This window comes from Cupressus sempervirens, chromosome 8 (assembly GCF_028749045.1).
Source record: "Cupressus sempervirens isolate cs-2001-9-10 chromosome 8, ASM2874904v1, whole genome shotgun sequence".
In the NCBI taxonomy this organism is placed as follows: domain Eukaryota; kingdom Viridiplantae; phylum Streptophyta; class Pinopsida; order Cupressales; family Cupressaceae; genus Cupressus; species Cupressus sempervirens.
The window spans coordinates 393,037,165-393,181,343 of record NC_143125.1 but is presented as its reverse complement, the minus strand read 5'-3'; the positions used below and the strand labels follow the sequence as shown (position 1 = coordinate 393,181,343).

Sequence of the window (144,179 nt, the reverse complement as noted above, 5' to 3'; positions counted from 1 at the left end):
AGGTATCTAAATAGATTTGAGAGTATGTGCATAAGAAGGGCAAGGTTCTATGTAATTGAGAAGTTTATTTTGGCTAGGAGTCACTACTATTTGAGGGAGCCAGCTACACAACTAATTATTTCCCCAACCCTTTTACCATGTGTTGATGGCTACCATGCATCCCCCATTGCATACGTCTCCTCTCCCATGGTGATTGTCATTTCAGTGATGTCAGTGACTTTGTTAGAAAGTGGATCCCCAAAACTTTGACTTAACATGCCAAAGCCACCCAATGTATGGTATTGTCAATAAGTCCAATGTATTATTTTATTTTAACAGATATGAACATTATGTTTTTCTTTAAAATTTATTTTAAATTATAATATTTTTATAAATGAGATTAATAATATGAACATTATAAAATAGATTTTTTTTCAACATTTTCTTTTTCTTTTTCCTGTGGTAAATATGTTAGATAACTGGTGGGGGGGGGTGTGTGAATGAGTTATATTTAGTTATCCTACAGGCCTCAAAATCACTTTAGTGCCAATTCAAACTTCATAAACTTTTAGATCAATAACTCAGTAACCACATCCAACATCATAAATCACACTTATAAAGACTTTCCTTAAAATTGTTTTCTCGTTGTTTCTTGCTATACCAAGTATTAGAGTAATCACTTAGCTTATACTAAGTTGTAGCTTTAAATAAATAACATGAAAATAAATTTGCAACATAATAAACATTTACACATTTGACACAAATATTTAATGTAAAAACCCTGTAAATGGAATAGCCACCCTAGAACCATCAACCCAAATAATTTTACTCTTTTGAGGTGAGCTATGTTAGGAACCAACCTTGTTAAAAGGTTACATGAACAATTTTAGTGTGACCAGGTTGGAGGATTTTAATCAAAGATCATCTAGATCTTATCACTCCTTGGTATTTCTAAGGAGTGGCCTACTCTAAAGGACTTACAAATATCACTAATGGATGCTACCAGATAGGATTTTAAAGACTTGTTAGGTCTAGTTGCTTAAGATATTTTCTTTGCTAAAATGGTCAGAAAGTAAGAGTGAATTGATTTGTTAGGTTTAGCACTACCTTTCTTGTTCAAATAGTTGCTTCACTCCATCTCTTCCCTTTGATCTATTTCTGGTTGATTTACACACTCACATCTGATTCAACACTTCCTCTACTTGATCTTTTCACTTTTTTCCTACTTGGTTCACCTTCTATCTTCTTTCTTCTTCATCTTGATCAACAACACCAATATCAACTAATATCAACAACCAAAAATAATCTTATTCATCTTCTTAAATAGCTAACTTCTACCTTTCCATAATCTTCTAGATTTTGCCACTTAATTGTGATCCTAGATCTCATGTAAAATGAATCTAGACACCCATCATATACATCTTCTCCTTTAATTTTGTGCTCATCTTCATTATGTTAAATCTCCTTCATCAGATCTTCATCACATTTTTTCAGTTGTAGATCTTTAACTAACTTTGACTTTATCCTATGAACTTCTTGATCATTCTTAATCTTTATCAAATGTTAGCCTTAGATTAAAACTTTTCTTAACTTGTTCTTCTAGTTCATACTTGATGAAAACTATAACTTTACTCAAGTAACACATCACTTGATTAACACTGAAATTACTCAATTAACACTAGACTTTAACATTTCCTTTTCATATGCTCGATGAAAATTATAATATCTTGGTTAATATGATGTTCCTTCATTCATTGATCAACTATCTTACATATACATGATCTTCATCACTTAATCACAATATTACATGATTGTAAAATAATCAAATCAATATTATACTTTCACATTCCAACTCATTCAAGTGTGCATGTATAGAAAACCATACACTTACTTTCTTCAAATCCTCTTCATTAATTGAATCCTCTTCATCAATCAAATCATATGGCACTCTATTGAATTAGCATAATATCTTACCAAGGCTTGACATAAATGATAACATAACTACTGATATAAGCCTTTCACATACAATAATAGCCTTATTAGTTTGAGCTAACAAAATAGAGATAATAAATATGACCATAAATAAGATAATAAGATCATAAATAGAGATTCCCTTTTAACATTATGTTTCTTGTTTACTAATTATATTAAAAAGGATGATTTCTTAAAGATATATTTAATATAAATAAATAAGATAAATTTATATAAAAGATTGATCCAAATAGGTCTATGTTCATATGTCAACTTAGAGCATTATTTTATTAATGTAATTTAGTTGAAAAAAATTCCTGAATATTCTAAGGTAGTTGATACTCTTTCAATTTTATTTATCTAGTTAAAATTTGTTATCATATATTTATAATTATGGTGTAATTACCTATAGATAGAATTTTTTGTTGAGTTAAATATTTTAATCTCAATTAATGTCTATATTAGGAATACTAATGAATGAAGGATAACATATATTGACATACATTGTACATAAATCTAAGGTTCAACAATACTTTATTATCATACAATCATTAGATCTTCACACAACACACGGAAAGATTCAATCATCTTCTAGAAATTATGTGACCTAAAGGAAATTAATTAATTGTTTCATAAAAATATTAAAATCTCATAAGAAAGTTATTCTATTCTCAAAGATTCAATACTTTTACAACTCAAAAGTATATAATATATATAGTCATTTACATTAACATGTCTCCAATAGCCAAATTCTAAATAGAGTTAAAGTACTCATTAGGTAACTCATATTACATTAATTTAATATAATGACTATCCAAAAATCTATTGACCACATGACCTTCCATTATAGTAACACCCACACCTACAAATACATGAGCTAGTTATAAAATTGATTTACAAAAGAAAGACTCAAAATCGATTGAATTTCATACGAAAATGTTCTTACTATCTCTAGTTTGCATTACATTTACTTCTGTCGACATTTCTTGATTAAGATCCAAATATAGTCAATGATTATTTTGGTTATCAATTTAGGCTCCAAAAACATGTTTATTTATCATATCAACTTAGATAGAACTAAGATACAGATTGAATACTCAAAATTGAATAAAGTTCACTTCATAATTTTCTTACCATCTTTAGTTTGCATTCCATCACCCATTGGTGTATGGTTGATATCAAGAGAATAGGAAAACATATGTTCTTCTACTTTATCATTTAAATCTATAATAAGACACAAATTTAAACTATCAACTTAGATGACATATATACAAATCAAATATTCACAATAAAATCTATTCTATAATTTTCTTACCATATCCAGTTTTCATTCCATCCATTGTTGATGATGTTTGGTTAAGATCCATTCAAAATGGTAACATTAGTCCATTTCCTTTTTCAACATTTAAAATTGCAATAACATGCACATTTAATTAAGATCAACTTACATAACATGTTCAGGTGTAATTACATGTAATATAACCAATATATAAATATTTAAAATGTCAAGTACCTGAAATGGTTTGTTGAAATGTTTTCTCAAGGGTAACATTCACCATTGATATTTGATCGCCACAAATTGTATCTATTTTAATTGAATTAGCATAGAAAATTTGTTAGAAACATGATTAAGAAATTTTCTATAAAAATGATAAAGAAATTGTATAGTTAAAAAATATCATCTATGAGGTGTATTTCATTTGTAATTGTTTGGTTTAGATCAATAGAACAAGGTAACTGACATTATGGAGTATTTTCTTGATCTTTCAAACTTGTACCAACATAATATATGATATGGTAACAAGCCACACTTCTATAAATTAATAGAATATTTTTGAATAAATATACTAACATTTTTTTTGTATGATAACAAGACTTTCTTTTTCTTTCTACATCCTCTGGAGGGGAATTGAAAGGTTTCATGCTCAACTCTTTCACTTAATTTTTGGGAAATGATTTTACTCATTTGATGAGTAGAATTGCATTTGTACATTTTGCTTGGACTAAACCATGGTGCTATTTGTCTCATAGAAATGCTCTCTAACTAGGGATTGCTTGGAATTTGGAAGAGGAAGCAAGAGATGTCTTGACATCTTTTTTAAATCTCTTAACAAATTCACTAAGATACATTTTTTCATCCACTATACTTGGTAAATTTTAGAACAATGAAGTCGCATAATCAATGGAATCTCAAAAGTCTTCATTTGAAGCATCCAATATGCTACCTTGATTAGAAAAAAATATAAGCAAGTAAATATGTATTTAAAATAAGAAACATTTCATTTTCAAATAGTGATATAGAAATTTACCTATTTTTTGATCTTCATTGATGATAATTCCAAGAGCATCTTGATCTTAAAATTGAACACAACTATTTATATTTTAAATAAGAAATAATGAGTTTTGAAAAACATAAAATGATTTAATGCATAATTGTAAAGATAATGTAGACATTACTAGTGGTGATGTTTTCATGATAAGACTCCCTACATGTCATTGTGGTCACCATCAGGCAATAGACCAACATCTTTTGTAACTTAATAAAATTGAACTAGTTACTTTTGACACTGAAGATAAAAATAATTAAAATTTTGAAAACTAAACTTATGTATCAAATAAAATATACCTACCACTTGATCTTCCTCATTTGTTTTGTTTCTCTTTACAATTTATAAAATCTTCAATGTATGTTTGCATGTGTTTCCTTTATTTTCCCACTTACAATCATGCATATGAAAATTAGGTCCAAATTTTATGGAAACATACCATTTTTTTGGAATCATTTCACTTCTTCTCTTATAAACATTGTGCAGGTGATCATATGGATAGCAAATTTGTATCTAGTATTGTTTTTATCTTTCTAGTTTAGTTTTATAGTATCGTTTAGCTTTAAAGTTTGTTAGAATTACATTTGTACAATTTTCTTGGACTAAACGATGGTGCTATTTGTCTCATAGAAATGCTCTCTAACTAGGGATTGATTGGAATTTGGAAGAGGAAGCAAGAGACGTCTTGACATCTTTTTTGAATCTCTTAACACATTCACTAAGATACATTTTTTCATCCACTATACTTGGTAAATTTTGGAGCAATGAAGTCGCATAATCAATGGAATTTCAAAAGTCTTCATTTGAAGCATCCAATATGCTACCTTGATTAGAAAAAAATATAAGCAAGTAAAAATGTATTTAAAATAAGAAACATTTCATTTTCAAATAGTGATACAGAAATTTACCTATTTTTTGATCTTCACTGATGATAATTCCAAGAGCATCTTGATCTTAAAATTGAACACAACTATTTATATTTGAAATAAGAAATAATGAGTTTTGAAAAACATAAAATGATTTAATGCATAATTGTAAAGATAATGTAGACATTACTAGTGGTGATATTTTCATGATAAGACTCCCTATGTCATTGTGGTCACCATCAGGCAATAGACCAACACCTTTTGTAACTTAATAATATTGAACTAGTTACTTTTGACATTGAAGATAAAAATAATTAAAATTTTGAAAACTAAACTTATGTATCAAATAAAATATACCTACCACTTGATCTTCCTCATTTGTTTTGTTTCTCTTTACAAGTTATAAAATCTTCAATGTATGTTTGCATGTGTTTCCTTTATTTTCTCACTTACAATCATGCATATGAAAATTAGGTCCAAATTTTATGGAAACATACCATTTTGTTGGAATTGTTTGGCTTCTTCTCTTATAAACATTGTGTAGGTGATCATATGGATAGCAAATTTGTATCTAGTATTCTTTTTATCTTTATAGTTTGGTTTTATAGTATCGTTTAGCTTTAAAGTTTGTTAGAAACCTAAATAATTGCAAAAATCTTTTATTTTTATACAATTATCAATTTTTGTAGTATAAAAAAAATGTTTTAATTATATAGTAGTCATTTAACTAATGTATTAAACTAAGACATTAGTTAATGCATTAGTTAAGACATAGATGAATCTTGAGTAGGTCTTTGTATTGCATTTAGTAGGTTTTTTGAGATGGGATCTTTATGCTTCTTATGTATAAAGTGTGTCTCTATAATATCCAACAAACCTTCTCCTTCGATAAAGTGAGGGAGCCTTTCCAAAGGAATTGCAACACATTTATCCATTTTACCACCATTTTCAATAGGTGTTCAGTCAATATTATCACTTGAGAAATGATTTTTGGAATATCTTGTACACCTAGTTTGATGAGTGATTCTCATTTATACTTTTTACCCTTTTTGAGCAATACTAAAACAATTAGTGATTCTCTATCCAATTCGAAATGTAGGAATAAATATATTAATTTTTCTAATCACTCCATAGTAAAATTCTCTTGACCTTATTGTTTACACTTTCTTTTCACTTCAAAAATAATATTAGAAACTAATTCCATGTCATGTTAAAGTAAATAAAAACCAATTCAACAATATAAAAATTATAGAGATATCGGTAAATATCTCGACAATGGAAAAGGAGAGATGCAAAGGTTCAAAGCTTTTTTGATACATTATTACAAGCGGCTATATGATATATTGTTTCATATGTTTTTATTACTTATGATTTGATAAAAGATAATTCAAGATGGACTATATAGAGCTGACTATAGTAATGATTTAGGAAGGAGATTGCTTCTACGATATTCTTATTATGGGAGGAAAAAAAGTTTGATATTAATTTTTTCCTGTATTTTAGATATGTCTTCTAATAACCATAAAATACTTAGCTATATCAACATTAAAGTCTGAAAAATGAATCTTTAAGGGGAAAGCTTGAAATTTTTTAGACTATGACTTTTAGGTGAAGCCTTAATTTTAGCATTGTCTAATTTTTACTAATCTAATTTGAAGGAGATCACTTTCTTTCTAAATTTTGTATATTATAATCTCTTAAGTGTAACTATTGATATTCTTCAACATATGAGGAAAAATCCAACTTATTTAAAATATTATTAAGTAAAATACATATATTATGTCACTTGAGCTTAATAAAAATATTTAATATTTTGATGTGGATAATAGATATGATATTATTTTGGTGTTGATAATAGATATGGTGTGAATTTTTATGTCGATAATAGATATGGTGCTATGATTTCAATTCTATGGTGTTTTTTGTTATTTTTAAGATACCATGTTACATTATGATCTTAAAAATTAATAATTGAATCATTCAAATAAAAAACCAATACTTTTAACTACTTAAGATCTGAATTAGATAAGAATCTCTTAAAATTTTGTATAATTTATTTAACAATAAAACATGTAGCTTCAGATAGGCCATCTTGCATGTTATTCAATATCATTGGCCCTACTTCTAAAAGAGTTTCATTTATTAATATTTCATGTTAGGAGTGGTTATGTTGGTACTAATAAAAGTTGTGTACTAATAGTTCATAATTGTATAGTCTTAGTTGGAACTATTTTAGCTATTTTCTATTGAATTGTGGTCCTAATTTTTTTTAGCTGTTATAACTTCTTATTCATTGTAGTTTATTTCAATGATGCATAGAAACTAACACTATTCATGTGACATTTTTTTCAAATGGCATAGAAATTTTTTCTTAATATTTAATTTACAAAGTATCTCCTACTTTCCATTCTAATTTTATTAATCGTAAAGTTGATATTAAAAAAATTATAACATAATTTAGAATAATTTGTTTTGATTAAGTAAAAATAGGTTTTAAAGTACTAGAAACCTTTTACAAAGTAGTAGAAAGATAAAAACTTAGAAATCTAGAAGAATTGTGCCTTAGCACCGAGAGTAGTACAAGCTAAAACAAGTAGCTAAAAATAGCAAGAAAAAGATAGCATAAAACCAGCTACAGTCTTCAATAGATTCGCAGCCTGGACCGCAAAGATAATCATGTTTTCTACAGAGGCTTTCAGATCATCCATTTCTTTGGCTTCAACACCCTCTGTCTTCTTTGAGTTGGCCCTAGTGTGCTTGCTAGGTCCTTGATCATCTTTCCCATCCTTGGAGGCTTGACCTTTCCCTTGTTCAAATTTGTTTAGAAGAGTGTTAATGTTGTCATTCACTATCTTCATAATAGAGCAATTCTGATTCGTCGATTTCTTAACTGTTTTCTCCATATTGATTTCTATATTATCCAGACCCTCCAATTTTTTTTGGAAATCTTTTATCATCTTATCCAGAGCTCTAATTTTTTCTTCAAGGAGTGGAACCCATTTCATTAAATTTTTAACCTTTTCAACATTGTCAATCACCTCAAAAAGTTTATCAATATGTTGTCCCAGAGTTCTCTCCCCTCTCCTAATTTTGATGAACTGGTCAAATAATCTAACAATGTTCTACATCTGGTGCTACAAACTACTAATCTCCTTCTTGATCAGCCCCAAATTGCCAAAAATCCCTTTCAAAAACCCCTAGTCATCATTTCCCTTGTTATGAATTAGGTCCACCTCATTCCCACCAACATTGTCTCTTTCATAATCAGTCTCCTCATGTCTTTTAGCATCCATCTTCCCATGGTGAAGTTCATATTTTCATTTTTGCTCCATCCTCTTTATTAGAGGTTCATCATCAAAAGGAATGCTTGAGGCCCTATCCATATTCTTCCCCTTGATTTTAGAGACCTTACTAGCAAAACTACTTTTCCTATTCCCCTCTTCCAGTTCCTCTTTAGAATCCATTTTAATATCAAAATCAGTCTCCCTAATCTTCCTTTTCTTCCTAGATGAGCTACCTGGCTCTAGATTTTTCCTTTTCTTAACCTTAATCTCCTCAATCTCATCCTCTATGTCTTCATTGAAGCCCTCTTCTTGTTCACTCCCCTCTGTCTCACATTCCATAGTTTTCTTACTGATCAATTGAGGTCTATCCACCTTTTTTTATTTAAGGAGGTTCATAACTAGCACCATTAAACCCTCATGATAGGCATGGTCACCTCAAGATCATCCTGAAATGCTAAAATTTTAGTACCCAATGATTGCCTAAGGTAGAAAGGAAGATTGAGCCTAACCCTATGCCTAAGATAGTTCACTAGCATAAAGTGGTACCCAAAAATCTTAGTAAAGTGACCATCCAAAGTTAAGTATTCAATAAAAACAAACATGAAAAACCTCCAAGGGTGAGATATAGAACCAAGTCTAAAATAAGAATTACCAATTTTAACCAATCTGTTCCTTAGCCATTTTAACAAATTCCTCCATAGCCCAATCTGAAAGCTTCCTATCTTTGTAAAAGTTGATCCCCTCAGTGTCAAGGCTCATAGCTTCTGCTATGATGTCCTCAATAACCTTCATTCTCTGATTACCCACTAGAATGTTGTCATCCTTCCATGTTTTAATGAACTAATGAGTCATAGAAGGGTTACTACCTCTAAGCTTCTCCATAAAACTTGTAAACTTCCCCTATTCCAAAATATCCCAAATCTTCTTCTTATTTTTCCAGTCCTTACAACTAGCTAGTTCGACCCTCTTTCTCCTTCCTCCCATTTTCTTTAATATGTTGCAGGTTTTCACAATCTCAAGGTACACTTTTAGAAAGAAAATCCCAATGTTGATATTAAAGTTGAGAGAATTGATAATTAAATATGCCCCCAATCTATGTGGCAATGAATAAAAGGTCTCTACCAATCTAATCAGAATCTGCACCTCCCCAAATTATTAAAACTTTTTCACCTACTTCTCACCTTATCATACTCAATCAAGGAAACATCTTTGAAAGGGATATTATCAACTTGATTCCAAATCTACTTTTCATCACTTTTGCAAGCCACATTCACTGCCAATTAGCAACCTGATTAGTTTCTCTATAGTTATGGGTAATGATACACATCTTAAATGAATTAATTAAACAAATGGCCTTACATATAATATTATAAATTGGCCAAGAAGGGTTTCTATCTTTATTGAGTCAATTAATAATATTAAGGGAGTCTCCCTTTAGCCAAATCTTGTTCAAATTCATACTCTTGGCATAACTAAGACCGTAAAGAGAAACACTGGCTTTCACTACATGATTCATTTCTTCCCCAATAGTTATGGCCATAACACCAAAACTATCCCCATTCATGTTTCTGATGATGACACCACAACCCACCGTTCTTAGGTAATCCTCGGAGGCCCCATCAAAATTAATCTTACACCAACCCTGAGACGGGCAATCCTACCTAGCTAGATTCCTAAGGTTATTCCCATTTTGAGCAACACTTAACATTTCCAAATTCTAATTTTGAATCAACTTTTTCTTCCCAATCTAGCTGGGGTTAATGCCCTTTCCCAACACTCCTAATATTTTCAATCACTAGATGCTTGATCTTATAGAGCAACTAGATAGAATTAGTCTCCTTACCCCTCAACACCCTTTCATTTCTTTCCTTCTGTAACGCCTCGCTCGGGAACCCAAGAGAAATAAACCTAACATGTTACAATATTTACTAAACTATTTTTTTTTTCTTAAAGTTTAAACAACATCAAGATAACATTAATGTGGAAGCAATAAGAACATACACATCAAATACACATTTCCAATTACAGATACAGTTTCAATTCCTCAAGGGTTCCTTTACGTTGAGTCACATTTAATAATTTAAAATTAATTAGTTTAAGTTCCAAGTACAATGTCTCAAGATTGTAAAGAAATACTAGATACATAATCGCATAAGAAAAGCATAAGTATATCTAATATAATGATAGTACATCCACCAAATAACATCCACTGCACATGTCGCAGGGTATGTGAGAATAGATACTATAAATCAGAATACATGATAACATATATACATCATTTGAACAGAAGTCTCTGAGATAAGAAATAAGAATGATAAAGGTACATCTTCTACAACGAACATCCAATAGCTAGCAATGTGAAGGGGAACCCAAATGGTAAGAAGACACTACATCCCGATCGCATGGTTACCTAGTCAGGCTTCCACTCCCACCATGCAAGGAAGATAATGAACGATCCACAAATGGCTATCAAACATAAAACATTCCTAGGCAAGGTACCCCTAAAAGCCAAAACTACCTCAAAGGTAAAACATGCTACTCAAGAAGATAAAATAATCCAAAAATAAGAACACTCAATCCAATACCAACTCCACATAACCAAACATCATACACAAACCAAGTATAAAGATTATAAGATAAAGTCAACAAAAGATATCCTCCTCAAGTCAATAACCACATGTCAAAAGTACATCATCCATGAATCACCAATCATCCTCAATGAAAGTAATAACCACAATAAATACATCCAACAATAAATACACCACCAGAGGTACACATAATCTACAGAGGAGACTCAGGCTACATACTAGGGAGTGTCATCACATGGCTGCTTGAGTTACCCTGGACTGATCTCTTAATAGACCCCGGACCCTCAAGCGTTGAGTTACCCTAGACTGGTTACTCTGAACCCTAAACCCTCAACCTCACACATGTGGAAACCAGAAAGCCCTCTCAAGAAGATGAGGCACTCATCCCATTCCCATCCTTAGTCTATACAAGCACTCAAGGCATGGGTGGATCAAATATCTCTAACTTATATTTTTAGTGTGTTTCCCCCCAAAACATTTTTAAATTACTAGATTATCACTTATTACATAACTTGCATTAGGTTACCCTGGCATTAACCACTTTGGGTCCCGGACCCCTATTGCAAGCCACTCCCAAGTCACGTACCTAGACAACCTCTCCTAAGCACATAAAAACACAGTTGTGTCTCATACCACAACACTCATAAAGATCAAACTCAGTTCCTTAATAGGTAACCTAAAAATAAGATGGTTCTCCCATCCAAGTACACATAAATGCTCCATAAAGTAAACCTCATAAATATAATTTCCAATTACAAGACATAACATGACATCCAACCATAAAATAGTATCAAAGAATTTCCATAAAACCTCTGGTGTATGTCCTAGACTGGTCGATATCTAATCAACACCAAAATCCCAAAGCATAGACAGTGCATAGAAAACATAATAGTCTAATAGTTGGTTTGATTTGGAAATACAGAGTCAAGTAGAATAATAAAGTTTGAGTTTTAATTTGTGTTTCAAAGTATAAATTTTAAGTAAATAAGTCTCAAAGATCACCCATACAAATTATCTCATTCTTAGTTTGAATTTTACCCTTATTGATTTTTAGTCACTTTCTTACAATTAATTCAAGGGTAATCATCTAAATGATAAAATAATACTTGTTGTCTTCCAAAGAAAATAATCTATGAAAAAAATCAATATTACTATAATTAGATGAAACTATAACCTAATTAAACTACTTTCATTATTAATTAATTCTAATTAAATTATATTTAATTAAATTAATTAAAATATTAAACATTCAGATCAATTCTAATTTCATCACTGATTAAATTAAGACTTAAATTAAATATTATCATAATTTAAATCCGTTGATTAATTAATAATTTATTAAAACATAATAATGATAATAATTTCATTTAAAACATAATTTAAATTAATAATAATAATTCATTATTATTTTATAAATTAAAACATAATATTTAATACATAACATATAATATTTCTTAAATAATAAATATTAATAATACTTCATAACACCTAAACTTATATATATATATATATATATATGCATGCAAATTAAATTGTTTGAGCGATTTAAAAATCGCTGGAGGGCTTTTGAAAAGCCGCCGGCCATAATGTCAGAGCCATGCCGCCCATGCGACTGCAGGCTTGTCTGTTGTCGCCAGCAGTAGTATTAACTACTGCCGCATGCAGCAGTTAGCCTGCGCACGCATGACAGATAGGAAAGGTGGTGGGGTGGTCAAGAAACCTCCCCCACATATATATATATATATATATATATATATATATATATATATATATATATATATATATATATATATATATATATATATATATATATATATATATTATATGAAGTTTTAAATAAAAACAAACATTTTTTTTTTATATATAAAACAAATAAACTCAAGACCCCCCCTTCAATGAATTTTAAATATATTTAATTTTATATCATTTTTACACAATACCTCCCTTCTATGATCACATTATAAACATATATATATATATATATATATATATATATATATATATATATATATATATATATTAAAAATAAATGATTGGAATTTTTTTTAGTCTAATAGGAAAAATAAGTTGAACCTATTGGATTTTCAATTTAGGATTTTCATTTCTAAAATCAACCCCTTTCCAATTTTAAATTTTTCAATCTCATTTTTAATTCCAAAACCCAAATTTTGATTTAATGCTAATTCTTTCAAAAGTAAAACAAATAGCTGTTTCAATCTAGAATTCATAGATGATATTGAATAGCAAAAGATTCAGAATGAAGGGTGGCAAGATTCATACAACAAAATTTGAGAAAACAATTTTCAACAAGCACGAAGAAGACAGAGATCCAAAAGTATTTCTACAATGGTTCACAAACCCTACCTTGATCTGATGCTAACAATTTGGTAAAACCCTTACTAATCCAAAACCTTTCAAAGCTTCCAAAGATTTCTTGATCCCCTTCCAAAATTGTGTTTCCTGAAACCTGTATGTCCAATAATGACCCGAAAACCCTCTAATATAGAATCTAATTACCTTTTAGGGTTTCTGTCTCCACAACCCTAAACTTACAATTATTTTATTTAATTAATTCTTTAACACAATTAATTCGCTTTTAATTAAGATAATATTTTATTATTCCTTTCATGCATGCTAAGTGAATTATTAAATTACTTTATTTAATTTTCCATTGACTTCACTTTAAAAAATTTATAACTTTAATCTCATGTGCACTTTATTAAAATATCTTAATCAAGTTCACATATCTTTATTAAATTCACATATTTTATCTTTTTAATTAATTTTCTATATTTTAAACTCATACATGCATCATGCGAACTTAAAACATTTTCATAATTTAATTTCTTTTCACTTTTTAATTTATTTTTGAACGTTTAATTTGATAAATATTTATTAACTTAAATAACAATAATATTTAGCATTTATTTAAAAATGAACTCTAAATATATTATTATTAAATTAAATTAATCTTATCACGTTCTAAATTTATTCTTAAAACTTTTATCTTCAAATTTAATTCTTTATATTTAATTAATTTCTCAATTAATTAAATATAATTAAATATATTAAAATGTCATAATAATTTCCATTAAATTAAATCATTAATTTAATCCTTTAATTAGACTTAATTAATAGAAAATTCATCAAAGACTCACAAAACAACATACGCACAAAATATTCACGGGTTCAAAAAGGGTAGACAGTCTGTTACGAGTCCTCCTTGCAGGACAAGTATTTTAGGCTATGGCTAGGATTGGACCTGATCATTATTTTCCCATTCTCACCATTTGAGTATATGTAATAGAGCATGCTCATCATGGAAATTCAGGGAAGTCGATGCCTGGTACTTGCATCCTGCATAAAAGATGAGCATGTACATGTATATAATATATCTAAACTAAACAGGCAATGGCAGGGAGTGGTGCATCGTGTAGATCTTGACTAGCAGGTGACTACAACTCCCTCCCTTAACCACATCAAACACGTCAGACAGAAAGATAAAATAAACACGCGCACCATACACATGCAAGTATGGGGTAAGTATCATAAAAATCACAAGTCTAATATCAAATGCGTACATATAGTAATGCATCTCTATCAATACAACATAATAATCATTAAAGACATCATGTTAACATTTTTATGAAAGAAACCACAATTACTAACTAGGATTATCAAAATATCATTAACAACACATGAATGAAATCAACTAAGAAATAATAACTAATACATTTGTAATCAAATTCATGAAATAATATCATAGTATTATAAATCCAATATCTCTAAAACTAATCAATGCATAAAATCAGCCTAAGAGAATTTGACAATGACAACAGAAATGCGATCTAGGGGCAGGCACTACATCCACCCCCCCTAGAATTAGGCTTACTCCTGGAAGCCCATTACTAAGGGACATGAATCAACACAAAACTAAGGTCCACGATCGAGGCAATTGGTTGCTCTATGACCATATTGTCCACAAAAGTAGCAATCTCCACTAAAGCCTCCCTAAGCTCCAGGTGCACATGACTGATCAAAACTACCAACACTAGCATCCTGACTATAAACCTGAGGAACTCGATCCAACCTATTGCGCATACTACACTTCCAGTTGTGATAGTTCCCTGACTATGAACCACCACTGTTGCCATGGAAGAACTTCCTTCCCGGCTTCTCCTAATTACCTTTGGAGAAGTTAGGAGAATTTTTAGAACTTCCAGCTCCTTGACACTGGTTGTCCCTAAATGCTCCTGAATAAAGTGCCCCTCTAGCCTGAACACCTGGTAGGCCACCTTGACCCGAAGTCACACTCATCTCAACCAAAGTAGCTCACAATATTGCATCCTTAAGGATTTTAGGTTGGAAAACCTTAACACCCCCAATGATGTTAGCATTAAGTCCTCTAATGAAATGTTGGACCATCAATGGTGAGCTATCACTAATTCCTGCATAAGACATAAGCTCAAAGAACTTACGCTCATACTCCACCACAGTCTTAGTACCCTGTCTCAAGTCATGAAACTCATCTGCCCTCTATAGTTGCCACTACTCTAATAGAAATAGCTTACGAAAGTGTTCGTGGAACAACTCCCATGTGACAGTCTGCATATTTATCCCAAGTTTCTTCTCCTCTATATCCCACAATTCACTGCAAAGTGCTCTAAATGGGTGATGGCATATCTTGCTTTGACATTGGAGTCAAAGTCTTGCATCGAAAAACATCTATCTAGTGCAATCAACCAATTCTCAGCATCATATCCAGTACCTTTTCTATTGAAAGGTTTGATCTTGACCCGTAATAGGTCCTTCATCTGGATGGACTAGCTAGACCGCCTTATGCTCTCTAGGCTCCTCCCTCTAGGACTCATGGACCTATCTCTATCTCCATGCTCTAAATTATGAGCTCTATCCTGTAAAGGTAGGTGTGCTAGGATCTCCTTGACCAAGTCTCTAGTAATCGGTCCTTCTATCTTAGCATCCTGCTTAACACTATAATCCTCTCTAGCCTCTTCTTGAATAGGGTCTCCTGAATGGACCAAGGAAGGAATACGGTGACTAACTCTCCCATGACTTCTACCATGTCCTAAGCTACAACCCCTAGCAATGGATCTAGAACCAGAAGTCATCTCCCTACAACACCCAAACACAACAACAACATCTAAGAATCCATCATAACCATAGGGTCATAACATACTGACATAAAGCAATAATCTAAAAAGTTTATAAGTTTTCTAGTTCCATGTTTAGAATTTTGTATCATTTCAGAGTTTGTTGTTCAATAGTTTGGTTTCAAGTTTGATGTCAATATAAGTTTGTCGTTTAAATAAGTTGCAAGTTTACTAATTGCTCAAGTGATGGCGTACATAATGCCTAGAGTTCCCAATGTTGAAAATCAGGCTCTGATACTAGATGTAACGCCCCGCTCGGGAACCCAAGAGAAATAAATCTAACATGTTACAATGTTTACTGAACTTTTTTTTTTTCTTAAAGTTTAAACAACATCAAGATAACATTAATGCGAAAACAATAAGAACATGCACATCAAATACACATTTGCAATTACAGATACAATTTCAATTCCTCAAGGGTTCTTTTACGTTGAGTCACATTTAATAATTTAAAATTAATTAGTTTAAGTTCCAAGTACAATGTCTCAAGATCGTAAAGAAATACCAGATACATAATCGCATAAGCAAAGCATAAGTATATCTAATACAATGATAGTACATCCACCAAATAACATCCACTGCACATGTCACAGGGTATGTGAGAATAGATACTATACATCATCTAAAAAGAAGTCTCCGAGATAAGAAATAAGAATGATAAAGGTACATCTTCTGCAACGAACATCCAACGGCTAGCAATGTGAAGGGGAACCCAAATGGTAAGAAGACACTACCTCTCGACCGCGTGGTTACCTAGTCAGGCTTCCACTCCCACCGTGTAGGGAAGATAATGAACGATCCACAAATGGCTATCAAACATAAAAAATTCCTAGGCAAGGTACCCCTAAAAGCCAAAAACTACCTCAAAGGTAACACATGCTACTCAAGAAGATAAAATAATCCAAAAGTAAGAACACTCAATCCAATACCAACTCCACATAACCAAACATCATACATGAACCAAGTATAAAGATTATAAGATAAAGTCAATGAAAGATATCCTCCTCAAGTCAATAACCACATGTCAAAAGTACATCATCCATGAATCACCAATCATCCTCAATGAAAGTAATAACCACAATAAACACATCCAACAATAAATACACCACCAGAGGTACACATAATCTATAGAGGAGACTCAAGCTACATACTAGGGAGTGTCATCACATGGTTGCTTGAGTTACCCTGGACTAATCTCTTAATAGACCCCGGACCCTCAAGCGTTGAGTTACCCTAGACTGGTTACTCTGAACCCCAGACCCTCAACCTCACACATGTGGAAACCAGAAAGCCCTCTCAAGAAGATGAGGCACTCATCCCATTCCCATCCTTAGTCTATACAAGCACTCAAGGCATGGGTGGATAAAATATCTCTAACTTATCTTTTTAGTGTGTTTCCACCCCAAACATTTTTAAATTACTAGATTATCACTTATTACATAACTTGCATTAGGTTACCATGGCACTGACCACTTTGGGTCCCGGACCCCTATTGCAAGCCACTCCCAAGTCACATACTTAGACAACCTCTCTTAAGCACATAAAAACATAGTCGTGTCTCATACCACAACACTCATAAAGATCAAACTCGGTTCCTTAACAGGTAACCTAAAAATAAGATGGTTCTCCCATCCAAGTACACATAAATGCTCCATAAAGTAAACCTCATAAATATAATTTCCAATTATAAGACATAACATGACATCCAACCACAAAATATTATCAAAGAATTTCCATAAAACCTCTGGTGTATGTCCTAGACTGGTCGATATCTAATCAACACCAAAATCCCAAAGAATAGACAATGCATAGAAAACATAATAGTCTAATAGTTGGTTTGATTTGGAAATACAGAGTCAAGTAGAACAATAAATTTTGAGTTTTAATTTGTGTTTCAAAGTATAAATTTTAAGTAAATAAGTCTCAAAGATCACCCGTACAAATTATCTGAAATAACCCCAATGGATTATTGACTCTTTAAGCACCAAAATCTTAAAACTTCAAGGGTTTGACATTTCGTCAAATAGTTGGCAAGCAAGGTTGTTTAACGAACTAGTTACAAACTGATGTCAAGTTCTATTCTTGTAATCAGAGTTGTACTAATACACTATGAGATTTGTCATGCAAAGAGTAATATCTCTAATAATTCACCAATTGTAACAAAGCAGTAGATAATAATGCCAACGTTGTTCAGGAAAGAATCTTATAAGAAAATCCTTTCAATATTCAACTGAACACAGAGTCCGAACTGGATATCTATATATATATATATCTAAACAACAGCATCAAAGGAGAAAAACCTGAAATTGCCGTCACCCTTAGTTGTCATGGAACTTGTTAGATTCATCCAAAGTCTGCTTTACAAAATTTGGAAGGAATATTGATGTCGCCGACTAATTACAATGACTGTTCGGGCCCGTGCACACCCACTCCAACTATGGTGATGAAACTGGCTGGATCTGGAATGATTTCTAAGTTGTACCAGCTTAATCAAATGATTTTCCCAAGCTTAAATCGAATGGTTACTATTGTCGGATTCACCTCCAAATTTTTATAAAACGTGTGATGAATATATCAAAAACTGGAATGCGAGATCAGTCCCACGAAGATGCCCAGCATGTAATCTGTGAACAAACTGACTGGGAGTGGTTGTGAAGGAAAATGACGCCCAGTTTATAGAGCCACTACAAAAGTTAATACATCTGCAACAAACCCTTGGATATTCGCTGGAATGGCCATGGAATAGCGGCTGTCTCGTCCAAACAACAGCATAACCTTCTAATGTTTCCCTGTGGTGAAGATGAATCTCTTCAATTTGGAGTGTCGATCCAGCCTGGTCTTGAACTGATATGGGTGCGGTCATTGAATGCAATCATCAGCAGGATTACCCACGTTGATGGCAGATTAAGCGTTGTGTTAACTTAAAGATGAATTCGTCTTAATCACATGACAGTTTACGGTATTAATCAAATGGAGATCACCGACCATCCAAAATGAATGAACTCTGGCCTAGACTTTGACTTGATTAATATACGGAAGTGCTGGATTGAGACCCGCAATTTTTTATCAAATTTCCCACGCTTTTCGAAATGATCTCAATGGTACCCGGTAACACTGCTAGACGAAAGATAATTTTGGAATTTGTTTTTCCACCCTTGATTGATTCTCATTGCTAGCTTCTATATCGAATGCGGAAGTTGTCCCTTACTCTTCTCGATCAGCAATTGAACTCCGTCTAAAACTCATTCCCAAAACTGAACTCCACAATTCCGCCCTTAACTTGATTGTCTGAATCGAATCCTTCAAAGGATCGTGCTGCAAGATCCACAAATTGGCCTTAAGCCACAAATAATCACCCTGATGAAATGACTGAATGTCACCTCCAATCTGCAATAATTCGGATGATATTTCACACCCTCAAAATTGCATATCGATTGAGAGTTATCATTCTCAATGGCCAACTAATTGCAGAAACCCTAGGTTCCACAATGCACCCGTGATTGAATCACAATTTGATAACAAGAGAGAGATGAACAACTGCTTAGTTTGAATGGAGCCCTGGGGTGCCTATTTATTCTTTTCTCTCCATCCTCTCCAGAGACTTCTAGAACATTTTTGATCGTATCTCTCAAGTGACTTTATTAAATATTTTTAAAATCCAAGTCACTTTATTAAATATAAAGTTATCTTTTAATATTTATTTATTTGATAAATTTATAAGTAATTAACTTAATATCATTCATTTATTTAATTAAAATAATTAATTAGTCATCCTTAAAATATTCATTATTTTGGACAACCAGATTAATTAAATTAATTAAATCGAATTGTCACCAAAAATTGGGCACATGACAGTCCGCCCTTCCTGAAATTGCTTGTCCCCAAGCAATGGCTGAACCATGAACCAATCAGTCTGCCTGGATCCCAAATTTAAATCTGTGTATCATCCCAAACCACACCATACTCTCGTGGAGAAATCATCAATACCTGTAGCTGAGAAACTGTACTCAATATCCAAACAACTGACAACTCTGATGGAATCATCTGAAAACCAACTCTAGATGTCGATAGAAGAAACCGTTCTGTGGAACTTAAGCCAACTGAAACATCAAATCTATCAAAACTCAAGTCCCTGTCTAATTGACACCTGCACCCAACTGCACTGTAGAACAGCCATAGGTACTTGAAACACTGCCATCAAATCCAATCTCTGAAAAACTGCTCTGGGTGTGTCGATGCTACAGGCTGAGTAACGTGCTACTACCAATTTTATTTTCAAAAGATGGTGCCAATCTATCCCCTAATGGATGGTAAGAAACTGGAGCCAATCTACATCTGCGTGAAATAAAATCTTCTATCTCTGTGTCAAAAGAAAAATGATGAGCGTACCCTACCGTATAATGCCAGTAAGAACCTCCAAACTCTGCTGCTGGCTCATCATCACTGAACTGGGAATCAACAGATGGCTCCATTTTCTGACTCCGAGTGATTGTAGGCTGGATAGGATCTCGTGCATTCTGCTCAACAAACCCTTCCTCGAGATTCGTGTGAGGTAGCATAGTAGCAAGGACCCCTATAATCTTCTCAACCAATCTGCAAATAACACTAGTATCTTGGATGAGAACACCTTCTGTCACTTTATGCGAGTCCAAATGAACACATGCACTATCCATCAAATACTCCATGAACGGTTCAGTGCAGTAAAAATTATATGAGGAAACATTAACATACTCCCCTTTACACCACAACTGGTCCTCCTGTAAGGGTGGCATATTCAACTGTACCACACTATCAACTATCTGAGAAGAATCAATCTGGAAACTAGACTCTACCGGTATCCCGAACTCATTAGAACCAGCTACTACCAAATCCTGAATATGTGTGTCAGCCTCAACAATATGCTCCTTAGTAGCAACTGTGGAAGTGTACTTACCATCGTCCACCTCAATAGTCAAATGAACTGGGTCTAGGGCTGGTTTTGACCTCAAATGCTCCAACTCCACGGTCACCTCTTTTAACTGAAGTTGCGACTTTTGTAGATCTCACTGTGTGTCCTCTAAAACCTCAGTAGTCACTATGAGCTCCTGGGAAAGCTCACTCACCTCCTCTTCACAATCCAAGAGTGCCTCATATGTTGTACTCCCCCATTCAACCAAGTGATCACGGTCGGCTACCAGTCGTAGGTAATCCTGCTTCAAAATCCGAACAGCTTCACTCAAGGCATGAATCTCTGCCAAAGAAAAGTAACCACTGCTGGACTCATCTGTCATAGAAGAACCCCAACCAGTAACAGCCAACAACTGATGAGCAGTATCAAAATGCTCACAAGCGATAGCAATGTCTCGCTTACTAACTTTCAATTGGCTAATCACATGATGGCTCTGGCTAAACTGTCTTCCACAAACCTTCTCTGTCACATTGTCTAAAGGAGTATCTTCAAGGTTACTAGTTTCTAGAATATTGTCATCCATATCTTGCAAATCCTCTCCAAAACTCATATCCTCATCCGGAGTGTCAAAATCTATAGTACTGCTGTTAAACTCCCCTGTACCCAAAGAATTTGTCAAGGAAGCCGAGTCTACAAAACTGTTCACTTCATCCTCCTGGATGTTATCAAGGTTGAAACGATCCTGGGATTCATCTGTACACACTGTCAAATATGAAAAATCTTCAACACCTTCCAGCAAGAACGGTTGTCTGCATATATGAACCAAACCCAATATCGGCGTATAAAAACTAATACCAACATCGGTCAAGCTGCTGGCACAAAGAAAGACAACACCGGGTATTCTGCTAATCCAGTCCATGATAGTATTTAAACAATCGCTGCTACCATTAAGTGTTCTCCAGTCAATTGAATCCCAAACGCTGCGGAAACATTCTTGAGTCCATATCTGTAAACAAGGAACAACTAGTAACTCAAGCAAACTAGTTACCTGAGTAATGTGACCAATACCAACTAACTCCTCATATTGGTTTGACATTGTCCTTGTATCCTGGATGTGAATGCAAGATGAACTTGTAGCATTATCAGCAACCTCATATGATCCCTCTTCTGTCAAAAACTGAGTGCAAGATGAACTTAAGCTCAGCTCCATGTCGTGCTCATTCCCATGTCTCTCCCAGTCCTGTAAAGCCAAAGGAGTATTTACCAAGGTTGCTTGATTGTCCTCAAGCTCACGAGAAAGCTTGGAAACTTTCTCCTCCTTCCTCCTCAAGGCATCTGAATAGTCTTTGGTAAGGCTAAGAAGATGGTCACAGTCTGATAGAAGATGTAAATAGCTTGACTTCATGGTTCCCATTCCTTCACTAATTTCCTGTAAGTCAAACCAAGAAGATTTTGCCTAAACTCCCTTATGTCTTCCTTGTAACTGAATCATTCGGATGTGCTCTTCTATCATCTCTCACATCCTATCATGATGAGATAAAGAAGCCACAATACTATCTTTGCTTACCTTTAGCTGGCTGGACAAATCATGTGAAGTACTGCCATTCTCATCCTCATGTGACAAAGCATCTAACTGAGCCTGGTACTCTCTCTCAGCAAAATCATGAATACTCAGTGTTTGCTCATCTCTACTTGGTATCTTACCATCAACATCCTTATCATTATCTGAACTCACTTCACTGTAATCATTTATTGTCGGAACCAAACCACCTTGAGTATCTAAGACATCACCCTTGGGAAACCTGTATACAACTATCTTAATTGAAGTATCAAGTTGACAGTTACTATCCATCAACGTAATATCCTTCACCACTTTTTCCTGTGATCGAACTGAAGCCTCTGACTGGTTGCACACTTGTTCCTTGAATTCCTCATTAAGGTTCCTAGTAACATCTCTCATTGTATCAGTCAACGCTTTGTGAGAAGATTTGACAAAATGAAATCCAGTTGATTTATTCACCTTAGCTGGGACGGATAGCCTGTCAATCATACGGTGGTGCTTAACCAACAGTTCAGACATGTTATGTCTGATTTTTCTGAGCTCATCCTGAATGCCTGAATAGTCCTCCTTTCCACAATTTCGACTCTGAATACTATGTCTATTACTTGACCAAGATTGTGTCCTTGAAGACTTTGTGCTGTACCTGTCCATCTTGGTTGAAGTAGAGTGCTGATCACTCCTGTAATTTGGTTCTCACCCCACAGGATGGCAAGAAAATCGCTCTGATACCACTGAAATAACCCCAACGGATTATTGACTCTTTAAGCACCAAAATCTTAAAACTTCAAGGGTTTGACATTTCGTCAAATAGTTGACAAGCAAGGTTGTTTAACGAACTAGTTACAAACTGATGTCAAGTTCTATTCTTGTAATCAGAGTTGTACTAATACACTATGAGATTTTTCATGCAAAGAGTAATATCTCTAATAATTCACTAATTGTAACAAAGTAGTAGATAATAATGCCAACGTTGTTCAGGAAAGAATCTTATAAGAAAATCCTTTCAATATTCAACTGAACACAGAGTTCGAACTGGATATCTATATATATATATATATCTAAACAACAGCATCAAAGGAGAAAAACCCGAAATTGTCATCTCCCTTAGTTGTCATGGAACTTGTTAGATTCATCCAAAGTCTGCTTTACACAATTTGGAAGGAATATTGATGTCGCCGACTAATTACAATGACTGTTCGGGCCCGTGTACACCCACTCCATCTATGGTGATGAAATTGGCCGGATCTGGAATGATTTCTAAGTTGTACCAGCTTAATCAAATGATTTTCCCAAGCTTAAATCGAATGGTTACTGTTGCCAGATTCACCTCCTTCAAATTTTTATAAAACGTGTGATGACTATATCAAAAACTGGAATGCGAGATCAGTCCCACGAAGATGCCCAGCATGTAATCTGTGAACAAATCGACTGGGAGTGGTTGTGAAGGAAAATGACACCCAGTTTATAGAGCCACTGCAAAAGTTAATACATCCGCAACAAACCCTTGGATATTCGCTGGAATGGCCATGGAATAGCGGCTGTCTCGTCCAAACAACCGCATAACCTTCTAATGTTTCCCTGCGGTGAAGATGAATCTCTTCAATTTGGAGTGTCGATCCAGCCTGGTCTTGAACTGATATGGGTGCGGTCATTGAATGCAATCATCAGCAGGATTACCCACGTTGATGGCAGATTAACCGCTGTGTTAACTTGAAGATGAATTCGTCTTAATCACATGACAGTTTACGGTATTAATCAAATGGAGATCACCGACCGTCCAAAATGAATGAACTCTGGCCCAGACTTTGACTTGATTAATATACGGAAGTGCTGGATTGAGACCCGCAATTTTTATCAAATTTCCCACGCTTTCTGAAATGATCTCAATGGTACCCGGTAACGCTGCTAGACGAAAGATAATTTTGGAATTCATTTTTCCACCCTTGATCGATTCTCATTGCTGGCTTCTATATCGAATGCGGAAGTTGTCCCTTACTCTTCTCGATCAGCAATCGAACTCTGTCTAAAACTCATTCCCAAAACTGAACTCCACAATTCTGCCCTTAACTTGATTGTCTGAATCGAATCCTTCAAAGGATCGTGCTGCAAGATCCACAAATTGGCCTTAAGCCGCAAATAATCACCCTGATGAAATGACTGAATGTCACCTCCAATCTGCAATAATTCGGATGATATTTCACACCCTCAAAATTGCGTACCGATTGAGAGTTATCGTTCTCAATGGCCAACTAATTGCAGAAACCCTAGGTTCCACAATGCACCCGTGATTGAATCACAATTTGATAACAAGAGAGAGATGAACAACTGCTTAGTTCGAATGGAGCCCCGGGGTGCCTATTTATTCTTTTCTCTCCATCCTCTCCAGAGACTTCTAGAACATTTTTGATCTTATCTCTCAAGTGACTTTATTAAATATTTTTATAATCCAAGTCACTTTATTAAATATAAAGTTATCTTTTAATATTTATTTATTTGATAACTTTATAAGTAATTAACTTAATATCATTCATTTATTTAATTAAAATAATTAATTAGTCGTCCTTAAAATATTCATTATTTTGGACAACCAGATTAATTAAATTAATTAAATTGAACTGTCACCAAAAATTGGGGACATGACATTATCTCATTCTTAGTTTGAATTTTACCCTTATTGATTTTTAGTCACTTTCTTACAATAAATTCAAGGGTAATCGTCTAAATGATAAAATAATACTTGTTGTCTTCCAAAGAAAATAATCTATGAAAAAAAATCAATATTACTATAATTAGATGAAACTATAACCTAATGAAACTACTTTCATTATTAATTAATTCTAATTAAATTATATTTAATTAAATTAATTAAATATAAACATTCAGATCAATACTAATTTCGTCACTGATTAAATTAAGACTTAAATTAAATATTATCATAATTTAAATCCGTTGATTAATTAATAATTTATTAAAACATAATATTTCATTTAAAACATAATTTAAATTAATAATAATAATTCATTATTATTTTATAAATTAAAACAAAATATTTAATACATAACATATAATATTTCTTAAATAATAAATATTAATTAATGAATATTAATAATACTTCATAACACCTAAACTTTAATATATATATATTAAAATGAAAATTAAATTGTTTGAGCGATTTAAAAATCGCTAGAGGGCTTTTGAAAAGCCGTCGGCCATAATGTCAGAGTTGTGCGGCTGCCTGTGCGACTGCAGGCTTGTCTGCTGTCGCATGCAGCAATCAGCCTACGCACGCATGGCAGATAGGAAAGGTGGTGGGGTGGTCAAGAAACTCCCCCCCCCCCCCCCCCCCCACACATATTATTAGATATATATATATATACATATACTGCAGGCTTGTCTGCTGCCGCATGCAGCAATCAGCCTACGCACGCATGGTAGACAGGAAAGGTGGTGGGGTGGTCAAGAAACACCCCCCCCCACATATTATTAGATATATATATATATTTTAAAAAAAAAAATTATATGAAGTTTTAAATAAAAACAAACGTTTTTTTTTTTATATATAAAACAAATAAACTCAAGACCCCCCCCCCCCTTCAATGAATTTTAAATATATTTAATTTTATATCATTTTTACACGATACCTCCCTTCTATGATCACATTATATATATATATATATATATATATATATATATATATATGATTGGAATTTTTTTAGTCTAATAGGAAAAATAAGTTGAACCTATTGGATTTTCAATTTAGGATTTTCATTTCTAAAATCAACCCCTTTCCAATTTTAAATTTCTCAATCTCATTTTTAATTCCAAAACCCAAATTTCAATTTAATACTAATTCTTTCAAAAGTAAAACAAATAGTTGTTTCAATCCAGAATTCACAGATGAAATTGAATAGCAAAAGATTTAGAATGAAGGGTGGCAAGATTCATATAACAAAATTTGAGAAAATAATTTTCAACAAGCACAAAGAAGACAGAGATCCAAAAGTATTTCTACAATGGTTCACAAACCCTACCTTGATCTGATGCTAACAATTTGGTAAAACCCTTACTAATCCAAAACCTTTCAAAGCTTCCAAAGATTTCTTGATCCCCTTCCAAAAGTGTGTTTCCTGAAACCTGTATGTCCAATAATGACCCGAAAACCCTCTAATATAGAATCTAATTACCTTTTAGGGTTTCTGTCTCCACAACCCTAAAATTACAATTATTTTATTTAATTAATTCTTTAACACAATTAATTCGCTTTTAATTAAGATAATATTTTATTATTCTTTTCATGCATGCTAAGTGAATTATTAAATTACTTTATTTAATTTTCCACTTGACTTCACTTTAAAAAAATTATAATTTTAATCTCATGCCCATACTTGCATGTGTATGATGCGCGTGTTTATTTTATCTTTCTGTCTGACGTGTTTGATGTGGTTAAGGGAGGGAGTCGTAGTGACCTGCTAGTCGGGATCTACACGATGCACCACTCCCTGCCATTGCTTGTTTAGTTTAGATATATTATATACATGTATATGCTTGTCTTTTATGCAAGATGTAGGTATCGGGCATCGACTTCTCTAAATTGCCAGGATGAGCGTGCCCTATTACATATACTCAAATGGTCAGAATGGGAAGATAATGATCAGGTCCAATCCTAGCCATAGCCTAAAATACTTGTCCTGCAAGGAGGACTCGTAACAGACTGTCTACCCTTTTTAAACCCGTGAGTATTTTGTGTGTATGTTGTTTTGTGAGTCTTTGATGAATTTTTTGTTAATTAAGTCTAACTAAGGATTAAATTAATGATTTAATTTAATAGAAATTATTATTACATTTTAATATATTTAATTAATTGAGAAATTAATTAAATATAAAGAATTGAATTTGAAGATAAAAGTTTTAAGAATAAATTTAGAACGTGATAACATTTATTTAATTTAATAATAATATATTTAGAGTTCATTTTTAAATAAATGCTAAATATTATTGTTATTTAAGTTGATAAATATTTATCAAATTAAACCTTCAAAAATAAATTAAAAAGTGAAAAGAAATTAAATTATGAAAATGTTTTAAGTTCGCATGATGCGTGTATGAGTTTAAAATATAGGAAATTAATTAAAAAGATAAAATATGTGAATTTAATAAAGATATGTGAATTTGATTAAGATATTTTAATAAAGTGCACATGAGATTAAAGTTATAAAAAAAATTTAAAGTGAAGTCAAGTGGAAAATTAAATAAAGTAATTTAATAATTCACTTAGCATGCATGAAAGGAATAATAAAATATTATCTTAATTAAAAGAGAATTAATTGTGTTAAAAAATTAATTAAATAAAATAATTCTACTTTTAGGGTTGTGGAGACAGAAACCCTAAAAGGTAATTAGATTCTATATTAGAGGGTTTTCGGGTCATTATTGGACATACAGGTTTCAGGAAACACACTTTTGGAAGGGGATCAAGAAATCTTTGGAAGCTTTGAAAGGTTTTGGATTAGTAAGGGTTTTACCAAATTGTTAGTATCAGATCAAGGTAGGGTTTGTGAACCATTGTAGAAATACTTTTGGATCTATGTCTTCTTCGTGCTTGTTGAAAATTGTTTTCTCAAATTTTGTTATATGAATCTTGCCACCCTTCGTTCTGAATCTTTTGCTATTCAATTTCATCTGTGAATTCCGGATTGAAACAACTATTTGTTTTACTTTTGAAAGAATTAGTATTAAATCAAAATTTGGGTTTTGGAATTAAAAATGAGATTGAGAAATTTAAAATTGGAAAGGGGTTGATTTTAGAAATGAAAATCCTAAATTGAAAATCCAATAGGTTCAACTTATTTTTCCTATTAGACTAAAAAAAATTCCAATCATTTATTTAAAATGTGTGTGTGTGTGTGTGTAATGTGATCATAGAAGGGAGGTATTGTGTAAAAACGACATAAAATTAAATATATTTAAAATTCATTGAAGGAGGGGTCTTGAGTTTATTTGTTTTATATATAAAAAAAATGTTTATTTTTATTTAAAACTTCATATAAATATAAATAAAAATAAATAAATATATATATATATATATATATATCTAATAATATGTGGGGGGGGTTTCTTGACCACCCCACCACCTTTCCTGTCTGTCGTGTGTGCGCAGGCTGACTGCTGCACGCGGCAGTAGTTAATACTGCTGCTGGCGGCAACAGACAAGCCTGTAGTCGCACAAGCAGCCGCACAGCTCTGACATTATGGCCGGCAGCTTTTCAAAAGCCCTCCAGCGATTTTTAAATCGCTCAAACAATTTAATTTGCATTTTAATATATATATTAAAGTTTAGGTGTTATGAAGTATTATTAATATTTATTATTTAAGAAATATTATATGTTATGTATTAAATATTTTGTTTTAATTTATAAAATAATAATGAATTATTATTATTAATTTAAATTATGTTTTAAATGAAATTATTATCATTATTATGTTTTAATAAATTATTAATTAATCAACGGATTTAAATTATGATAATATTTAATTTAAGTCTTAATTTAATCAGTGACGAAATTAGAATTGATCTGAATGTTTTATATTTTTATTAATTTAATTAAATATAATTTAATTAGAATTAATTAATAACAAAAGTAGTTTAATTAGGTTATAGTTTCATCTAATTATAGTAATATTGATCTTTTTTCATAGATTATTTTCTTTGGAAGACAACAAGTATTATTTTATCATTTAGACGATTACCCTTGAATTAATTGTAAGAAAGTGACTAAAAATCAATAAGGGTAAAATTCAAACTAAGAATGAGATAATTTGTATGGGTGATCTTTGAGACTTATTTACTTAAAATTTATACTTTGAAACACAAATTGAAACTCAAACTTTATTGTTCTACTTGACTCTGTATTTCCAAATCAAACCAACTATTAGACTATTATGTTTTCTATGCACTATCTATGCTTTGGGATTTTGGTGTTGATTAGATATTGACCAGTCTAGGACATACACCAGAGGTTTTATGGAAATTCTTTGATACTATTTTGTGGTTGGATGTCATGTTATGTCTTGTAATTGGAAATTATATTTATGAGGTTTACTTTATGGAGCATTTATGTGTACTTGGATGGGAGAACCATCTTATTTTCAGGTTACCTGTTAAGGAACCGAGTTTGATCTTTATGAATGTTGTGGTTGTTAGAATTCTTTAGAATAACTGGGGGGGTGGGGGGGGGTTCAAACTTAAATCAGTCATATAAGCAAATTACTGTAAATCAACATGCAAAAATAAAACATTCAAGATCAACACATGACACAATGATTTACGTGGAAACCCAATTTGGGAAAAATCACCAGTAACATGCTACTTGATTCTCACTCTTCTGAAGTGATGCTCTGTTAAAAGCCTACCCTGTTAAAGGCTTACAACACATTATTAAATGTGACCTTGTTAGAGGATTTCACCAAACTATTAGGAATGGGCCTGGTTAAAGGTCTTTTAGAACATTCACTTCGAATGCCACCCTGTTAAAGGATTTATCTAATGGCTATTAAACCAACCTAAGTCCATGGGATTTATCTTACTGTTACAATTGCTAGAAAGTAACGATAATGGTCTTTTGATTTGACATAACTTACAACATACTTTGCAGATTTTAGATCACTCTTTCAGTTCAATCCTTATGCTTGGCTTCAATCACTTCAGCTCTGACTGCTTGTCTACCTCTCAAGCTTTGTCTTCTTAATTTTTCTTACTCATTCTGCCAATGCAATCATTCTTGTGGTCGTCTATTTAAACAGATTTCCTGTGCTTTCTTCTCCTTAGCACCTTCTACAGCACTTCATGCTTTTATGCTTGACCACAGCTCTCTCTCTCTCACTATCTCCCTCTTTTTCCACTCTTTAATTATTAACTTATGTCTTCTTATATAGAAGTTTGATTTGCCTTTTTCCGCTCAATTTTTCCTTTCCAATTTTAGGATTTCAAAATGGATTAGGTAGGATACAAGGTATCTACCCTATATCTTGTTCTCTTCTAGTTGATTTGTAAAAAAGGAGAGATCAAAGGTTATCTAATTTAATGACTTGAAACATCACTTCTTAGTAAGGAACATTAGAAAGACCAAGCAAATTAAGAACAGTCACAAAAGGGAACATTACACACCTGATTCACAAGGTTGGCCCTACATTGAATCCCGAAAACTATAGGACCATCATGAATGGGCTTACATTCTCGACACTTTATGCCACATTCCTACACATTATTCTTTCCCATGAGTTGGACCAAAGATATATTTGGGCTAGATAACAAGCTAGGTTTTGTCTAAATTTTTAGACCTCATGCCACATCATAACTCTCAAAGTGATTATGCAGTTGACATAAGTGATCAAGTAATGTGTTGTTTGGTAATGTAAGACTCATTATTACCTGACAATGCCTATTATGTGCTAGTAAATATATGAATACCTATTACAACCTATAACAGATGTAATGACCAAGTAGGAGTCCATAGGTCCCCTTAGCATATATATATGGATAAAAATACCTAAAAATGTATCATGAGGTCGTTATGTGTCATTTGGTAATGTAAGAATCATCATTACCTAATAAGACCTATTATATCCTAATAATACATATTAAGATTTATTAGAACCTATAAAAAATAGTATGACCTATTACGACTCCTATGTCCCCTTAAGACACACATGTATGGATAACGTATTGAAAAATGCAATTGACATAAGTGATCAAGTAATGTGCTGTTTGGTAATGTAAGACTCATTATTACCTGACAATACCTATTATGTGATAGTAAACATATGAATACCTATTACAACCTATAACAGACGTAATGACCTAGTAGGAGTCCCTAGGTCCCTTTAACATATATATGGATAAAAATATCTAAAAATGTATCATGAGTTCGTTACGTGTCATTTGGTAATGTAAGAATCATCAACTTTGCCAGTTGTATCTTTAAAAAAAATTCTACATGGTGTTCTGTGCCACCAACTCATCATTTTTATCTTCCTTTTAATTCACAAATTTCTAGATAACAACTTTGTCAGCTTAGATCTGACGAATCTTCAATTTTCAAAATAATGCAGCAACTCGGCATTATTGAGTTGCTGGTGCTCGGCACCTCTATGTTACTCAGCACTTGATTCTGCTTGGCACTTAGTTTTTCTCAAAACTTGATTCTGCTCGGCACTTGGTTTTTCTTGGCACTTGGTTTTGCTCGGCACTTGATTCTGCTCGGCACTTACTAGCTTGCTCAGCACTTACTAGCTTGCTCGACACTTGAACTTAGTTTGAGCTTTACAAAAGACTTAGCTAAAACCTTAGATCTTTGATATGTTTCATTGTGCTCATTCTTCGTATCTTTTAGTATGTCTTCCAATACACTGTTTCATCAATGGCTTAACTGATCCTTGTACTTCATTACAACATCATAACTTCAACCTTTCTCTAGGTGTTCTAGTTACATCTTATTGATTGCCTCCACCTTGACAATCAACTAATTGATAGTATTTGGATCACTAAAGCAATTGTCATCCCTGCAAGTAGAAATTTTGACATCAATTTCAAAACAATGATTGAGGACATTCTTTACCAGTTTCATAAATTATTTCAACAACTTTTCTTATGATCATTTCAATCATTTCCAACAGTGGTATGGGACACAACTGTGTTTTTATGTGCTTAGGAGAGGTTGTCTAGGTGCGTGACTTGGGAGTGGCTTACAATAGGGGTCCAGGACCTAAAGTGGTCAGTGCCAGGGTAACCTAATGCAAGTTATGTAATAAGTGATAATCTAGTAATTTAAAAATGTTTGGGGGGCAAACACACTAAAAAGATAAGTTAGAGATATTTGATCCACCCATGCCTTGAGTGCTTGTATAGACTAAGGATGGGAATGGGATGAGTGCCTCGTCTTCTTGAGAGGGCTTTCTAGTTTCCACATGTGTGAGGTTGAGGGTCTGGGGTTCAGAGTAACTAGTCTAGGGTAACTCAACGCTTGAGGGATTGAGGTCTATTAAGAGACCAGTCCAGGGTAACTCAAGTAGCCATGTGATGACACTCCCTATTATGTGGCCTGAGTCTTCTTTGTATCTTATGTGTACCTTTGGTGGTGTATTTATTGTTGGATGTGTTTATTGTGGTTATTACTTTCATTGAGGATGATTGATGATTCATGGATGATGTACTTTTGACATGTGGTTATTGACTTGAGGAGGATATCTTTCATTGACTTTATCTTATAATCTTTATACTTGGTTCGTGTATGATGTTTGGTTATGTGGAGTTGGTATTGGATTGAGTGTTCTTACTTTTGGATTATTTTATCTTCTTGAGTAGCATGTGTTACCTTTGAGGTAGTTTTGGCTTTTAGGGGTACCTTGCCTAGGAATGTTTTATGTTTGATAGCCGTTTGTGGATTGTTCATTATCTTCCCTGCATGGTGGGAGTGGAAGCCTGACTAGGTAACCACGCGGTCGGGAGGTAGTGTCTTCTTACCATTTGGGTTCCCCTTCACATTGCTAGCTGTTGGATGTTCGTTGCAGAAGATGTACCTTTATCATTCTTATTTCTTATCTCGGAGACTTCTTTTCAGATGATGTATATAAGTTATCATGTATTCTGATGTATAGTATCTATTCTCACATACCCTACGACATGTGCAGTGGATGTTATTTGGTGGATGTACTATTATTGTATTAGATATACTTATGCTTTGCTTATGCGATTATGTATCTAGTATTTCTTTACGATCTTGAGACATTGTACTTGGAACTTAAACTAATTAATTTTAAATTATTAAATGTGACTCAACATAAAGGAACCCTTGAGGAATTGAAACTGTATCTATAATTGCAAATGTGCATTTGATGTGTATGTTCTTATTGCTTCCGCATTAATGTTATCTTGATGTTGTTTAAACTTTAAGAAAAAAAAAAAGTTCAGTAAACATTGTAACATGTTAGGTTTATTTCTCTTGGGTTCCCGAGTGGGGCGTTACACCTTCCACACTTCCCAAAAAAGAAAAGAGAGGATGAAATCCCAAAGCTTCATAATCAATATATTACTAGTAGGAGACTTCCATCCTTTAAAGATTTAGAATAATTTTTTATATAATATTAAAATTTGAGAATTTTTTTTATAGAATTCTTTTGAAATATAGTAGAATAATATTTTAAAAAACTAGTTAAATGTATAAGAGAATATTTGATAATAATAAAAATTGAATTATTTAAATTTATATTATTATCTTTAATCTTTCAAGAATATTTTGTTAAATGAAAGAATATTTTATTTCATATGAACTAAAAAATATATTATTTTATTTTTAAATAACTAATTTTTCACTATTTTATATATTTTAAAATAGAATGATTTTACACATTAAATAAATTATGTTCAATTCTTATGATCTTTAATGAGTGGTCTCAAATTCAAATCTAGATTTTTATAATTTATATGTTTTTATCTTTTAATTCAAATTGTGGAAACATGAACACCAAGCACACCCAAATAAAAAAAAGTATTTGCAATTTACCAACCTCATATATTTGTTTCTTTTGTCTTTAAGATAAACTTGTTAGCTGCTCAAGTAGTCATCTAGTAGCTTTTGTCTGTGAATAACCTCTAGCTAACAATTAACCAAAAACCTAAAATTCAATAGATTCTACTTTAGTCATTTTTTAAAAATAGTCTTTCATTTTTTTCATGGAATAAAAAGTTGATTCTATATTTCTTATTCAACTAGAATGCACACTCAAAAGATCAATAGTAATGACTCAAATAGAGACATTATGAACTACACCAGTTGCTCCTATTCTGTATCAAGATAATAATACTTGATATTACACCCTTCTCTCATCTTGATGATGGATCACACAGTGTGATCCAAAAGGTTGATGATAAAAAAACATACACAATCAAATCCAGAAGCAAAATCATCATTAGTAATGGATTGTGGAAATCTGATATTATTACTTAATAATCCTCCAAAAAACCTCACAATGTCAAGAAAACTTCAAAATATCAAGTCTGTATATTGTTCTTTTCATTCTAACATTTTTATAAAATTTCTCCTAGTTGAGTGATATTTGTCAAAATTATCTTTGATTTTTTTTGAAAGAAACATCATAAATTCAACTTATACCAATATGAGATTTAAAACAATCCAAAATCATTATTTGGGATTTACAGACAAAATAATGAAAATACTTTTAACCAAGATTTTAAAATTGATAGGATAATTTGGAGCTCTTGTAAATGAATACCATTACAAATGGATAAAATTGTTTATTTTAATAATAATCATAGAAATTTTTATTTTGACATATTCATTATATTAGTATACTTTATTATCAATATTTGTTTTGGTTTTAGAAGGTGTCGTATGTGGTTTTAAATCTTGACACATGGAGGTATCTATGGAAAATATGCCAAGGGTTTATTTTAACATTCCTAAATATATTTGAGGTCAGTCTATTGAAATTGGTGAATCATCCACAACAACTATGTGTGGGATGTGGTAAAGGCCAGAGAGTACTTAACAACCTCAAACAAAATATTTTGAAAGACAATGTCGATGAACTGCAAGCTAGTGTTGAGTGGTGAGAAGAAGAGTGAAGTGTTGTGGAGCATCACAAGTGGAGGGGGTGGGCTTAAAGGTTAGAATTTTTTTTTATAGAGCTTAGGGCATTAATCATCCAAAAAAATAAGATGAATAGATTTTAGGACAGCGATGATATATGCTTAACCTAAGAAAATTAAAGTGAAAAAATAACAACTTACCAAAACAAACAACAAATCATTAAAGAGGTGGGCTGTTTCCAACCCTCAACTATCCACCACTAGAAAAATTATGCTCAGGGAATGGAAAAATAGTTTCTATCTCTATAAATTTTGTAATAGTTTATGTTTATATTTATTAAGATATGTAGGTAAAGTTTAGCGTTTAAAATTAATTTCTATTGCAACAAGTCAATAAGAAGGGATTTTGGATGAGCTATATTGACAATGGGCCATTAGCTCTACAAATTGCTACTAAAAATTTTGAGCAGTGGCTACTAGCCAAAATAAACTTATAAGCCACATAGAAACCTGCCCTTATGAACGTACACTCTCAAATCTATTTAGATGTCAGACGATTTTCACTACTTAAAGTTGTAACCACAATGAACCTTTAAAGAAAGCAATCATCCATGCAACTAACTATTTCTCTCATCTCTCCCAACATGCTTTGGTTATCATTCATCAACCATGGCATACATCCCCCTCTAAGACTATAGTTTTTGTGCTAGAGTATGATTAGCGGCTCTATTAGAAAGTGACAATCATGGACCCCTGACTCTCCCAACTTAACATGCTAATTCAACAAACTAAATGGTTAATGTTCCCTAATATGTCCCAAGTAGTTGTAATGGGTCTTAAGTGACTTTAGGATCGCTTAGGAACCATTCAACCCCCTAGGACCGATTAAGACCAATTAAGACATATTAGAACCCATTAGACCCCTTAGAACACATTAACTGTTACAAGAGACTCTTCAAGGTTCTAATGGGTCCTAACAAGTTTCAATGTGTCCTAAGGGGTTTCAATGGGTCTTGAGTGTTCTTATAACCTGCTACAACCCATTATGACCCCGTAGGATCCATTAAGACTCATTAAGACCACAGGGCATGTATTAAGGAATGTAGGACACATTAAGGTGTCATAATGTATCATAAGGGCTCATAATGGGTCCTAAGAAGTCCTAGTACCCCTTAAGACCCATTAAAAACACTTAGAATGCATTAAGACACTTTAAGCAACATTAGAACCCATTAATGCCCCTTAGAACAGATTAAAGGGTCTAGGATACACTAATGGGTTCTAATGCACCTTAATGGTTCCTAATGTATCATAAGAAGTCATAACGGGTCCTAAGAGGTGCTATGATACCTTAGTGCCCATTAATAACCCTTAAGACCCATTAGGACCTCTTAGGACCCCTTAGAACACATTAATTGTCATAGAACACACTTTAGGGTTCTAATATTTCTTAGTAGGTCTTAATGTGTCCTAAAAATTTATAATGGTTCTTAATTGGTCCTATAATCCCTAACTACCACTTAAGACACATTAGAATCCATTAATACTCCTTAGATCACATCAAGGGACATAAAACACGATCATGGATTCTAATTCATCTAAATGGAGTGTAATATGTCCTAAGAGTTTTTAATGAGTCCTAAGTGGTCTTACGACCCCTTAGTATGCCTTAGAACACATTAACCATTAGTAGACACACTAATGTGTCCTATGGGATCCTAATTTATCATAGGGGGTAATGGGTCTTAAATGGTCCTAACACCCCTTAGGACCCATTAAAACCCTTTTAATGTAATACAACCTATTAGAACACATTAGAAACAATTAATATCCTCTTTAAAAATGTATTAAGGGGCATAAGATACACTAACATAGTCTAATGCATCCTAAGGTGTCCTAATAGGTCTTATTGTGTTCTAAGGAGTCTTGATGGGTCCTAATGTGTCCTAAGGAGATTTAATAGTTCCAAAGTAGTCCCAAGATCCACTACAACCTATTATGACCCATTAGCATACATCAGGACACTTTATGATACATTAAATCCCATTAATACCCCTTAGAATACATTAAGGAGTGTAGGGTCCTAATGTGTCCTAAGGGGTTTTAACAGGTCTCAAGTAGTCTGAGACTCCCTTAGAACCCATCAATACCCCTAAGGTCCTATTCAACCCCATTAGGACACATTAAGACCCATTACAACCCCTTATAACACATTAATAGTCATAGGGAATACTCTAGAGTTATAATGTTTCCTAACATCTTGTAATGTGTTTTAAGGTTTTGGAATGGGTTGCAAAGGTTTCTGGGACCACTTGGGACCCATCAAAACTTATTAGGATACATTAGGATCCATTAGAGTACATTAGAATCCTTAAGTGTGACCTACATTGATTAATGTGTTTTAAGGGGTCTTAATGGGTTGTAATGTATTGTAGGAGGTTATAATGTCTCCTAAAAGATCCTAGGATCACTTAGGAACCATTAAATCCCCTTAAGACAACTTAGGACCTATTATGACACATTAGAACCCTATTGTGTCAAATGAGAATTAGTGGATCCTAATGGGTCTAAATGGGTCCTAATATGTAGTAATGGGTCCTATAGGTTCCTAGGAGCACTTAGGATCCATTAAAACCCTTTGGAAATATTAGGACAAATTAGGACACATTAGATCCCATTAGTGTGGCTTATGATGATTAATATGTTCTAAGCTTTCCTAAGAGGTCTAAATATTTCCTAAGGGATCATAATGGATACTAATGTGTCCTAAGTAGACTTGATGGGTCCAAAAGAATCCTATAACCAATTAGGATCCATTATGATCCCTTGTGATACATTTGAACCACTTCAGACCCTAAATTTTTTTCTACGGTGATCAATGTGCCCTTTCTCTCTCTAAAGTATCCTACACAAGTCAAGGGATTAACATTATAATTAATTTTCCACTAGGATTATGCTAAAGATAATATGTTGATTCCTACAACTTGGCTGATTCTAAATTTTCTAAAACCCTTAAAAATTCAAAATCCTTATCTTAACTCCTCTGAAGCTAAAACCACCCTCATATGTCGTGAAAGTATACATATAATAATTGACTTAAGTATAGAGTATGCAACTTATACTTAAAGGTTACATTTTATGTATGGTCTTGGTGCTGAAATTTACCTAGAGGAGCTTTTTGAATTTTTATTGCATCTCTCTCTCTCTCTCTCTCTCTCTCTCTCTCTCTCTCTCTCTCTCTCTCTCTCTCTCTCTCTCTCTCTCTCTCTCTCTCTCTCTCTCTCTTTGTGTGTCTACCTCTCTCTACCATAGGTAATAATCACTATATTATGTGTTTATAACACCCCACTAGAGAACCCAAGAGAAATGAACCTATAATGTCACTAAGTTTGCTAAACATTTTTTTAAGATTAAAACAAATAAGAGATAACATAGCGGAAGCAATAACTCATTTACATACATAAGAAATACAATAATAGTTACATCTTTCAAGGGTTCCATAACGTTGAATCACACAAATAAGTTTTATTAAGATTAAATTTGATAAGTAAACAAATTTCATGACATACAATAACCACGGGTTCAAAATCAAATGAAAGAATCTACATCATGATAAGATACAACATCCCATAGGATCTCAAATAATCAAAGTACAATATACCAGAATATGACCATAGAACATAATCACAAGAGAAGAAGAATAGAACAACTACACATGGTACATCTAACATCGACATCCAACTATCAGATCTCAATGGTATGAGAAACACTAAAACCCAACCTCATGGAACCTAAATGGCTGACTCCCACTATGCTGAGGAGATAATCCCAAGTCCTAAATGGATAACAATTCAAAAGTCATAACAAGAATCTAGGTCAAGAAATCCTTATAGCAATCCATCTCAAAGGTACCAAGTACAAAAATAATATCTAATCCTAGAGGAAACAAAGACACATAAGAAACCTAATATGCATGTTGACAAGTGTCATCACATGAGTAAACTCTATGGTTACCTTGGCAGTCTCTCTAGACTCTGGCCCCCTAGTGACTCTATGAGGCATCAGTATCCTTTTTTTACAGATAAGGCATACTAACAAGGCAAGGTCACAACCAAACATCCTCTCTACTCTCATCCTAGCTTTTACTAGCACTCAAGGCATGGGTGATGTAATACATTAACTCTTTTGAATTCATTTTAACCCCATTAATGAAGTGTTATGACTTGTTAATACAACTTACAATGGGTTACTCAGGCAGCCTCTTTAAGGCTCCAACCTCCATTGCAAGCCACTTCCCAACATACACATAGATAACCTACCCTAAGCTCATAAAAATGTATCTCATAAAGTCACAATTTTCACCTTAGTCCTATACAAGAAACTAGAAAGCACCAATAGATAACTAATCGGAACCTCATAGGTTAATCCAAGAAAATGGCAATATTCACTTCAATCTTGTACAAGCAACTAGAAAGCACCAATAGATAACTAATTGAAAACTTCATATGTTACACCAAGAAAATCACAATACATGAGCTTACAAAAAAGAACTCAATCCCATCATAGAAAAACATGAATATAACACATTGGTTGGGAATGAAATAATCATGACAAAACAACATCACATAGCAGCATCATAAAACCATCACTTCCCAAGCCTCTGGTAAACAATCCTATTTGGTCAAACTACTAGGTTTCCCTAGAAAAAATCATCACAAAATAAAACCTAACATTCGAACATACATTTAAAACAAGTATAGTTATTTAGTCTTTTTTTGAAAAATATAACTCCATAAAAAATTATTTTCATCAAATTCAAGTTTTCATTTCATAATCGTTTCATAGTCGATAAAAGTTATCAATCATGCAATATTATCATGTTATTAATTTAAATAATCATAAATCATGAATGATTTAATTAATTACACAAATGTATATTATTAATGTCTACAATAAGGTACAAACAACATGGTGCGTGAGGAGGGAGCACGACTTGGGGCGAGAATTGGTGAGATCAGAAATTTGAATTATGCATTAGGCAGTTTTGTCTAAGATGGAGAAGGGAAGGGTTCTAGGGCTTGCCAAGATGAGGAGGACTAGAGGAATAATCTTGCCTCTAGGAATGAGGCCCACGTGTTCCAAGATAGGAGCCCGAGAAGGATGCTTTAAGATCAAGTTGAACTATGCTAGGTCCACACTTTGTTTGAAAAGTCCTCGATGTGGTTCCAGCTAGTTGGTGGTCTTCTCTCTTTGGTATCAAACCCATAGGTCAGTATTCCTTCCTACAGATAAAGGATTTTTTGGATAAGGAAAAGGGACAATATGCTATATAGATTCCTGATCAACTAGTAGAACATAATATTCCTATGATGGCCTCTTCTCTAGTTGGGAAGTCCATTGGTTCAAGGTCGAATATAGATATTGTGTAGGCCTATACTAGAAACAAATGGGAACTAAAAGGTCATGTTGAGATTGTGACTATGGCTAAGGGATTCCTTTCCTTCAAGTTATCCTACCTGGAATATCTCACAAGGATCCTTTGTACAGGGTCCTAGTCATTTAGTTAATCCACCCTTGCTTTGCAAAAATGGACCTCAAAACTGGACCTTAATGAATCTTTCTTTGTTCAAGCTCCTATTTGGGTTTGCCTTCCCAAACTTCCAATGGAGTTTTGATATGAGCATATTTTTGATAGCATAGCTAAATCTTTTGGGGATTTGTCATCCATTGACCCCATTACGGTATCAAGAAGTTAGTTAACATATGCAAGGATTTGCATTTGGGTCAGTGAGGGTAGAGATATGCTAGAGATTGTGTATCTTCACTCCAAACTAGGTGTACACATTTAGAAATTGGACTTTGAGAGTGTCCCTTTTGCATGCTTTCATTGTAAGAAAGCAGGCCACGTGGCTAAGTTGTGCCTTATATTTTTGGAGGAGAAATCTAGGAAATAATCATAGAATAGGAATAAGGCCAAGGGCATTTCTAAAGATAAAATTAGGCACTCTAGTGAGGGAGAAAAGGTACAAATATAGAAGAAAATTATGAATTGGGTAGGAGGGCCCATGCAACAAAAGGAGGACTAGGAGGGTGCCCTACCCTCGGCTATTGTTGTGGTCCACAAGGAAGATTCCAAATGCAGCTCCATTAAGAAAGTTGAAACATTGAAACATTTGGCAGCCAAGCAATGGGCTACTAATGAGGTTAGCACTAAGGATGTTTTCCTAGGAATAGATTTTGAGCATCTGACTATCCCTCTGAATTGTATGGAGGTTACTTGCTTGGGGGATCTTTTATCTAGGGAGATAGGGACCTTAAGCACTGAGTTAGTAGAAAAAGTTAATATATCTCAAGTCCAAGAGTCCCAAGATCTTGTAGAGGGTGAGGATGTTGATCAACAATGTGGTCCCTCTCATAGGGAATCTAGTATTAGCCTTGACCTGGGGATAGCTTCTCTCAAGAAGGTTTCAAGAGTGTTGGAAATGGTAAGAGCTTCATCGTTAGGCCAATTAACTAGAATGGAGGCTCTATTTGCAAGCTATGCATATGAACGATAGGAGGAATGGATGATAGTTAGAAAGAAAAAGAAGAGTAGAGACCCTTTCCCAATTTCCCCAACTACTAATACTAGGAGTAGAGAAAAAGCTGATGTTGGAGCAAAATTGAGAACCCCTAGTAGGAACAATCTCAACCAAAATAGGAAAGAGGAAACTAGAAGGAGTCTAGCAGATGGGAGTCAAAAGACCATCCAAGAGGCCTACCTTGCTAAGAAGAGATGAAGGTCATATCTTGGAATGTACATGGGCTAAATGGAGCCCACAAACAAGTGGTTCTTAGAAATATGATAAGGGATCATAGACCATATTTAATGTTCATTCAAGAAACCAAAATGAAAAAGGAGATTGTGGAGAGAATCTCTTTCAGTAGTAGTATAGAGAGGTTTTCTACAAACTCAGATGGGGCTTCAAGGGGTCTTCTTACCCTCTGCAGCTCTAACATTTCCAAGTCCCAAGTCCTATATGGTGCAGGTAATATTCTTCTCATTCAAGTTCTTAATATCAAAAATAATAAATGCTGGTATCTTTTGAATGTCTACACTCCTAATTCTAAGAATGGTATGAGGAACTATTCAATTAAGATTAGAAATATTTTAACCAAATTCCATGTGGGAAATTGTATCATTATGGGGGACTTCAATACCCCCTTAAGGGATGATGAGAAACAAGGGTGTCTGGTGCCAGATCTAGACAATAGGTTGGACATTTCTGACTTCATCAATGATTTGGCATTGTTAGATGTTGAGCTTTAGGGAGGCTTCTATACCTGGTCTATTAGAAGAATAGGTAGGGATCACATCCAAGTGTGGTTGGATAGGATTCTAATATCTTTATATTGGATGAATTCCAACTATTGTAATTTATCTTTAATGGTCGCCGACTAGTTCAAATCATTCTTCTATTTCTTTAATGTTGGATCTCGTTGCTATTAAACATAACTTCCCCTTCATATTTGAAAGAATGTGGACTTTTCACCCAAATAACTCACTTCATATAGTGGAGTGGTAGAACATTCACATAAAGGGCACTTCCATATTCAGGGTGGCCAAGAAGTTGAAAAATATCAAACTCAATATTAAGAAGTGGAATAAGTCAGATTTTGGTAACATATTCCAATCCAAAGCTAAGATCTCAAAGGACCTCGGTATTATTTAGGGTGCTATTCAAAAGGAGGGTTATAATGAGGAGAGGCTAGAGGAGGAAAAGATCATTCTTACAGATCTTTACAATATTATTGGTCTAGAGGAGGCTTTGTGGAGGTAGAGATCAAAAGTTGTATAGTTAAGAGAAGGGGACTATAACACCAGATTCTTCCATATCTCTACTCTAAAGCACAAAGTTCATAATAGAATCAATATCATCAAGAAGGGAAATGTTGTTTTGGAGGAGGAAAAAGATATTACAGCAGAGTTCATCTCTTTCTTCTCCAATCTTCTAACCAAAGACCTCAATCTTGAGGATGGGGACTAGTAAGATGTTATCTCTAACATTCCTATTTTGATCTAGTCAAAACATAATTACATGATAGAGGCTATTCCTTCCCCTTTGGAAATTGAGTAGGTTGTTTTCTCCCTACCTGTAGACAAGTCTGTGAGCCCGAATGGGTTCCCTACTTTCTTCTCTCACTTTTTCTAGAATGTGGTCCATTAGGATGTTATCAAAGAAGTTCAAGATTTTTTTGGAGCTAAAAGTTTACTCAAGGAGGTGAATGCTACCTTTTTATTCCTTATCCTTAAATTGCCTAGGTAAAACTCTATGGATCATTTCAACCCATCAGTCTCTGCAATTCTTTATATAAGATCATTTTTGAAGTCCTAGCTAATATGATAATCAAGATCCTCCATTTGATTATTGCTCCTCATCAATCTAGTTTTGTTTTGGGGAGACAAATACTAGATTCTATTATGACTGTCCATGAAGTCATTCACTCTTTGGAAGAAGGCAAGATAGAAGGCTTTCTCCTAAAGCTTGACCTATCCAAGGCTTATGATATGGTCGACTAGTCTTTTCTCTTTAAGGTCCTTAGAGCCTTTGGGTTTGATTCAAAGGTATGCAAGCTTATCAACCAATTGATTTTGACTTCCTCTTTGGTGTTCTGATCAATGGTTCTCCTTCTACATTCTTTAAACCCTCTAGGGAGTTAAGGCAAGGTGACCCCCTTATTGCACATTTTCTTCATCATTCTGGTTTAATGCTTAGAAAGGATGATTTCTACCAAAACAATATCTAGGGCTTTGAAAGGTATTAGACCTTCCTCAAGCCTTCTAGTATTCTATCACCAACAATTTGTGAATGACACTATCTTGGGGGGGAATTTTTAGTTGGGGAATCCAGTATGGTCAAAAAGATTTTGAACTCTTACACTAGGGGTTTGGGAAAACTCATCAATTGGAACAAGAGCTCTATCTTCTTCATCAATACTCTGGTTGTGAGATAGAGGAAGATAGAAGATATTCTTGGATGTGGCATAGGTAGCCTTCCCTTGACCTATTTGGGCCTCCCTATGGGCCTCAAATCCCCTAATCCTTTTTGGACCAATCTTATTCATAGGTTTAAAAAGAAATTGGCTGGCTAGAAGGGTATAATCCTTAGCAAAGCTGGCAAAATCCAATTGGTAAAATCCACCCTTCAAAATCTTTCTACATATGCACTGAGTCTTTTTGGGATTCCCTGCAAATACGTTGATATATTGTAAAAGATCCAGAGGAATTTTCTTTGGTCCAACTCGGAGGAACACAAGAGATTTCCTCTCATTGTTTGGGACAATGTGTCTCCCCAAATACTGGGGGGGCTTGGGAATTAGAAAGTTGAGACCTTTCAATAAAGCCCTTCAAGCCAAACAGATTTGGAGAATATTTTCTAGCAAGGGTGATTTTGTGATATCATAGAAGATAAATACCTTGGGAGACCTTCCATTGGACACTTATCCAATGAAGACACCAACCCCAAGGGCTCATGCATCTAGTATGGTATGCTCAAAGCTAGAGATACAGCCAAAAACAAGGTGAAATGGAGAGTTGGTAATGGCACAGAGATTATGTTCTAGCAAGACAACTAGCTATTCTAGTGGCCTCTCATCAATCTTCCTACTTTTGACAGATGGGCTAATACTTAAATTCAGAGGTTTGGCACCAAAGTCAGTGACTACAAATTAGCCAAAGAATGGAAAGACCTTTCCTTAATCTCTGAGGAGCTCAAACCTTTGATGCCAATCCTTCACTCTACAATTTTGAATGAGGATCAGGACAAGTTAGTGTGGGAGAACACTTTCTTTGGCATATACTTGGTAGCTTCAAGGTACCAATCTTAGATGAAGCAAGATTCCAAACTAATATGGGCTAAGGCCTAGTACCTTGGCCTTATTCCTAAAATCAACATACTCTTTTGCGTTTTCCTCCAGAATAGGGTTCTAACTATTGATAGTCTTAGCAAAAGGGGTCTTTACATACCTAAAAGATGTGTCCTTTGCAAAAATCAGGCCAAGACTATGGACCACTTGTTTATTCATTAATCTTTCATGAGAGAGGTTTAGTCTTTTTTCAACCATGTTTTTGGATTGGACTAGTGTGCCCCTACTATGATTACTGAATTCCTTAGGCAATGGGATGACTCATGGAAGGGCTTTGATCTTCAAGCCATTAGTAAATGGGCTCTAGCTCACTTTGGTTGGGGAATATGGAAAGGATGCAATAATCAAATATTCAGGGAAGCTAGCCTCCCCACCAAAATAGTGTCAAGTAAAATTCTTAATGCCCTTTGGGAAAACTACCTTTTTTGCAAAGGGTCTAACCCACTTGTAGGAGACACTAGGTATAGTAACGACACAGAAAAGAAAAGAGGAATGTCAATGGACTTTTCCCCCAATGGGATGGCACAAAGAAAATTTTGATGGAGCGGCTAAAGGAAATCTAGGGAAAGCTAGTAGTGGTGGGGTGATTCATAATAGCTACTATTATGGCATAGTGATGGTTACCTTCCCTCGGGGGCACCAAACCAATCACTTTGTTGAGGCATGTGCTACCCTTCAAACTACTGTGTTAGCTAAAGAAATTGATGTTAAATTCCTTTGGCTTGAGGGGAACTCAAATAACATCATAAAATGCCTAAGAGGTGAACATCCTTCATCCTAGTCAATCAAGAATTTGGTAGAAGAAACAAAAAAAATCTTGCTCACTTTCGATAGGGTTTATATGTCACATGAATATAGAGAGGCTAAATTAGTTGCTAACTAGATGGCCAATGAGGTGGTCAAAAGGGACTCGTCATATAAGTGGATTAATGGTGACAGGCTTCTGATGGAAGCAAAAATCATGATAGAGATGGAGAGAATCCAAGGGAGGACAAGAAATATTAAGAGTAATTATGAAAGGTAATGTTTTCAGAATCACATTAATTTTATTGAGAGCTAATTTTTGGCACACTTTATGGGTGATTGGAAATCTCAATTCCTCAAGAAAAAAGGTAAGCTTTTTTTGGGTGAGTTTAATCAATAATTTGTTCTTTGATTTCGGAGGTTGCAAAAAAATCTACTCTAAGCAACAATATGGTAGGCAAAAGGCATCACAGAGAGCCAAAGGATGAAGCGGTGAAATGGAAAAAGTGGTCGTAGGTTTGGGAGAAATTGAGGGAAGGTGGAATTTCCAATTTCATTGAGAAATTGCATGGTTGAAACCCTAAGGTAACTAATCTTATAGTCATGTCCTAGAAAGAAGGGAAAATTAAGATAGACTGGGTTGATTTTTGGGTTAATAAAGGTGTTATTGTGAAGGTCATTGGTTCCCCTATTGAGGGAATCAAATTCTTTAGATACATGAAAGTTTCCCTCAATGTAGTGAAAGAATTTACCAAGAATGCCAAGGAGATGAAAGAATTGGTGAAGATGGGGGCGTACTATGAGCCAGATTCAATTTAAAAATTTGGAGGTTTGTTCTAAGGGTGATTATTTCTTACATTATGCTAGATACTAGGTATGATATAATCTGTACCCATCACTTTGTCATCCTCAACCACTTCAAATATGGCATGAAAACCTCCATACCCTACTACCTCTTCTTCTCTATCAATAAGAATATCATGGGTTATAAGAAGAAATCTATGCTAACCCAACTTTCCACAAGGGTCTATTGTTACCAATTTATCAACACTTCAAGGCTCAAACTCGTCGCAAATCTATTGCCCACAAAGTGGAGTCCTCGGATGATATGGAAAGCTCTTATCTCCTATAAGATACTAAGGATAATGCAGGGCTACACTTAGATGATGAAGAGGAGGTGGAAAAGATATTTAAGGACTTGGGAAAGAACAAGAAGAAAAAGACTAGAAAAGACTCGGCAGGTAAAAGTTTAAGTCTGGGGTTAATTCAAATGAGGGTTATAATGAAGAGGATGAGGGGATGGATACGGAAGAGGAGACTAATATGAAAGAGGAGGGCACAATCAAGGCCACATCTCCCAGGAAGGTGGAAAGCTCGGCAAAGAGGAGAAGGGGAAGTGAAATTTATGCTAATCAGGATTCTAGAAAGGGTCAGGAGACAACTTCCAATGCCGAGGAGCTTAGAAATGAGGATTATGGCAAGGAGAAAGCTACCATATCTTTTGGCTTCAAGGGCAAGAAAATGGTTTGAAGGAACTTTGAGCCTTAGACTACAAAAATGGGCGTTGTTAGAGAGACTATCCATCCTAAGATCTTAGAGGGAAATGGTGGTAAAATCCACTTGGAGGAACTTATTGATCTGACTATGGTGGTTCTCAATGACAATGCTAGGGAGGTGGGGATGAATCTCCTCAAGAATGCTTGCAACATCATAGTGGACAACTTCTGGTCAATCAAGTGGAATTTCTATGAAACTAGAGAGTTAAAGATCAAGGTGCAAGGCCTAGAAGGAAAGGAAGGAAATGAGAGGTTTGACAGAATGAACATTTGGGAAACCAGGGTTATAGAGATGGATAAGAGATTAGACAAGATGGAGTGCATTCTTCACAATTCTTCTAACCAGAGCCTTAATATCATCAAAATTTTCATAATATCAAACATATGCAAGTGATAATGGAGGTTAGTACAAACAGGAAAGTTGACATAGTCAATGAGGAAAATAAGGCTCCTAAAGAGGATGTCAACACCCTAGATGAAAGCCCGAGAAATAAACTGAGATTGAACAAGATGAAGAGGGACAAGGAGGATATTCCATATGACAATCAGTTGATGAGTGAAGTAGTAGAGACCATGGATAAGCTAGAGCTCAAGACAGCTGAAATGGTAAAGAAACGGTGCCCTAGTTTGTTCTCCTAGCTTTCTTATTTTTTCCCCTTGGTTTTTAGTTTGGCTAGGCTTGCCTACTCCTTTAGAGGCTATTTTTTCTTAAGATTGGTTTGTGGCCTTCATTAGGCTATTAGTTTTTACTATTTTTCTTTATGTTCTAGACTTTAATTCGGTATTATCTTGTTAACTATGGGGTTTCAGGCACCCTTTAAAACCTGTTTTAATCAATCAAAAACATAAATGTATATTATTAGATTAAACTTTAATATCAATTTCATTTCTAAAATATTAATTTGACTTCTATTTAAGTCTAATATTAATATTTACTTTTTCTTTAATTCATAATGCAACTCGAGATAACTCAAACTTGAAATCATAATTATAATAAAACTATTTACAATTTCTCTCATTATATTTAAATATTCATAACTAGATGATTATATAGTTAACTCAACTATAACTCTTCTTAAAATATAGCTATGTCACAAATATATATTTATTAACTTATAACTCCACTTGCATTAATAAATATATAATTTGTTATAACCAACTCACAATTTTTTTTAAAGAATTAATATTAAAAATCCACTTATGAGAAAATAAGTAGTATTTATTTATTTTAAATTTCTAAAATTGACAATTAATCATTAAAAAAAGTGTTTTTTTTAAATAAATCCAAAAATGAAGCTATATTTTTATAAAATAAAAATAAACATGCAATTAGTATTTTTGCATGTCTTTGATTTCTCAAATCATGCAACTATAATATACTTAACTTTCTATATTTACTATATTTGTTTTTACATGCATGTATAAGTTTATCTACAACATGCTTTTCTCTCAATTAATCTTTTGCTTTTCTAATAAATTTTGTAATTAAATTATTTTAGATATAAGAAAAATATTTATCTTTATTAGAAAATTCATGATAATCATATGAAAAATTAAAAGTTCAAACCCTAGTTGTTCAAATTTGTTTTCTTCCAATTTTCTATAATTGAATTTTCCTTATATTAGAAAGGGTTTTAAAATAATATACTCATAATAATTTACTAAATTTTCCTACAATTTTCCTTAGTCACATTTTCTTGATTAATAAGTTTTCCTTTTCAAAATCTACAACATAATTCTTTATCCAAAATTTAATACAATAAATTAATAATAGGCAAGCACCTAGGAAGACATGAAGTAGATAGATCATTTAATAAAATTTTACAATGGATTTTCAGGCCCTACCTCAAAACAATAGCTAAAATTTGAGACAACTTGTGAATGCATGCAAATCCAAACCCTCCAAAACTTTCAACAATTCTTTCGCTTCAATACCAAATTTTGTTCCCCAAAACCTGTGTATAGGAATGAGCTCAAATCTCTTAATAAATTTTTTAACTCTACCTAGGGTTTTTTTATTTTTGAACATACAAAGGTCTGTGCATCTTTTTTCCTTTAATAAGAATAAACTTTATTTGAATTACCCCCACTTTGTTTATTATAAGCAATATGTTTTTAGAAAATATATTTACTACTATAGATATCTTAAATAGATCTATCTAAAGAAATTCCAATAGATATCCACTACAAAATAATTATAATTTAATTTACTACATCTAAAAATATTTGTATTTCCTTTATTTCCATTTATTTAGTTTTTACTAAGCTTTTTATTTTAATTTCTTAAAAAATGGATGATTTATATCTCCAAATATTATAATTTAAATGGGTATTTTATGTGGTATTTATTAAATTATTTTTTAAAGTATATTCTATTTATAATAAGATTTAAACTTTTGACATGTAGATGGTTGTCAAATTTAAACTATAAGAGTAAAGTTAACTGTCATGCCCAAACTAGGAGGGCAAAAACACACAACTTTTTTTTTTAATAATAATTAAACATGCTCTAAGCTTGAAATGATTGATAATAGTTTTAGTACAGGTTCTCTACTTTACGTCTTAAGATTATAAACATGAGGACAATTACATTATTAAGATTCGAAACTTTTGTTATAAGATTGATATCGATAAACTTATGTTCTTACCTTAACTTTAAACAATAAAAAACAATTATTTAAATGACAAAGTAAATGTATTCGAGTTTAGATTCATTGATAGTATAAAATCAAAATCAACTATAAAACTCTTAGACAATTATCAATTTACAAATTGATCGATATTAAAAGGTCACTCTAAGGAAAACAATTTAACTAGAATTAAAATTGAATATATGTATATCAAATTTATTAACTTTAAACATTCCAACTATTTTTAACATATTAAATATCCATAAAAATCTTACTAAATTTAAATTTAATGAAATAATAATAATAATAAAACTAACTAATTATAAATCAAAAATACATTTAAACTAGTTAAAATCATATTAGTATAGCGCTAACGTTACACTAATTTAAATGATGGTAGATCCTATAAATTAATATTAATTTAACATGATACTTAATTCATAACCAAACTACACTTATCATTCTAATTTTAATACAATTGCAAATCAAATACCAAATTCAATTGTCACAAAATTAAAACTATAATAGCAACTAAACTATATTCAAAATATATATATATATATATATATATATATATATATATATATATATATATATATATATATATATATTCGAAGCCAAATTTAATATTAATCTTAAAATTAACTAATCTTTTAACTAATCATTATGTTATGGCTTTCTAAGTTGATTAACAACTAAATTAATTGTAAAACTAAACTAACTACATATAACGTAATCTAATCTTTAAATTAATTAAATACTATTCAAAAATGAATTAACAAAAATATAGCTAAATTTATTTAATAATTATCAAAACAAAACTTTGAGATTTAACTGAATTAAAAACTTTAACCTAACTATATATATGTATATAATTTTAAAAGAAACAAATGAACATAAAAAAAAAAGGACCATTAATATTAAACTAACCAAATTTGCATTGACAAAATAAATAAATAACACTATAGTAAATCATTTAATATGACACAATTTAAAAATACACAAAATAAAACAAATTACCTAACTAATCTAAACTAACATCTATCATTAACTTATTAAAAAAAAACATACTAACTATAATTAACTAAAAGTAACTATAAACTAACTAACATATGCTAAACTTTACTTAAACTAAACTAATCTAACTAACCTATATTAACCCCCTTAACATTCTAACTTAATGAAAACATTAATAAAACAATAAATAACAACTAAACTAACCTAACATCTAACTAACCCTTAACACCTAACTCCAACATTCCTACACTAACCTATACTCTACCCCCCTACACCCTCCTCTTCCCATACTACTCCTAGCCCCCTGCGCGCTGTCCCACGTCGCAGACCTGCGTCAGACCTGTCCCCCAAGGAATGATGCGTAGGTTTAAACATAATACATGCTCTAAGTCCCCATAAAGGCAATAAGGGAGGAGCATTAAAAGAGAAATGGGGTGATGGGATGGGGGACGAGTGACGTCACCCTCCCATCAGCAACCCTCTTGCCAAAAAAAAACTTTTTTTTTAAATCTATTAAATATTACTTTCAAATCTGACATGCAAGGGGGAATTTAAGTCCCAAAAGTTTATTTGGTAACAATTAGATATTTAGGATATTTTGAAAATGTGACTAGTCTATTAGAAATTGCACATTAATTTATAAATTGATTTATTTATGTTTATATTTTTCAAACAAGGAATAAAAATAATCTTACTAAGATTCTCTATTGCAGTGAGGGGAATTAAATTGTCTTCCCATACAAAAACCAGGGAGTATTTACTCTCTTGAACACATTTTTTTTTTTATCATATTTTTCTAAGTATAAAATTTCAAGGCAAGGTATAATTATATATGTATTTTTCTTTTGGTCTATAATTTGAATAGAATTAAAACATAGATTTAGTCATTGTGACACTATAATGCAAGTTTGATTAATATCCAATAATCATAAAAAAACTAAATCTACATGAATGATCATAAATTTTCATTTTTAACATATATGAACAACTTGATATTTTTTCAAACTGAACATCATCATTATTTCCATCCTATTCTTGATGTGCATCCATTTAGATTAAAATTACGATCAAATCACATGATAAGTAACATTACTCAATCACCATTTTTATTGGGAAACCTGATTCAAAGGCTCAGTCGGGAAAGAATCAGGAAGAAAACCCGGCATCGTTGCCCATCCAAAAAAGTTTGAAATACCAATATACATAGGATATCAATCCCAAATTTCAATAATAAAATTGAATTTTCTTCATGGCCCTCATCAAGGGATTTATAATGTTTTCTGCAACACATCTCTAGAACCATGGAGGAAACAAATATCTAATCGGGTGACAACCAAGCATAACCAAGAGACAATCAAACAAGCATAATCATACATGGTTTACACGATAGGATTCACAATGAATCAAAACTAGGGAAAGGTGGATTCTTCCAACTAGGAGAAGTCAAGCACAACACCAACAGATGCCCAATCGGGGCTATAAACCAAGAACTTCCGTTCTTCCATTTCAACATACCAAAATCATACAAGGTTTGTGCTGATAGGTAGGGGCCCATAACACCCTACCCTTTCTCCCTCTTCTCATCCTGAGAAGAGACTCTACACTGGTTGGAGTCCGACTAAATAGACCTTTCCCAAAATTGGTCACTTCTGCCCTCTCCAAGGTTGAGTAATACCAAAACACCCATGCAAAAAAAATCTCAAAATTGCAAACATAAACATGAAAGGAAATCATCCAAAAATAACATGGTTTTCAAAGCTTCCCAACATACCCACAAACATACAAACATTGAAACAACAACAAGGTAGCATAAGCATGAAACAAGAATGAAATCTGAACAATGGAGATAAGAATTCCAACCTTCACAAAGAGGTAATGGCAATAAACAAGTTTGAGTAGAGCTTCCCTTTCCTTGCTTCAATCTTCAAGAACTCCTCTCTAATTGTAGAGATTGGGTAACAACCTCCACTAGTCCAATGAAGGCCTCTAAATAAGCCTCCAACTCAACCACCCAAAAGGAGCAATAACTACTTCCACCCACTAGCAATTCTAGAAAATTCCTAACTCAACCTACACTATGATTAAACCCTAAGTGGAGATGAGGTGAGGTAACCCAAGATAACCACTTGCAATTTTCGCAAAATTGTAAAATGAGACTTTTTGAGTGATCTCCAAAGTCAACAAAAGGGGCTTAGGGGTTGGAAAAGACCCCCAACCCATACCCATACCCCTTGGGTATAATTATTTCATGCTTTAAAGCCTTAGGAATAGGTTTAGAGCCACACAAAGGCTAGGAAATAATTAGGACCAACTAACAACTCTAAAAAAAAATAGATAAGTACTAATCTAGATTAAGGGTGACTAAACTCAATTAAGAACCAATTAGCAAACTGACACTAACTTAAATTGACTTAGGTCCATGGGTTACACAACTAACCCTAAACAACATACAGAAGAACATAACCAATTTACGAGTGTCAAGCGACACCAACATAACATAATTATGAACACTAACATTTACTAAACATAGAAAGATACATACATACATCTCACAATAAAATAGGTGAATTACAAACAACAAAGTTTCCAAAATTAGCACATAGAGATCAGTTATGTTCCTCCATCGGTTTCCTCGACTAAAATATCTGCACACTCATTGCACACATCAGTAGTCCCGAAAATCACATGTACATATATACGTATCATAAATTTACATAAATTGAACCATACATCAATCAGGGTTTCTTCCATCCTACTTAATTCTTAATCATTTAAAATCTCTTAAATTAGAGTCTCAATCCTACATTTACTAATTTCATCAACATACATATACATGAAATATTAAATAACAAACATCAAATATATTTGAATGTAACATCACATAACAGGAATTAATATAATATGTTCTATGTATCAGATAATGTCTCGACATCTCGAGTCGTGAGTGTCAAAATGATAAAATAACAACTAAGGCTACGAAGGGTCGGGGCGAGGCCTCACATTAACATTAACACACTCACACCATCCCACTCCCCCATTCTGTCATTGTAGAATGCCTATTGGCATTAATTATTTTAACTAATAATAATATTTAATGTACATTATTTAAGTGCAAATTCTAAATTTATTATTTTTTAAATAAATAAATACAATTACGCCAAATTTAGTCTTTTAATTAAATCTTTAAATTTATTTCTTCCATTTAATTAATTTCTTAATCAATTAAATATAATAAACTAGAATTTTCTTTATAAAATATTATGTTTAATTAAATCATTTAATAATCTCATTGGTTGATTTAATTATACGTGAAAATCACAACATACCCACAAACTCAATAAGATAAAACTTGACTAAAAAGACAAAGTACGAATCAAACTGAAAAGTTAAAATCTTGAATTCACGTCACTTTGATGAATTTGGAAAGGTGAAGAACTCAGGTACTTTTCCTTTGTTGCAGGACAATTAGACTCGGGTTTAGGATTTGGACTTGAGAACTATCTCCCCTCTTTTACCATTGAGATACTACAATAGGGCACATTCATCCTAGCAATTCAGGGAAGTCAATGTCTGGTACCTGCAATCTGTATAAAATTCAAACGTGTACGTGATATGCACATATATCTAAACTAAACAAGAAATGGTAGGGAGTGGTACATCATTTAGATCCCAACTAGTAGGTGACTACAATTCTCTCCCTCAACCACACCAGATATGTCAAACATAAAGTAAAACATACATGTAAACTATACACATGCAAGTATGGGATAAGTAACCATATATAAATCATCCATATAATTGTCATCATGAAAGAAGCTAAAATCATTATATGAAGTATGCAAAACATCATCATCAAAAGAATAACCATGAACACGTCAAATATTTGAGTATAAACTAGCTCATCAAATATATAATCCAAACATGTAAATAGTATCAACCAAATTAGGTAACCAAGTACCACTTAATCAAATCATGTAACATTGAAAATTGGCCTAAAAGAATTCAATAATATAACAAAAAGAAAACTAAGGGTAGGCTCTACAGTATTTCCCATAGAAAATATGCACTATAGGGTGTATCCCTATTAAAAATAATGCAAAATTGAAATTGCACAAAATGCATCATTTTTAACGAGTTGACTTGCAAAGCTTGTACACCATACAATGGGTATGTGTAAACATGCGCTCTTTTAGGTGCATTTTGATCCACCAAGCCTAAAGCTTGGATTTTCCTCAAAGATTCAAATGAAAAGCTCAAAGGATTCAAACATGATCTAAGATGTTTTTTTTAGCAAATATATCAAAAATTCACATTTTTTCATGTGTGCTCCCTTTTAGGTTTGCACATGGTTCAAAAATGATAAAATTAGATAACATGATGTTATAAATCTCTTTTTTATCTAGCTAATCATAGAATTTATTTTAAATTCTGCTTATGTTAGGTTTTTCATATGTAATTTATTTTGTATGTATGTCTATTTTTCATATGTAACTTATTTTGTATGTATGTCTATTTTTCATATGTAATTTATTTTGTGGGTATGTTTATTTTTCATCAAACACCAAGATGTAGTATTTTGAGCTTAGATTTTGGCTCATTCGCAAAATTCTGAAAGAAGTCTTTTTTGAGAAAATAGACTCCATTATACTCACTTTTAAAAAAATGGTTTTGATTTTGAATTAGTTTCCAATTATTTTTATGGGGAGTATACAAAAATTTCATGTTTTCAAGATGTGTCCACTTTAAAACGCCATTTAAAATAAATATTTATTAAATAATTAGCATAAAAATATGGGAGAAACTAAATAGTGTTAACTAACATCTCACTAAAGCAATTAATTTTATTTTTAATTAAAATTTAATGGGGAGCACACGAGATACCACGTTATATTTTTTCACAAAAAAAGTGACCACTTTTTGTGCTCCCCCTTTTTGAGGGCATTTAACTCTACTATTCTCAAAAAGGTAAAAATAGTAGTTGAGAAACTAGATTCAAAGTACTAGAACTCTTGTTCTTGTTGCATCCTGATAATTTGAGTCTAGCTATCTTAAATTTCTCATCAAAGTTCAAAGTTTTTAATTTCAAGAAAAGAAAAGAAAAAAGTGGCATCTTATACCCCATCTTTTTACACTTACGCTATAACAATTTGCATTCTTTAATTGGGCACAAATTAAAACATTTATCATCATATGATATTTAGAAAATCCCAAAAAACTTCAGACCAATTTATTTGACTAGTTGCTACAATCTAACTAGAGACATTTTCTTGGTTTGATGTTATGTTCTTCTACTTAAAGGATTCACTTGGTTTGGAGCTAGTGTTCACATAGATGTTAGAAATTAGAGTTCATGTTTATTGTCATAATATTAATTTTTGAGATATAACCTAATATTATTATGTCACATGGTTTGTTCAATAGGTTATTACAATAGTGGTGTGTATTGAGTTGTTAACAATAGCTCAGTATTAATAGGAAATTTTTTTTTAAAATTCCCTATAAAATACGATATGAAAATCCTATAATTGTGTAATTTGTATTTGAATGAAAAATGGAGGAGCATGTATCATCTTGTTTTTCTATTATTGTGTTAAGCATTAAAATGGAGATGATTTAATAGGATGTAGGTCTCCACTTTAAAATATGTGTAGGGAAAAGATCCAAATATGATTCCTTTTTGGAATCCAAACTAGATTAGCAAGGCCCAAAAGGAAAGGATGTCAATACCAAATTTGAATTGTGAAAAGGGGTTACAATATAGGGAAATGTTGTCTTTGACCTATGTGTGATAATGTATATGAAAATTTGAACTAATTGACTAAGTAATGTAAATCCAAATGTCAAGTGTATACAATTAGCCCAATTAAGATGCAGATTTATGCTAAATTTATAAATTGAAATGAAAGATAGAAGACTCACCTTGAAATGCATAGAGGAATTTGTACTTTGAAAATAATGAATATAGATCTATACTAAAAATATGATCGTAGATCTCTAAACAAAAAAACAAAACAAAAAACCCAAAAACTACTTTTTCGATCGAGATGCAAAGAGTAAGTGAACTTGGTGTTAATTGTTCTAGAATAGTTCTTGCAATGCTATTGTGTTCCTAGGACACTGTAACAAGGTTGACTTAGATTCATCAAAAATATTTCAAAGAGTTATTCCCAAATTTGCAATCATAATTTTTCTAACCTACACCTACACGAATAAAACAAAGGTTTTTGTTGTTAGGTTGATGAGGCCTTGCCTTGGTCAAGCCCTAGATTAAAGAATCAACCTTAAATTGAAGAATGAAAATGTATGTGAATAAAACAAGACAAATGTAAGTATTCATCTTGCTTGTAAAAACCCTTGTCAATAAGGATCTTGCCTTGTTGTATGTTGTAGATGTTGAATTTGATATATAAACATGGGATGTGTCTACAAGCTGTAATGGATCTTTCATAAAATATCATGGAACCATGGATGTAAACATACATCAATTAGGAATGCCTCAATATAGATATTCTCCCTTGATGGCCAAAAATATGCTAGATCTTAAAGAAGAAATGCTCAGAAAGAATCCTTCAATGCTTGATGAAAACTCCTTTGCTTGAATCCCTTGATTGCAAAGTGCAAGTGTAACATGAAAAATGAAGCCTCAAAGTCTCCTTATACTAATTTTTAGGCAAGAAAACAATACAAACCAATTAGAGAGTGAGAGTTAAAAATTTGGAACCATGAGATATTTTGGGTCCCTAGCCCCACAATCAATAGGGAAGTGGTAAACATGGGTCAAACTCTTCTAGAGTAGGTCAACTTGGGGTTGATATGTTCTAGGATAGGAACATGTTGACCTAGGTAGACCTATTTCTAGTGAAGGGAAGAGAAAGGCCTTAGAAAGCTCAAGAGGAATGTGGAAAGACTTGGGAAAAGGTAGAAGAAAATAGGAGAAAGAGGGAATTGAGCACCAATTGACCTGTTCTAGAATAGGAACAGGTCGACCTAGTCAACCTTTTCTTAGAGAAGGGAAGAGATAGACCTCAAAAAGCTTGTGTGGATTGCATAAATACTTGGGAAAAGTTGGAAGAAAATAGGAGAAAGAGGGCATCAAGCATCGATCCGTCCATGGTTTAGGAAGTCACTATGAAATAGTTACTAAAAGGTGTTAAAAGATGACTGTGTCCATTTTGAGATGACACATTTAGCTTCCACTTCAATGGGAGTATGATTTGCCTCAAACTCATAGTAAGGTAGATCAAACGCAAAGAGTTCATCTTATCATGACTTAGGAGACAAAGAAATCATCAAGCCCCCTATAGACTTGAGCCTTTATCATATCCAAAATCATAATAAGATAGATAGCACTACAAAATGGGTGTAGTTACTTGCCCAATAATATTTTTATGCCTTATTATGAACCACAAAATAAAATAAAAATAAAAAAAGAGGGGGGAAAGTCTATATGGGAGATGAAATTGGATGGTCTAGAAAGTGTGTGTGACATGCTAGTCAACCCATCAAAGATGAATTAAATGTTGTAGCAAGTGTGTGGGATGCTATTCAATCCATCAAAGGATCCAACTTCAAGAGAACTCCATGTCCCAAAAAGAAGAAAAAAAATAACCCAGGCATAAGGATATGTGTGTCCTTCAAGAATAAATAAGAAAGATCAACTTTCTCAAACCATCAGTAGTATGAAGAATAATTGAAAGAAAGGATCAAGCCTCCCAAACTGTAAGGAATTTAGAGAGAGATCCAAAGAGACCAAGCCCCCAAGAAATATCAATGGTTCATAGTAAACTGATAGTGCACAAAAGGAGGGAGAGGAAGGGAGGTAGGGAAGGGGAGAGAGAGAGAGAGAGAGAGAGAGAGAGAGAGAGAGAGAGAGAGAGAGAGAGAGTCCATATTTTTTACTCCATGATTAAAAAGATAATGTAAGTGTATTCCCCCACATTAAAGTGATTGGAAACACCTTAACGGAAGCATAGATGCATCCACTAAAAATGGTTCAACTAGGAGCCCCCAAGAAGAACACATCAAGGGAAATAAGTACATAACAATGAGAGAGGACGTGAAGAGATCTACCAACTTTGGGGTCAATATGATCATATGATTATATCTATTATTATATCAAGCATAAATTTAATCAATAACCAAAAGAAGTAGAACTATAGCACAATGGAGGACAAGACATGTAAGGTTTACAAAGAAGACTGTCTTTGGGCCAATAACATGGAGACCAAAAGGAATTAGTGCTACCATATTATAAGAAACCAAGAAAATTTTTGGTTAAAAGTGTGTCCCTTTTTCTAACTTGGCTTTACCTTGACTCTAGATGCCCAGAATGTGAGGAAACAAAAGGATGTCACCAACAAATGGGTCAGTGTATGTGTTATATCATTTCCCTCTAAATTATAAGGTACAACTCCCTTATATGTAAAATATATTTTGAATGATGTTTTTATGTGATCAAAAGGGTGACTATGGGTATGTTATTAACCTGAGAGCAGAAGAGGCTAACCAGATTACTCATAGACATAAGCAACCTAGGCGAGGTTTTAGGTCTAACACTAACTCTACTCCTAAATTCATCTAAGACTATGAGATGCAAGGAGATGTACTAGAAGAAAGGCATCTATTGCCCTACGTGGCTCTCTGGCTAGTCAAGGTTACCTAGTGGAAAACTCCCAGTACACTTCAATCTTGACTTCACATCACAAATGCAAGATGTTATGTAGCTCTAGAAAAGAGCAGAAATACCTATGAAAGATAACACTCTGACTACCCATATTATTAACACTATACTAATACTCTGATTAGCCCCAATACTAACAACTTCACAAGTACTTTTCCTACAATTCTAGAAGGACTAGTCTACATGCATGTTAGCTCAACTAAAGGAGAAAATGAAAGAAACCTAGGCATGCTAGTTCTAAGTGGAATTATAACTTCACATTACCTAGCTACAGACATCAATCTAATTCTTCATTATATACACCTCTCAATTCTCACTCAATAGTCTCTACTACAAGGGGAGAAAATGCATGAAACTTGTTAATCCTTCTATTAACATAGAAAATTACATATATAGGCCTCCTCTTAGGGTTCTTGGCTAGTTAAAAATTCATCAGTTACATTAACAAAGCACATGAATCACTCAAAAATCCAACACTCATTGATTTCAATTCAATACATCAAATAAAGAAAGCAAAAATGATTAGAAACCCTCAAAATGGTTCATATTCTTTTATAATTTGTTGGCACCAAATTCATATAATTTGAATCTCAATGATCACAACAAGTTTAAATCTCCACCGTCGATCTCCTATCAATGATCACGATCAAAACCTAATAACTCTTTTTACTTGTTCTCTTTTCACTTCTTCACAATTGTCATTCATATGATGCCTTCACTCGATGAGATGATGCGATGACTAACTTGGTTTATTGTTTATAGCTTTGCAACTTAGAACTTTTCCTTATGACTTAACCATGTGATGATGCAATAACTATATGAAATTGACTATTATCATTTATCACGACTTCACAATTTGACATGTCTTCATTCTACTAACCACAGTGACTTGGTGATAATTGTACATTAACTGTGATCACACATTCACAACATTCAATTGAGAGTTTAGCTTACTACATGCAATGTTGCGATGATTGGATTTCGTTGCTTCATCATGTTAACTCAAGGTTTCATTTAACCACCTGTGACCATGCAAACACATTCTTTCTCTCCATTTTAAAATTAATCTCAGGTTAGCTTCAATTGCTTGTGACCATGTGAAAGCTCAAATCCTTAGCTATTGTGGTTAACTCTTTATCATTTTATCGAAAGAACCAAATGTTGCTTACTTCGATAACTTCACTCATTTGATTATTGACTTCAGTCTAATGTTCACATAATCACAACCTTCACCTTGAGTTAACTTTATCCACTTGTGACCATGCGACTATTCAATATTTGAATGCCTTGGGTTACTTTTTGTAGCTTCACCACTTTAAGTCAAAGTTAACTTTAGTTTCTTGCAACCATGTGACCTTAAGCCTTTTGCTGCACCACGGCCTTAATCATAGGTTACTCTTAACCCTCTATGACAATGTGATCATTATTTTTTTCTTGCTCATGACCTTAACCCAAGGTTGACTTAAACTACTTGCAACTCTGCAAACACAAGCTTTTCAGTCTATCACGACACTAACCTTAGATCATCTTTAATCCCCTAGGAACAATGGTTTTCACTACTTCCCCATAGGCCAGGGCTCCAACTAGAAATAAACAGGCTCCATCCCCTCACCTCCGGTTAGCTGGCTCTCCACCCCCACCGGGTAGGACTAGCAATTGTTAACTCTAGGTTACCTTTAATCACTAGTGAACATGTGATGGTTGTTGATCTTTATGATATGAAGGCTAAGATTAGAAGACTTTAACTCTCTCTTTTTTCTTTGCAATGTGGATTCTCCTGTTCCATGTGTCATGTGATTCTCTATCACACCTTTGCAACTTGACTTTCTTTTGACTAGAACTAAGTCGCGATCATCCGATCATTAGTTTTTATTGTTATTTCATGTTATTCACATCGTCACACCTTAGAATTCCCCAAGCTAGAAACAAGTTGTAATCGAGTGATGATCATTAAATTAACTATCTCTCACCTTTGACGCAATCTGAGAGGTAGCATTTCTTTCATCTGTGATGTTATAATCACCTTACACTTGACTATCTGGATTACCCTTCACAGCTTCATAACATTAAAATTAACTTCCTATTCAACTGCATGACGTTGCGATCATTATTTCAATTGAAAATTTCTTCATTTTGTTTCTTCACAGCTAAGGTCTTCAACTTTGACTAAAACCCTGCAAACTTGCAAAAATTGTTTAAAGATTTGATTGTTTCCTTTCATCTCAACTTTGCAGCTTAAACCCTTAACTCATTTCATAACCCTACAAAGTTGCACATACTTGATTTCGCTCTTTCACAATGCTTATCTTAGGTTATGGCTAACTACTTGCGATGTTGCAAAAACACTCAATCTTCTCTTCATCCAATGGCCAAGGATCCATTTTCTAAGAGAATTTGACTTTTCAACTCATGACATGGAGATTTAGATGCATTTTTCACCATTGATTTGATTTCAACATTGATCTTTTCCACCTTTGATTGTGTTCTTCACCAATTCTGTATCTTTCAATGTTCACTCTACATCAAATTCAACTGATCTTTCTTCTAGCTTGTTCTCATGATCTGTATATTATCTTTAACCTCAGTCCTCATATTTCTTCATTGTCATTTTCTCTAAATATGTCTATGATCTTCTTCTTAAATGCATCTTGTCTTCACCATGAACACTTGATCAAAGTATTAGGATTTAAAAACAACTTCCCTCTCATCTAGGAAATGCATAGACTTACCCTCCCTTTCCTAATCACCTAATATGAATGAATGCATTAGATTGCTTTTCAATGCCCACCTAGGTGCACAAAAAGGGATAGATGAGAGAAGTTCCTTAAGGAAAATCTATACTAAAACATGATATCGTATTAACTCAACCCTAGTCTTAGAAGCTTGAAAAATATAGGGGGACTAAAACCATGGCAAACAAAACTATACAATATCACAAGAACAAAAAATGGAAAATGCACAAGACAACAAGCAACAACATATAGAAGAAAAGAATTCCAAATAGAAGAATGTATATGATAGGTTCAATTACTCTAACCTCTTGTGCTAACAGAGTAACAAGGATTGTCTAAAGAAATATAAACAAAACATATAACAAAAAGCACAATACAAGGAAAAGAAAAACACAAAAATACAAAGACTAACATGCTAAAGGTAATTCACTTCAAGTATTTCATGTGCCACCCCACCCCACCCCCACCCCCACCCCTAAAATGGTAGGGAAATGATGGAGACTCATGAGAGGAAAGACATCCAATACAGTAGGAATCACAGCTAGATCCAAGCAAGGATTCTGGTAGGAATCACTATGTTCATCACTAGAAGTGATTATAAGCTACATAGAAAGCATGTTAGGAAAATAATAATCTATATCATCATATTCATCATCTACTAACATGTTCATCATCAAGAGTATCTTTCATATCAAGGTTAATAGAATCTAAAATACAAATAGAATCATCGTGTTTATCCATTGCATATTGTTGCCTTGATTAGCTTCTTCCAAAGTATCATGCATGGTTTGATCAAAGGAAATTAAAGTTTGAGATGAAGATGTAGGTTGAGAATCAAGATAATGGGCCTTAGTCTTATCTTTAGCTTGATGATTTTTGTGACACTAATGGGAATGTTGGTTATGAATTGTTTTGAAAGATAAACTAGAAGGAATAGGATCAACTACCATAGCTTCTAAAGAGGGAACAACTATAGGCTCAGGAATAGTAGTTGATGGAATAGATGGAGAAGGTAAAATAGGTTTAGAAGTGGTGGTTGAAGGGATAGATGGAGTAAGTAAGATAGGTACAAGAGGATCACCCTTAGGAAGGCTAAGCTCAAGAATCTTGTCTACCTTATATCATTGATAGGAGTGATAAAGATTATTAGAGTACATAGTTTTTCAGGATGATATGGCCAATAATAATCAATCTTAGCATGATCTCAAGGACATGAAGGTTTATGAAGGAAATGGTTAACCATGATAATTTCTCCATTATAGGGAAAATTAATGTGCTTATGCATGGGAGAAGCTACAACTTGCATTGAAGAAATCCATAGAATGCCAAGCTTAACTTGAAATTGGTCATATGTAGGAATGAAAACAAAGGTAGTATAAACAACCATATTGAAAAGAGTGACAAGAAGAGTGAAAGAAATTTAAGGGCGATAAAGAAAACCATTACAAGTTTGAATCCACACATGAGATGTATCATAGGTATCTTTATGCAATAGTTTCTTATAAAGATATTCTTTAGTGATCACATTCATAGTGGAAGAAGGATCAATCAAAACACTACAATAAGGAATATGAGAAACCCTTGCAGTAATGTAAAGAAGACAATTAGGTTCCTTAAACATATTAGAGTGAGGAGGTGCTCGTTTAGGTTTAGGATGAAATCAGAGGTTGAGGTTGAGAGTCAACATGATTAACCACATGATTAGCTTCTATCTTATCATCATAACTAATTTGATAAGCTTGCAAATGGTGTTGCAAGCTTTGGGTTTAACCATGGAGGAAACTTCGTAGTTAACTGCGCTCAAGCTGGAGTAGTACTAGGATGGGTGACCTCCCAGGAAGTTTTGGTGCTTCACTCCTATGAGCATCACCTAGATCTAATGAGTGCTAAGTGTTTCATTTATTCTCATGAGAGATTGATTCATGTTGAATCACTACTCATTAAACATGGGTCAATGAGTTTGACTCAAAATCACATAGTTAAATCCTAATAGCAATGCCACAATCATAATTAATGTTAGAAGAAGGTTGATTAATGGAAATTGTTGAGTGTGAAGGAAAAAGGTTGGTGTAAATTTGCAAATTTTGATTAGGATGTGCAACATATTTATTCATACTATTGACCTCAACATCATTAGAATCAATAAGGTCTTGAATATCATTCTTCCAAGCATAAAACCTTTGAGTATATGAACCTAGTTAACGATGGTATTAACAAAAAACATTTGAATCAAATAACTTAGGCATTGGCTTGCTAGTGTCAATAAGGAAAATAGGAGGATGCTTAAGAATTATAGCATAAATCAATTTAGTCATTGTAAAGGTTCAAATATTTAAGTGTACTTGTGATTAGGATGATACACAAAGGAAAAAGTAGTTATACCTTTTGATGTAGTAGCCACTTGATCAACAACTATGTTGGTTGACTTGATTTTGATGAAGTTGTTAGGTTCAAAAAAAAATTTGAATGACCAATTTTAATACCCTTATCACTAGAAATAGGAGCCATTAGAGTAGAGCTCTCAAGTTGGCTTACTTGTAACTGGTAATGATGAAGCACTACACAAAGATGAGAAAAGGAGGTATACTTAGTAAGGAGAAATTAGAAATTAAGATACATAGAATATCATGATTGGGTACATGATAATAAATTTGAGTATACAAGTGTTTAAATCTACCAATATAATCGGTAAATTTTTCTTTAACAGTTTGTTTGCAACACATTAAATCATTCAAAGAAACTTGTGGACAAATATTATTTTGAAATTGTTGAATGAAAGCATTAGCAATAGTTTGGAAAAAAATCAATAGAATACAGAGGTAGAGAGTAATACCATTACAAGACTCTATCCCTAGAAGTATGTGGGAACAACTTAGCTATAAGCCTACCATTATGAGAAAAATCTCTCCATATAGTCTCGAAGATCTTAACAGGAATCATGGAATCACCCTTACCATTACAAGTCTCAAGATGAGGTACCTCAACATGTTGTGGTATAACAACATGAAGGATATCTAAGGAAAGGGGATTAACAATGTCACATTTATGAATGTTACACCTAGATTGACTGAATTGAGCCACTTATTGTTGCAACACAGTGACAGATTGAACCAAGATACTAACAGTAGGATCAGAAGATTTGATGTGTGTGTGTGTGTGTGCGCACGCGCGCGTGTGTGTGTGTACAGTAGATGTGTTAGGAAAATTGTAAAATGTAGAAGGAAGATGCACAAATGTTGGTGGAGGATTAGAAGGAATGAGTAAAGGATTAGAATATGTAAAAGGAACCATGTTGTATGAAGATATAGAAGAAGGTATGGAAGTAGGAGGAACACTCATGGAAAGTGAAAGATTAGGAAGACCAACACTTAGAGAAGTGGACAATTATGTAGAAGTCTTCATAAGAGGTGGAGCATATGTAGGAATGCTAGAAAGAGTAGTGGAAATCATAATAGAAGATTCAACTGTTGTGGGAGGAGGAGAATATCATAAGTCTTGATCACATTCTATCAATGGCTTCACGTGAGTATTGATAAGGTGAGATATACCATGCAAGATAGAAATGTTATTATCATCATAAATAACATGCTTTTTAATAGCCTCAATAACAAATACACTTTTAGGATTTTGGATGTTCTTGTACAAGCCATGTTTCCAATTTATCAAACTCATGAGAGAGTTTATCAACCTTCAAAGGAGGACCTCTAAAGGCTTCATCTTCATCATGGGATGAGTGAGAAGAGTTATGCTCCATTAAAAGATTGAGATCTTGAGGAAAGATATTAGTGTCATCATGAGTCCTAGGGGGAGCTATAGGTTGGACTTAGTGTAATTAAGCTCATAAAATGGGAGATCACAAAAAAAATAAAAATAAAAAAATCTAATGAGATCTAACCACACAAGTGTAAGAAAGAGCATAAAAAAAGAGATCTAACCACATAGAAAAGATAGGTAAATCTAACTCTAGGATCAAAAAGTAAAGAATCTAACTCACAAGGATAAACACCTAAAACAAACAATTTAACTCCAAAATAGAAAGGGGGACAAGTTGGGTTTACCAAAAGCAGGTAAACACCTAAAACAAATAATCTAACTTCGAAAAGAAAGGGGGACAAGTCGGACCCACCAAAATATTTAGGGGTAAGATGAAGATCCTTAAATAGGATGTAGATCTCCACTTTACGTAGTAAAGCATTCAAAATATATGTGTAGGGAAAGGGAGAATCTCCAAATATGATTCCCTTTTTGAATCCAAACTAGATTAGCAAGGCCCAAAAGAAAGGGATGCCAATACTAGTTTTGAGTTGTGAAAAGGAATACACAATATATGGAAATGCTCTCTTTGGCCTATGTGTGATAATGTGTATGCAAAATTGAGCTAATTGACTAAGTAATATAAATCTAGATGCCAAGTGTATATAGTTAGTCCAATTAAGATACATATTTATGCTAAATTTATGAATTGAAATGAAGATAGAAGACACCTTGAAATGTGTAGAGGAAGTTGTGTTTTTTCTTTGAAAAGTACAGATCCAGATTTGTACTCAAAATCTGATTATAGATCTCTGAATAGAATAAAAACCTAGAAATTATTTTTTGGATCGAAGAGTAGAGACCAGGTCAACTTAGTGGTAATTGTTCAGGGATAATTCTTGTGATGCCACTATGTACACTATAACAAGGTTAACCCAGATAGGTCAAAAAGCTTTTGGAGATTTGTTGCCAGATATGCAATCACAATTTTGTTATCCTACCCCTGCACACATGAAACATAGGTTTTTGTTATTGGGTGGATGATGGTTTGTCTTGGTCAAGCCCTAATTGAGGAATCAACATTAAATTGAGAAATTTAAATGTATGAAAATGAAACAAGATAAATGTAAGTATTCACCTTAATTGTAAAAACCCTTGCCAATAAGAACGCTACCTTGTTATATGTTGTAGATGTTGAATATAGTATGTAGATGTTGGATATCTCCACAAGTTGCAATGGATCTACTCTAACCACATCATGGAGCCATGAATGTAAACATGCATCAATGATGAATGTCTCAATGTAGATATCCTCCCTTGATGGCCAACAATATGCTAGATCTTGAAGAGGAAATTCTCACAAAGAATCCTTCAATGTTTGACAAAAACTCCTTTACTTGAATGTTTGAATGCCTTGAATGCCTTGATTGCAAAGTGTAAGTGTAGCTTGCATATATGTGAGATATCATGAAAGTGTAGGATGCAAAATGAAGCCCCCAAGTCTCCTTATATACTAGTTTTCGAGCAGGAAAACAATACAAGTTGACCAGAGACTGAGAATTAATAACTTTCAACCACAATTTTTTTGGGCCCCAACTCCACAATCATTGGAGAAGAGGTCGACTTGGGTCAACCTCTTTTGGACTAGGTTGACCTAGGGTTGACCTGTTCCCAAAGAAGGGAGAAAGCTTAGGAGGAATGTGAAAGACTTAGGAAAAAGGTGGAAGAAAAAAGGAGAAAGAGGGCATCGAGCACAAATCCATCCATGGTCCAAGAAGTCAATATGAAAGGAGTGCTAAAAGGTCTCAAAAGATGAGTGTGTCTATTTTAAGATGGTACATATTGCAGCCTTTATTTTCTCTACCAATATTTTCTCACACATTTGCACTCATTTTACATTCTCTCATCCTAAAAGCATTTGAACATTGACTAATGATGTGGCACTTCAATTAAGTGCACTTAAACAAAAACACATATTCATTATAAAGAATTTCTTTTTGTCTACCAATCACTTGTCCACCCCTTGGAACAATAACATGCTTCATTGTGATTTGGAGGCCACATGCAACACGTTGATAATCTTCAACTATCAAACTGAATACCCTCATCTTATTTACATTCAATTTCCTCGATTAATATAATATAATTATGCAACTACTTGCACTATTAACTTGATTTATTAATCGAAAATTTTATGCTAGAAAAAGTTTCGTTTCCTCTTACATTTCGAAATGATTGTTGTGACTTATTGACTAGATAGTTTGTTTTTCAAATGCTGTGTCACAGGCACACATATACATAGCTAGAAAAGTGGTGGGTGCATGATTTGACTTGGAGTTGAATGGTAGGAAAACCAAACAGACAAAGCGTGATTGGCAAGACCTGTGGTTGAGCCCATGTAACTTATTCGATCATCTTCTCTTCTGCTCTCCTCAAACAGTATACAGCCATAATGGACAGTCTTTCAATGGTGATGAAAAGGCGACAAAGGAATCATCTACAACTATAATTAAACGGTGAGTCTATTCAACTTGATCCATGCAGCCTCTGTGAATTTCAATATTTATAGGTCTTCATTATTGATCACTGGTTAAATTTTGATCTGGAAAAACGTTTCTCAATCATTTCAGTGAAATGGGAAAAGTTTTCATACGCAAATGAACTGCTTGAATAATTGACACGAAATTTTTTAGACATTACACAGATCTGCAAGTTCTATTATAGAATAGATTTTTGTTTTGATTTATATTTACTAAAAGGGTCTCATATATTTTGTGTAACATTGATCTATAGAGTATTGATTAGAGTAGACAACAAACATTCTTACATAGTTCATTTGTGTTCTATGAAAACTATATTTGTATTTATTTGTTTTAAATCTAAACATTTCATTTTCATTTCCATTTTTAATGTTTGACTATTATAATATCATTGGTTTATTTTAATGGTATTTGTTATGTTGTTATGAGAGTTTCTTCTATACATTATACACTTCTAATAGTGTCATATAGTTTACTATGTCCACTAAGATCTATTGGACATGATTGCGCATAATAGCATCCAATCAAATTTTCTAATTTTTGTACTTATTTTCATACTTGATTCTCACGCACATCCAATCTTGTGCCCAAATGTTAAAGAATGATTGTTTATTATTAAAGGAAAAATTTATTAAAATTCATATAAAAATGTAAAATAAGGCAAACATAATAGGACAAGAATGCAATATTTTAGACATTTATTGCTACTAAGAGTGACTCCATAATTGTACATATTATCACATACCCACTTAGTACTCATGCTTGACACATTTCCTAATGCTTTACAATATTCATCTACCTCAATAGCATTAAGGACCCTTATTTTTATGTGCACTAGCTAATAGAGTGTGTTTATTAAAGGTGCATATGCTTTGTAAGCCATTCTTATGATAAATGAGGGAAAAATAAAGTTGCCTCGTGTGCATGGGATAGTAGTTCTTTTGGTTGACTTGATACATATTTTCATGTTTATCTAAGACTATAACATTATGGATATTATAATAAACTTTACCCTTTCTGTGGGATTTTCCCCTCCAAGTACCACTACAAAGATAATTAATACAGGCATTCAATTGTTCTAACTTTTTCCTATCAATACAAAGTTAGTCAGAAAAAGTCAAAGTGTACCTTAAAGATGAAATAGGGAGCTACAAGAACACTAGATATCCTATGTATATTGTTCTCTAAAATATTGATCTACAACTAGTGGTATATCCATTTCAATGTGGTCATTGCTTCACTATTGGCCACTTGCATTTCGATTATTCTTGGAGGGTATCGACAATGTCATCCTACTTAGTAAAAGAATGCTATTTTTTAGTACTTAACTTTTGAAATCCTATCTTCATAAGATGACTCCTCCCAAGGTTGTAATAAGTGTTTAACTTTTAGGGTGGCCTTGTTGTGTGTTAATGGCCCTATTTTGCATTCTCTCTTCCTATTTCTTCATTGACTTCCACTCAAGTCTAGTCTTTTGGATATGTGTTGTCTTTCTCTTTATCTTCTTGGTGTTCCTCCTTCATATGTTATTTTTTCCCTCATAGGGTGGCCTATTTCTTTCCCCCTAGTGGATTTTCAAATGATGATATTGGTTTGATACTAGTTCATCGATAGAGGAATGGTCATCTTGCTTCTTCCCCTCTTTCACATGTCATGAAATTGACCAATATTCAATTAATTGTTGGGACCATTTTTCCTTGTTAATTCATATCTTTGATCAAAAGTCATTTGTTTAGTTTGGTTTTCTTATTCTCATCACTTGTTAGATTCATCCTTCTATCCTTGATGATTTTTTTTTGTAATAGGTCTAGGCCTTCTTAGTTATCTAATTTAAATTAATGCCCATACCTTTCAAAGATTAGCCAATATGAGTTTCAAGGATCCCACCTCCATAGATTCAACTTCTTCTCTTATGGTATTCAAACTTATGATAAAAGTGAAACTTATTTTGTAGCGTGTAGAGATAGCTCTTTAAATTTGGAAAAATCATTCCCCTTTGCTCTAAATATTATGAGTATTCCTTAAAAATCCAACTAGTGAGTTATCTAGCCCAGTTTCTTTTATAAAAGGAAGTGAGGTTCAATCTATAAAAGCATAAGGCAATAGAGGGATGTCATATAAACCCAAATCAAGCTTAAGCTCGACTGTATACTACCACAAGTTTATTTATATCCATGGTAAAATAGTAAGATATTTGATAGTATTATTCATGTATAATTCATTTGATTGGACTTCAAACTTTGATATAGCATACATTTCCCTCAAAGATGTGTTCTTTCCAAATTTTAGCAATGTTTGATTTTCGCAATCTATATTTCAAAGAATGTGACTCAATAGATATTGTTCATAACTTAGTCTCTTTTGAAAAAATTTGATATGATAAACATGAGGAACTCATGATGTTATTCATAACTCTCTCTAATAGACAAAAAATCATATTGTGACTCATTGAGGACAAGTATGTGTGTCATTTGGATGTGAGGATTGGCCATCACCAACAAGCAATTGACCATGCTCAAGCTTACTAAATCCAAATATAAAAAAAGGGAGGACATATATTCTCCATGGTGTTCAATTATGGCAACCTTCCCTCTTAACCTAAACATTCTTGACAAGTATTGGCAAATGTACCTAGAAATATATTTTACAATAAAGGGTGTAAAGTTGATGATTAAAATGCTCAATTTTGAGTATGAGAATATTTTTAAGACGAGACAAAATTTCATCTTTGCTAACAAAATACTTAGGCACTCATATAACCATATGGCAAGTTGGAAGGGACAAAATGGTTGGTTTGTGCCCCATAATTTTTTTTAATATTGTCAAAATAGGTACTAATAAAATGCAAAGATGAACATCATAATTCAACTATAGTACAATAATATCGTAAGATTAAACTAGAAATAAAATGATTCAAAAAGAAGCTGGCCTTTTCTTTACAATTTGATTTCAACTTTTATTTACATCCAACTATAGATTTGAGCAAAATAAAAGGTAGTCTAGCTACCAAGTACTCTGAACATGATGGTGGCATTACACATGCTCTATGAATATTCTATAATAGGATTTTTAAATTATGAAAATGTAATCTCTCACACTTTCTTGAACTTCTTATTTGATGCATAGCAAATAGTCCTCTTCTTTCATAGTCAAAAATTAATTTGCTATAATTAATGCCAACTATGTTTACTTCAATTTTAACTTTAGATTTTAGAGAGTGTTTGGATGGATGCATGTGCATGTCTGTGTCTATGTGTGCACGTGTGCATGCACACACATGTGTTTATGTGTTTGTGTGTGTGTACTCATGTAGTTTGTATGCGTGCATGTGTGTGTACATGTGTATGCATTGTGTTATAGTGTATGTCTATGTGTGTCTGTGCATGCATATGTATGTACGTGTTTGTGTAGATAAAGGGCGTGTCTACGCATGCATATGTATGTACGTGTTTTTGTAGATAGAGTGTGGCGGCGATCAGGGGGGAGGGTGGGGAGGGAGAGAGAGAGAGAGAGAGAGAGAGATCCCAAAAAATTCAACCCTCAACACTATAAGTTGGAATATCTCTATTGTACTCCAATATGATGCCTTCTATAGTAGGTTTGATAATTACAACAAACTTCAATTATCAATTGACTATTTGAGTTAATGCAAAAAAAAAAAAAAACAAAAACTAATATTGTTTTGATTACGTAAAAACAAGTTTTAAAGGACCCGAAACCTTTAACAAAGTATCAAAGAAATAAGAACATAAAAGTTCAAAGAACAGAAGGCCTCAAAGCCAAAAGAACATGTAGAAAAAGCCAAAAAATAGGAGGCCAAAGAACCACTATGCACTAAAAAATAGCAAAAGGATAGCAAAAAGATAGCCCTCAGATAGCTACAAAGTCTTCAACAGGTCCGCAGCTTGGTCTGCCAGGATGTTCATATTTTCCACAGAGGCTTTGATGTCATCTAGCTTTTTTTGCTTCCACTCCTTCAGTCTTCTTGGAATTAGCCCTTGTGTGCTTGCTTGGGCCCTGGTCCTCATTCACCACAGAGGAGTCTTGGCCTCTATTCTATTCCATCTTGTTTAGCAAGGTGTTGAACTTATCGGCCACAGTCTTCAAAATAATGTAGTTTTGATCTGCCAGCTTCTTGATTGTTTTCTCCATGTTACTCACTCTAGAATCCAAACCATCCATCCTTTTTTGAAGATCTTTGCCTAACTAATCAAGGTTCCTATTATTGGTTTCAATTATTTGCACACGCTTCATCAAGTTTTTTACCTCTTCCGCATTGCCAATAACCTCAGAGAGCCTATCAATGTGTTGACCCAATGTTCTCTCCCCCCTAGCCATCTTGCTAAGCTGATCAAAGTCCCTTGATATATCCTACATTTGTTGTTTTAGTGTACCAATATCCTTCATCATTGTGCATGGGTTACCCATGATACCCTTTAGGGACCCCTGGTCATCCTCTTCCCTGTTATGCTCAAAGTAGTCCTCCTGCTCCCCTTGTTTGTTTCTATCTAGGTCCACCTCCTTGATATCATTAACATCACCCGCATCCTAAGCAAGCTCCTTCTTTCTTTTTCTTTCCACCCTCTTAATTAAAAGTTCATCGTTAGAGGGGACAGGATCCCTTTCATCATTCTTTCTCCTGTTTTCCACAACCTTTCTTAAAGTTCCTCTCTTCTCAAAACCCTTTCTCTATTCCTCCTCATAATCACTATCTTATTCCAAATCACTCTCCGTTTCCTTCCTTTTTCTTCTTGGAAGAGCTTCCTAAATCACCTTTCTTTCTCTTCTTAATATCAACCTCATCCACCTCATCCTTTGTTTCCTTATCAAAATCCTCCTCAGATTCACTACCCTCAGTCTCATAATCAAGCGATTTCTTATTCTTCTTGGGCCTATCCACCTTTTTTGACTTCAGAAGGTTCATTATTAAAACTATTAACCCCTCATGGCAGGCATGATCTCCCTCTAGATCATTTTGAAAGGCAAGAATAGAATTACCCAATGATTGTTTGAGATAAAATAGAAAATTTATCCTAACCCTATGCCTAAAGTGGTTAACCAACATGAAATGTTGACCATATATCTTAGTGAAGCGGTCATCTAAGGTAAGATATTCAATAACCACAAACATAACAAATCTCCATGGGCACGAAATGGAATCGGGGATGAAGTAGGAATTACCTATTTTCACTAGTCTATTGTGTTCCTTAGTCAAGTCCGCAAACTCATTGACCACCCAATCTGAGAGCTTCCTATCCCAGTAGAAGTTAATACCCTCCGTATCAAGCCCCATTGCTTTAGCTATGATATCTTCAAAAACCTTCATCCTCTAATTCACCACCAAAACACTCATGTCTTTCCATGTCTTTATAAAATGTAGGCTAATAGCAAGGTTGCTTCCTTTCAATTTTTTCATATAACCAGTAAAATTCCCTTGCTCTAGTATGTCCCAAATCTCCCTCTTCTCCCTCCACACTTTGCAACTTGTTGGTTCAATTATTTTTCTCCTTCTTCCCATCTTCTTGTCTCTAAAAAAAAGATTCTCTCTTCTCAAAAAAACCCTCTACTATAGAAAATCGAAGTCAATATCGCAGCCAAGGAAATTTGTGGGAAAAAATACCCACAATACGTGTGGTATTGAATGGTAATACACTATCCTTCTCATTATAACCCATCACTTCCCATTTTTGCCCATGTAATAATTACTCCTTACTAGCATATTCATCATAATGAAACATTTTTGCTTACTTCTAGCTTTGTCATGCTCGATCAATTAACACCCCTCAATAGGGATGATATCATTGTGATTCCAAATTAACTTCTCATCACTCTTGCATGCCACATTAGCCACCCAATCAGCAACTTGGTTCGTTTCTTTATAGTTGTGAGTGACAACACACATTTCAAAGGAGTTGATAAGATCTATGGCCTTACCTATAATATTATTAATAGCCCAAGAAGGATTAGTAACATTATTAAGACAATTAATTATATTAAGGGAGTCCCCCTCAAGCCATATCATATTCAAATTCAAGTTTTTTGCATGGCTAAGACCATAGAGGGTTGCACTTGCTTTTGCCACATGGTTAGTTTGAACTCCAATAGGAATGGCCATTCCACCCACTCTATCCCCATTCATATTCCTAACGATGATACCACAACCAGTAATTATTGGGTTACCCTTTGAGGCCCCATTAAAATTTATCTTATACCAGTCCATCGGAGGACAATCCCATCTAGCTAGATCCCTAAGGTTAGGACCATTTTGCACCAAACTAAAACCATTCAAATTCTAATTCTAAAACAATGACTCTTCCCAATCATTCTGAGGTTGGTGTCCTTTTCCACAAGATCTAATATTATCAGTCACCATAGTTTTAACCTTACAGAATAACTAACCTGGATTAGATTCAACACCCCTAAACACCCTATCATTATGCTCCTTCCAAATTCCCCAGCAAAGGAATAGGAGAATAAGATCCCACAATCTCATAACCAAGGTGTTAGTAGAGGGTGACTTCCAACCATTGAAAAGATCTTGAATAGTAGCAAGAAAAACCCAGCTAATATTCAACAAGCCACAAACCTTTTCCCATTATCTTCTAGTATAAGAACAATGAATAGTCAAATGATTAACCAATTCATCAACATTATTATAGAGATAACATCTATTAACTATGTTGAACCCTCTCTTCAATAAGTTATCCATTGTCAAAAGTGTATCCTGCAGAAGAATCCAAAAAAATATGTTAACTTTGGGTGTCATGCCTTCAACCAAGCTTTAGCCTAGCAAGGCTCATAATGCTCTTCAAAAGCATTAGCATACACCGGATTATATTTCCATATCAGAGCATCCTCCTCATGGCTTAAAAAGACAACATTTAGAATCTTATTGAGATCATTAAGGTTTCTATCCACTCTATTGAGGTCCAACCAATTAGTCTCTTCCCAATAGTCTTCTACAAAAATCTCGAAGAGATTCTTACACTACTCCATAAAAGCATTCCACCTTTGATCAGCACTGAGGGGTTGATCGAGAATCCAAATATCATCCCAGAAAAAAAATAGTGCTCTCGTTTCCAACCTTCCATATGACCCCTATCTTAATAATCTGTTTTTTTTTTTAATATGTTTCCAAATCATTGAACCCCCTTGAAAAGTCTCATTGTTAAGGAAGTGTTTAAGATCATGATTCTCCCTATTGTACTTATCATTCCAAATATCTTGTCATTCTCCTTCCTCTTTGTGTCATTTCCATAACAACTTGGCAAGCAAAGAATCATTCATAGAGGCAACTCTTCTAAGGCCAAGGCCACCTTTATTGAAGGGCATGCAAACTTTCTCCCATGCAATCAAGGCCAATCTTTTCTTTTTTTCCATACCCGTTCACAAGAAAAGCTTTTGAATTTTTTCAATTGCCAAAGCAAACTTTCTAGGGATCTTAAAAACACTCAAGGCATATAGTGAAACATTCTGTAATATGGATTTGAGGACAATAACCTTACCAGCCTAGCTAAGGAGGGATCCTTTGCACCCCACTAACTTTGAATGAATTTTATCAATCAGAGAACTCCAAAAAATCTCAAGTGGGTCCATACAAAGGGGTAATCCCAGAAAAAAACCTCGTAAGGTGCCAATCTCACAACCAATAATTCTTTTAATTTTATTTTGCCTATTATCATTAACATTGATGAAATATATCACACTTTTATTCCAGTTCATAATTTGACCAGAAGCTTGCCCATAATCCTCCAAAGAATTCTTTATATTTCTAGCATTTCTAACTGAAGCTTCTCCTATCACTATAGAATCATCCACAAATTGTTGATGAGAACAAATCAGCTCTTTAGACAAGGGTTTGAGACCAACAAAATCCCCAACAGCCACTAGTTTTCCCACAAATCTTCCCAAGCATTCAGCCATAAGAATGAAGAGGATAAGAGAAAGCGGATCCCCTTGCCCCAAACCATGAGAAGCCCAAAAAAAAGGAGTTGGAGATCCATTCACCAGCATCGAGAAAGTGGCAAAAGAAACCAGCATAAGGATTAGCTCCCTAAATCTCTTATTAAAACCAAAAGCTTCCAACCCTCTTTGTAAAAAAACCCAATCCACCCTGTCATAAGCTTTAGATAGATCAAGTTTAAGGAGGAACCCCTCTTTCTTGGATAAGGTAAGGGAGTGAATATTCTCATGTATCGAGATGATAGAATCCAAGATCTGCCTACCAGGAACAAAACCATTCTATTGCCTAGAAATCAAATTAGGTAGAAGAGACAAAATTCTGAGAGTCGGCACTTTAGAAATAACTTTATAAAAAGAATTACAAAGACTTATTGGTCAAAACTGGTCCATGCTATTAGCACTCGACTTTTTTGGAATCAAAGCAAGGAAGGTACCATTTAGCTCTTTGAGTATTTTCCTACAACCAAAGAACTCCTTAACCCCATTACAAATATCTTCACCGATGATATACCAATATTTATAGAAGAATAGGAAAGAAAACCCATCTAGCCCTGGTGTCTTGTCTCCATCAAAGGAGAAAACAACCTTGGTAATTTATTCATTAGATAGAATAGTAGTGAGGAATTTATTTTGATCCTCTGATATACAGTTTGGGATACAGTCTAGAAACATATTCTGCTTCTCCTTGTCCATATTGGGATTGCCTTGCAATAAATTACTGAAAAAATCCATTTCTTCTCTTTTTATAATCTCCTCATCCTTATTAGTACGCCCAATAGCATTGAGTCTGGATATTCTATTAGTCATTATATGCTTCAAAGTAGTCATGTGGAAGTACTTAGTATTTTGATCCCCTTCCTTCAAAAAAACTTTTCTAGATCTCTGCCTCCAGAACGTCTCCTCAATAGTAATAATATCATGCACCTTAGTCAATTTCACACTCTCCTCTTCCCTGGAAACAGTCCCATATCCATCAACCTAAATATTGTCCTAAATTACTTTAAGCTCCTCCAGAACCTTCTTTTTATTATCAAAATTGTTCCCATAAGTATCCTTATTCCATCTTTTGATATTCCTTTTAACATTTTTCAACTTACTTGCAATTTTGAACATGGTAGTACCCTCCACTTGAATGCTCCACCATTCCTTAACAAGGTTTTCCAGTCACGGATGGAGAGTCCACATTTTTTCAAACCTAAAGGGATAATTCTTCTTAAAGGTTAACAAATCAGCCACAAGAAAAATGGGGTAATGATCCGAGCCAACCTGAACCTTAGCAGAAAGAGAGCATTTATATTTTAAAAACCATTCACTACTAATAAGAGCTCTATCCAACCTAACTTGAATGAGATCCTTCCCCGTTCTTCTATTGGTCCAAGTATAATCAATCTCGTGCAAATCCATATCATGCAAGAGATGATTGTCAATAAAATCCATTAATCCAATCTATTATCCAAGTTAGTCTGACTTCCTCCCATCTTTTCATTTTCTTTCAATGGAGTATTAAAATCCCCCATAATGATCCAATTCTCATCCACAAAATTTTTTCTCTGAGTGGTGATATCTTCCCATAGTGCCTTTCTACACCATTCAAAATTGGGAGCATAAACTTAGTAAGCACCCATACAAAGCCATCCTTAGAATTGGTAAATCTAATGTTCATCATATTTCTACTCCGAGAGATAAGTTCCCCATTATACATTTGTCATTCTAGTATATTGCCATACCACTTGAGGACCCATCAGAATCATTCCCAATAATATTACCTCCCCGAAAAACCAAGAGACCTTCCACTTTATCCTTTAACATTTTGGTTTCCTGAATTAGTATAATATCCGATTTTTTATCCCTGATCATGTTCATCATTATATCTTGCTTGTGAGGATTATTTAATCCTCTTATATTCCATGATATGAACTTCATTTCTTACGAAAATATTTTGAGTCTAAGATAGTCCTCTGACTACCGTCTGTTATACTTCTATTAGTCTCAACAATTCTTCTCTGCACATTGGATGGTCTACCTACTGAGGAAGGAGATAGACCAACATCTCCAACCTTGATACCTTTACCCAGAGGTGTTGCAGGTAGGCAGCAATCCCTGGCCTTGTTGCTCTTAAAATCACCTTTTTTGATGTCCTTTCCCAAAGGTGTGTTGGGGATATCTCCTTTCTTATTACTCCTAGTTTTTAACAAAGCATTCTCTTTATTCATTTTAGAAGATACAACCTCATTTTTCGTTTTTGATTTAGTGATTCTTTTACCCCCAACTTGTGTCCAGCCAGCACCAGAGTCCTCCTTTGCCCCTTGCAAAGCTTTACAAATTTCCTCTACATCCCACCATTTTTTATTACTCTCTATAGATGTAACATCTGCAAGAGGTTTAATCAGACATTGAGTTTCCTTACTCATAATGGTGCAGTCAAGTTCCTCAAATGGTTCAAGATCATCTTCATTAGTATTATCAATCTGAGTCTCCCCACTTTCTTCTTCATCCCCTTTATTGGGATTGGTCACACCACCTTCCTGAGCTAGAATATTAATTTTAGCCTCACTACTATGATCCAGAGGAACCCATACTTGATTCTCCCTTCAGCAATCACCTTTGACTGAGAAAGTTCCACTTGTTCAAATTCATTAACCACCAAGGTTCCCTTCACCAAACCACTTACCTCTTGGGTATTCCCTTCCTTGCAATTGCTTTTCTCAACTTCATTCTGATCATTCAACCCTTTGCGAACCCATATTTTTTTTACCTTTTTGGGAGCTCCATTCAAAGATGGGCATTTTTTAGCCCAATGACAAGATTTTTTGCAATGAAAACAAGCAAAGGGAATTGACTCATACTCTATTTTCTGTTTCCAAATACAAAAACTAGTATTATTTTTTTGAGATAATGAAATTAATGCTTAGGAAAATAATTATATAAAATTAAGATAATTGACAAAACTATTAATACCAATACTTAGCTCCTTTCAAGCATCAACATTAGATAACAAATATCTATATTAGAAGCAAGAGAGCACTTACATTAGATAACAGATGTATATATTACAAACAAATTATTAAATACCAAGGGCCACTACTTAAAAAATCATATTAGATATTACATCCACATTAGACTGGATGAATTAGAGCCACAACTAGTAATTTTACCTTAGATGTTCTTTTGGAGCTTTGAACTCTGAAATCTTTATAATAAGAACCCACCAGTTTAACCAATTGAATACAATCCATTAGACTTCTTCCCAAATTTTATTTGAAATGATGTCATTTATATATTACAAGAGAGAGATTGAAAATTGTCTTTCGACTCCCTCAACTTCTAGGAGCAATTAAAGTCCATGCATGGATTGAGATCCTCACAAGTATAATTACACACATTAGTAAGTCCAAATATAATTACACACATTAGTAAGTCCAAATCATATATATATATATATATATATATATATATATATATATATATATATATATATATATATATATATATATATATATATATATATATATATATATATATATATATATATATATATATATATATATATATATATATATATATATACCTTTATTCATCAAGTTTTAAAACTCGTCTAATTCTTGCAATAAAATAATTCGCGTATCTACTCCTTGATCAAAACTACTATTGATTTCTTAAATAAGATATCTAAAAGATTAATAGACTAGAGAGAATGATATGGAAAAAAATATATATTTTTTATTTTATATATATATATAATAAAATGATAAATATCAAGAGTACTATACACGAAGGTGGTTTTTTCCCCTAAATTTCTACTCATTGGTGATGAAATCTAATGATGAAATCTCTATGCATCTTATGAATCTTCTATTAACATTAAAATATTAGTCTATTAATCTATCAAATAGACTATTGCATAAATAACAAACATAGGTAATATGTCATAATAACAAGTATAACAAGTATAAAACAAAGGTAATCTTCAGTATACTCATTAGTGATGAAATATATATGCATCTTATGAATCTTCTATTAAGATTAAAATATTGGTATATTGGTATATTAATCTATAAAATAGACTATTGCATAAATAACAAACATAGGTATTCTATCATAAATAACAAGTTATACAAGTATAAAACAAAGGTAATCTTCATGTACTATTTGAACCCTAATCCTTCTACTTCAATATTTTCTTTCAATTTTCTAGTTGTGGGTCTTGGCTCATTTGATGTGCTCTTGTACACCTTAATTGTATTTGACATGTGGGATCAAGATTTTATGATTGTATTTTTCAAAATAAAATCTTCTCTATTTTCTAGTTGTGGGTCTTGGCTCATTTGATTTGTGTTCTTGTACGCTTTAGCTATATTTGATAGGTGGGATCAATATTCTTTTTGTGATTTGTAAATTTCAAGTTTTAGTCACCTTTAAGAATTCCCCTTCTCTTGCAAGAAGAATATCTTGAAATTAGTGTTGATCCTAGTTCATTGACATGCATGGTTTGTAGGGATGCTTTGGCATCTTGCAAACTAATGTCCTTCAAGGGGATGTGTTGGCATTACCTACCATATTATGTGAATATTAGCATACAAATAACGTCTTTTTGTCCCACGAGCTTTAATCAAAATGACAGCATCATATCTGTATAATGCATATCGATGAAAGTAGTCTATAAATCTACCCACAAGCAACAAATTAAGGATAAAGAGTTACGAAAACAAATTAGCGAGGAAATTGTATCATTGTGCAAGAGCAAGTGGGTATGTACAACTATACATTGAAATTACATTAAAGAATTTAATCCCACTTCTAGTCATGATGAAAAGGCCTATATAAGGGCACCTATTAACTGGAAAGCAAAAATGTTGATGGCACAAATTAGAACTAGTTCACATCAGCTGCAATGTGAAATTAGTAGATGGCAAGTTCCAAAGGATGAGTGGGCAGACAGAACATGTTTATTCTACAATACGGGAACAATTGAGACAAAGCAACACTTTGTCAATGAATGCCTGGCTTACAACGACATCAAATCTGATTATACAAAAATTCTGCAGAACAAGGACTTCAACTATTTATTCGAGGAAGATCAAGTGAAGAGAACAGCGGATTTGATTATCAAAATTCAGAGAAGAAGAGACAAGTTAACCAAAACTTTGCAACTGACTAGTTTGGCTCCTGACTTGGGAGGGTGATTGCATGGGTCCCATAGACTACTTTAGTCTCGTGGACGTCATTAAAATCTATCATATCATATCATATCATGCGACACAATAAATAATAACAAACATACTGTGAAAGCACTTCCAAAAGAAAGCTACGGTAAAAAAATATTGAATGATTCTGAGAAGGCTTTGGGATGTTGAGAATGGTCAACAATTCATCCTTCGTAAGTTAAAATCGTTTTGGGTGATCAAATATCGTCTTTTCGTCGAAAGATTCTTCAACTCGTCACCCCTCATATTTGGGATAGGTCTATGTGTCTCTCTCTCTCTGAAAATAAATTTGAAGGGGGAAAGAAATCTAGCTCGTACCCCTTCTTACTCTGCGGCGTTGGTAGCTTATGTGTTATGTGTTGATTCATATTTTATTTATGTGTTCTGTCAAAGTTTGGCACAGTTAAGAACCCCAATGGTCTCTTCCTGGCCATAAGCACCTCTAAGCGGCAAATATATATAGAGAGAGAGGGGGGGGTGCATACTCAACAGATCTCGATCATAGTGAAAGCAGGCACTTGAAACATTTATTTGCCTAGTAAGTTTTGTATATCTCATACTTAATTATATGACCAGGCTTTCAAAAAGAAAACTGAAAATTCATGAGAAAACTTCATTTGCAAATAAAAATTTCCAAAATGATGATATCCCGATTACTCACGTAGCCTACATAACTGCAGTAAAATAGGAACGTAGAACATAATGGTAGTTGCACATCATTGCAACTTAAAACAGAGAATTCCATGGCACATATCACTACAAAACATATTTACAACTGTTCATTAATTTCAGAACTGCACTGTAACCACCAAATTATGTTGCATTTTAGTGCGCTTAACTGTACATATATGCATTCACTGTGTCAATAAACGCCGGTTTATTTGCACTTAAGTTCTACTGCTTATTTGATTTTTAAAGTTCCGATAGAATTTGTTCTGAAGCCCGTGATCTTCAGACCATAGTAATCACATAATGAAATACACTTGCATTGTACTTGTGTCATAATAGAAATAGTATCCTTAAGAAAACTTCCTGCCTAGAAGAAACTCCTACACCTTTTAATTTTAAGCTCCCACGTGATCTCTCCCTCCAACAGCATCTAGAAGTTCAAACGTGTTTGAGAGCTATAAATAATTAAGATTTATTATGAAACTGCTATGACAAAAGGTCATCCCAACGATTCGAAAAATACAACAGAAAGTGGCAGTAATAAAAAATACAAAAAAATAAGCCACCTTATAAACGACCAGTAGATTCCTGAAGGCTAAAATGGTCTCTGAACAAAAGACAGAATGCAAAGGTAAAACAACAATTTCTGAGATAAATGAGATTATACATCAAACTATAAAAACAAAAGATAAAAATATAAGAAAATTTACTAGGTGATATCACCTCATAATAGGCCAAATTAACAATAAACTAGTACATAAATTAATTGTGAACGTGAGTTCATGTTTTCAATTGATGGAAAGCATTTAAAAGTTCCGTAGGCAATGTTTTGCTATTGTGTTGCTGAGTGTTGATCCAAACTAAATAATAAATAAAAAAGAATGATAAAACTGTGTGTGCCCAGCAATTAGGAGCTTTAGCGGACAAGGTTTGTTATTGTAGCTTCCAACGTGACTCCAAACTTTGCACTAAAAACAATTAGTTGACAGAGACTAGGAGTTTGTACGAACTCAACTTACTGAATCTCGCTCATAACTTAAAATCTGTTTCAGACCAACTGCAAATTTGATTTTTATATTCTCTTAAAAACAAATTAAATCATTGCAAGGTCTTAACATCGTTCCATGATGTCATATAACCTAAGAAGTTCCACTGCAAACAATACAATTCCAACGTAGATATATTGGAACTAAGAGAGGAATGAAGCGAGTTCTAATAGCAAAAGAAACTATTACAATCTAGGAATGAACTACAAAAGTTTCTATGTGCAGAACCGAACAATCAAACATGTTAAGAGCTCACAACAATACTGTGATCAAGTCAATGTGTTGAATTTATCATTTTTCTTATGAAAATAGAACATGTTAAGGGAAAGATATCTAACTACTAATTATAACCTCTATTCAGAACAATAGTTCATACTTGTCACACGTGTAACCAAAGAATTATGGTAGCCAGAAAATTAGAAGAATGTCAGAAGAATTCACATTACAAGCTACAAAATCTGCCATTCTCCTTTATAATACAGGTTTCAATCTTCAAACCAGAGAAATCAAACTTCAAGAAAGAGTTACTGTAGTCCAATTTTATAAAATACACAAGCATTTTTACTGCCGACAGGATACAAATATACATTGAGATGGATATATGCATTTCCAGCTCAAAACTGAAAAATAATGGCAGTTAAACAAATTTCACAGTTGTACCCAGAGTCCATTTTCACTCTGCCTTACAGCTTTTTGGCAAGGTGAACTATCTGCTTATAGTAATAATAGGTGACGTTGCTTTGAAAACCTTCACCATTCTAACAAATGGACTTGCTCTTTTCCATGCTAACGAATGGGATGATATTGAGCTGCACCGCGTTTTGGAGGTAATTTTCGCAGTATAAAAAGAACAAGTGAAGATGGAAGAATTTCCACTAGCTGTTAAACCATGTTAAAAAAAGTTGACTTGTAAGAGAATGAAGCTCACCACCAAAGAAAATCACCAGAATGTAAAATTTATGAAGCTCACCAAGTAATATATGAAGTTCAAAATTGGATGATACAAAACGTCAAGGTTTGCACCTTTGTCAAATGCGCAGAGAAACATCTGTTGTGCTAGTCAAGAGATATCAGAACTTTTGACTCGACAATAATAAGTCTTTTCTTTTAGACCTAGAACATACTTCTGAATTCTCTCTATGAAAATGAGACGGAATTTTCATTATTCAATAGGGTGAAAATTTTCAATATGCAATACTTCAAAATTAACACATACCATGAAAATAACTGAAAGAATAGCTTACCATGATGCACCTTATCAGAAAACACATGAAGCATATGGTAGTGACATATCCCACCTGTCATAAATGTCAGAAACCTTAGTGATTAATTCACATGAGATTAATTCTTTCTAGTGTACAAAAAATGAATGTTTCTATTAGAGTACAAGCATGCAACCATTCTCTTTAAAAGTTGAAGCATATAATTGTTTCTGCGAAAGCACAAGCATTCAGTGAAGTGCTGGGCCCAAATGATCTTCATCCACACTGTACCTCTTGAAGCTTCTTCCTACGCCCTTTTGATTCAATTGGAAAGCGTCGAAGCATGAGAAAGAGTCTGCCAGCAGTCATCAGCATGAGGAAATATATTCTAGCAGCTAAATTAAAAATCCCTACAATTAAAAAATTTAAATTATGTTTACCTGCCGCCATAAAGCAAAAATCCCAATGCTGCAAAGAAGGAAACACCTGGAAATGCCAAAGACCAAGTTACAGAAAATGAACTGAGAAAAACAAGTCAATATCTCTACAGTATACCAAATTGCATCGAAAGCAGTGTAATGCCAGTACTGGGGTACGTCGGGACAGTGGGACGAGTTTCCAGGACGTATGGAAAATGGGCCTCATTTTCAAGACGGCCAGGGGAGGATGGAGTAGGGAGGACCAAATTAAAATAGTTGAACACAGCGAAATTGCAACATGAATTAGAACCATTGAACATTCAACATAGTAACATAAAGCAAAAATCCCAATGCTGCAAAGAAGGAAACACCTGGAAATGCCAAAGACCAAGTTACAGAAAATGAACTGAGAAAAACAAGTCAATATCTCTACAGTATACCAAATTGCATCGAAAGCAGTGTAATGCCAGTACTAGGGTACGTCGGGACAGCGGGACGAGTTTCCAAGACGTATGGAAAATGGGCCTCATTTTCAAGATGGCCAGGGGAGGATGGAGTAGGGAGGGCCAAATTAAAATAGTTGAACATAGCGAAATTGCAACATGAATTAGAACCATTGAACATTCAACATAGTAACATATTCCATACCCAATAGTAACGTTCAAAAAACAAAATTCAAATAGAAATTCAAGTACCCCTCCCAGCGGCAGGATGGTTGCAGAATGGCAGAGGTTGGGGTACTTGGGTACTTAAGTACCCGGTGAGGGGACATGTTGGGGACGGGTACTTTGAGGTTTTGGAAGGGGGTGCGAGTCCCAGTGTTACATTGATCGAAACCTTTTAAAGTTTTGTTTCATTTCCCAAAAGAAACAACTCGTACCTGCAAAAAATATTTTCGATAAAATCTCGACTAATGGAGACTTACTCCACCACAAGAGAATCCATATGCATATCTGTGGAGTAAATAAAGAGAGATTATTTCTTATTTTCTAAGACATTTCAAATTCCAAACATGAGACCAAAAAAAAATAGAAAGGAGACAATTTTGGATCCTTCAAAGTTGAATTCCAAATAAGATTAGCCTTGCTTTGATCAGATTAGAATTAAAACATGATTAGATATATCATACATTCCATTCTCTATTTTCTTCCATTCAACCTGGTGGCTAAATTGAGATTTTAGAATATAGAGTTAGATACACAACTCACATTATTAAAATTATTAGACAATTTAGATAAAAAAAAAAAATTTACCTATAGAATTAAAAGATTGTTTCAATCATCTAAACGTCAGAAGAGGCCTACCTTTTACATGTCCAATATTGTCTAATTAAAGCATTTGTTGGTGAACAGTAAATCAATGCTTTAAATTTCATAAACAAAAATCCCCACAGTTGCCCAACTTGATAGCTGCAACAGCTGGTCTAAATCTTACAAAATATGAAACTGAAACAGAAATCAATCTCCAATTCCAAAGGGAATCCAAGACACAGTTAAATGAATGTCACCCCTGTTATGACCCCAAAATTGATTTCTAGAAATTAGGAGCTTCAATCATAAAATATTAAATAACCACTTTACCCCTAGATCTGACATGCAGATCAGAATTGAAAACTGAAATCAGACATTTCTAAATATCTGCTGTACAATTCTTAAATATGAAAGTTATCTTATGAACCAAAATCTCAGAAAACTGCACCTTAAATCTGAAACATAGGCAAAATGAAACTGTGTTTGTAGATAATGGAAAAGAAAAAGAATGATAGTGCTACCCAAAGGAAGTAAAAAATCTTCAAAATAGCCCAATTATACCAAAGTTTTTGCAAGTCTTTGCCATGACCAATTTTTCCCACTGGAAAATCCCATCGTTTAAAAAAAACATTGACTACAATTTCCAACAACTGTTTTGCATTTTATTGAGTAAAAACTGCACTTAAATGGCGTCTAAAACCTTAATCAATCTCTCACCACTATCTTTGAAGCCCTCAGAACCTGCAATATTTTATGAATAATGCAGTCATGCAACATTTCTAGATCACAACTACAAATGGAAGGTTGTGAGAGTATGTGTAGAAAGTGCAACTAGTTATGAATTGTAGAGAGTTGGAAGGTAGTGCATTCAAGGCAAAGGTAGGCAATTTTTCACTGTAACATTGTTACAAATACATTGAATAACCTACGTGCCAGATAAATAGCATGTACACAAAATTCAACCCGTGCATACAAATTAATGAACAATTTTTTAAACAAAAATCTCAAAGTGCACATCACAAAGATCTTTAAATTTAAATAAAGGAGCTATAAAATGTTAATCTATTTTATTTGGCAGGGCCTCCATTCAAAGAGAGATTATTTTAATATTATGACAAGTGAATGATCTCGATTCCAAGGTTATATTTTATCTTCTTGTTCATACTTTATCATGGTTTTAATTTATCAATATTTAGATGCTAGGATTTTTGTCAATACTGTCAACATGTTATCAAACATGGTTTAATTTTAGTGTCCTATCTACATTTAATGTTAAATAATAATTACAATGTGCACATAAAAATAATCTTCAAATTTAAACTAAAAAGATAAAAAACATTAAATCTATTCTATTTTGGCAGATATTTATCCAAGGAGAGTATTTTTCTAATTTGACAAGAGAACGGTCTATAATATATATTCTCAGGTTTCTTAGCTCCGTATGTCTACTTCATAAAATACCCCTACTTTATCATGGTTTAATTTTGTCTACCTCTTATCCTGATTCTCTGCACAACTAAATTATTATTGTGAAGATTAATTGGTTATTTGGTTCAAACAACATTTTATGGTTGTTCTTTATTTACAGCAGTAGCCTTTGTAATTGAGTTCATAAAATATTTGTATTCTTGGCTAAATGATTTGAATCCAATGCTAATTTAAGCTCTATGTCATATCATTCCTTTGTTTGATGAATATGACAATGCTATCATTTCATTTTTTTACATATTACCGTTACTATGTCTAAAGATAATGTTATGTATAGGTCATCTTTGTCTTCATAACATTTTATCCATCTCTCAAGTTGTAGTACCAAACCCTTGGCTGCATATGAACATCGTCCAGTGTTTATCTTTAACCCATTATTACACCAAAATATTCAATCTTTGTGACATCAAAATCTTGGTCATCGTGAATTTTGTACACTTATTTTGATTTTATACATATCTATCCGAAAATGTGTTCTGTATATCTTCTACATCCACTTTACGAGTCAGTACTTTGACTGAATTCAAAGGCTTGGTTTACAAGAAAGCTTTTTGAATGCATATTGGTTTTGTATCTTGAAACTTTGGAAATGCATAATATATGCCCATTTGACTCTACGTAAGAGAAACAGTTCCTTTTTGTTGATTAATTAGAATTGTGTTTGGATGATATATTCTTTGAAATTTTCTCAATGATAAAATGTTTTTTTTTTTTTATCCTTTTCGAATGTAATAATGTTTATTATAGTTATTTGAGGTCTAACTAAGTTTTCAAAGGTTTCAGAGTTTGTTATGATAGTGCAGTCTCCATGATTAAAACTTCTTTTAATATTAATAGTAATTTGGAATGTAGTGTTGCTAGTAGCATTTTACCATCCACTCACATCATACAAGACTAGGGGTTTACTCATATGTCATTTAGTGAAATGTTTTATTGTTGAATAACTTTATCAACTTCAGACAGAACTTACCAAAGAATCATATACTAGAAAATCTTATATTTATTATTTTATGGGCTAAACTCTATTACATTTGCTACATCTCACCATGTTATAGAAATGCCTTTAAAAATTTTAAAACGAGTAGTTTTTGTCTGTTTCCAACATTTTTATACTCTAATGAAATCTATTTTTCCCCAATATTTTCAACAAGTCTTATACATTTAATTTAATTTCCCAAGAGGATGAGTGTCCACTCAGGCCTAGCCTAGAGCAGTACAGAGTTGCAGACATGATCTTGGCCAAACAAAAACTTTGGACTAGTGCATAAAAATTTATTTCTTCAAAACCATTTGTCATGCACAATGCCTTGGAAGTCACCTAGAATCTCTCATGCACATTAGAATCTATTTACAACCCTTACTAGAATCTCTCATGCACATTAGAATCTATTTACAACCCTCACTACTTTAGCTCTTTTGCATGTGAGATAGTATTTTGTTGGCCTCTAAAATTTATGTGAGGGATGAGTAAACTTAAAATTAATTTTTTTTTCTAACTCAGTTGCTTTTATTATATAACTTACAACTAATACATTTTTTGTTAGATACTTTTTCCATTTAACTCACAACCATTAATGTTTTGCCCAAAAATAAAGATAAACAATAATAAACAAGAGCTTTGGTTGAGCTCGAGTCCCTGCCTTATGTGATGGTTAGAAAGTAGATAAAATAGATGGGAGGTTCGGTGCTTATGACCATTTTGTCAAATGTATAATGGTTGTAGCTAAATAGTTGTAGTGGCTTAGTGTCAAGATGTTCAGATCTTTGGCAGGCATGAATTGCCTAAAAATTGTAAATTTTTAATTCTACTTAATAAAACATAAAAATTCTCTAGAAAAAATAGAAAAAAATAGGTGGAAGTTTTATTTGTAAAATAAATTAAAAATTACAAACTAATCAATTTTAAATATTTGATCTTTTTTATGTTGTCTTATTGTATTAAAAAATATTATTTAAATATTCAATACTTTTAAAATATCATTACAAATCATATTTACATGATATACAATAAAATCATTTATTTATATATTACATGTGATATGATATAATAATCATTTCATATATAAAAATAAGTTATTAACCATTAATATGTTATATTGAAATATTAAAAAAAAAAAAAATTGAAAGAAAAAATAAATTAAAAAATATAAATTAGTGACAAGTGCAATTGATATGCAATTAATGTTAATAATTAATATTGATTAGACATTTATTTGTGAGGTGGAAGATTAAATGATTATCTTTTTAAAAGTTAATCCACTTGTGACAAATGTTGAAAAGATAAAATTGTAATTAATGCATTCATTAATTAATGTTAGAAAAATGTTTGAATTTTTGTTAGAGAAAATTGAATATTACCCCTAAAAAAATAGAGATCAGCCAATCACAAATAAGAAATTAATGTTTAAAAATTCATTTAAAAATAAATCATTGTAAACTTTAGCAATATGTAGACTTTGCTCATAAAATTAAATTGGTTACCACAACCAAAAACATTAGTACCCTGCCTATGGATAGGCAGGGACTAACAAAATAAAGAACACTAAGACACAGAAAGACACAACAATCTATCTTGGGAAAACCCTCACTTGAGGGGAAAAATCCAACCACACCAAAAATATCTCTTTTATTAAATAATTGAGGTCTGAGTACAATGTTTCTAACTAAATACAACACTCATCACACAAAGCAATCATATATATCTTGAATTGAGAGACTCTTTCTATAATAACCGAAAGTCACTTCATTTTCCAAATGCGAGTCTCTTCATATTTCCAAACACATGTCTATTTGCATGTTGCATATCTTTTCATATTTCCAAACATGTCTCTTCACATGTTGCATGTCTTTTCATATTTTCAAACATGTGTCTCTTCACATGTCGCATGTCTCCTCATATAAAGAACAGCAGATGAATCTCAGAAAACCACGACATATCATCTCAGGTAAATGTTCTCTCTCACAGCTATAAAACTTCAACAACAACCAATACATTTACTTTAGTTGACTTGACCAACTAACGAATATTTTAAACCTAACAACTTCCAAAGAGATGCCAGCACTTAAGCGGTTTTTTTATTATCACAGTAGCCCTTCTCAACGGTTTTTTACGTAATGCAAATGGGGTGTTTGATGATGTACCTCTCTCAAGGCCTTCCCATTTTGATTCTTCAAAGTTAGATCCTTCCATTGGATGGAGCACCTAAGTCATAACTTATTCCTTAATATCTTTCATACCAGTCAAACGTTTTTCTAAAATCATGATTACTTGTACTTAAAGCTACTTTACCAGATTTGCACCCTAGATACTTGAACCAGGTTCCAGTGTTGAATCAGATCCAAATTCACGAACCGGTCCATGCAGGATTCACCCAGGTTCCATGTTGGATTTTTTTTAGAATCATGAGCATAGATCAATGATCAAGTATTTAATTTTTAATGTTTTTTTTTTTTGAGTCTTGACATTTGGCATTGATAAATGATTAAGCATCATAGCTTCATACTATGAAATGATTTTATTACAAATATGTATCTATATATATACACAGACATGAACCCATATGGACCATAATAGAAAAAAATCATTAACTCGTGAACTGGGTTCTCGTATCCAAATCTGTCCCCAAACCCAAACAGGCAATTTAGAATTACAATCTAGACGTCAATGCCTCTGAAACACAAACTTTTCCCTACTCCCTCCTTCAACTATGAGACGCGAAAGGCAGTGTATACTATGAAATGATTTTATTACAAATATGTATCTATATATATACACAGACACGAACCCATATGAACCATAATGGAAAAAAATCATTAACTCGTGAATGGGTTCTCGTATCCAAATCTGTCCCCAAACCCAAACAGGCAATTTAGAACTACAATCTAGACGTGTCAATGCCTCTGAAACACAAACTTTTCCCTACGCCCTCCTTCAACTATGAGATGTGAAAGGCAGTCTTACACACATAAGATCTTGTTGATAGATCGAGAATATATTCAACCTTCCCCACTTGTGCCAGTATCATGTAAAGCACATTACACTAGAAACCAAGCTTTTTTGCCACTCATCTTTTGAGAAATGTTTGGTTGGCTGATTGTAACTGCAAGAGAGCCCAACACTTGACAATCATTTAAAATGATATTAGACTGTGGTATTAAACAAAGGAGAGGAAAACTCCTTACTTATATAAGCAATTACTAAAGATCTTTCTATAATAGAAAGGATCCATAACTAAAGACATAAACAAAAGTTTCTAAATACTGACTAACTTACAAAATAGAATGATACTAAAAACAAACTAAATGACTATTAGAAGAATAATATTAAAATATTACTTTAATACCCTCCATTAATGGTCATTCTACTAACTATCATCCAGAAGACTGGACACAATCTGCTTGTATTTTGTCATTTGGCCACTAATGCATGAAAGGAAAACTCCTCCTTTGAATGCTCTACAACATGAGCTGCTTGTTAAGACCCTTCATGATTGGATTTTTCTCAGACAATTGCTTTCTATAGAATTTCGTCACATAACCAAGTTTAACACAATAATGACATCTAATAGGTTTCAGATTCTTTGAAGAATCATGTTCGCTTTGTCCTTGGCAGTAAATGCTTGTTCCATGCTGGCCACTACTGCTACTTAAAAATTATTAGTTCCACCTAGCTTGTTGCACAAATCATCAAAATTGAAATCAACATCGGTAGAGTTGATGCAGAGAGTTACGGTGAAGTGGCCATAGGATTATGGTAAGCATTTCAGCATGATATCCACCATATCCTCTTCTTCCATCTTGCGACCAATATCCTCCAGCTAATCGCGAATGTCTTTGATCTTCATTAAATAATCCTGTGAGAACATCTTGTAGTCATCATAATTGAGAACAAAACATTTTTAATGAAGAAAGCTCTGCCTTTCTCTGATGTCTTGTGCAGATCCTAAAAGTGACTTCAGATCTCTTTAGCAGTCTTCCAAAACAACACTTTTCGAAGCATCTCATCAATGATAGATAATTTCAGTAGCATTACTGCTTCCCAATTACGCTCACAGGATGAGTAGATTTACCAAGTAGAAACTGATCAAGACATCAATACTCAAAAATTGTGAGCATCTTTCCTTTCCAGGCATTGTATTTTTTATCATTGAACCACTAAGCACTTTCAAACATGGTGTCGGGTAAGGAAGCCATCCCTCCCACTATCCAGAGACAAAAAATGAGATAAAAGTTCGCTTCTCAAATACAGTCGTGGTTTTTTGATTAAAAATTGACAAAAAACAAAAAGCCAGGTTTTATTGTAAAAATACTAAGTACCCACAATTTTCTAGAAAATCACTCCAAATCTTTGTAGTTCTAAAACTTCATGGTTTTTCTAAAAACCATCAAAAGATTAAGTTAAAAACCTTCCTCTGCTTTAGAAAACAGCAACACCCATGATTTTGTACAACTGTGTAGAAAACCCCAGCACTTTTGCAAGAACACCATTCACCCTAGAAACCCTACGCAGGACCCAAAAACTGCTCAAGGAACCACAATTTTATAAAAACAATCATCAAAAAAAATTGTCAAAGATGGAAAGCCATGATTTTGTCCAAAAATCGTCGAAAAAAGTAAACCCTAAATACACAGATCTGCAAACGCTCATTCTTCTGGTGCAAAACAGTACAGCTGGCAGCAATAACCACATTTATTAAGAAAAGAACATGCAAAAACAAGTCACAAACATCCATGATATTTGAAAAAAATTAGCCAAAAAACCACTAAAAACATCATGAAGAGAACTCTTTTTTCCTGCAAAAAGGCCTATGTCAACAAGAACCTGCTGGAAATTTGCAGCACTAAACGACTTTGGATAAAATCATTTAAAGAAACAGGATCAAAAAAACCCAGAAGATTCACAAAGCAAAAAAGGGCATAGAAAAACCTGTTTTGTTGCACATAAAACCCTAGTCACAGAGGGAAGAAACCATAAAGAAGCTTCACATGGGCAAAAGATACTGGAAAAATCTCTAGCCACGGAAAACAATGGAGGAAGCAGATTAAAAACCCTTCACATAGATCTACACAGGCCTGACATAGGAACCATTCATTGCACTTCCAAGCGGCCTGACAAAAAAACGTCACAGAAAAAAGACTAGAGGCATGCATGGACAGCAGAAACACTGCAGAAGAATGACCAGAAGCCTCAAAAAAACAACTCTAAAATGAGTCATGATCTTTACAAAAATAATCATAATTTTTCAGAGATAAATTGATTCAAAATACCATTGAGTAATGAGATCTAATTTTTCCTCAGAAAAACTCCTTGTGATTTTTATAAAACAAATGGACCAAAACAACTTCGCACAGATGTGTCCAGTAAAAAATCCCACAATTTTGTTTAAAACAAAAATTGATCAAAAAACCCTAGATTTTTATTTTTAAAATTTAATTAAAAAACTTCTAGAAACTTCCTCAAATTTTCTAGGTAAATGGACCATGGATTTTTATTTTAAAAATCTGATAAAAAGGTGCCTATGCTCAAAAACAATGAAATGATTATTGATTGTTGTATTAAACAAAGGAGATAAGATAAATCTATTAATGTCCAACAAAAGACCACAAAGGGTCAAAGGAACGGCGAAGTACATCAAAAAGGGGCCAAACCACAACAAGAACACCAAAGTTCCAAACGGCACCCTAAGAAGAAAGCAACAATTGAATAAAAACAAAAATGGAGAGAAGTGCCCAATGGAAGGGAAATCCACCCAACCCAGTTTAAGGAATCCGAACACCCATGAAGAACTTCCAGATAGGAGGATAAGAAATAGGACCGGTCAGAACCATGGGTCGCCTAGGAGTAATCCTAGATTAGGATGGCTGCTGCAAAAAGGAACCCATCCTGCGCCTCACTGATATGGAATACTCCTTATACAAGCAATAACAAATCTTACCATAATAGAAATAATCAAAAATTGAAGACAGACAGAAATTTCTAAATACTGACTGACTTGTAGAATAGAAAGATACTAAATGACTTAGATGACCGGTCAGAACCATGGGTCGCCTAGGAGTAATCCTAGATTAGGATGGCTGCTGCAAAAAGGAACCCATCCTGCGCCTCACTGATATGGAATACTCCTTATACAAGCAATAACAAATCTTACCATAATAGAAATAATCAAAAATTGAAGACAGAGACAGAAATTTCTAAATACTGACTGACTTGTAGAATAGAAAGATACTAAATGACTTAGATGACCATTATAAGCTAAAGATTACAATATTAATTTAATATCATTTACAAATGTAGCTTGATTTTTTTGTGGCATGCATAAGGAGAGTTGACATTTCACAGGGATAAAGCATGTTGTCCTACATTTTGTCACCACAAAATGTAGGTAATAGTACAAAACTTTCTCAACTTAGTTTTGCATTTCTCTGATATATTTCATTATTTAATTGGCTAACATTGATCAATCAATCGACCCCAATTTGTATAATGAATCCTTTTGCTAAAGGCTTTCATCAAGTATTTTTTGTTTTTCATTTTATTAAGCTTATGGTTGATTTATGAAGCTTTCAATGTCTTTTTTCGCGTCTTCAAGTTTGTTTAATTGTTTTTGGTCTTTTGGTTTTGTTCAAACCCTTTCTTTCGGTTTTCCCTTCGATTTGGTATATCTTAGGGCTTAATCGGACTTGGCAATCAAAAGATATGACCATTTAAGTGCCAAAAGGTGGACTCTCCATATTGCATGATGTAAAATATCATGTTATATTTTAATGTTGACATTAACTTTTTGAAAAATATAACATAAATTCACTTTATGTTATGTTTTTAAGTTACTTTATCGGTTAAATTTATCACTTAAGTGACTATGGAGCACTTTATGTTATATTTTTAAGTTGAATTACTTTTTAATTTTTTCACTTAAGTGACTTTATTAAACTATAGAGTTTGATTTTCTTTTTGAGTTACTTCATGTTTTATTTCAAAACATTTAAGTTAAATATTATTTTTTGATTAATATTTGCACATGATATATTTGTTATATTGTGTAAATGTTAATTTTGACCCAATTAAGTGATATTTCCTTAAAAATCAATTAAACATGTGCTCAATTTATCACTTAAGATATGCAAATACAACTTTCAACCCATTTAAATGTAAAGGGCCTCCAAGAGTGTGATTTGCACTAGAAAGCCACTTTTAAACACTTAAAAACATGTAATAGACCTTCAAGAATGTGATTTGCACGGACTTGGTCTTTTACATGTTAAGTGTCACATGTAAATGCATTGGGAGAATGTGATTTTTCTTTCAAAAGGCTAAAATTGCTCAATGCATATTACATATTGCACTTTTTAAAACATGTGAACCTAGAGAGTGTGATTTGTTCTCTAAACTTCTAAAAGCAAGTTTTTAAAACCTGCGAAAGCACATGGAGAGTGTGATTTGCATAGAAGACCAAAAGGCATGTATTTTAAAACATGCAAACTCTCCAATAGAGTGCGATTTGGCATTTTAAAACATCTAATAAGGCTGGGAGAGTGCAATTTACATCTCAACTCCATTTACATGCATTTTTAAACATGCATTTGCCCATGGAGAGTGTGATTTGCATTTCCAGCCATCATATGAATACATTTTAAACATGTAAATGCATCCATAGACCCCGATTTTGCATCCAACACATGCAAATGCATTTAAGGAACACATTTTTGCATTCCTAAGTTAAAAATGTTTCAAACACCTCCATTTTTTGGCCACATTTTTGCTAAAACGCCCAGAAAATTGGACTTTTATCCACGATTTTGCATTAGAAGGGCCATGCTTTTACATTTTAATGGATGAATATGCATTTGGAATTCACGTATTTGCATTCTTAAGACAAAAACAGCCCATGTAAATGCATTTCATGACCACGTTTTTGTTAAAAACAACCAAAAATATGCATTTCCAGTTCAAATAATATGATAGCAAGGGCACATTTTTGCTTTTGGAGTCTTATTTTGACATCAGGGAATCACATTTTTACCCTATTTCTGGAAAAACGACCCATGTATGAGCAAAAAGAAGGTACGTTTTTAATTAAAAACACCTCATGAACACATTCCATGCAAATACATTTTGCATTTTGGAGGATTTGTGACTTGTATTTTGCCCATTACATGCAAAAATGACCAAGTGTTTGAGCATATCGTTTTGCATTTGCAAGTTTTGAAAAGGTCAAGGGATTTGTTGGAAATTTGAAATTTGGAGGAGAAATATTCTTTGAAACCTATCAATCTTCCACATTTAGCTCTTTGAGCTCCAAATAAGTAGAAGTTTTCAAACCTTTGCTATTCTATTGCATATTTTGGCTTATCATTGTACGCTTGTTCAAAGATATGCCATGTATTTTGCAAATATCCTTTAAATTAGATGAAAACTTCTATTTTCAAATGCTTGGAATTTTCCCATATTCAAAATTCAAAATTGAGAGCAACTTGATATTTTGTCATGTTTGAGTCAAAAGCCCAAAGTACATTTTTTGTTCTGTGCATATTTTTGTTTGTTGTTTGCTTGCTGTTTTAATTTCCTTTTTCCAGAAAGGTTAAGGATTCTTTCTCAAGAATGCAAGAGCATATCACACCTTTTCACTTTCCACCTTTCCATGCAAATGCATCACATCTTTCCATATTTCACCAACACATGTCAAAGCATTTTACATCCATTTCCCAATATATGCAATTACTTTCCAAGCACATTTACATGTAATTCCATCATCCATCCACATTTACATGTAATTCTATCTTTCAAACCCAATTACATGTAATTATATCCTTCAAACCTAATTACATGTTTACACCAAGTCACAATTTTATAAATAACTTTACATTTAATTACCTTCTTTTAAACACCAAAGTTGCCATTTGCACACATCCATATGCATCCCAACTTGCATTCTTGGCCATACCCACAAAAGCCCATCTTTGCCCACATACAATCCACCCTTGAGAGTCCGATTTTGGCCCTTTTCACCGAGATACATATGCTTTCCAATTCATTTCCAGCCATCATAAGTATATAATCCATACTTCGAACACTCATCCCTCATGGATTCGTCATTGTAACTCAAATCCCAAAGTTTTCATGGATCCAATATCATCGGAAAATGTTTTCATCTTCATGTTGCAGAGCATTCTTCAAGATATTTCAGAATTTCTTCAAAGAATAGAGACATCCCGTCGAGAAGATATGTTTTGATCCTCAGGAAGCAATAATTCATTTGGTGTTCATTTTCCCAATGGTTGTCTGAGAACCTGAGTTCGTGTGGGAATGCGCGCACTTTGCTTCAAAAAGGAAAGAAAGAAAAAGTAAAAGTTGTTGATGGAAAGTTATTCCGAGTTTACATCTGGACACCATCAAGAAGGTTTTGAAAGTGTCGGAGACTCCAGAATGTGTCAATCTACAAAGGAGAATTCACAAGTTTTCAAATGACAAAAGGCAATTCATCAAAGAGAGTCATAGACTATCAGAAGATGCAACACCATGGTTACCAAGGTGAATGCAGTGACACAAAATATAAGAACTCCCGATCTTGTGATCATCGAGGATTGCATCATCAAATACAAGGCCTTAGCCAACAATCTACAAGATTGATTCATTTAGAATCAACAACCTTAACATTTTCTTCAAGTGTTTTTCATGTTTGTAGTTGGAGAGAATGAATTGCATAAAATTATGTAATTAAATGTAATTCGATTGGGTAAATGTAATTAAATTATGTAATTATGTCCTTATGACATTTAGTCCAATAACTTCTCTCACCTAGTTTGACCAGGTCAAAGTTGGTTGAGTTGCTCCTACTTTTTCCTCCATTTTTTTTTCAACTCCTTTGCCTATATAAAGGAGTGTCCTCTCATTGTAAAAGTCATCTTCTGTTGCATGCAAGAAAGCTCTACCAAACTTGTGCAAGCATATTTTTGATTGTGTAGTACCAATTTGGGAAAAAAGTGAATAAAAGAAGCAATTGGATTCAAGGCTTTGACTAGAAGCAATTGTGATAGAGCAAATGAGAAGCTTTGACTATAAATTGTGCCTATTGTTTTGATTCATGTTATTATTGTGTACAATAATAGAGCATAGTGAGTTAAGAAGCAATTGGAGGTGAAGCTTTGACTGAGAGTGATTGTGGTGATACATAGACTAGAAGCTTTGGTTGTAATTTGTATTACAATCTCAAATTCACAAAAAATAGTTAGAATTCCCCTACTTCTGGAAGTCTTTGCACCCTAATGGTAGAGGTTTTTCTTATAGGATAGATTAAAATAGGACCTAGAGCCAAACTGGTACACTTTCAATCAGCCTTTGTGTTTGTGTTGGTATATCTGTATCACCATTTCCAGCTATTAGATAAAAGTGTAGTGAGAGATTTCATCTTGCCCATTACTTGTTCCACGGGTAAGTGGATTCTTTCCTAAAAGCTAAGAGGAAAGAATATTGGTAACACTTACCAAATCTCTTAACTTCTTAATTACCTTGAGTTGATCCAAGGAACGGTGAAAATGGTCTAATTTTAGAATCCAAATGATAGTCGCTAAGTGAAATTGCATAAAGGTGTACAAGTATTTAATGCCTTAAGAATAACCAAAGGACATTAAAATTTAGAAATAACAAGATTAATAAAGAGAGAGAAAATTACAACACATAGCAAGAGATAGAGAAGAGAGCACCAAATTGATACAGAGTTCGTCCAAGTGGACTAAGTCTCTGGGTCTAGCTCAACTAAGACAATCTATTAATAATGCTCCAAATGCAATACAATCTCTAGATAGGGCCTCCTAGAAACTGCTTTGCAATATTCTGTAGCCCATCCACAAAGTCATGATAGAAAATCCTCACATAAAGGCTCTCAAAGCCACAAGGTTGATTTACAAAGAGCAAGAGAAGGGCTTTGCTACAGAAGGAGAGCATTATTATAACATAGATTCAGTATTCCCTTTTGCAAGAAATCCTCTCATAAGACCTCTTTTACAAGCAAAAGGAATACTCTTCAATTCTTCTCACAAGAGAAAATTTTCTCCCATTCTCCCTCTTACAAGAGAAGATGCTCTCACCAATTCTCTTCTTCTCTCTAAACCCGAATGCCTTACAAAGGCCTCCTAACCCCCCGTTTATGCAAAAGAATTAGCCAAAAATGGGTTATAATCATTAATTACAAAATAATCCCTTCTAACTAATTCAATCTGCGTAATAACCCTTTCTCCATTTTATGGATTTGGTCTTATCCGATTTTTAGAGGTTAGTTTTATCCATATATCCTTAAATAACCAAAGGATAGGCGGAATGTGATACAGATAAATAGAAGTTATCCCGAAAATGTCTCAAGGGCTATAAATAGCATAGTGGTTATGAAATCTTCTCGGTGGTAGGCAGTCATGTGTTCAACCCCTGCCGATAGGTGGCTTGGTAAAGGTTTAATAGAAACTGCCCACAATACAAACCAAAGACACATTGTAGTGTAGCGGTAAGAAGGGAGACTAGTGAGGAGGTGGTTGTGGGTTCAAAGCCCACGGGAGACATTTTAACAGCCTAGCCTTCAAGGTGCCACGTGGCGGCATTTGCTGGGTGTCATGTGGCACTTTCTTGTTCATCACCCAAGTGCCATGTGTCCAAATATGATTAGACCAAATCAGATGCCACGTCTTAGGGTGTTTGTTATACTTGTCTGCCATGTGTCAACCACTAACTAGTTGAAGATGCCACATCACCTGCTCTGCCATGTCAGCATGCTGATGTCAATCAGTCAATTTGGTCAACCCAACTTTGACCAGTCATAACTTTTATATCCCAGCTCTGATTTGACGGAATAAATATCGTCGGAATTGTCTTGATGAGACCTTTTAAATGACACCAAATTTGACCATTTTTAAGAGGTCAAAGTTTCACCTTTCTGACGGCCTCTGTACTTGGTTTGACCAAAGTTTGACCAACCATAACTTTGGCATATGGACTCCATTTGTGTCCATTCAAGTTGCATTGGAATCAAGATTTCAAACACTTTGCAATGGTGTTGATTCTTGGAGCAATGAATTCAATTTTTAGTGAGATATCCACCTAGATGGGAGAAGGGGGAGCCTTCCCTTTAAGGTAGGAGAGACTTTGTCTCATACACTCTAGCTGGTCATCCTATTTTGCGACTGGATTTTAACAAAACTGTCGGTCACAAAATATCCACCCAACAAAGCATAATTTTTTACCTTAACCTGTGCTTGAAGCATCGCATTCCACTACAAAGGGTTAAGAAAAATCTGGAAATTATTGCCTGTTCAGATCTTAGAATAGAATTTCTGCTACATTTGTCTAAAGTTCTGCTACATTTGTCTACTTGATATGTCCTTTTAATAATAATGGGGTGAGGTGCCATGCAACCTCCAAAATGATAGGAAATCTCCTATAAAAATACACGTTCCATTACTAGTTATATGTCCCAAAGGCATGAAGCTCACTCACTGCAAAGTCACATTTTAATTTCCTTGCAAATAATGTGTTAAAGATCAAAGTTTCTAAAACAATATTCAATGCTTCCAATGCTCCTCCATATTTTGATATAGATGAGGATGTCATTAAAGAAAACAAGATCAATATTCCTGCAGTGGGAATTTGGAATATGTTTGGGGAATTGCTTAACCTAAATGCCGTAAACTGAAATGTTTATCTTAAACTGGCCATACTTTCCCAAGCTCATTTGGTGGAAATTATATCTCAAATCAATCTTAAACATTTTTACCCAATGCAGCTCAGCCAATAGTTCATCTATCTGTCGAATAGAAAATATGTTCTCTAAATCAATATCCAGTAGCAAATACATCTACGTAAGGAACCAGCTTTCCTTTTTATGAAAATTTCCAAAATACAGCAAAGGCATTAAGGCTCTTACTGGGTACTGAATATACCCAATATACAGTAACTTTTTAAGACTATTTTCTCTGTTTCATCCTTGAATAACATTTGAAATTGTAATGAGAAACAAAAGGCTTAGATATAAGTTATCTTCTCCATCCAGAAGTGGCCCTAGCAGTTTGATGCAAGTACAAGCACCTCAAGGTCAAGTTTGCACCTCTCCAAGGCAGAATCTCGATTCTGGCAGCCTACTTTATAGTGCTCCCAGATCTTTTGCAGAGAATACTCTATCTTCACAATAGGCAAACTTCGTGTCTCACTAATATGCGAATCGCACCATTTACTTGGTTATAGGCTATAGCCACCAAACCTGCTCATACACTCTTCATAAATGTGGAGCAAAAAGATTTAGAATGATAATCATTACAGTAAGTAGATGCAAAAAGCCTTTAAACTGAGCATGCATAGACACTTCATTCAATCTGAGTGAGTAAGAAAAAGAAATGTACAGGCGAATGGACAACAGATTCAGTTTATCTGAGATGCAGTGAGTGAATTATACATGAAATGTATTATACAATGATGTTGTTATCAGGATTCAACTGTGTAGTTTTTTGAGTCAAACTCATTGACCCATGTTTCATAAGTAGTGGTTCACATAAACCCATCTCTCAAGAATGAATGGAACACTTAGCACACATTGCATCCAAGTGATGCTCACAAAGGTGAAGCACTGGAGATATTTGTTAAGAGCAATCTATTGAAAGATACTCATTATTTGACAGGGCAAAAGAATATCATTAATTTCATCCATCTAGCTTAACAGTGTGACAAATGTGCTCATTTCAAAACCAAGAAAGAATGTTGAATTTCAACCCCAATCAAAATCTCGGAAAGTGGAAGGAAACTCTTCATAGGAACCACAAGTGTCTTCCTCACTTTTCATCTTCCTTGCCTTGTTTTCTCAAAAGCAAGCTACACACATATTATTGTAAGTCACAAAGCTAGTACAGAAGATATAATCTGGCTATAAAAAGCATAGTAACTTGTCTTGAGAACTCCAGGGACTTTATCTCCATTCTTGAATGCAATGCCTAACTAAATGAAAAACTATTTACTGTTCTATTTAATTGCTTTCCAACTCTTAATTTTTTCAACTAGGATTGTTCTTTGTTTTTCAGAAAAAAGATACCAATACTTAAAGTTTGAATACATGTTCAACTTTTTGTAAACATCATAACCTTCCCCCTATTAAAACCCTAAATAGCCTACACTTTGCATTCATCACATGTAAGGCACAAATGAGAGACTTGCATATATCACGATAAAAATGAGAGCAAAACTTAAGCCTTATATATGCAATGGGAGAGGTTTGTATGCCTTTTGAATTTGTTGCTTTAACAAGTATATTTTTCAATAATCTACCAGAAAAAGTCGCCAAATACTTTCTAAAAAGCATTTCACCTAAACTAGATGCCAATTTACCTTCTTTTTATAAAAAACAATTCTCTTAAGAACTGTTAGATCAAGTCTTGATCTAAGATAGGTCCCCCTTTAGAAAAGGACGTCCTAACTAACTTGTTTAGAAAAGAATCCCATATCTATCTATGATTCTAACCTTAACTATCATCATCAAAAGATATAACCCCCATTCAAAACTCTTAGCTTTCCTAATTGTCAGTTGAAATTGAAGTTAAATCTAATCACGTCCAACATATTTTGAGTACAGCTTAGATGTGGACACTCAATGGCTATTTACCTGAAAAAGATAGATGACAGCATTGATTGTCATGAATGTAGGTCTAAGACAATCAGTTGATATAGCACGTGCCTGTAAAAAGTAATCCAAGTTACCAAGTTACAATATGACCATGTTTGCAAAATATAATATGCTAGTACAGCCTGAATTGAAATAAGTTAATAACAATAAGGAACCAGTTTAAAAGAACCTGGTAGTAAATTTCTGCCCAAAACAGCACCAACAGTGCATATGTGGTAAAGAATAGCAGCCCAGGCATATCAAGTATAACATATTTCAAAACCTAAGTAGTCATAATCACCAGGAAAAAAGTCAGGTAAAAAGAAAAAGTTATAAGCATAGATCAATAATGTTAAACACATTAACTAATAAAGCATAGAAAACTAGAAAATAATACAAAAATGCACCTCAGGTTCAATGTTTTGAACACTATGACGGAATACAAAGACCACACAGCGAACTGCGAATCAAAACAAAACTTTCTTAGTAAAACACTTTTTCATTAAAAATTTGCAGAAAGTATTCAAAAGAAGTATAAAATAAGCTTATTATTCTTGGACTACTGTTATTTAAGAGAAATGAGTGCTCCAAATCCTAGTTATTCTATAGCAAATTGATTTGTAACAATTTGCAATACAAAAACTTGGCTCCTACTCACAGAAGATCAACATAGACAATCAATGACTAGGTGATGTTTTTGTTATCTGATTCACATTCACAAAGGAAATACATCTGAAAGATTTCAGTGCAGTAAATTTTGAACTATTGAATAACTGTTCCAAAGTCATACTGCCTGCAGCTATTTATCAAAAGCTTACCTCCATTCACAACAACATTGAGAAAATGAAAAACTTTCTGAGTTGTCCACCCATATTCTGGCACTCTCAGCTCAATACGAATAAGTTGAATCTAAAACAACAAAATCATGAAACCTATTACCAAAAATAAGTATCTTTGAAATTTTATCAATTCCAAATCAATCAGTTCAAAAAAAATATCTGTAATTTATCATTCAAGTACAAAATTTCCATATAAACTTTGATCAGCATAAAACTATCCTAATTAAAATTTATGGGGAAATGACACAAAAACATACAAGAACAATCAGGTTCTGTAATTTAGCATTAGACTCTTGAGACAAGCACTTTTCTCTACCTTTTTCTATTTATTTATTCACTTATTTGTCTTCAAATACATTAGGTTAAAAGGATATAAATCTAAGCTTGGGTGTGAAATTGAATCTAGTGAATAAATTAGAAGTTTAGGTGGGTAGTTGGGAAGGGAGAATGAGAATCATAGTTTAGGTGCAATGTCAGAGAGGGATCACACACATGCATATTCGAACATTGCTTCATATGGGTGTTGATGAATCATTTGATCTAAAGTGTGATTGAAATCATAGATTACAAAGTTGCATGGATATGGATACAAATACAAATACAAATATGGTATTGGGTATGGATACGGCCCTTTTTTAAGACCCCCAATATGGATACTGCTGGACACGACATTAACAAATAATACATATACATATATTTAACATAGTTTTCTAAGTTATTGTAGGAGATTTTGATTTCTTCAAAAGTAATATTGACACATAAATGCTACATTAATATTTATAAGTTAATTTAACTCTTTACAATATGTAAACATAAAAGAGTTGCATTAGAAGATAACCCAAAAACGGGTTGCTGAAATAGAAAAACATTTTATTTGTCTTTCTCATTCGGTGGAGGTTTTGTTTATACTATTTTTTTTTTTTAAATTGTTTTCATATAGTTTTCTTTTACATTTAAGGGAAGATCTACGTCAAATCTATTAAATAAAACAAATCCCATAGTATTTGGTACGGTTTGAAAATCAAGTTTATTAGGCAGACGTGTACAATATTCGATGTGTATCCAAGCACTATTGGATACGGGGATATGTGCGCCCAAGGAGAGACAGAGGAATTTCCGGCAACTCTGATAGATTATGTTTAAATTCTAGTTTGGCCTGGATTTTGAAATTAGTGGCTTTAAAAAAAATTATGTGCACTTTTGGACTTTTAATTCAATTACAATTACTTGAAACCAATTTCCTTGATTGGTGGAGTTTTGTCTTTTTTGTGTTGGAAGTGATTGTTTGGTTTGCACATGTCTGTTCTTTCAATGCATTTTGACATACACATTCACAACTAGAGATTTATATTTGGGAAAGTTTTTAACATTTTGGATGTGGGAGTGGTGATTGTATACGATATTAAAACCCAGATTCAAACACTTAGACCTTTATCTAAACAGCTTTGCTCCCTCATCTGCAGGTTTCAAGATGGCATGAACCAGGAGAGAAATTGTTGGCAACAATGATGCAAACAAGTGTCAGGTCTCAATGGAAATGACAATCAAATCAATGTGGAGAACATCAATGCTAACCAGCAGCACATATTCAATCAAATCATTACCGTATCATTATGGATATAACCGCTTTAAAACTGAAATCTAGCAAAACCATGTTGACAGAGAAGGAAAAATGACCAGAAGAAGAATAATGATAGTGCCAATGAGCACCACAATGGCAACCATAGGCAGGCAAATCAAGCGAACGAAATAAACCATAAATGGACCCATATTGAAAATGAGGATACCCCCTCAAAGTACAACAGATCAGTTTTTGGAGATGATGCTGAGACCTAGAGAATGGAAATGGTGAATTACTTTGAGCCTCTAACTGGTGTAAATACTGCAACACTGAAAAGTATTTGACACTTCTAAACGCATGGGATCATTTTGCTGTTGCGTACAGGGAAAGATAGTTGACTAAGTTATACTTTGATTAAAAGAGCAACTGTATTTCATATTAAAGGAGATATTACCAGAGCTACAAGACTCACCAGGACTCAACCAAATTCAGTGAGTCCTGAGGCTGCCAAAGCAAACTAAGACCCAAAGTGCCAAGACACACATGCCCAACGAGTCTGAACAGACTCGCCAGATCTACTACTCACCCAACATAGAAGTCTTGTCACTGAGGAAGTCAAATCAAGCACAAAAGTTAGAAAAACTAAAGAATGAGAAGAACAAAAATTTAATAACACTTAAACCTAACGGTCTAATAGTTGAGGCATAATTATTGCTCTATGGATTCCACACTTTAATATTTTTAAGGATTTGGAAAACAATTGGAGCTCAGTTAAGCAATAAAATGACAAAAAATGCATGTACCATGGGCCTCTGTGATCTCAAAGGCTTTTTTTTTAGGCATGGGGCCAGCACCCCTTGATCAATGTATACTTGAGCATGCAATCAAAGTAACTTCTAATTGATAAGTGTATTGCCTTTAAAGTTGATTTATTGAAGACTCATATTAAAATATTTAAATCCTTATAAATAAATAAATATTTCTTAATTTTTCCAATTTACCAGCGTCAAGTGCCAAGTCCAAGTTTAAGTAAAATATCAGTTTGCCATGTCTTGTAACTATAGAGAAAATTCACTGCCCTACTCCATTGCAACCAGACTTCTGGGGGGTGAGCCCTCTGAAGTTGATCATTTCTTGTGAGTTCTGAAATCCTAAAGCAAAATCCATAGGACTTTTATTTGCAAAATCCATCAAGCAAGAGCAGATCAATGCAATAGTTAAATCAAGGAAAAACTCTATAGAAAAGAATCAAAACACCCAACAATGACCACAACTGACAAAACAAAATGATTCTAAGAACAGACATAGACATAAAAGTGGTTTTGGAAAGTCTCAGTCAAACAAGAACAAGGATCAGCACTGAAATTTTAGTAGCCAGAACTGTTGTAACCAAATTTTCAGCAAAATAGTCACCGTAGCTTTCATAACCAGGGTGAAAGAATCCTCAAGGTAAGGGTCCAATAGGTGGATGTTTTGATCAAGGTGTTAATAATTATGCCATATATTGCTCAATGAAACCTGGTAGATCAGGAAACAGGAGGTGGCAGCAAAAGGGTAATCCCCGCACCAATATGAAATACTGAATAACAGACAAGTTGAACATCCAGTTACTCCCAAAAGAGATTTAGGATAAGCTAAAGATTTCCTGTTAATATTTTAGGTGATATAGGAACAATCAAATGTTCTGTTCCTCCATAAGTAACTAAGAAAATCCCTAGGAAAGTTGGTATTAGCTCAACAGTCGAAAAATACGAATAAGAAATCTCATAAAGTAGACCATTTTAGACCCACTGTTTGTTTGAAACACAACTAAAAATGACCAATATACCCTGCTAATGTAAATCCATACATGGCCCCATTAGGTGACTACGATGTTGTCAATGTTATAAACTAGATATGAAAGCACAGAGCTCAGGCCAATGTACATGTTTGGGAAAAGGATATGGAAGCTAAATATGATATTATAGGGAGAAGATCCATTGATTTGCAACAAAGTTATGCAATGCAAGAAATCACTGAGACTACCTCCCAAACATGACTTCATTTTGCCAATTGACCTCCCAGCTAGACCTAAAACTCTCTCATTGGAACTATACCAAACGACTCTCAAACAGTTGTTGAATCAAAGGTCTTTTTCAACCATGTATTTTGCCTTGAGAAATATCCATGCATGTTAAAGACAGAACCCTTAGATTGCATTGATTAAAGGATGTTAAACAAGGAAACCATCAAAAACCTGGTATCCTTTTCCCAGAATCAATATTTGATCAAATGCAAGATCCCATATTTTTGGCATTGAGAAATGTCCATATTTGTTAAGGACGGAACCCTTAGTTTGCATTGATTAAAGGATGTTAAACAAGAACCATCAAAAACCTGGTATCCTTTTCCTAGAATCAATGTTTAATCAAATGCAAGATATCCACCTTTTTCCAATATAGATTTCAAATATGGGATCCTGAACTCAGAATAAAGGAAGAAGGCATGGCCAAAACAACCTTCAAGACACACTGTAGTCACTAAAACTTTATAGTAGTACCTTCTATCTTAAAAAATCCTGGAACATTAACAGATCTGACCAATGGTTATCTTTGAGAAATAGTTCCATTATTGTGTTTCAGTGTTCTCTGATGATATTCTTGTTTCCTAAATGAGCAAAGATGAGCATAAGCAAAATTTTAGGATGATCCTATGGTAGCTTAAAGGCATTGGCTTTTTGGCAAGTTTTAGCAATGTAGCTTCTACCAAAGGAAGATACATTAATTGAGCATATCATCTCAAAGGATGGGCTTTCTATGGCCCTTTAAAAGATTAAAGCCATCATGGAATGATTAGATCCCAAAAACATTCATTAAGTTTGCGACTTCATGAGTGTGTGTGAAGGTTCAAAAGAACAAAAAAAACATCTTAGGATGTCGCCAATGTAGACATCTTAGGACAAAGGCACCCTGTCTAGAATCCATTTATGTTCCATCTCAACTAATTCAATGATTTTTTTTATAAATTCATCATGACTTTCCTTCAACAAACTATTGAATTATCTAAGCCAACTATAGAAAAAGGGAGAATGAGAATTATTTAGCCTTCTTACTATTCAAGCTAAATGGAAAATTGTGTCCTACAATTCAAATCTTGAACATACCATTATATAATGTCAAGCAGATCAGAAAAATATGGCCTTGAGATGTGAATAGAAATCATACGATCCCAATTAGATGATGGGCTACGCAGCTCATACGATACAAAGGATACATCATCCGCATGATCTAATTGTTGTGATGAACTTGTCACTTTTTGAATAATGTCTAGAAGGGTTCAAGGATGTTCCACCTAAAGAACAGACTCCTTTGAATGTAGCATAGATTTCACAAAGAGGATAATCTGCAGCCTCAATGGGAACCCCCAATGAATTCAACTGATCAATGGTATGTGTACTCAATTAAACAAATTGGTTTAGTAAAGGAAGACTTCCTCCTCCGTCAACTTCCTCCTCACTTACAATATCTCCTTGTTTGGTGGGCTCATATTCTTTAGATATGAATGGCCCATCCTTGGTTTTCCTTCCCATTTGCTATAGGGATACCTACAGACTTCCACTAAAATATGAGTGATCAAGCTAAGTCATAATCAGTATCTAGCTGAAATGTGTTACCTACCATCAATAGAACCTAAGAATAAACTACATTAAGTAGAAGTCTAAAGGCATGTTGCGTCATGTAGAATCCCTTGTGTTTCAATGATACTATTTCATGGATTCTAATAGAAAGGAACTCTGGCTATATATTTCTCTTTTACTAATGACAGTCATATAATCAATCATCTACATTGCAATGAGCAAGCCAAGGCTCATGGAGTTCCTATTTATCTACTCTTTAGGAGGTCCACAATGCATAACCATTAATCAGTGGCCAAATAATAAAAAATGAAACCCAAATTCCTCTTTATCCACAGATTCTAAAGTTCTATGCTAGTCATTGCACTGGTATTAGGTTTATATATCCGTTTCTTTTTGTGCCTAGTTAACATTACAAGTAAATTTTAGCACTGAAGGCCTTATGTATGGATCACCAAATACTTAGGGAAAAAAACATGATTAATGATGACTCCAATACCCATATATGGCACCCCTAACTCTTACTTATATTGGAAACCATACCGATTAGATAAGGTTCAGATCCCCATAAATTAAAATAGCATACTTAGGAGCATTTTTTCTACCTAAGTTGACATCAAAACAACCTTTAAAGGGTGCTCTATTGGTTTTCCATCCTACGACAACAGACATTCTGTAGTTAAAGAGACTAGTTGAATGGATTACCAGTGGCAGTCATACAGATTTTAAACACTTCTAAGTATTATGTTTTACCCAGAAATAAAGATAAACAGCAATAAACAAAACGAAGAACAATAAGACACATAGAGACACAACAATTTATCTTGGGAAAACCCTCCAACTTGAGGGGAAAAACCCAACCACACCAAAAATTATCTCTTTTATTAGATGATAGAAGTTTGAGTAAAATGCTTTCAACTGAATACAATGGTTATCACACAAAGTGTGCACACACACGCACACATATATTCTAAGTCGCCAAGTTCGGGTTCGAGTTCGAGTTCGAGTTCGTGTTCAACAATTATGAAGTTCGGATGAAGTTCAGCAATGTCCAAAAAAATAAAAATTAAATTCACCTTGTATAATTATAAAAAATATTAAAAATTAAATAATAAATTAATAATAATAAATAAACATACCAACTATTAATATTTTACTACTAAAAATATATATATATATATATATATATATAATACTAAAGTTTTTCTAATAAAAACTATACTTACCATTTATATTTTTCTATAAATAAACATAATTATTATACTTATTATTTGATTTAAAATAATAATAAATAATAAATTAATAAATATAATAAATAACCATAAGAATAGCAATAAACAAAATGAAGAACAAGTAGACAAATTTAATAACCATCACCTTCTTTTCATCCTTAAGCAACAAGCAATAGCATTAAGGGAGGCTTTTTGTTTGGTGGCAGTGTACAGGGTTGGTGATGTGTTTTGGATGAAGGGGGATGTGCCACGCGAACCTTGAAGATTAGGACATTAATTGCGGAGGATGGGCAAATGCTTAGCCTTTTAAAACATAGCAGTTAGCCATTTCACTCACGAGCTTTTGAGTTATTTGGAAAGAGAGTTATGGCTTGAGAGTAAAAGGATGGAGACATCTTTCACTTTCACCTCCCCCAAGCAATAGAACCCTTATCATGGATAGATGACCAAGAAATGGACTGGCAAGATGTTCATTTTTGTAGACGAGACTAACATACAATGTGATGATCATTTTGGGGGAGGTGTGTAACCAAGTGGAGAATCGACATAGAATGAACACCGATGTGTTCTAACTTCTCAATGATCATGGCATGGGCATTACAGTTTGGAGAGGATAAAGACATTACCAAAGTGGTAATGAAAACCATTGTTCCAAGAGAATTCCTTGGAGGAAATACTGGAGAAGTTGATTCCAGGGTTGGGGATAAACTTGGGTGAGAAACAAAGAGGACTTGCAAAAATTTCCCATTGTGAAGAGATTTGATGAGAAACACGAGAGACAAAGATTCAAGGAGGCGCGTAAGGGATGGCTAGCACTTAAAATGGTGGTGATGATTCATTAGTTAGACAAAGACATTGCAGAGATGAAGTCAGCCGTTGGGTTGGCTGCGGAGGATGACATGAAGTTGGATGATTAACTCCAGACATGCAAAGAAGCGAATGGTCAAGAAAATGCTGCTAAAGGATCCAAATTCAGTGAGGCAAAACTGAACGAGTTGCTCCGAGAATGCAATGATGGAAGGAAAAAGCACTAGGAGGCATCATCCAGCTAAGGGAGCAGATTGCAAAGGCCTGATAATGATTCTCATCTCCAAGTGTAGGATTTGTTTGTGTTTTTTGTTAATGTTAAAGCAAATGTCTGTGAAGAGTCTGGTTTTTTGTAATTAATGTAGTTATGGTTGGGCTGGACGACATGTAAAAATGCCTAATTTGGTTGTTTCTGAAAAATTTGAAAAACTTGAAATGTTGTTGTTAAGGTCCTGAAAGGTCTCAAGGCTCGTTGGTTGGGTTAATTTGCAGATAAAATGTAGAACTGATGTTGTAGATGGTGGGTTGGTTAGGGTTATTTGCTTCAAAATGTACTTATGTTTTACTTCTAATCAAATCAAATCTGTTACCAAGAAAAAAAATAGAACAATCATGGAAAAATGATTTTATGCCAAAAACTATAAAGTCGTACCACTCATTGTTTTACTTGTTCAATATATATTCTTACGCAAAACTATAGTCTAGGGGGGAGGCATTTACAAGATTAGATGCCCTTTCATGAGTACAAAAGTTGCCATGTAGTGACAACCATCGACAACTGCTACAAAATTGACTTCCAATTACTCCCATAAGCCAACAATTGATACATAATCAAGAATAACCAATTGATCAAATATAACCAAAGACAAATAATGCAAACTGACATGCTTCCAATGTGTTTACATCATGTTGAACATATTGTATCGTATAATTCATCTACTTAAGGTGTTGAAATAATGTTGAGAATGTTAATATCCATTTATGGTGAGCTCATGAACATTATTTCCTAAGTGTCTGAATCAATAGGTTGGTACCCAAGTACTATGGCCCTTACAAGGTGCTGCAAAGGATTGGAAGTGTAGCATACAAACTAAACTTTCCTTAAACCACACAAAGGCAATCAACCTTCCATGTATCTTGTCTAAAGAAGGTGATTGGTGATAAGCTTCCAATTAAGAGTTACCATCACTTGGAGTAAGATCATTTTGGAACTAGAAGAATAATCCAGACAAGGAGCAAGAAATTGTGAACTAGGACGATCACAAAATATCTCATCAAATAGAACTTGCCTAAAGAAGACACAACCTGGGCAGACGAAGGATTCATCCAAAAGTAACTGCAGCTGAGTTTTGATAGCAGTTGGTGCCCTGAGCACATCAGATGTATCAGATTAAGGAGTGGCCAACCTATGTTTAATTAATTATTTGTTATTTTCTAGATTTTATAACTATAATAGTAGCCAGTCTAATTGGGACCATAAGTCTCCAAAGACTATTGATGCTATAAATATGAGATAGTGGTCGGATGTTGGATTTCATACTGTGAAATCTATTCTTAGTGTAAGATTTATGAATTTATATCACACATAAAATAAAAATCCGGCCAGTTAAATTGTTGACTGGTCAACAAGAAAAAACAGATTAGGTAAGATGCCACACAGGAAAGACATACGCGAAAGAGAGCAAGGGTAGAAAATTTTGCAGTTGGGAAAGACAAACGTAGGCTTCATTGTTGCTGAGGAATCAAGGATAGTTGAGCAGCCAGGAAGGACAGATGCTCCATCATTTTATTCTCCTCCATTCTTTCTCACCGTGATAGCCAGGTGTTTGGGTCTTGGACAACAGACTCCATTGTTTCTCCAAAGTTATTGCTCCAAACTTTCAAAAATGTGACGCCAGAGTGGGACATTTTTTTGCCAAAGAGGTGCTGACACCAAAGTGAAAAGTTTTTTGCCAGGTCGGGATTCCATTCTCTACAGAGTGGTGGGTTTTTTCCAGGTTGGGGTTCCTTTTTATTCTTTTTTCCTGATTTTATATTTTGCATATTTTGTTTTTCATACTATATTAATATATTTTATTATATTTAGTTAAATAAAAATTGTTATAGCTACATTATTAATGAATTATTATACTAGCATATAACAGTAAATTAGTAACAGTCTGTTACTATTAAATTTCTAATAATCAGCAACAGTCTTACTTTTTTTTACTATAATAAATTTATTTATTTACTATAGTAATTTAATAAATATTTAAATACTTTATAACAGTAACATGTATCAGTAAGTGTAAGTCTGTAACTCATAAACTTATACTAATTGTGATTAAATTTTAATTTATAATCTTTAATTTCCATGTATCTAATAATTCTTTATCTTTCAATTTGCAAACTTGCAGTGCCAGTTTGTAACTGTACGAAATGACTGGTGGTAGATGGAAAGACTCTTTATGGAAACATGGGATCCCAAGGGCAAACAAAGGAGATATCCAATGTATCCACTGCCTTAAAGAGATGACTTCAGGCATAAGTCGATTGAAATATCATCTTGCCAAGATTTCATGCAATGATATTACACTATGTGAGAAGTGTCTAGAAGAGGCTACAAGGGAGGCTTTGACAAGCCTTCAAAAATATGCACAAAGTAAGGCACATAAAAAAAGGACGTTTGAGGCCATGGCAGCCCCAATGGGGACTTTTAGTTCTATAGCATCACAAACAGGTGAAGAGGCTTATTCTTCTATTGGGCCTTGGACACAAGGATCAAGAAGCGTGGGTGGGTCTTTATCAAACTTTTGGGTTCCACGTAACACTCCTAGTGCTCAACCTGACTTGCTAGGCACTACATGGAACAAAGTGATGCATGAGAAGACAAAGGTGGCAATTACAAGATTTTGGATTCACAATGATAGTCCCTTCAATGCTTTATGTAGTCCGTATTGGGATCAAGTGGTCACTTCTATTTCTTTATCTGGTAAAGGGTTCAAGCCCCCAACTCATTGTGAGGTGAGTGGGCCATTGTTAGACATTGAGGTATAAAACATTCATCAACTTGCGGAAGAGAAAAGAAAAGTTTGGGAACAAAAAGGCCGCACCATTATATCTGATGGGTGGACAAATGGCAAGAATAGGACGCTCATCAACTTTATAGTTGCTTCAGGGGGGTAATTGGTATTTCTAAAATCAGTTGATGCCTTTGATCAAGTAAAAAATGCAGAAAATTTGTGCAACATGTTAAATGAGATGGTAATGAAAGTGGAAGTGGCTAACGTCATCTAGATTGTAACTAATAATGCAGCTGCGTATGTGGCCACCAGTAGAATTTTGATGGAGAGGCATCCCAGATTATTTTGGAGCCCTTGTGCTGCCCATTGTCTTGACTTTCTCTTTGAGGACCCATTGCTAATTGTTGTCTGAGCTGGGTGGAGAAGGTGGTTGAAGATGGAAGGAATATTGAGAAGTACGTCTACAATCATACATGGGTCTTGAGTCTTATGACAAAGCACACTAGTGTTAAGGATCTTGTACAAGCAAAGATCACACGCTTTGCTACTAATTTTTTAAACTTGCAAAGCATATCTAAGATATTGTTAGACTTGAGGCACATGTTTCTAGATAAGAAATGGTTAGAGTCCTTATGCCAGGAAGCCTGAAGTAGAGAAGATTGTGAGGATTGTGTTTAATGCTATAGCTTTGAAAAGCTAATGCAGGAGATCCTCAAAGTAAGTTTTCAAGTCTTCATTGATGATTTACTATTTAATTTTAAAGTATTTTTCATTGGCTGATTTTTTTATATTTTTTTATGTTCAGGTGTCAAAACCGTTGGTGAAGATTCTAGGAATTGTGGATGGGGATAAAAACCCCATGGGGTTTCTATATGAGGCTATGGATACGGCCAAAGAGGTCATCCAACACTTATATATGTCAAATGAGACCAAATATAGACCCATATGGAACATCATTGATCATAGGTGGAATTGACAACTCCACCAACATATTCATGCAACTACCTACTATTTGAACCCCAAGTTCTATTTCTCGAACACCTATAGAGCGGATGCAGAGGTTCAAATTGGCTTGGACACATATATTTGAAGATTGGTTGCTGATTTGAGCCTTTGAGACCTCATACTTGATGAGTTGCAGAGCTACAAGAGGGAAGAGGGGCCATTGTTTTCTTATCCTGATTGCAAACATAGGAAGGGCCATTGTTTTCTTCTCTTGATTGCAAATGTAGAAGATACATTTTGCAGCTAGGTAAAAATGAACATGTTCATAGTTTTATAATACCATTTATTTCACTCGTGAAGTTTATTGGAAGTTTTACCACATAATAAATGGTTTCTTTTAATCCTTGCAGATTGGTGGTGGGAAGATTATGGTGTCACAATACGTAATCTTCAAAAGCTTGCCATCTGAATTTTATCACAATCTTGTAGTGCTTTTGACTACAAGAGGAACTGGAGTACCCTTCAGAACATACACACAAAGAAACGTAATAGGTTGACTCAAAAGTGCTTGAATGACTTGGTTTATGTGAAGTACAACCTTCGCTTGCACGAGAAGGTGGAAGGGCAAGCTTCATATGAAGCACTTGACTTGGATGGCATTGATCCATATTCAACAGATTGGCTTGCTCCTCCTAATGGTGAGGATGCAGATGCCGATGTGGACAATCCTATATTGACAGATAAGCAACTAGTTGGGTTTGAGATGGAGGCAGATGATTGGGATGGGGATGTGGTAGCACGTGAGGAGGAACATGAGCTTGGTCATCCATCAGAAGCTTATGTCGAGCCTGAGGCACCTATTCAAGCACATGTTGAGGATGTTGCCATAGCAACTACTTCAACAGCATCCACCTAGCAGCAATGATCTCTTTTGAGCTTTACTCGTAGACAAAATTTAAGATTGCTATTTTTAGTTTTCATTGATACCGAAACTTAATATGTATTCAGAAGTGTAGTTTCATGGAGTTTGACTTCTATATGTATTGAACTTATTTATATTCAGATGTTCTACTTGTTTTTTGGTTTATGATTATGTCACTATGTTAATCTTTCCAATTTTAGTTGCTATGAATTATTGTTTAATTTTAACATATCGTGGATATCTCATATCATTATATGTTATACAAATTTGGTGCATGCATGCATTTTTTAGAATATTTTTAAGAAATTGTATATTATCAAATGTTCAATAAAAGTGTCGATTTATTGCCAAATTTTTTGCCGAGTTTTTGCCGATTCTGAGATTTTCAGAAATTTTTGGTCAATAGAGATATTGCCGAAACCAAATTTTTAAACTATGCTCCTTGCAACTCACCCTAAAATGTTTAATAAAAGGCCACTTGGGCACACCATGAAAGTGGCTTTCTATTCTATTGTTTGTCAAACTGAAAAACATTTGATAAAATATATCCAAAGCATCAAGACAAAAAGACTTTGAAAGATTGTAAACTATTTAACAATTGTCCTAGAAGCATGAACTTTTGTTGTGATGCCAATTGTATAATAATGACATGTTTGACCATATGAATTTGACTGAGACACCGAGAATATATTTGATGAGTTATGTGTGAGATCGATATCAAATTGTATCAAACCCTGGTATAGACAATGTGATATACTTTGTAACTAATATGCAAGAATTTGATAGATGTCCCTATTGTGTAGGCTTTATTAAAAGCAATATGGTGGTTGAATGGTCTCTTGAATAATGGGTTGTATCTTGTATTGTGTTTGAGAATACCACACATATAGTATCTTGGACGGAATTTACAAAAAAGATGTTATATAGAACAATTAACAATGTTATTTGAATGAAGCACACAAAAAAATAACAAAACATTACCATTTATCAATAATTCAAAATATTCAAGGTCCTGAAATATGATATATCAAATTGATTCTGTTCTTTAATATTACCTACACATTTTTATCTTTTTACATTTTATTTTTTCATTTTTATTATATGACAATCAGGTACACAGAATTATAGAACCCAAGAGACACTCATTTCAGGGATTGCCCTCCACTTATTTGAAATTTGGAGATTGATTTCAAAAACTGTGTGTGCATGTATTTTGTTTTCACAGTTGCCTGAGGCACAAGTGTACAGCCAATGTGAGATTATGGAAGACGCTGATAATATCTTTTACCCCATCCTGATCATTTAAAGTTAATGAACATAAAAAAAAATTGATAGAAAGTGAAAATGACTGTGATAGTGAATACCTAAATTTCTAGGTTTGAGGTTTGCCATTAAAAAATGTTCATGTCTCCCCAATATTGTCGCATATGCTGACAATATAAAACCTTATTTCTGCAACAACAGCAGTGACTGTAAACTGTTGATAGCTGTCAAGCACCTAAAGAGGGCTATGGTTTATACAACCTATCGTTATCTAGTCACTAAATGTTTCAGGTACTAATAATATTGTCTCTTGATATAATTGATGAAGCCTTGACCAAAGTTGACATTACATAGAAGAACCCGTCTCATTTTACATCAATTTCCTAGTAAGAGATGTGGACTGGACACAATGTGCTGACCAGTTATAAGGACACTAAAGTAAAATCTTTGGAAAATATGTTGTCAGAGAATAGTATAGTTCAACTGTTAGAACTTAGTTCTTGGCTTGAAATGTCACTTTGCTATAGTAGAAGATATAGAATCATAGATTACTAGTATCTCTTTCTTACTTATACATGTATCCTTTAGCTACTCAAAATATGATTAATAAGGCATATAATTTAAAAGGCTAGAAGAAAGCCAAACTGTATCACATAATATTTATGTATTAATTCACTTTCTTGTAATGATGTTGCTTTCTTAAATATTGAGTTCATGAGACAACATCCTTCTATATGATAATGTTATGTCAGTTCACTTTCTGTATGAATGCAACCTCAAAAAAGCTCTAAGCTAATTGTATTGACTTCATCTTACCCTTTGATTCTTGTACATACTGTATGTTGAAAAGATACAAAATATGGAATAATGTAACGTCATAACGAGAATTTACATCCCACACAGAATATATGTTTGATCTTTCTCTCAATGCCACATTTACCAATAACTATGATTTACTTTATTGTCCAATGCATGTATGTTATAACTCAATTTGAATAAAGAAATCAGAAAAAACTTGAATCAAAATTTCTTATTGATATGTATTATTTTGTTCAATCAACTTCAAACAGGCCAGATCTAGTTTTGTAAGGGAAATGTTATCAGGGACTCGAGATGGGATCCCATAGCTCATACTTGCATCATCTACTACAAATAAGTTGCAATGTATGAGCGCAAAAATTTGGTAAACCCAAATGAATCAAAATCGCAGTTGGCTGCAAAATCCAACAACAAGAATGCATGCTAGACACATAGAGAAATGTGACCCCACACATTCAAAGGAATAAATGAAGCCCAAGTGTATCTTTGAAGATGAGCAAGGGAAATTGTTACATCAATTTAAAAACAAGAAAAATACCTCATGAGTTCACGGCAACTTCAGCTAGGCAAAAATTTATGTCGAGAGATCATGGCTAAATATCGCTGGTAAATTGGGAAGTTATCGCCTAATAATTGCCCAAATATCGGGTGATTATTTTTGAACTTATTGCGGAAGCCAGAAACTGAGAAAATATCACCCGTGCCAGTATTTTGGTTGACAGCCCAGCAACCACCCATAATTGTTTTTTTAATTGGCAGAGTGACTTTTGAGAGGGCAGAAAGCTTTTGGATGAGAAAGACCATCGCTTGCAAGCACTACATCAATTAGTTGTGGATTTGGAGCGGATTCAAAGATTATTTTCAAGCAAATTCGAATTCACAAGTAAGTTCTCAAGATCCTCTCTTTTGTTTTAAAACTGTTTTGTCTTGTATTAATTGAATCCAAGTTTACACAAACTCTCTCATACCATTTCCAATCTACTCTAACTCCTTTTAGAAGGTAATGGATAGGATCTAACACCAGTATCTGGCAAATTTTTCATAGTTTTCTTCAAAAAATCATCTTTTTCTTAAAAAATTTATAACCTTACACTTTTTTTGTGTTTTTATTTAAAGGTTCAGCTATGTTTAAACTAATTTAAAGTTTTGAACTAACTTTGTTTGTTTCTAAATTTCTTTATTGAATTTCTAAATTTGTGCCCTCATTTTGTACGTGACGTGTAGGTTGATTCTTCATCAAAACGGCAAATACGGATGTCTCTACAACTGGGTCTGTCAATGCCCCAATAGATGCATGTTCATCCTGATATGTACGAACATGCCCTAAAAGGGCTGGAAACAAGGCATGGAAATATGCTTTTGAAGGACCTGACTAAAAACTATGAATATGTTGTTAGTGGAGGCATATCTCATTTGAAATAAAACCTTGGAGGGATCATAAAGCGTGACACAAGGGTTTGTGAGAACACCACGGCTGAAATAAAGAGATAGATGAAAGTATTGCTATGTGCCCAAGAAGAGAAAAAGTTACAAAGGGAAAGGGCAGAATTGGCCATGAGGGCAGCCATTTCTGAATCACAAGATATCTCAAGACTCACACAATCTCCTTTTTAAGAATCATTTATTATTTGACAATCACCATCATTTGTTTAGAATCTAGATTTTGTTAAAACAATGATCATTTCATAATAAAATAATGTGGGTTGTGACTACTTGTCCTAGAAAACCTTGGGGAAGAAGAAGAACTTGAGGGCATAGTGGGCTCTCAGCATGGCCCACAGATTAGCAAATCTACCATTCCCATGGCTTCTACTTCTGCTGGTTCTAGTAGACCACTTGCGACACATCTTCTATAGATGGTTTTTTTATGCACAAAACTACTCTTGGAGCACAACCATCACTAGAGGGTATTGGGTGGAACAATGATGTGCATCAGCAAAGTGCCATTTTTTGTTTTTTAACAAAATCCCATTCAATATTGCAGCTAGTCCCTATTGGCTAAATTTTGTGATAGGAATTATTGTGGTGGGAAAAGGCTACAAGGTGCCTACTCCCAAAGACTTGAGTGGGAGGTTAGTTCACTTATTTTCTTTTTAAATGTTTTGCAGTTTTACAATTTACTATTTTTGTTCAATGTAAGTTTTTTTAATCAAAGTTGTAAACTTAATGTCAACTTAATTTCGTGCTTATAGGTTGCTCAAAGATGTTCTTTATAGGGCCAAAGATGTGGTTGATGATCAAAGATTACAATGGAAACAGTCTAGCTGCACCATACATTCAAATGGATGGGCAGATGCAAGAAACCGTACCATCGTCAATTTTTTTTGTTTCTTGTAAGAATCAAGTACTCTTTTCGAATACCTTGGATGTCTCGAACAAGATAAAGACAAGTGAAACTTTGGTTCTAATGTTAGAGCAAGTTGTAGTGGAGGTGGGAATTGCTAATGTAGTGCAAAAAATAACCGACAATGCAGCAACATGTGGCAGTGGATAGGATCCTCTAAGATAAGTATAGCACACTTTATTGGTCTCCTTGCATGCCCTTGACCTTCTTTTGGAGGACATAGGAAAATTGGATTGGGTGAGACGGTTGTAGAGGATGCAAGAAAGATAACAAAATACATCTACGATCACCCTTGGGTTCTCTGCTTGATGAGAAGATTCACCCATGGGAAGGAGTTGGTTAGATCTGCTGCCACAAGGTTTGCAACGATTTTCTTAACTTTGCAATGTGTTATTAGCTAAGTTGTTGGATTCGTCCCCTACTGCCCGGATTCGGGTCCGGGTCCGCACGGGTCCGGATTCGCCCCCGGGTTCGCTACGGGCCCAGACAAGGTCCTTAGTTTTGATTATGGATTCATCTGGGTCCTTGCTGGAGTGAACCCAAATGAACCCACAGCGAACTTGGGGCTAAAAACAACTTTAAAGAGTGTGTTTTTTAAATTGTTTTCTTCTGTAACTCTCAAAGGAACTTAATAAAAAACATTTCACTCATCTAATCCCTTATGTCAAGGAGGAGGACGATGATATAGCAGCATATGGGACTAGTGGAACCAGTTTGGGTTCCAATGATGAAGCTCTAGATATAGTTGTAGTTGGGGATGAAGCCATTGATCTCTCATTTTATGATGATCCAATTGACCCTTGAAGGGCATTTGATACTATGATTATTGATAAACTACTAAACACTTGTCATCTATCATCATGTTTCAAACTTTATTATTTGATGAACTAGTCTTTGTTTTGCAATTTAGTAATTCAATGTATTATTTGATGAACTAGTCTATGTTTTGGAATTTAGTAATTCAATGTATAATTTTCTTTACAATCATGAAGATAGATTAATGAGCGAGTATTTAATGTTTTTAGATTCAGGTTAAATCATGTTTTGAAGGGACCCAAAACCCTTTGGCATTTGGCATTAATCAATGATAAAGCAAAAATTGTTCATATTGTGAAATGATTTTGTTTTGCAACTATGCATGTTTCTCTTTTGTGTATGTGTCTATATATATATATATATATATATATATATATATATATATATATATATATATATATATATATATATATATATATATATATATATATATATATATATATATATGTATATATACTCACTAACCCACCCACGAACCCAAATGGGGAAAAAAAAAAATTGCCCGAACCCACGAACCGAACCCCGAACCCGAACCCGTCCCCGAACCCGAATCGGCAACTTAGGTTATTAGTTCTTTGAATCCTTTGAAGCAATTGTCTGTGAGTCCACAATAGCTAAACTCAAACCATTCAAAGATGTATAATCGACAAAGTGTTCCATACATCATCTTTGACAGCCACTTTTTTGATGGCGATGTAGAAATTGTTAAGGTAACTTGTAAGCTTCAAAAGTTGAATATTTAATTTTGTCTTTCATTATTAATTTCTAACTCTAGTCTCAGATTAATGATAATCTTTTTCAACTTTTCAATTGTAGGTGACTAAGTCCTTGGTTAAAGCTTTCCGCTTGGTATATGAGGAGAAAGCTCCAATGGGGTATCTTTATGAGGCCATGGATAGGGCCAAAGAGGCTGTAAAAAATTACTACCGAGAGGACAACTTCAAATTCGACCCCATATGGGAAATTATTGATAGGAGGTGGAACAATCAGCTACACCAACCCATCCATGTAGTGGGGTACTTCCTCAACCCTTGTTATCACTTCACTCCATCCTATGGGGATCCCAATGGAGAGGTCATGGAAGGCTTCATTGATTGCATATATGTATATGTATATATATATATATATATATACTCATGGAAGGCTTCATTGATTGCATATATATATATATATACTCACGAACCCACCCACGAACCCAAATGGGGAAAAAAAAAATTGCCCGAACCCACGAACCGAACCCCGAACCCGATCCCGTCCCCGAACCCGAATCGACAACTTAGGTTGTTAGTTCTTTGAATCCTTTGAAGCAATTGTCTGTGAGTCCACAATAGCTAAACTCAAACCATTCAAAGATGTATAATGGACAAAGTGTTCCATACATCATCTTTGACAGCCACTTTTTTGATGGCGATGTAGAAATTGTGAAGGTAACTTGTAAGCTTCAAAAGTTGAATATTTAATTTTGTCTTTCATTATTAATTTCTAACTCTAGTCTCAGATTAATGATAATCTTTTTCAACTTTTCAATTGTAGGTGACTAAGTCCTTGGTTAAAGCTTTTCGCTTAGTATATGAGGAGAAAGCTCCAATGGGGTATCTTTATGAGGCCATGGATAGGGCCAAAGAGGCTGTAAAAAATTACTACCGAGGGGACAACTTCAAATTCGACCCCATATGGGAAATTATTGATAGGAGGTGGAACAATCAGCTACACCAACCCATCCATGTAGTGGGGTACTTCCTCAACCCTTGTTATCACTTCACTCCATCCTATGGGGGTCCCAATGGAGAGGTCATGGAAGGCTTCATTGATTGCATGCAGAAGACAATACTCGATGTTGAGGTGAGAGACCTCATTGTGGTCGAGATGGAAGTGTATTAGAATGTAACAAGAAAGCTATTCTCCTCAGCCATGGCAAGAAGAGGAAGGAACACTCAAACCCCTGGTACAATATTTGGATTTTTGATGTCTTCGCATTCGTGATAAGTAGATAAAAAATAAGTTATTAAACTATGTTTTCTAACTCTTTACTATTGATCTTGCAGATGTTTGGTGGCGAAATTGGGGTTGAAATGTTTGAAATCTGCAAAAAGTTTCCCTTCGCATCTTATTTCAGCCATGTAGCTCATCAAGTTGTGAGTGTAACTAGAGTTTATTCGAGGTCATTCACATGAAAAAGAGGAACAAGCTAGCACAGAGATGCCTCAATGACCTTGTTTATATGCATTATAACCTTAAGTTGTGCATAAGAAAGGAAGAGTTACCAGCAATTGGTCCACTTGATTTGGATGACATAGATCACTATTGTGACTACACATCACAAGAGCAGCCTTCATTGTTCACAAACAATGAGATATGTGATTTGGAGGGAGGGGCTATGGAGGAGGGTGGATTCGCACTGGAATTGGATGACAATGAGGAGGATGAGGGTGCTAAGAGTGAGGAGGATATAGATGATGAAGAGGCATTGCTAGTGTCAACATCATCTACATCTAGGATGGAGGTCCAGCCACAACCACAACAGTCTTTTAGGGATAGACTCCCTCCCACTCTAGTAGTTTTTACCTAGACCTGTTACGAAGGGGAAGAGGAAGATGTAGCCTTTTTTGATATTGTACTTGACACTTGTATTTGCTTATAGTTTTACACAGACAATTTGATTATTTCACTTTAGAGTTCAGACTATGGCTACAAGCCAACAGCATTCCACATGAGGAGGCGATTTTGTATCCTACTTGTATTTATGTATACCTAGATCAGTTTGTTTGGTTACTCATTAGATGTATCTCCTTATTGAATTTTGCAAAACAAATGAATTTCTAGTTAAATTTAAGCAATTTTTTAAGTTCACAATATTTTCCCACGAAGTGCTCGACTTATCTCTAATATTTGCTTTCTTTTTGTCCCTTGGCAATAAGTTGTCGATAACAATAAGCTGAACTATGATTTATACAGTCTACGTATGTGATATTGGTGGTCTTTATATATGTAACAATAGCAAATCTCATGTTGGTCACTCACTATTTCGAACTTTTTAATAATCATTAAAAGGAGTTTGGTCAATACTTCCAAAGCAATATTTAAGAATAGAATTGGAACCATTCAGAGAGAATTGCAGCAATCCCTCAAATTCTATCAAAGAGGTGTATCTAGAATCTAAAGAATGACATCAATGACATTGGATCAGCTTGCATTCAATTACATGGTACATTATAGAGTTTAAATGAAATGGCACAACACACAGTGCACCCAAGTTCAAAAGTACACTACAAGTCGAGTGATGCCAAGCCCAAATGTTGAAATTGTGAAGATAATGTAAAAGTCCAACTACTGCAATGCTAGAGACTCCCCTACTTTACCCCTACTTTTATTTCTTTACAATGCTAAGAGAAGCTTGGTAGAACTCTAACTTGTCCTGTGGAACAACCTTTGTAAGTGCATCAATTAGATTCTCTTTGGTGTTAATCTTCACCACTTGAAGGTTTCCCTCCTAAAGTGTGCTTCAAATGAAATGGAAACACACTTAATGTGTTTAGTACAACTATGAAAAATAGTATTCTTTGCTAAGTCAGTAGCACTTTTGCTATCACAGAACAAAACGGAACCTTGTTGAGGACAATCAAAATCACCAAATAAACACTTCAACCAAATCATCTCTTTTGCCCCTTCATTGAGAGCATTATATTCAACTTTAGTTGAACAAATTGAGACCACCTGTTGCAATCTTGATGCCCAATTGATGATTGCTCCAACAAATGTAATGCATAACCAGTACTAGATCTTCTATTTTCTAAGTTTCCAGCCACAGCAAAATCAGTAAATCCTATTAATAATGCATTCTTGCCACCAAAACACAACACAAAATCAGAAGTACCTTTGAGATACCTTAAGATCCATTTGACTGCATCTCAATGTTGTTTACTTGGATTACTCATAAATCTGCTCACTACTCCCATTCCATGGTCATCCACACGAGTGCATACCATAGCATACATAAGTCTGCCTACTATTGAAGAAAATGGAATGCCCTTCATTTGCATTTGTTCTTCTTGTGTCTTGGGACACATGGCTAAAAATCTAAGTTACCATATTCGCTCCAAATCCCTAGAATTCGACATTCAATTCAGGCAAATTCATATGCAAATCGAATTTGTTTCAAATTTGAGGTTTAATTGTCAAATTCCCTATGGATTCGAATTTTCAAACCCTGGTCGACTTTAGGCAAATTTCAATCGACATTGGAAGCAAAAAAACGGACCCGAGAGGAATGTCATTGACTTCAAAGAGAATTTGAAAAATGCCAAAATAATGTTGACTTGTCAACATTTTAATAAAGTGTTTTTTCTTCTTTCGACCTAAATGCATTCGTTTTAAATTACGTGGCCGCTATTTTGGCTTTGTTTTAATCATTTTGCGACTACAGTAGGGTTCATTTGGCTTCGTTTTGGCATCGTTTTGGCTGGAGCGATTGTTGCTGATGTGATTATCTCTCTGTTTGTGGGAGTTTCTACTTGCACGAGGCTCTAGTTCTTCTTGCAGGAGGCTCTGATTCTGCTTGCACAAGTGGTCCAACAACCTTCAAACACCAACAAGCTTCAAACATCGGCAGGAAGATTGCAATACAATCACCAGCTATACGACCACCAATGCTCTTTGCAAGCATTCAAACGCTTGTGTATGTGAGGCATTTTTGTTAGTTTTTTTAGTAGTTTTTAAATTTTTTTAATGTATTTCTATTAGTTTTTTAAATTTATTTGAAATTTCTATTAGACTATTAGTATTTAATATTCATGAATCACAATCAAAACAAAAGCACATTAAAATTTAATTTGTGATTAATAATTATTGATAAAAGATGCGTTTTGATCTGCTGCGTATGAGTCTATCACTGAAAAAAGTCTGAAAGTTTGTTTGTTTTGGCTTATTTTCTTCAATCTTTTCTTATTGTTGTAATTTGTTTTGTTTATTTATATATCCTATCATGGCTACAAGTGCTTATGTAGCCAATAACCCCCACTTCAAAATTGACAAAAGTTCCCACTTTGGAAACATGTGCAAATGATTCGACCAATGCTGGGTGGAGGAGGTTATGTATGTATTTGTAGCCACTACAAGGACGAATTTAGTAGCTCTTCCAGTACAATAAAAGCACATTTGTGCTTTATTCCTCAAAAAAGCACCAAATTTTGCACCGGGAAGCCAAGAATAAACGGAGTGCTACCTAGAACATTTCTTCCAAATCACATCGTAAACAAATATGTTCAAGAACAAAAGCAAGCAAAGGAAGCTACTGGGAGGGCAAATTCTTCACATCCATTGGAAAGTGGTAGGCCTCTAAAGAAAGGAAAAACATCATCTGTGTCTTGAACTACCACTCCTAGTGAACCACCTGTAGAGAGTCATCTATTCTTGCGTCCTCCTCAACAACATATTGTAAGTAAAATAGTGGGACCCTTGGAATCATCATTCCAAAATGAAGCTAGAGACATTGCTGATCAAGCCATAGCCAGATGTGTTTATGCAAATAGATTGTCATTTAATGTTGTTCGCTCACCGTGTTGGCAATTCATCGTGAGGGCAATTAATGAGGCTCCAAATGGCTTCAAGGACCCTGGATATGAGAAGGTACGCACCACTTTATTGGATGATGAGGTAGCCCATGTAGAGAATGCCATGTTGCCCATCAAGGATTCATGAGTTGAAACAGGTGTGACAATAGTATCGAATGGATGGAACCGTCCTTTGGTGAATGTTCTTGCAGTGTCTACAAGAGGTGCAATGTTTCTAAAAGCTGTGGATTGTGAAGGAGAGGTAAAGGATGGTCCTTTCATTGCAAACATTCTCATCCAAGCCATCGAGCAAGTTGGCCCTCATAATGTTGTTCAAGTAATAACCGACAATGCGAAGAATTGTAGGGTTGTCGGCTTATTGGTTGAGGAGCGGTATGAACACATTTTTTGGGCACCTTGTGTGGTGCACTAACTCAACCTAATGCTACAAAAAATTGGCACTAAGGTTGAGTGGATAAAAAAATGTATGAAGAGGTGCAAGAGATCCAAATGCTTGTCACGAACCACCATATGACGCAAGTCATATTCAAACAATTCTTGTAATTGGAGCTCTTGAAGGTAAGTTGAATTGTTTAAAATCTAAACATGTTTTATAAATCTAGCCACTTTAGTAAACTTTCTATGTTTTCAAATTTTTAATCTATTACTATTTTGATTTTAAAATAGATTGTTGAGACTTGCTTTGCCTCCAACACTATTGTTTTGAGGCGCCTTATCAAGGTTAAAGATGCATTGACTAGAATGGTAACTAGCGCTAATTGGAGCATATGGAGGCAATCTAGTAGTGCCAAGGCAGCTGCCATATGGGGATTGATACTAAATGAATCTTGGTGGGATTGTGTTGAGTACCTTTTAAAAATCACCGAACCTATATTGAGCACGATTCGATACACTAACATGGATAGGCTTTGCTTGTGTGAGGTATATGATGGCATTGACTCCATGATTGAGGTTATTAGAAATATCATAAATGACAAAGAGCAAGATCCCGATGAAATGTTCTTCAAGGAGCTACAGGGAATCATGCTAGAAAGATGGAACAAAATGACTACCCCTTCACATCTGCTTCCCTTTGCATTGAGCCCCAGGTTCTATAGCCAATCAATCCTCAAGGGGAGTACCACTAGACTTCCCCCATACAGAGATCTTGAAGTTGCTCAAGGGTACAAGGCAGCCCTTCAAAGACTCTTTCCTGAGCACCTACGGTTTGCAATGAGGTTTGAATTTATGAGTTTTGCGAGCACCGATGATTGTGGTATTGAGGCTCTTGAAGACAAGAACAATGCTGATGCAAATAGTGGTACTTCCATGGACAAAAATACCAACACTTGCAGCCCACTGCCATCAAATAAGTTTCACAGGTTAGTTTTTTAATCTTAAGATTCTAATTACTAGTTTCTTGTTGGTAAATATTCAAAACTCTAATTTCTAGTTTCTTGTTGGTAAATTTGCAAATCTTGATAGGTTGCTAGTCCATCATCATCTAAGAGGAATTGGAGAATGTACTCCTTCATCCACTCGACAAAACACAACCAACTAAACTCCAAGAAAGATAACTTGGTGTTTGTGCATTCAAACTTGTGGCTCACAACTCACAAAGAGAATACGTACAAAAAGGGGGAGGCAAAACAATGGGATGTCAAACCAAAGGCCGCGCAGTTGGAAGTCCACTTTGATGCACTTGTGATTGACGATGGTGATTCTGAGATACATAGTATTGATGGAGTTGATCCTAAGGCTACAACTAAAACTATGGTTGAGACTGCTGACACTAGTGGCACGAATTGTGCTTCTAATCAGCAACTGCCTAATGATGATGAATTCTTTAATGATTTTTGATGATACATTGATATTTGATCACATATGAGTCTATGACTAATTACTGATTACTGATTAGTAATGTTGACATTGTTGTTTTAGAGACTAAAGTTTTGAACTGAAACATTCATATGGTGGTATATTTTGACATTTTGTCATGTCATTCAAACAAATCATTAATATATGTGGTGGTTGAATTTGCTATATTGCTTTAGATTAGCATAGTGGTGTATGAACTGGTATGCTGCAGCATATATATATATATATATATATATATATATATATATATATATATATATATATATATATATATATATATATATAATTTAATTTTTTTTTAACTTTTACGGACGAACCCAAAACAAACCCGAACCCAGCCTAAAAACTTTTTGATCGAATTTTGAACCCAAATGTTGAACCTGCATCTGAACCAAAATCCAAACTCGCAACTTAGCTAAAGATAGATGAAAGTGATCCGCAAGAGGAGTGCTGCCCGGTTTGGCATCTGCAATGCCAAATCTTTCCAAAATTGAGAATATAATGTTTCTAATATAGCTTGATCTCATTCTTCCGCCTATCGTGGATAATGGTCATACCAAGTATGTGTCTTGCTGCCCCTAAGTCCTTCATTGCAAACCTTTGTGACAATTTTTTTTTTTAATTCACAAGTCAACTTCATGGAAGAGCTGATAACTAACATAACTAATCCAAAAACTGCATAATCACATGGGATATGGAAATCTCTTCACTTTAACTAACATATCATCAACATAAAATAAGAGAAGGACAAAAGTGGCATTAGATAATTTCTTGTAAAACACACACCGATTAGATTCACAATAGACGAAATTATTTTCAGTCATGAAGCTATCAAACTTGAGGTACCATTGCCTCGGGCCTTGCTTGAGCCCATATAAGCTCCTCTTCAACCTGCAATATAAATGTTCTTGTCCATGTTTTACAAAACCCTTGGGCTGCATCATATAAATCTCTTCATTTAAACCACCATGAAGGAAGGTCATTTTAACATCCAATTGTTCAAGTTCAAGATTGTGAACAACTACTAAACCAAGAATGGCATGAATGGTAGTCATTTTGACTACAGGTGGGAAGATTTCAGTAAAATCAATTCCCTTTTGTTGATCAAAGCCTTTTACAAACAGACTGCCTTTATATCTTTTGTAATCAAAAACTCAATCAATTTTTCAAGGCACTCTAATTTGGTGGCAATGGAACCAAATCCCAAGTGTTATTTGCCATCTATGAGTCCATTTCTTCTTGAATAGTTGCCTCCCACTTATGAGAATCAAATGCTTTACAAGCATCTTTAAAGCTTCCTAGTTCAACTTGATCAAAGAGTAACACTTCTAGCTCTGCTCCTTCTAAATACAAAAGTTCATAATTAGAAAATTTGGCAGGAAGCCTTCTCTGCCTTGTAGACCTCCTTAATTGAGATTCTAAGCTCTCTATTTTGTGTTCAAGATGATGATGCTTAGCAACAAAGTCGGGAAAGGTAGGAACTCATTACGGACAACTTAGGACTTCAAAATTCCTATCTTCTACAATTGACTTCATTTTGTGATTGATGTGGAGTTGAATTGTGGTCTTGAACAAGAACAACTTACAAGTATTAAGCATCTAATAGGCTCTGATTAGATCTAACCTCATCATTTACAACTATTGGCTTGTGTGTGGGGTACACCATACTCCCATCTAGCTCCATGCCATGTTGTTTGGTTGTGTTCATTTGTTTGAGTTTATCCACGCCAGAAGTCCAACAATTACCACAAACCATAGTTCGTTGATAGGCATCGACACTCGACCGCATGGAAATATTTACTCATGTTCGAATGTAACTGTGTTTAGCTATGCATGCATGTATTCGAGAACTCTAAGGATACCCTGTTTGAAGTGCTGCAAAATTATTGACCGCAAACTTTGTGCCATGTTGGGAAGCGCGGACCTGGGATCATTTGACTCCATCCACACCATCATCTGCTGCCAAGTTCTTTTGGAACAAGTGGAACGAAGGTTGTCGCATGTCCATGTTGCAGGACATCATATATTGTCCAACATGGAATCACACACATCAAACAATATTCACTCTTTGCTATTTTTTTGTTGGAAAAATGCCTTCGATGCCAATCATATTGTTATGTATGGGCAATGTTCTATTCACTAAAGGTAGGTAATGTTCTTCGTGCATCACAAAGACATGGTTTGAAAGTTGCTCGCTGTCAAGAAGAAGGGATTGTGGTGTGTTGAGGTCCCAATTTTGAGAGGCAGAGATCACTTCATCGTTGTGTTGGGTAAAAAATGGTCCTTGTTTGTCCTCATTGTGATAAAAACTGTGTTAATTGTTTTCAACTTCAATTGTGGTTTGTGAACATGGGGATATGTGCAGACATCCTTTGTGTAGAGTTGTTTTCAAAAATTGAAAAGGGAACATATTCCTATACTAGATTTTCCTCTTGAGGTTGAAAGGCTAGAAATACCTTCTCGTTAAAGACAACATCTCTACTTCTTACAATATTCTTTGCCACCGGATCCTGAATTCGAAAACCATACTGATCTTCGCCAAAACCCCTAAAGATACCAATCTAAGATTCAAAATCCAACTTTGTCCTCTTTTCCTTTGGGACATGTACAAAGGCTTCACATCCAAATGCCCAAATGTGAGAATATGAGATTCTTCTTCCCAACCATTCTTCTTCTAGGATACTGAAATCCAACCAAGACAAAGGGCTCTGGTTGATGACATAAACTATTGTATTGCATGCCTCAGCCCAAAATTCTTTGCCCAATCCAGCATTACAAATCATACATCAGGCTCTCTCAAGAATTATTCTATTCATCCTCTTGGCTGCTCCATTTTCTTGAAGTGTAAAAGGAACAATTTTAATTCTACAAAATCCATTATCTGCGCAAAAGGAATCAAATTCTAAAGAGCAAAATTCACCACCTTTATCGGTTTGCAAACATTTGATCCTATGACCAATTTGATTTTCAGCTAATGCTTTCAACTTAAAAACTTACTGAATACTTTAGGCTTTATATGAAGCATATATATCCATACTTTTCTTGTGCAATCAGTGACAAAATAACTTACTCCTCCTGTGGAGGTTACCTCACTAGGACCGAGCACATCAAAATAGACCAGCGCTAATGGTGTGCTCTTCTTTTCATGTTCAGACTTCAAGAAGTTGACTTGCCTCTACTCTCCATAAAGACAATGTTGACAAAATTGCAAATCAATGAATTTGAGCCCAAGTAGTTGTTCCCTCTTGTGCATAACATCAAGGTCTTTCTTGTAATGTGACTGAATCTTTGATGCCATAGTTTGGAGTTGTTGTCCGCAACTGACATGGCAGCTCCCACTTCACCAATGTTTTCAATAATATACAAACTACCAATTTTGTCTCCCTTGGCAACTATCACAATACCTTTGGTGACTTTCCATGTGTCGGTTAGCGTAGTGAGAAAACTTTGCATGTAGAGCTAACTTCCTGAATCAGATTCCTCATTAATTTGGAGCATGACGTGTATCATTTATGGCCTTCTTTTAATGACAACAAAACATAACCTTTACCAATAATTTCACATGCTTTATTGTCTTCTAAATATGCCTCTCCAAACTTACCTTCTTGATAGTTTGTGAAGTATTTTGTACATGGGAAGGCATATAATGAAGCGCCAGAATCCAAGAACCAAGAGTCTGAAGTAGTCACACTTGTCAATAATATCAAGACGCTATCATCCTTGTTATGGGTTGTATTTTCTTTGGTGTCCCGCACTCTTTCTTGTACTCTTGTAGTTTCTACAATCCTTCTTGACATGGCCAGTTTTTCCACAAAACCAGCAATCACCATTTCTCCCTCTTGACTTCAATCTCCTTGCTGATTTAAATCTCCTATGACGATTCTATTGTGGCTCCTTCCTCTATTCTCAGTACTTACCACAGTTAAAGCTTCACTGGATAAGGATTCTTGATTCTTTCTCCTCCTGTCCTTGCTGAGGAGAGTAGCTACCACGTCATCATAACCAACTTATTCTTACCCGAAACCGAAGTTCTTAACGTTGTTACCACACCATCCCAACTATTTGGTAAGGATTATAACAAGAGAACAACTTTGTTCTCATCGTCTTAAGTAATGCCAACAGAATTGGCTTGACTTATTAAAGTATTCGATTAATTGATATAATTAGACATAGCAATTACTTCCTTCATCTTGAGTTTGTAGAGTTTCTTCATGATGAAGACTTTGTTTGTTGTTGATGTCATTTCATAAATGACTTTAAGCTTGTCCTAAACAACTTTAGTTAAAGTTTCATTAGCAACATTGAAGAGAATGTTTTCAGACAGCAAGAGAAAAATGGTTGCCATCACTTTATCGTCAAGTGTTTCTCAATCTTCATCTTTCATTCAAAAAGGGCTTCTTTGTTTTTCCATACTTTCCATAAACCGAAATTCTGTCCAAAGAATTTTTTCACCTTCAATTCTTCCATGTCTTTGGAATTTCAACTACCAGAATCGAGCCCAGCAACTCTACCTTGCTCTGATACCAATTGTGAAGATAATCTGAAAGTGCAAATGAAAATACAGAACAACAAGAATAAAGGAAAAAAAATACAGAGGCATGCAGTGACACAATGATAGCAGTTCACCAATTTGCCCATGTCCATGATCAGGGGAAATCTCTTATTAACTTTTGTGTTTGTTTGTACATCACAACTGTTTGCTTCAGCAAGCAAACGAATGAATAACCATATCCAATCACTAAAATTTATAGTGTCTCATAGAATTGAAGAGACATACGTCGGAGGGAAAAGATAATAAAAAAGGAATAAACATAATAAAAGGTTGTTGGGCTTCACACACCCAACAGGAGTCAGCTCGAAATGTTATTGATTATGATTGCATCCATCTTTGGGCCAATATAGATTTTTAGTAGACGAGGATTGAAAAATTTGTCCCGACACAAAAATAGATAAAACAAGAGTTTTTCCTGTAGAACCGATTCGAGAAGACATGGTAGTGGCCGCTGCAAGGACGGAAATTGAAGAAAAGAGCTCTGCCTCGCTGAAAAAGAACAAAATCGCATCTAATAAAGAAGACAGCCCCAACGCTACCAATTTAACATGTATATGCATATATCCAAAGAGAGTACAACTATTACTAGTTATCATTATCTTTTAAATGTTCTAGTCAATCAAGCATAAAAGTACAACAGATGTATCATCGTGTCCCACATGAGAGTACAGGATCTTGCCATATAATAGACAATGTTTGGAGGAAATCTAAAAGCAAATTATAAAAATTAGTCAATTAAGAGGAAGAGAGATTCCACATGAAGCACCAAAGAACTCGGCAAACTAGAGAAAATAAATGATCACGCACGTACAGCAAGCAATCAAATCCATAGAGGCCGCGGAAAAGCACAAATTCATGTATCGGATCAATAGCAATGAATGACCTTAAGTCATCAATTTGTGAGGACTAGCCGAAAACAATATTGGAGTTTCGAAAATGAAGTTACATCGTCTACACAAATCCAAAACAATTTAAGAAATACCCACAGTTCAAATACTACTTTGTAACTCAATAAATCGAAGAAAGGAACATTGCATAACGTTGGGGTTGAACAGAACAAGAAATTGGGATTTGCAAGATTAGATACATGAATTCGCAGTTGACGAACAATCATTTTGGATGCAAGTAGCATCAACAGATAGCATTAGAAAAAACTGCATGTGTGCAGACAAAGGGGAAATCGAAAGGGCAGCTGCAGTCGCTTATCTCCTGTGAGATTTAAGAAACAACTTACAAGAGCCAGAGCAGCAACAAATCCATAAAGTCCTGCAAGCGTGTAGAAAACCCGATTCTGCCAATCAGTAGAGGTATTTACATCATCCCACCAATCGAATGCAAAAGATTTTAATATGTCAATCTCCATCTGCATAATCCTGGTAAATTCTGATCTTAAATTAGGGGAATATGTTTTTCTCCAATTTCTTCTGAATTATCAATTTCAAGCCCTCGACTCAGCCGCCCACCGCGCAATTGATTTTATTTGCCCACAGCATAATTGATTTTGCATATAAAACCGGCACCCCGGTATGAATTACACTTGGAGTTCCCCTTCGGTTTTTTCCATGTGTCCATTTCTCTCATTTTAACGCTCTCCCTCTTTTACCCACGCCCCTTTCACTCTTTTTAACAAACTACCGGAACAACCCCTCTTGTAGTCCCACTCCAAGAACAAAATTTGTTTTTGGTATGGAGGCTAAATAGAAAAGATAGGGATAATATCTCTCGAGTGCTAGGGTGTTTTTTAGTGGTGAATATTTTTTATTTTGTGAATTTTAAATTTTTTTTGTAATTTGGCTAATAATTTAAGATTTAGTGTAATCTAAATTGCCACATTTTAAATAATTTTAATTCTAAAATATTTGAAATCATTCAATAATTTATTTTATGAAAAAAATTTAAATTCAAAAATTCGCCACAATATTTGATACATGATTAGATTTGATTCACCTAAATATTATATATTATCAAAGAAATTAAAATTAATTCACCAATAATTATCATAATTATTAGTTACTTTAGGGATATATTACCAATATTTAGTTTTCACTATTGATTTAAAATATAATGTAATTATCCTTATAATTTTCATGAGATAAAAAATGTTCAATTTTGATTTGCAATATTTCATGACAATTAGCGAACTTCCTATTATTATTAAAATTCACCAATATTTTCTATGATTTCAAAATAATCACCAATGTAAATAATATTTAAAATAAAACAATCTGAGAGATTCGCTAATAAAAATAATGAAAGATTCACCAATAATTTATATATTTTTCTGGAGGGGGATTTCTTGAAGTTTACCTTGTTGACTTCAATGTATGTTTTTGATAATCAAGTCGTATAAATGAGAGTGTTGTTTCTTAAATGTTGTTGGAGCTTTAAAGAAAAAATTGTAGTTTTTTTAATTCTTCACGTGTAACATCTTCAACTGTTTTTTTAATTGTAGAAGAAGATGATGGTCAAAGATGCTCATGATGAAGGTGATTATAAGGAACTCTCCAAATTCTTGACTGAGGATTGATATGTGGTCAATCTGATGCAGTTATTTAAAGGAGCTCATTAGGGATTGAGTCCCTTTTAAATTCTAGGTATCTTAGTTTTCCTTGTTGTTGGATGCTTGTATAGGCAAAATATCATTTTTCCTTGTTATCCTTTGATTCCCCCTCTTTCCTAGCATGGTGGGGGTTTTGGGGCTTCCCGACCGAGATGGTTAAGGTTTTTAATGCCTTTCTTATGTCTTAATGTTGTCCTACATTTTGTCACCACAAAATGTAGGTAACAGTACGAAACTTTTTCAAATTAATTTCGCATTTCTCTGAGTTTATTTCATTATTTAATTGGTTAGTATTGATCAACCAATCGGTGCCAATTGATACAATGAATCTTTTTATTGAAGGCCTTCATCAAGTCTTTTTTATTTTTCTTTTTGTCGAGCCTTTGCTTGATTTTTGAAGCCTTCAAAGTCTGTTTTTTGCTTTTGAGTTTGTGTTTGTTTGTTTTTAGTCCTTTGGTTTTTGTAATGTCCCTATGTCTCGACTAATGCGAAAATTAAGGACAATCTGGATGATCCCTTTTAAAACTTAAATTTCCAGATACCACTTTCCCAATCGCGTTGTTTTTTTACCTTTGATATGGAGAGTACGTATAAGATGATTAGGTATGTACGCTTGTATTGATAATGACCAATATTACCTTTACAAATTGCTAGAGTTATATAATTTAATCTTCTTTAGACATTGATAATAATAATGCATGAAACTACAATGTTGTTGTGCAAAGGTGGGATTCTATGTATGTGATAAAGATGGTGATCTGGTTCAAGTGATGGGACTTATCCAATTTAAATGTGTATTCAATAATATTGTTATAGTCCCCGGCAAATACTTGAATACTAATTCTGTATGAGTTTTGGTAATTATTACCACCACCTGTGAAATGTTTCAGCTCTTCCTTGTCTCCTTTTATATTCAATGTGATCTATGTTTCTATTGACTTCAATGCTATTGCAATTCCCTTCCCTCGCTATTGAATTAAATAACTGTGATGTCTCAATTTCACTAATGTCTCCAACTCTCCTTAGCAACTTTCGAAGATTACAAAGCTTCTTGATTATGGCCAATACGATGGCAATTTGCACAGTATAACCGCACTCCTTCCTTGCTTGTTATTCACGATGACTGGTTTGTTGTTGTGATATCTACGGCTTGTATGGATTGTCGAGAGTGACCTGACTGTATCGTTGCCCAACTAATATTGCCGCCTGTCCAATGTAATCAATCATATTACTGTTTCCTTCTTCTTTCTTATTGTGCTCTGATCATGCCATCCTCCTCCTTATATATGCGGCAATGAGTAGTGTAGTTGTTTTTGTTTATACCTTTCTTTGGGGTTGATAGATTTCCTTGGTTTCGTGGGTTTGAGTCTACGCTTGGTGTTGTTTGGTGTCCACGATTTTCCAATCCTTCAACTTTTTTGCATATATTTAAATGTATCCTCTTCTATGTATTCCTTCTTATCTGTTCCAAAATCCTCCCCCTAAACGTAGTTTTTCCTTTCATGGCTTAAGAAGACATATTGATTGCTGCCTTATACCTGCGTGGATGAATGGAACACATGCATTCGTTTTACAAAGTTATCGTGCCCATTAACTTGCAACTATTCATTTGAGATAACTGTAGACTTGTTGATGCTAAACATAATTAGGTTTATTTTATATCGCGCCTTATCACTTTATTAAGTTGATGTTTTATATGCAACATTGTTTGTGAAAAAATAGTTTTTTTATGTTAGAATCTTTGTTAAGGTTTTGTTACTTAGAGGTTTAGTTTATATTAATCATTCTATAATATTACTATATAACTTGTATATATAATTTATTTCATTTTTATTATATTTATTCATTCATTAATTATAATCTTATAAAGATGTTCATTTAAGATTATCTTATAATTGTCAAATAATAATTTATTATTTGTATCATTAGTTTATTAATAATTATTACTTGTTTATTATATTATTTAATTATCATTATTCAATCACTATAGTTATAATTATAATAATATATTATTATGTTTAAATATCATATCTATAATTTCATATCAATTTAATTATTATCTCTTTTGACTCATTATATTCTTAAATTTTATTGGAAAAATAGGGGACATGATAGTCCACCCTGCCCAAAATTGCTTGTCCTCAAGCAATTCACATCTTCAATATGAGAGATTGTGTGTTATGTTGATATCGACTTTGATGATCCTGCAACCAAATTTTTATCTCGAGATTAGAATGACATATATTAGAAAATTATATTACAAAAAACTAAGAATAATTCAAGGAAAAGAAAAACTTATCTTGGATGTATTATAGTACTTCTATGCTCCATGTTAAGCATTGTCTCTTCTCATGATGAGTCCTAACTAGTACACTTATAATTCCTTGGAGTGACTTTATCTTTGTCCAAGATCTTATGGATATCCTTTAAGGTCTCACTTATCTCTTTAACAGTACATGATAGTAAGGGGACATGACAATTTTTCTCATGTCATGCCTTTCATTTTCCCCTTCGATTCGGTCTAACCTAGAGGTCAATCGGTGTTGTCAGTCAAGAGATATGGTCATTTTAGTGCCTCAAAAGTGGACATTTTAGGTGCAAGAGCAAAAATTAAAAATATGATGTTGTATTTTCATTTTGACGTTCACTTTTTGAAAATATAACATTTTACTCACTTTTTGTTATGTTTTGAAGTTACTTTTCATTTAAATTTATAACTTAAAGTGACTATAGTGCACTTTATTTTATAATTTTAAGTTGAGTTACTTTTTAACTTTTCACTTAAAGTGACTATAGAACTATATAGTTACATTTTAATTTTTTTATTTTTAAATCAAATACTTTTTTTTTTTTTAATTAGACTGTAGGAATCGAGTGCAGCACAACCCCCCCTATAAACTGTAGTGTGCCAAGTAAACTTTTTAACATGACCGATAGCACTGGCATGACATGCCCACTGGTGCCACAGGGACGGGGGAGACTAGAACCCGTGACCAACCCCTTGCAACAGGAAATATTTAGCCAACCAAGCTAGGGCCCCTGCCTTTTAAATCAAATACTTATATAAATGTCACTTTAATATCATGTTTATGTATTAAATTGATTAATATGAAGCATAAATGTTATTTTTGACCTATATTGTTGACATTTTTATAAAAATAAGTGAAATGCATAACTTAAAAGCCTAAAAGTGGACATTTTATGTGCACATGCATGTAAAAATCTATGAAAAGTGGAAACTTTTCATGCTAATGCATATAAAAACTCATTTTGAAGACCTTTTTCATGCCATTACATCAAATGCTTGTAAAAGTGGACCTTTTTGATGCAATGACATAAAAAGTTGAGTTTTTATGCTTGTGCATCAAAAAGGTGAAAGATGTTTATAAAACATGTAAGTGACTCCAAAAAGTGAGATTTTGGAGACTTGCACATTTTAAAATATGTAATGGGCTTCAAAAAGTGAGATTATGATCAAAGACATATTTTAAAAGATGCATTGGACTCTAAAAGGTCTAATTTTGTCTTATTACATGTTTTAAAATATGTAATGAACATAAAAATGTCCTATTATGTGAAGAAAACATGTTCTTGTTCCAAAAACTTCTGATTTTTCTTATAACTTTTGATTTTCTCCATGGATTTAGATGAAATCAGTTGCATTCAAAACATTTTGGAGAGGTGATCATTTTGCCCTCATCAAAAATCAATTTATTGCACCCAAAAGTGTGTTCAAAACTCCCAAGCTAGGGCACAGTTTTGCACAAAAACTCCATAAATCTTCAAATTTGGAACATGTTTTTGTTTGGAATCAAATCGTTTTGACCTTATTTGTTGATTCCATTACATTGTGATCATTATTTTGGTGTTAAAACACCAAATCATTTTTGCTTAGAGAAACACGTTTTTGCTTAGAATGCCTAGAAAATTGGAGTTTTAATCCACTTTTATGTGTTTTAAAGCAACTTTTTTGTATTTGGATCCATGTATATCCATTTGGGGAAGTTGTTTTTGCATTCACAAGCCAAAAATAACTCAAAAACATGCAGTTTTTTGCCACGTTTTTGCAAAAATGACCCATATTTTTGAATAAAAAAGTCATTTTTTGTTCAAAAAATTCAAAAAATTGCATTTTCAACCCATACATTTGATCAAAAGGGATTGTTTTTGAGTTTTAAATGCATGATATTGGTTTTGGAGACCATTTATTTGGCACTTTCATGTCAAATCCAACCATTGAATGTCCATTACATGCAAGTGCGAAAAAAGTCAAAAGGTTGTTTGAAAATTCAGATTTAAGGGAGAATTGGTCTTAAGACTATAAAACTTGCTATTTTAGCTCTTTCTCCTTCATTTTTGGCACTTAATCTTCATTTAAGTGGACCTCTTATTTCATGCATTTTAATTCATGCTTATCTTTGCTAATTTTATGCATGAAATCATTGAATGGATGCCATTTGTAAGAATCTGTGCCTTAGAATGTGCATTTTTCCTTTAAAATATGAATTTCTCCTTCATTTTGATGTTTTTGGTTTTTCCCCAAGTTCCAAATTCGAATTTCATCTTTGGAGTGCATTACATCTTGGCATGTTTTGAGTTGTTTTCAAAGGTATGTTGTTTTTCTTTTGTTTTGGTTTTGTGTTTTTATTTGCCAATTTTTCTCCATTTGGAGAAGTTGCAAGTTTTTTCCCAAAAACTTGTTTTTCCTTCATTACATGCGAAAGTGTTTCCATTTCCATGTCATTACATCTCACATCTCATCTGACAAATGTGATTACATGTTTTTCACCTAATTTTCCATTTACACATGCATGTAATCTCATTTTCCACTTATGTTTTCATTCATCTCATTTTTCGCTTTCATTCGCATGACACAATTACACAAAATGTCTTACGTGTAATTACATCTAAAAAGTCCAATTTTGACTAAAAGTCACTCTTTGAAAAGTCGAAAAGATGTCATTGTCTCCTTTTCATATGCATTCACACCTCCATGAGCAAATACATGTTTCTGTATCTTTCCATGCTTTCCATCTTAGCCTTCATCTGCATATGCCTGTAAAGCGTATCTTTCACTCACACTTGCATCTCATTTCACCCTCCACCTTCCATTACATGTTACATTTACATGTAATCCATTTTTCATACAGTGACATCTTGAAAGCCTAAGTCACTTTTTGAAAATTGGCAATCTCCATTTACATGCATTCCCATGCGCCAAGCACTTTACTTCAAAAAAAAAAAGGAGTTAAAGGTGCTAATGGAAAGTTGTTTCGAGTGTACATCCGAACATCGTCAAGAAGGTTTTCAAAGTGTCAAAGACTCTAGTTTGTGCTGATCTACAAAGGAGAATTCACAACAAATTGAGTGAGAAAAGATGGATCACATCAAGTTTTCACATGATAATGGACAATTCATCAAAGAGAGCTAGAGGTTGTCAAAAGACGTAACACTATGGTTATCAACGTGAATGTAGTAGTACAAGGTACATGAACTCCCAATCCTATTATCATATAGGATTGCATCGTCAAGTACAAGACCTTTTAGAATTGTTCTTTTCTCTTCCGTCTTCTTTCTTCTTCTTTCATGTTTGTAGTTGGAGAAGATGCATTACATGAAAAAGTGTAATTACATGTAATCCAAGTTACATGTGTATGTAAAAGATGTAATGTGAGTTGCACATGCAGTTGCACGTAACCCTATATTTTCTCTTGTAGTTAGACTTGGTCAAAGTTGGTTGAGTTACTCCCACTTTTTCCTCCCCCTTTTTCTCAACTTCTTTGCCTATATAAAGGAGTGCCCCCTCATTGTAAAAATTATCTTTTGTTGTATGAAAGAAAGCTCTGCCACATTTGTGCAAGCATAACTTTGATTTGTAGTACGAATTTGAGAGAAAAGTGAATAAAAGAAGCAATTAGATTCGAAGCTTTGATTGGAAGCAATTGTGATAGAACAAATTAGAAGCTTTGACTATAATTTGTGCCTATTGTCTTGATTCATGTTATTATTGTGTATTCAATAAAAGAGCATAGAGAGTTAAGAAACAATTGAAGCCCGAGCTTTGACCAGGAACAATTGTGAAAATCCATAGCTAGAAGCTTTGTCTGTGGCTTGTATTTTCATCTTAATTCGCAAAATAGTTAGATTATTCTTACTTTTAGGAGTCTTTGTGTCCTAATTGTAAAACTTTTATCATATAGAAGTATGACCGAACTTAGAGCCAAACCGGTATATTTTAGCTAGCCTTTGAGTTAGTGAAAATGTATTGGTATCACTATTTATAGCTCTTGATAGAAGTGTAGTTAGAGATTTACCTTGCCCATTATTCATTCTACGAGTAAGTGGATCCTTTCTTGAAAGTTAAGAAGAAAGGATATTAGTAACACCCTGTTTGAGATCTCTCGACTTCCTACTTACCTTGAGTTGATCTAAGGAACGGTGAGAAGGGGGAGCCTTCCCTTTAAGGTAGGAGAGACTCTATCTCACACATTGTGGCTGGTCATCTTATTTTGCGACTAAATTTTTACCCAAAACTGTTGATTGCAAAATATCCATCCAACACTTAACACAAGTAACTCTACCAGATTAGTCAAGGGATGAGTCATAGAATTTATGTCTTCTTGGACAATGATAGACCTTGGTGGATAAAGGGCTAAATGAAATTGATAAAGAATAAGGATGAGACCTTGATGAAGAGGAATTGACTTTTTACCTTTATTTTTAGCAAAATCAACAAGTTCCTCAACAAAGTTTTCCAAGGAATGTAGTAATAAGAACATGAAAGAAATAATGTTGTGGTTGTGAAAATAGTTCAACAAAGGCATATTGGTAAAATAAATATACCCTAAATATGCCTTCAAGCATAAATTATTTCATTATCATTAAGCATGCATGATCTAAATGGTTAGATAATTGTTCGCAATCATAACCCCCATGATGTTTGACTAGTGCCTCATTCTCATGGAGAACTAGTTCAAACTCCTCATTTCTAAAATGTGGCTCATCTTCTTCCATTTCCTCCCATTCATAGAAATACATGTTGCCTTTGCAATGGCATCTTCTTTAACTTTGTAGGAGATCACACCATCAAAACCCTACGATCAACCCAAGAAATAGAAAATTGAGTGGATAGAATTCATCATGGATAGTCATATTTTTTTATGTATTGAGCAATCCCTACTTTACAAATATGTTGGACAATGGCCTATTATTATTTTGAATCCTCATACATATTTGACTCAACTTGTTTCTAATACAAACAGTTAATCTTTAGTTTTAGAAAATCCCAAACTAACTTTGATGTCGATAACATAAGGAAATGCCCAAAATAAGTTCTAGTTCTTGGTGCAATTATGATTATTTGTGCCTCAGTAGCCTCATATCCTCTTACGACCTCTCATGTGAGTGAATGGTCAGTTCCCAAAATGGAATTAATAGTTTCCCAAATTATAAAATATTTAATCACCTTGTAAAGGATAAGAAAGCATTATAATCCTTCATACCTTCCCCAATATGATGTTATCTCGTCATTAATGAGTAACTTGATTTCATCATATGGTAAAATCCCCTTTGATAGTTTCACATCAAATTTTGACATGGCATACACCTATGGCTAAAAAAATCCTTATATTCAAATGTTTTGAGCCCTTTACTTATAGGTTGCTCTTTATCCTTTACATAGAGTAACACTACTTCCCCTATTGCACCATAGAGTAGTACCTATAATCATCCAAAAATGATCATCTAGACTATGAACCCCCTTCCTAGAATTTTTGCATAATTTATCTAATGCTTATCATTGATCAAATCTC

General features: G+C 33.8%; 2 protein-coding genes across 10 annotated transcripts; one reads left to right on the top strand and one right to left on the bottom strand.

Annotated features, from left to right (window-relative positions):
- Positions 1 to 68,517: 68,517 nt before the first annotated feature.
- LOC149542940 (uncharacterized) lies at positions 68,518 to 129,183 on the top strand. Of its 8 annotated transcripts, none has more exons than XR_016355559.1 (5): positions 68,522 to 68,773; positions 105,969 to 113,715; positions 114,115 to 115,437; positions 115,526 to 115,972; positions 116,076 to 116,750. XR_016355559.1 is itself a non-coding variant. In XM_089797878.1 (4 exons), exons 2-3 carry the CDS (start codon positions 123,182 to 123,184, stop codon positions 123,708 to 123,710), a joined length of 423 nt encoding a protein of 140 aa, XP_089654004.1. In that variant the 5' UTR covers positions 68,518 to 68,773; positions 122,646 to 123,181; the 3' UTR covers positions 123,711 to 123,774; positions 123,875 to 124,605. The 8 variants fall into 8 exon arrangements, 2 of the variants coding, with proteins under 2 accessions (XP_089654004.1, XP_089654003.1); XR_016355561.1 differs by having other exon boundaries at positions 68,538 to 68,773; positions 105,969 to 106,353; XR_016355558.1 differs by lacking the exons at positions 114,115 to 115,437; positions 115,526 to 115,972; positions 116,076 to 116,750 and adding exons at positions 118,921 to 119,552; positions 119,894 to 120,741; positions 120,862 to 121,916 and having other exon boundaries at positions 68,542 to 68,773; positions 105,969 to 106,353.
- LOC149542939 (tobamovirus multiplication protein 3-like) lies at positions 84,095 to 135,473 on the bottom strand. 2 transcript variants are annotated; one of them, XM_089797875.1, is made up of 11 exons: positions 135,043 to 135,473; positions 104,485 to 104,575; positions 104,074 to 104,126; positions 103,857 to 103,949; positions 103,667 to 103,738; positions 86,180 to 86,252; positions 85,321 to 85,366; positions 85,172 to 85,235; positions 84,923 to 84,976; positions 84,649 to 84,726; positions 84,095 to 84,557 (listed from the first exon to the last, which is right to left on the bottom strand). In XM_089797875.1, exons 1-11 carry the CDS (start codon positions 135,175 to 135,177, stop codon positions 84,465 to 84,467), a joined length of 852 nt encoding a protein of 283 aa, XP_089654001.1. In that variant the 5' UTR covers positions 135,178 to 135,473; the 3' UTR covers positions 84,095 to 84,464. The 2 variants fall into 2 exon arrangements, with proteins under 2 accessions (XP_089654001.1, XP_089654002.1); XM_089797876.1 differs by lacking the exon at positions 135,043 to 135,473 and adding an exon at positions 134,896 to 134,937.
- Positions 135,474 to 144,179: the final 8,706 nt, after the last annotated feature.

Bases quoted from the DNA above. Each gene is read 5' to 3' on its own strand.
- LOC149542940 (XM_089797877.1), top strand. From the start codon at position 128,141: ATGGTAACTAGCGCTAATTGGAGCATATGGAGGCAATCTAGTAGTGCC.
- LOC149542939 (XM_089797875.1), bottom strand. From the start codon at position 135,177: ATGCAGATGGAGATTGACATATTAAAATCTTTTGCATTCGATTGGTGG. The intron at 84,727-84,922 runs GTAAGCTATTCT...CTAGCACAACAG, and splicing joins TTCTGATAAGGTGCATCATG to ATGTTTCTCTGCGCATTTGA. The intron at 84,558-84,648 runs GTGAGCTTCATA...ATGGTTTAACAG, and splicing joins TGAACTTCATATATTACTTG to CTAGTGGAAATTCTTCCATC.